The sequence below is a fragment of the Pelobates fuscus genome, chromosome 4, assembly GCF_036172605.1.
Source record: "Pelobates fuscus isolate aPelFus1 chromosome 4, aPelFus1.pri, whole genome shotgun sequence".
Classification (NCBI taxonomy): Eukaryota; Metazoa; Chordata; class Amphibia; order Anura; family Pelobatidae; genus Pelobates; species Pelobates fuscus.
In genome coordinates, this window is record NC_086320.1 from 378,287,404 (window position 1) to 378,398,453 (window position 111,050).

The 111,050-nt window shown below is 44.6% G+C and overlaps 1 protein-coding gene across 1 annotated transcript; it reads right to left on the reverse strand.

Moving 5' to 3' along the window:
• Window positions 1–933: 933 nt before the first annotated feature.
• Window positions 934–82,031, reverse strand: ALS2CL (ALS2 C-terminal like). The gene is made up of 27 exons (XM_063452825.1): window positions 81,981–82,031; window positions 64,507–64,630; window positions 60,280–60,385; window positions 58,885–59,074; window positions 57,290–57,355; window positions 56,000–56,162; window positions 54,066–54,194; window positions 51,519–51,638; window positions 51,356–51,432; window positions 50,614–50,680; window positions 48,477–48,673; window positions 47,524–47,589; window positions 34,486–34,584; window positions 33,586–33,747; window positions 17,761–17,872; window positions 16,901–16,978; window positions 15,823–15,953; window positions 15,227–15,400; window positions 7,726–7,819; window positions 7,115–7,272; window positions 6,754–6,825; window positions 5,497–5,673; window positions 4,033–4,075; window positions 3,205–3,266; window positions 2,058–2,207; window positions 1,524–1,620; window positions 934–1,265 (listed from the first exon to the last, which is right to left on the reverse strand). The coding sequence occupies exons 2-27, from the start codon at window positions 64,591–64,593 to the stop codon at window positions 1,215–1,217; spliced, it is 2,928 nt and encodes a 975-aa protein (XP_063308895.1). The 5' UTR covers window positions 64,594–64,630; window positions 81,981–82,031; the 3' UTR covers window positions 934–1,214.
• Window positions 82,032–111,050: the final 29,019 nt, after the last annotated feature.

The window sequence follows — 111,050 nt, forward strand, 5'->3', positions numbered from 1 at the left end:
ACCATAAATCCCCTCTCTCTTTTAGATTGACATTACAGACAGGACTTGAAAAGAAACATACCTTTTTCAAGCCAGTTTTATGAATGAGGAGTCACTGATTGGCTGAGAGCTTCAAGTGACCACTCACAGACTTTGGGGATAAACCGCTCGAGAATGGTTTAATAACTTAAGGTGAATAATTGAATAGTGTGTGACTTATGCACCTCCTGAGAGGTGGGTAACCCCTTATTGGGCAGACTGGATGGGCAGAATGGTTTTTATCTGCCGTCAAATTCTATGTTTCTACGCTTAGTGAATGAATTCACCAAAATAAGTATATTGGGCTGAGAATATCAGTAGAGAAGGGAAAAAGGGTATAAATGATTCCCCAAGGAGTGGAAGTCTCACTATAGTTGGAAAGAATAAAACGTAACTTTTAATAAAATAATTGTAAAATACAGTCCAAACGTCCTGTACGCCACAAAAATAAGCAAACTATGTATATCTAAAATCAAAACCAAGAAGTAGCCAATTAGTTCCAGCCTGGGAATAGAGGATTAAACACGGAACGGTACCTGTGTGTGGGAACACCGATCGCTCTATAAGGTAGGTGTATAGGATACGGATTGTCCTCCTAGAATCCAACTAATTCACAATAACTGGTAAATGTAATCAGTAACCACACAAAGTAACCACTTAAGGTGAGCCAACGCTAGGAGCCTCCTGGCACCATAACAACTTAATTTCAATGAAATTCTTATGGTGTCCAAACTGACACTCTACGTCCCATAGATATTATAATGATATTATAATAACGATATTTAGGAATCTTGTAAACCTGTTGTAACTTTGTTTTAAATATTTAAATAAATATTCTGATTGAGTCTTTTCCCTGTATTCCAGATGTGCTTTCTGTCCCTCTGTCTGGTATTCGTTGATTATTACCAGTTCCATTCCTTCTTTTGCTCTATGTTCCACTAGCATCCGTGATTACAATCCAAAGCCTCGATTCCGATATAAGATTTCCCAGATAATCTCCATCCTGAGTGATGTTTTGTCAGTAACTTGCAGTCAGTTGCCGTGATGTTGAAATTAAGTCTTTTGAAGACGTGCCCGAAGTCTCCCAATAATTATAGATCCTGAAATAGGATGATATTTACAAGAAATGTTCTTGGGCTCCTGATTCAGGGCCAGATTATTTCTCACTCCATACAGTCCATGTCCAGACACCGGTGCTAGCATTTGTACAGCCGGACCTCTTCCTTCTGAATGTGCTCATAACAGGACTGCGGAGATACAATTCACACAGGATGATCAGTCACCTCTCATTCGGTAACATGACGGCACAATACACATTACAGATTATTCTCCATCATTGTTCCTTGGGTTGCAGATTGTTCTCTGTATAATGAGTTTTCCTACTCCCAATGCAGAGCTTATAAAAGATAGCATTTTCCTCTCCCACCATTAACTTCAAAGTTTCACCTCTGTTAACCCTTTAAACTACAGGATGTGGAAGGTGGGATTAATTCCTTGGTACTTACCTCAAGAGCTGTTAACAAGAAGTCATATATTCCTCCCCTGTTACTGGGGTCCATCAAATCATAGATAAAGTGGATTTCTGCCCCCAGATGTTGGATCCTATTAAAGCAGAAAATAGTAAAGCACACAACAAGTTATAGATTAGAAAAGATTCTAGTGAGCTGCACAGCACATTAAATCACTACGTGGGGATCTTAGTTTGTGAATTCTATACTATCGAGGCCCGCATGTATACAAAGCAATCAGCGATAACATTATATTGGTTGCCATGGCAATTGATCCAATTTGTGAATTTTACATACGGTTCAATGTGCATTAAAATAGTATGAAAACCAGCCCAGTCTGCTCGTTCCTGTGAATGTCTACATAGATGTAGAAGGCGGCTCTTTCACAAGGTCTGTGTCATGAGTGTGTGAATCTTTCATGTCTACATTCAAATCACAAACACCTGTAAACGTGTCCCAGAACAAAATGCTTCAACAAAGATGCCGGTCTAGAAACGGAACGGGATCTTCAGCAAAGTTACAGATATTTACCCAGCTCGAGAAGCCACGTAGATCAATAATGGCAGCAAATCGTCCATGGGCAATTTGTAATCATCATCCACCACTCGCGAAACCGTTTTTTCAATCTCCGTATACGTCTTCAGAATGATTTCCAGCTTCTGGCTTGGATCCATAACCGTTCTGGAAACGTTAGCATTAATCATTAATAATTTATTTATTATATTATATTATTTATCTTGGATCTTAGACTACGTTCTACACTATATTGGTAATGTCTAATCTCCCCGTACCACTGATGGCTAGACAAAAAGGGAACAATTCACAATTATCTGACGAGTCCGGTTAGCCATTGCGGCCATTTACTGTAGTCTATATTACACACCTACATTAACTCTAAATAAATTAAATTGAGTTTAGAATACCTGAAAATATGAGAATAACTTATATTGAAAGAGGCAACCCTAATTACGTCATCATGTGGAATGTTCTACAAATGTTTAACTTTGCATTATTATAGTTCCCAACGATTTACTAAGAACTTTAAGGTATTTCAAGTGAATAACCGTGGGCCAGCTAATTTGCAATAAATTAAGTAATTAGGATCAGAGTATATTTTAATTTTTTACATGCAATTTTAATGGAAATATGGAGCAAGAGTTCTTAAAAGACACACTATGTGCAAACATACAGTGTCAGCAATAATATGATAAGGTTAGAAGACGCCTCGACGGCGCACTTTGTAAATCGGGTCTGTTACCCCGGAGGAATATGGCCTATAGTTTATCTTGCCTGAACTATGGCTAGCGTCAACCATGGTTATATTAAAAAATGATATATTATTATAGACTACCTTTTATATAGAGGAACAAGAAGCCTGCACAGCATGGGACTGGCAGATCCGGGCGGGTAATCATGAATGGTCAATCCCGGCACGAAGATTTTCTACACAATAGCATGGAATATTTTTTTATATAGGTTTCTTTATTTCAAAAAGATAATTGACTTGTTACAGGTATACAATATTGTATATTGTAAACTGGGATTATTATTGTTATGATTACATAGCACCAACATAGTACTAAGTGCAGATAGCGGAGAATGAATGACTTGTTCATTACCAATTATAATATTATGACACGTTAAATGAATCCTGTAAATTAAAGAATGAATGACTTACATGATCTTCTGCAGGCATTCAATAGCAGATTGGAAACACTTGTGTCTCACTATCGAGTATCTCTACAGGAAAACAGAAATATGTAAGACTATAGTTACATTTCACCTAGAATTTCGCTGAACAGGTGATGTTGAGGAAGGAAAGGTCGTCAAGGGACAGGTGCACGGATTTCACAGATCTGAACGATGGGATGATGGGAATCCAAGATGGAGGGATTATCTAAAGTTTGACAGGCCTGGACACTTATTGTAAGTGTACACTATTCACCGTTGTGTAACAATAGAGGGAGAGAGGTGTGTGTTACCCTGGGCTGGGCTGTCTATCTTGTTATTGTAACTACGTATCAATCACAACCGATACAACCCTTTCTATGATGTGCTTTTTTTAAGGTTAAGCTACCCTATGATGTGTGTGTTTAGGCAGGAGTGGGAAACAGCCAATATGAGGTATAAATCACCGAAAATTAATGAACACAAACTGCAGAAATTCTGCTATAACAACCACGCTGGGTCTGCAATGTTCTTGGATAATTTTTCCCCAAATCAGCTATTTATGGCCTAAATGTTCAATTCACTACAATGAGTCCTCAATGAGTAAATCCTGTGAGTCTTTCATCGTTCCAGTTTACATAAATAAGCGTTAATCTGGGTAATGGTAAAACGGAGACACCAAAAGCTAAATGTACCCATCCCGATTAAATACATTATTACTAATTTGCTCTCACTCTTTAATACATAAGGGATGTATATGAGAGATTGGGAGAGATTCGGAGAAGGTTCATTATTGCATCGCACTGCGTTTAACCATTTGTAGCAATGAAACTCTTACCTGATTGGCTGTCAGCTTAATGTCTTTCAGGGGCCATAAGGATCTAATGAAATACAAAGAGGGAAATGTATAAATTGTGGCTGTCTGCTGCATATCACATATAAAAGAGAATTACATTTTCTGTATATGAGTTGGGAGATCAGGTTGAGGGAGTCCCTACACCCAGTGGGCTGGAGTCAGATCTTTGAAGAATGGTGTGTACTTTGATCAGGGAGAATCCTATAAGATGTTAACATGCTGGTAACTGTCACCATATAGACTGACACATTTGTCCCAGCCACTCTTCCTTGTGTTTCAGAGGTTGTGAAGCTTAAGGAACTTATCTACACATGTGATGGGCATGTCCACGTGTACAGTCGTTATGGTAACCATAATTTAAAGAGACAGTGTAGTCACCAGAACCACCACAATGTAAAGTAGTGGTTTTGGTGTCTATAGCCTGTCGCTGTAGGCTAAGCACTTTAAATGCTGCCTTTTAATGCCTCGTTTCCACTGAGCGGATCGGTTCGGTTCAGTTCGGTACGGTTCGCTATTTTGGGTGTTTCCATTATGAAAGTGGTCCATACAAGCGAACCGTACCGATCCATTCAGGGCCCTGCTTCAGATGTAGGGCCATAGAAAATGGAACGGTTCGGTTAGGGCGGATCTACTATACAATCCATTGATTGGTGGACAGGAAGAGCATTTTTTCTAAACCCTGCATGGCCCTGAAGGTCTGACTTGCAGTGGAAACGCTCACCAGAATGGGCTGGTCCATTCTAAACCTTCCAAACTGTACCAACCCGAACCGATCCGCTCAGTGGAAACGAGGCATTAGAGAAGAGGCAGTGTTTGCAATACTGCATAGTAACACTTGGAGTGACAGTTGCTCAGATGGCCACTAGAGGTGCTTCCTAGTTCAGTGCAGCTCTGTGTACAGCACCTACGTTCAGGGTTTCCGCTCTCTGCATGGAGGCGCTGGACGTTCCCCATATAGATACAACTGATTGAATGCATCTCTATGAGGGAGTGCAGATTGGCACAGCATGGCTAAAAGGGAACTTTCTTCACCCTTGCTGAAATTTTTATATCTGTGGAAAAAACTTCAGAATCCCTTTTGGGATCTTATCAGATTTAAGCGAATTTCTTATATTTATGTCTCCTTTAATGAATATTTCTCTCAATAAGCATTTAGAGCAGTGATGGCTACCTACAGCACCCCCAAATTAAGGCACCATGAGTAACGTAGCTTAGATAAATCTAGGGTGCCAAGGTCATGGACCCTGGATACTAATGGCTAATCTTGGCACTGCAGATATTTCAGGAATATATTTCCCACTTTTGAGAATGTTTCACAAATTGAATCAGTATGAAGATTAGATAACGTTACAGTAGCGGGGACTGATACATTGTGGCTATTGGCTAATGTTTCTACAGATGATCTGAAGTTCGATGTAAACCTGGGTCCCGTGGAGACGGACTCACTTCTGCACATCCAGGAATTCCAGCAGCTTGGTGTCGGTCAGTATCCCTAGGCGGACAATGCCCTGCCAGTAATAGGCGTCTTCCTGTTGGTGATACAGCATGTATAACATGAAGAGATCGGCATAGAAATACGGCAGGAGGATGGGAAGGACCACGGTGTATGAATTCAGGGCCTCGCTGCAATGCAAGATCAAAGTCAGCAACAAACCCAATACAGTCCTAGAAAACACATTATTACTCAGATAGATCTAAAACACAGCTTTATGTCCATGTCATAGCAATAATTCACTGAGGGCACTTGGTTCGCATTATAGAGACAACAGGAAGCAATGACATGATCTAAGATATATTTATAATAAATCATCTGTTACTAAATTCTGAAACAATAATAGACTTGGGCTTTCAGTCTCAAAACAAATTGCAATCCATCTGATTTTTGGGTATTTGGCAATTGGTCCAGAACAAATGAAATGGACAAAAAGTTTTGTGATTTTGGATTGTACCTGTGGCACCGAAAAATGAGGATTAATATCGGGGGGAAATAATGATTGACTATGGGAACAGCAACTAAATGGCAGGAAAATGCATCCGTGTACGGCGAAATATATATACATAATAATGTATATATTCTATTTTGGTTCATCTGAATATTTTCACAATTGCACTGATGAAATGTGGCCAAACTGAAAACGCCACATGGATGAGACAAGTTTCCCCGAACACAAAATCGATTTGAAGTCTAAGAAATATTGATAATGCATTTCTATTTTAGCTCAGTTATTGCACTGATGCTTTACCCCCATGTTTAATACACTTTATGGAAATACTAGGTGTAGAGGCTCATGGTGTTGCCAATTTACACAAATCTCTGCTCATCCCGACGAAGCACCATGTCACCATATATTAACATTTTCATTAAACCAACTGGGGAACTTTTAACCATTTTTTTTTTACTTTTTACCAATATATCTGTAATTTTTATTTATCTGGAAGTGAAGTTTTAATAATTTTCACATGTGACCAGGGCCAAAAATGTAATAATTTCAACTAAGTATTAATTTTTTTATTAGTAGGAATGCCAAAATAAGGGGCACGGTAAGTGCTCTCTGACTGATGTCCCTAAACCGTTCCATACTCTGCTTATTGAAAAATATGGTTCTGAGTTTCTCTATTCAAAATATGTGCCTTTATCCTATTGAGCACATATTATTACAATAATCAGAAACCCCATTCATATACAATACAGTCTTTACTTACTTTCTCTCTTCTTCATCCTCACCGGCTGGGACCGCCATGTCGTTTTCCCCACCGGCCAAAACCTTCAGCGCTCTATAAACCAAGAGAGAGAAACATCAGAAAATGGACACTGCTTACAGAGTAATTATTGCAGTATTAGGGGGACGTGGAAAGGACAGGACCAGCCTGCAGGAAGCAGAAAGGCTGTAGAAGTAAAAGTAAGAGATGAGATGGTGTAAAGGCTAAGCACAGGGGGATTTTACAGTTGCAACGAATCTCTGGGAGATTTTTAATGTAAACTCTTTAGTTGAAGAAAAGAGACCCTATATTAGTAAATTTGTAACTCAATAAACATAATTATTTCTACCAAGATACATTTTACCTGTATAACTCCCAGATTTTTGTAGCATAGTGTTTTATCTCCTCCTGTGCCATGGACAAAAGGTGAAAGTTTGCCCCAATTCCCGAGTAGGTGGCCTGGAAAACCACACACAGTTCCTTCATCAGCTTCATCAATGGGTGGTGAGATGACTTGAAAGCCTGAAATGGAGATAGACATAGAGTGATCGGTATGAGGGTTACCTTCCGACCTCTTAAACTTGGTCCCTGAAGTGTATTTACTTGTTATAAGGAAAGGGGATTATCCTTAACCTAACAGAAATAAGCCAGATTTAAAATAAAGCTAAAAATGGCAGTCTGGGTGCAGTGTGCCCTGATCACGGTCATAGCGAGCCCATAAATAATCCTTGCTTGGAAACATAGTGTAGAGCAGGGCTGTCCAACCTGCAGCCCCCCAGATGTTGCTGAACTACAACTCCCATGATTCCCTGGCTATCTGTTTCATTGAAAGAATCATGGGAGTTGTAGTTTGGCAACATCTGGGGGCCCGCAGGTTGGACAGGCCTGGTGTAGAGTAAAGATCTGTAAATTCTCATAGCTCAAACTAGAATCAACAGAGAAATTAGATTAAATTAAAAATAAAACACTATGTACCTTTTCCAGATAGCACTGCATGGACTCTTGTTCTAGCTGAAGACTCATGTCCTTCAAAATATCTTCTATCTCACCAGAAACATCAGCGCTGTCCCTTAAAATAAAATAAACACACAATAAATACCAGTTTTTATGTTAGAAGACTATTACAGAAACTGGAAAACTAGAGCCACTCTCGTTGTTGTTTTGCTGATTATAGTGATAGACCTGTGTGCAGGCAGTTTGTAGAAACTCAGCTACATTAAAAATAGCTGAGATATAATGGGTGGCTCCTTCGATACAAATTAACTGCTTCTATTGTGAAATATTAGTTTGTATGTCACGTTTTGCAGCAGAATAATAAAATGACAGAGCTGTTTTCCTCCCCACATTTTTAATTTGTTAATTTTTATTTTTCATTTATATGAATAAGATTTTTCATCTTATTTAAATAAGAAGATTTATTAAACTGTGCCACGAAACAAAAAGTGTTTTTATGCCAAAATCCTGTTTATGATCTAACATGTTGTAGGAATTTAGCTAAACTACAAGGGTACCTACACCACTGATAAATCCAAAGGACTTGTCCATTTCCCATTATTCTGTGGACTTGTTGTGGGCTATGCTGGATTTGGCCCCACCCAGGAGCTTCTTGCAAAATAATATTCATTGGTGTCAGCTGTGGGAAGTCATTCAACGAACCTCGTGGGACGTCCAGCAAGGTTTACAGAGATCTGTGCACTGATTGGTTGGAAGGAAATCCAGCCAGTTACATTGCTGAGAGGGCTAAGTTCTGGCCTCTAGGTTACATTAATTTGACTCCTGCTCCAAGTCAAATGTGTTGTTTTTTTTTTTTTTTTATGTGTGCTCAGTTTATCATTAGTAAATGTAAGGTAGTAAATAGATAAACCAGATAGATAAGACATATGCCGTCTTTCCCTGAAAATAAGACATCCCCCGAAAATATGCCCTAGCTTATTTTCGGGGGAAGCTCGGAATATAAGCCCTACCCCGAAAATAAGCCCTAGTCGGAATTTTCCCTGAACATAGATTTGCGGAATTCCATTCACGAGTAAGCTAATCTATGTCTGGGAAAGTTTCCCTGAACATAGATTTGCGGGATTCCATGCACTATTGAACTGGTCTATTTTCGGGGGAATTTTCCCGAACGTAGACCTGATCTCTGGCACATTCTTGCTACAGTAGTGCATCCTCACTTACCGACAGTGTTGTAAAATCAGAAGTCTGTAATATTTTGACACCCAGACAAAATGAGGGCAAAAAGAAAGAACTGGAGAACTCCAAGGGCAAGAATCTTACAGCTTTCTGCAAAACAATGAAGTTGGATGTTCGAATGATCCGAAAATGGTGAGCAAAATACGATAATCTCAAGCAACAGGTGGATGAGGGAAATGCCAAGAAGCGCAAGTGTGGATCAGGTCAGCAACCATTATTTCCGGAGCTGGAAGGCTGTGAATGGATTGCTGACAGGAGAGCAAAGGCTTTGGTTGTGCACAGGGCTGATATTCAAGCATTTGCCCTTGCACCAGCACCAGAGTTAGAATTGTCCTCAGAAGTTTTTAAAGCATCACAACACTGGCTGGATGACTTCCTTAAGCGACATGAACTGTCACTAAGAAGATTGACAACACTGTTGAAGCTGGAAGATACTGATATTATTAAACATGTGATATTGTTGATCACATTGATTTTTCTAAGTACAAACTCTCCGACATGATTGCTATGGAAGAAACTGCAGTGTTTATGGGCCAAGGATCTCAAACGACAATTGTTCAGAGGGGTGCCTCGTCAAATACATTCCCTCCACTGGTTATGAAAGCGCACATGTTACCTGCAATTTGTAAATTCGTCTGGATGTAGAGAAAGCCCCACCTCTACTCATCACCAAGGGCAAGAAAGAGAAGATTGAACGTGTTTCAGGCATTTAGATTCTCGAAACCGAAAAAGCCTGATGCACACAAGCAGCTATAAGGAAGTGGGTCGATTTAATGCGGACACTTGTTTTGTGAGGTGGCCACAGAGCATGGAAATCAATGAATACAAAAAGAATGGAGAGAAATCAACGTGGAAACTTTGTAAAGCCTGGCCTGCAAGAGGTTGTGACTTGGGTGAAGAATTCATGGGATAAAATCACTGACAGTAGTGTTGCCAATGCACTTAGCAGGCTACCTGGACAAGAAGTACTCATTTAAGGAGAGCTATATCGCTGGACATGAGAGATTGGGGTCGACGCTTTTACAGGAAATTGAGTCGCAAGAAACCCAGGTCGGAATTCAGGGTTTGGAGAACTATGACGATGTTCCAGAAGAAGATGACAAGATTGTCTTTGAATAAATGTTAGCCCTAGTGCAGGGGTAGGCAACCTTTTAGCAGCACTGTGATGTCCTATAGCGTGCGGGTTCTATTTTATCATTGTATAAAAATAAGGGTTACCCTGTCAGGGAAGAAATAGCACAACATAGTGCAAAACTGTGTTTAAATTATGTAAAATATGTGTCAAATGGCCACTCACAATTTGTAAGAGATAAAAAGGCCTTCAGTATATTGGATGTGGATGTTTGCAGTCTTCAGCTTTGAATATCTAACTCCCTATATTTGGTGGTGGTGCCGGCAGACCGGTAGCTATTGGAGGAAGGTCTATGAAGTTTTGTGATACTGCAGGTAACACCGAATGAGGGTCCCTGGCCGCTCACAGCCTGGTTCCCACCGCTCGCAGCCTGGTTCCCACCGCTCGCAGCCTGGTTCCCACCGCTCGCAGCCTGGTTCCCACCGCTCGCAGCCTGGTTCCCACCGCTCGCAGCCTGGTTCCCACCGCTCACAGCCTGGTTCCCACCGCTCACAGCCTGGTTCCCACCGCTCACAGCCTGGTTCCCACCGCTCACAGCCTGGTTCCCACCGCTCACAGCCTGGTTCCCACTGCAGTTATGGATAGTGGCCATTTGACACATACTTTATAGAATTTAAATATACAGTTTCGCACTGTGTATTTATTACCTGACTTGTCAGTGTTACTCTGTTTGTTGCACTTTGTATCATTTATTGGATAAAATAGTTTCTACTTAATTTCTTGTACTTCGTCTGATCTCACTGGAATTTCAGTAAATTTCCAACCCAGGTTCTATAACTTTCTATAAAAATGCCAACTTTATGAAAAACGTAAAAAGTGACAGTGTTACTTTAATTGTGACCCATCGTGAAATATTAGATTTTACTAAGTTATAATATATGTGAATATAAGTTACTGTAATGACCACATCCCTTACTGCTGGTTAGACTGCCGTCACTCCAATGTTAAAAGCAGTTTGATCATCAGTCAGGTAGCGGATACTGACCTCTTACATGACAGCACGTCAACATATCGAAACATTAAAGGACCACTCTAGGCACCCAGACCACTTCAGCTTAATGAAGTGGTCTGGGTGCCAGGTCCATCTAGGGTTAACCCATTTTTTTATAAACATAGCAGTTTCAGAGAAAATGCTATGTTTATAAATGGGTTAAGCCTTCCCCCAAATCCTCTAGTGGCTGTCTCATTGACAGCCGCTAGAGGCGCTTGCGTGATTCTCACTGTGAAAATCACAGTGAGAGCATGCAAGCGTCCATAGGAAAGCATTCATAATGCTTTCCTATGTGACCGGCTGAATGCGCGCGCAGCTCTTGCCGCGCGTGCGCATTCAGCCGACGGGCGGAACGGAGGAGGATCGGAGGCAGAGAGGGTGGGGGCACCCTCAGGGCACTATAGTGCCAGGAAAACGAGTATGTTTTCCTGGCACTATAGTGGTCCTTTAAGAAATTACTAAATAAACCTGCGTGAAATGGTATAGTAAGATGTTTTCTCAACAAAGTCTTGCTACACTTGTCTCACCTCTGACACTACAGGTACTAGAGTTAAATAAATACTCCCGTCCGTCTCTCACCTCTGACAGTACAGGTACTAGAATAAAATACTCCCGTCCGTCTCTCACCTCTAACAGTACAGGTACTAGAATTAAATAAATACTCCCGTCCGTCTCTCACCTCTGACAGTACAGGTACTAGAGTTAAATAAATACTCCCGCCCGTCTCTCACCTCTGACTGTACAGGTACTAGAATTAAATACTCCCATCCGTCTCTCACCTCTGGCAGTACAGGTACTAGAGTTAAATAAATACTCCCGTCCGTCTCTCACCTCTGGCAGTACAGGTACTAGAATAAAATACTCCCGTACGTCTCTCACCTCTGACAGTACAGGTACTAGAATTAAATAAATACTCCCGTCCGTCTCTCACCTCTGACAGTACAGGTACTAGAATAAAATACTCCCGTCCGTCTCTCACCTCTGACAGTACAGGTACTAGAATTAAATAAATACTCCCGTCAGTCTCTCACCTCTGACAGTACAGGTACTAGAATTAAATAAATACTCCCGTCCGTCTCTCACCTTTGACAGTACAGGTACTAGAATTAAATAAATACTCCCGTCCGTCTCTCACCTCTGACAGTACAGGTACTAGAGTTAAATAAATACTCCCGCCCGTCTCTCACCTCTGACTGTACAGGTACTAGAATTAAATACTCCCGTCCGTCTCTCACCTCTGGCAGTACAGGTACTAGAGTTAAATAAATACTCCCGTCCATCTCACCTCTGACAGTACAGGTACTAGAGTTAAATACTCCCATCAGTCTCTCACCTCTGACAGTACAGGTACTAGAATTAAATAAATACTCCCGTCCGCCTCTCACCTCTGACAGTACAGGTACTAGAGTTAAAATACTCCCGTCCATCTCTCACCTCTGACAGTACAGGTACTAGAGTTAAAATACTCCCGTCCATCTCTCACCTCTGACAGTACAGGTACTAGAATTAAATAAATACTCCCGTCCCTCACCTCTGACAGTACAGGTACTAGAATTAAATACTCCCGTCCGTCTCTCACCTCTGACAGTACAGGTACTAGAATAAAATACTCCCGTCCGTCTCTCACCTCTGACAGTACAGGTACTAGAATTAAATACTCCCGTCCGTCTCTCACCTCTGGCAGTACAGGTACTAGAATTAAATACTCCCGTCCATCTCTCACCTCTGACAGTACAGGTACTAGAATTAAATACTCCCGTCCGTCTCTCACCTCTGGCAGTACAGGTAGTAGAATTAAATACTCCCGTCCATCTCTCACCTCTGACAGTACAGGTACTAGAATTAAATACTCCCGTCCGTCTCACCTCTGACAGTACAGGTACTAGAATTAAATACTCCCGTCCGTCTCTCACCTCTGACAGTACAGGTACTAGAATCAAATACTCCCGTCCGTCTCACCTCTGACAGTACAGGTACTAGAATCAAATACTCCCGTCCATCGCTCACCTCTGACAGTACAGGTACTAGAATTAAATACTCCCGTCCGTCTCTCACCTCTGGCAGTACAGGTACTAGAATTAAATACTCCCGTCCGTCTCTCACCTCTGACAGTACAGGTACTAGAATCAAATACTCCCGTCCGTCTCACCTCTGACAGTACAGGTACTAGAATCAAATACTCCCGTCCATCTCTCACCTCTGACAGTACAGGTACTAGAATTAAATACTCCCGTCCGTCTCTCACCTCTGGCAGTACAGGTACTAGAATTAAATACTCCCGTCCATCTCTCACCTCTGACAGTACAGGTACTAGAATTAAATACTCCCATCCATCTCTCACCTCTGACAGTACAGGTACTAGAATTAAATACTCCCATCCATCTCTCACCTCTGACAGTACAGGTACTAGAATTAAATACTCCCGTCCGTCTCACCTCTGGCAGTACAGGTACTAGAATTAAATACTCCCATCCATCTCTCACCTCTGACAGTACAGGTACTAGAATTAAATACTCCCATCCATCTCTCACCTCTGACAGTACAGGTACTAGAATTAAATACTCCCGTCCGTCTCTCACCTCTGGCAGTACAGGTACTAGAATCAAATACTCCCGTCCGTCTCTCACCTCTGACAGTACAGGTACTAGAATTAAATACTCCCGTCCGTCTCTCACCTCTGGCAGTACAGGTACTAGAATCAAATACTCCCGTCCGTCTCTCACCTCTGACAGTACAGGTACTAGAATTAAATACTCCCGTCCGTCTCTCACCTCTGACAGTACAGGTACTAGAATTAAATACTCCCGTCCATCTCTCACCTCTGACAGTACAGGTACTAGAGTTAAATACTCCCGTCCGTCTCTCACCTCTGGCAGTACAGGTACTAGAGTTAAATACTCCCGTCCGTCTCTCACCTCTGGCAGTACAGGTAGTAGAATTAAATACTCCCGTCCATCTCTCACCTCTGACAGTACAGGTACTAGAATTAAATACTCCCATCCATCTCTCACCTCTGACAGTACAGGTACTAGAATTAAATACTCCCATCCATCTCTCACCTCTGACAGTACAGGTACTAGAATTAAATACTCCCGTCCGTCTCTCACCTCTGGCAGTACAGGTACTAGAATTAAATACTCCCATCCATCTCTCACCTCTGACAGTACAGGTACTAGAATTAAATACTCCCGTCCGTCTCTCACCTCTGGCAGTACAGGTACTAGAATCAAATACTCCCGTCCGTCTCTCACCTCTGACAGTACAGGTACTAGAATTAAATACTCCCGTCCGTCTCTCACCTCTGGCAGTACAGGTACTAGAATTAAATACTCCCGTCCGTCTCTCACCTCTGGCAGTACAGGTACTAGAATCAAATACTCCCGTCCGTCTCTCACCTCTGACAGTACAGGTACTAGAATTAAATACTCCCGTCCGTCTCTCACCTCTGACAGTACAGGTACTAGAATTAAATACTCCCATCCATCTCTCACCTCTGACAGTACAGGTACTAGAATTAAATACTCCCGTCCGTCTCTCACCTCTGGCAGTACAGGTACTAGAATCAAATACTCCCGTCCGTCTCTCACCTCTGACAGTACGGGTACTAGAATTAAATACACCCGTCCGTCTCTCACCTCTGACAGTACAGGTACTAGAATTAAATACTCCCGTCCGTCTCTCACCTCTGGCAGTACAGGTACTAGAATCAAATACTCCCGTCCGTCTCTCACCTCTGGCAGTACAGGTACTAGAATTAAATACTCCCGTCTGTCTCTCACCTCTGACAGTACAGGTACTAGAATTAAATACTCCCGTCCGTCTCTCACCTCTGGCAGTACAGGTACTAGAGTTAAATACTCCCGTCCGTCTCTCACCTCTGGCAGTACAGGTACTAGAATTAAATACTCCCGTCTGTCTCTCACCTCTGACAGTACAGGTACTAGAATTAAATACTCCCGTCCGCCTCTCACCTCTGGCAGTACAGGTACTAGAATTAAATACTCCCGTCCGCCTCTCACCTCTGACAGTACAGGTACTAGAATTAAATACTCCCGTCCGCCTCTCACCTCTGACAGTACAGGTACTAGAATTAAATACTCCCATCCATCTCTCACCTCTGACAGTACAGGTACTAGAATTAAATACTCCCGTCCATCTCTCACCTCTGACAGTACATGTACTCTTGAGATTTCTGCAGTTTCTTGTTTGATTTCACATGGAAACCTAGGAATGATTCTTCTGTTTCTTTTTTGCAGCCCGATTCAAGGAATTTCTGAAACTTCTCAAAAATGCCATGCCACCGCTCCTCTACAGGTAATAACCCAACACCAAGCTGGCTTTGGAATAAAAATACAAAACATATACAAGTATATTAGAATCTCTAACGGGTAATAAACATGCAGCTGTGTCACTAGGAACGTGCAGGAAGAGGATCACAATATATTATTTTGACACTTTGATTTTTTGTTCGACAAATGCAGTAATGAAACCGTAAAACCACACCGATCCTCTCCAAAATCATCTCACGGAAATATCACTCAATGGAGCAAATGTTATCAACTACAATATGTAGCCAACAACCAAATTAAGATACTCCACTTAGTGGTGCAATATGTAGAAAAACATTTTTGAAAATTAAATATACTCAAAAGATACCACAGTCTGGGACGTCTTACATTAATGACATTGCCTAGAATTCAGGCCTAAAAATGAATGAATAAATAAATTCTGGTAATGAGATGGTTCTAAAATTACTTACAATTTCCTCTTCATGGTTCCATTCTGGTCCTCACATGAAGTATGAAGGACTCCTTGGGTTTGCAGACCTGCGGTCTGGCTTTTGTTAAAGCTTCCAACCAGAGTAAACCCATTGTTAAACGTGAGCTTCCCCTTAAAATAAATTTTAAAAAAATACAATGGACTTAGTAACTTCCTACTGGGGCCTGTTAGATTATACACAAATATGCTAATTAGTGAAAAATACGTACAATTATGAGATCTTTAGCTTTTGTGATTGTTTATAGCACTTAAACAGTTGAGAAAAATATTTTTTATGCAGGATTTTGGACTAAGGATATGACGATGAGTAAATCTGATCTAGATGAAATCGTTTATCCATATGGTTTTCATGACATTGCGGATGACAAGCGAATCCTATCATTGTGAACCTTTAGTAGGGCCTCGTTAAAGGAACACTAACATGTATTCCTAATACTAGTGTTAAACTAACTATTCAGGTCTCCGGTCCTCCTTAGGGCATAGTAAAAAGGTGTTTAAACTCACTTTTATTATTTACACCATGCCGGTTTAATCGTGGCTGGCCCCACTGAGATCAAACTTGATTTCAGACAATCCAATTCTTACCCAGTGGAAACCATTGGGAGGCTACTGTGATCAGCCAATCAGCATTTCCTCATAGAGATGCATGGAATCATGAGCAACGTTCAGCACCTCCATGCAGTGGGGTGCACATTGTGCAGCACTGGACTAGGAAGCACCTCTAGTGGCCGTCTGAGTGACTGTACCTAGAGGCGTCCTTAAGAAGCAATGTAAACAATGTTTTTTTCCTCTGAAAAGATAGTGTTTACAATAAAAACTCTGCAGAGAATGATTCACCAGAATAACTACATTAAGCTGTAGTTGTTATGGTAACTTTTGTGTCTCTTTAATGCTGTCATAAAAAACCCTGACTGATAATGTTAGAAGTAAGCGGGTGCTGTATATGTTCGTTCCATCCAAATAATTACTTTGTGACAGGACGTGTTTAACTACGACCTAAATAGATTAAAAGGATATGCACAGTGAAAGAGAATCGGGGTGCAGGATTTAATACTAACTTTCCCAGCCAATAGACATTCCTCTGTGAACTCTCCCTCATACACGGAGGAGTCTTCTGAAAGGAGAATACCGGAACCCTAAAAAAATAAACACAAACAACCTTTATTTACTCATCTGTTAAAAACCTCAAGGAAAAATGTAGAAATCTTCCACTCAATGTCCGTCTACAAAGATAAACTGCAATTATAGTCAGTTCATCGCAAATACAATAAAAATAAATAAATAATCGACTGTGTTAAGTATTAAATACTATCAAAATAAATTTATAGAATATGCAATAAAATAGCTATAGTAAATTACGCAACAAATACAATAAAATATAAAAAGAAAAACAAAACATGTTTGCTCCATGATTACGTAAAAGAAAAGAGTCTCGAATAATAATGATTGAATGATTTTAAAGGCATTGGATGGACACAAAGCATCGCAGATACAAAGTGAAGGACATGGAGCAAAAAAAGGATCTAAGCTTTATAACTTGCGATATGTGTCATGGGAAGGAGTACTGGTGGAAGTTTAATGTAAAATGGGTGATGTCAACAGGAACTAATGCCTTGTAATATATTTTGTCATTACGGGGTTGTTAAAAAAAAATATATATAAATTAGACCCTACGTGTCCCGCTGAGTAAGATATGCTACCTTCTTATTTGTGTCTATGAATCCTCTTTTTATGGTTGGAGGATAATGAGGTTTCACCTTTAATATCCCCAATGCTTTGCTTAGTTTGTGTACCCTATATCCTGTTACATTAAAGTGTAAATAAAATGGGACAATGTGTTATTATACTTTGTTTCTATATATCGATGTCTAAGCACTGCGTTAGGGTCCATGTACACTTATGGAGAGAAGTGACTTACCACAAACTTGTTGAGCGCAAAGGCACCTTGATAACACGTGCCCGAATCCGTAAGTACGATTCCATGACCATGCTTTTGGTTGTCCTGCCACATTCCTATGTAACGCTCACTTCTGTAGAAAGAAGGAATTACCATTTAGTCATCTTGAATTCAGTTAGTTTATGTATAATGGGCAATAGCTGCAGATCTACCTACAGCTACTGCAAGCCCTCCCCTTCTAACCCCGCCCAGACTTTCTGTGGCTGTCCAATCATAGACTTCCCAATGTGATGACACACACACACACACACACACACACACCACCCCAATGGGCACCATTGGAAGATCACCATGAATTATTTGGAATCCTGGAGACCATTACTCCGATTTGCTACTTAATCCTAGAATGAGTTTTGAAATTTCTTTAAAAAGAGAGAAATATATATATTATTTTTCTAATAAAACGTTTTAAAATCTGTATTTTAACTTCTTGGCTTGGCCTAATTGCAAAGTGCCCCTATTGTTTTGCACCAGGACTTACAGTATGAGTCTTTGGCAAGCTATCCCAACCAATATCCCAATTTAACCTGGTCCATGTTCACAGTGTGGAATAAGAAATGGGGCGAACCAGGGCTTCTTTCTTGCCCCAAAATGGCCAACGTCCACATCATATCAATAATGCAACCATATAAAATATAAATCCCATCAGCTTGAACTCCGTTATAAAACCACTACGAATAATGAGCTCCTAGAAAAGAGAGACGGAGGGATTTGGGCCTAAAGAAGGGACTATCCCTATAAAATAGGGACAGTAATGTGTCTTCAAACTATAACAAATGTGTTTAGAAAACTGTCTGTGGAAATAAGATACATTGCTCTACATTACATTTTAGTTTTATAAATAGTTATGAGTAAGTCACCTGAATGTCTCAGAACAGCCCCACTCTTAGTCACACCCCTAAAATTGAAGTGTCCCTCTCTGTCCATTTGAAATGTTGAGAGCTATACCAAATGTCAGCTTATCCATTCTTTGTTCTTAATGTCGTCTCAATTCCAGTCTCCTATTCCAGGCTGGTCCCTAATGTTCCAGTCTCCTATTCCAGGCTGGTCCCTCCGTTCCAGTCTCCTATTCCAGGCTGGTCCCTAATGTTCCAGTCTCCTATTCCAGGCTGGTCCCTAATGTTCCAGTCTCCTATTCCAGGCTGGTCCCTAATGTTCCAGTCTCCTATTCCAGGCTGGTCCCTAATGTTCCAGACTCCTATTCCAGGCTGGTCCCTAATGTTCCAGACTCCTATTCCAGGCTGGTCCCTAATGTTCCAGACTCCTATTCCAGGCTGGTCCCTAATGTTCCAGACTCCTATTCCAGGCTGGTCCCTAATGTTCCAGTCTCCTATTCCAGGCTGGTCCCTCCGTTCCAGACTCCGATTCCAGGCTGGTCCCTAATGTTCCAGACTCCTATTCCAGGCTGGTCCCTAATGTTCCAGACTCCTATTCCAGGCTGGTCCCTAATGTTCCAGTCTCCTATTCCCGTTCCAGACTCCTATTCCAGGCTGGTCCCTAATGTTCCAGTCTCCTATTCCAGGCTGGTTCCTAATGTTCCAGTCTCCTATTCCAGGCTGGTCCCTAATGTTCCAGTCTCCTATTCCAGGCTGGTTCCTAATGTTCCAGTCTCCTATTCCAGGCTGGTTCCTAATGTTCCAGTCTCCTATTCCAGGCTTTTCCCTCCGTTCCAGACTCCTATTCCAGGCTGGTCCCTCCGTTCCAGACTCCTATTCCAGGCTGGTCCCTCCGTTCCAGACTCCTATTCCAGGCTGGTCCCTAATGTTCCAGTCTCCTATTCCAGTCTCCTATTCCAGGCTGGTTCCTAATGTTCCAGTCTCCTATTCCAGGCTGGTTCCTCCGTTCCAGACTCCTATTCCAGGCTGGTTCCTCCGTTCCAGACTCCTATTCCAGGCTGGTCCCTCCGTTCCAGACTCCTATTCCAGGCTGGTCCCTCCGTTCCAGACTCCTATTCCAGGCTGGTCCCTCCGTTCCAGACTCCTATTCCAGGCTGGTCCCTCCGTTCCAGACTCCTATTCCAGGCTGGTCCCTCCGTTCCAGACTCCTATTCCAGGCTGGTCCCTCCGTTCCAGACTCCTATTCCAGGCTGGTCCCTCTGTTCCAGACTCCTATTCCAGGCTGGTCCCTCCGTTCCAGACTCCTATTCCAGGCTGGTCCCTCCGTTCCAGACTCCTATTCCAGGCTGGTCCCTCCGTTCCAGACTCCTATTCCAGGCTGGTCCCTCCGTTCCAGACTCCTATTCCAGGCTGGTCCCTCCGTTCCAGACTCCTATTCCAGGCTGGTCCCTCCGTTCCAGACTCCTATTCCAGGCTGGTCCCTCCGTTCCAGACTCCTATTCCAGGCTGGTCCCTCCGTTCCAGACTCCTATTCCAGGCTGGTCCTTCAGTTCCAGACTCCTATTCCAGGCTGGTCCCTCCGTTCCAGACTCCTATTCCAGGCTGGTCCCTCCGTTCCAGACTCCTATTCCAGGCTGGTCCCTCCGTTCCAGACTCCTATTCCAGGCTGGTCCCTCCGTTCCAGACTCCTATTCCAGGCTGAGCCCTCCGTTCCAGACTCCTATTCCAGGCTGGTCCCTCCGTTCCAGACTCCTATTCCAGGCTGGTCCCTCCGTTCCAGACTCCTATTCCAGGCTGGTCCCTCCGTTCCAGACTCCTATTCCAGGCTGGTCCCTCCGTTCCAGACTCCTATTCCAGGCTGGTCCCTCCGTTCCAGACTCCTATTCCAGGCTGGTCCCTCCGTTCCAGACTCCTATTCCAGGCTGGTCCCTCCGTTCCAGACTCCTATTCCAGGCTGGTCCCTCCGTTCCAGACTCCTATTCCAGGCTGGTCCCTCCGTTCCAGACTCCTATTCCAGGCTGGTCCCTCCGTTCCAGACTCCTATTCCAGGCTGGTCCCTCCGTTCCAGACTCCTATTCCAGGCTGGTCCCTCCGTTCCAGACTCCTATTCCAGGCTGGTCCCTCCGTTCCAGACTCCTATTCCAGGCTGGTCCCTCCGTTCCAGACTCCTATTCCAGGCTGGTCCCTCCGTTCCAGACTCCTATTCCAGGCTGGTCCCTCCGTTCCAGACTCCTATTCCAGGCTGGTCCCTCCGTTCCAGACTCCTATTCCAGGCTGGTCCCTCCGTTCCAGACTCCTATTCCAGGCTGGTCCCTCCGTTCCAGACTCCTATTCCAGGCTGGTCCCTCCGTTCCAGACTCCTATTCCAGGCTGGTCCCTCCGTTCCAGACTCCTATTCCAGGCTGGTCCCTCCGTTCCAGACTCCTATTCCAGGCTGGTCCCTCCGTTCCAGACTCCTATTCCAGGCTGGTCCCTCCGTTCCAGACTCCTATTCCAGGCTGGTCCCTCCGTTCCAGACTCCTATTCCAGGCTGGTCCCTCCGTTCCAGACTCCTATTCCAGGCTGGTCCCTCCGTTCCAGTCTCCTATTCCAGGCTGGTCCCTAATGTTCCAGTCTCCTATTCCAGGCTGGTCCCTAATGTTCCAGTCTCCTATTCCAGGCTGGTCCCTAATGTTCCAGACTCCTATTCCAGGCTGGTCCCTAATGTTCCAGACTCCTATTCCAGGCTGGTCCCTAATGTTCCAGTCTCCTATTCCAGTCTCCTATTCCAGGCTGGTTCCTAATGTTCCAGTCTCCTATTCCAGGCTGGTCCCTCCGTTCCAGACTCCTATTCCAGGCTGGTCCATTCGTTCCAGACTCCTATTCCAGGCTGGTCCCTCCGTTCCAGACTCCTATTCCAGGCTGGTCCCTCCGTTCCAGACTCCTATTCCAGGCTGGTCCCTCCGTTCCAGACTCCTATTCCAGGCTGGTCCCTCCGTTCCAGACTCCTATTCCAGGCTGGTCCCTCCGTTCCAGACTCCTATTCCAGGCTGGTCCCTCCGTTCCAGACTCCTATTCCAGGCTGATCCTGTGATAGAATTTGTCTTGATTCCAAGGCTCAAGCTTATAGGTGTCATGTAATGCTGAGAGCTATACCAAATGTCAGCTTTTCCATTCTTTGTTCTTAATGTTGTCTCAATTCCAGTCTCCTATTCCAGACTGGTCCCTAATGTTCCAGTCTCCTATTCCAGGCTGGTCCCTAATGTTCCAGTCTCCTATTCCAGGCTGGTCCCTAATGTTCCAGTCTCCTATTCCAGGCTGGTCCCTAATGTTCCAGTCTCCTATTCCAGGCTGGTCCCTAATGTTCCAGTCTCCTATTCCAGGCTGGTCCCTAATGTTCCAGTCTCCTATTCCAGGCTGGTCCCTAATGTTCCAGTCTCCTATTCCAGGCTGGTCCCTAATGTTCCAGTCTCCTATTCCAGGCTGGTCCCTAATGTTCCAGTCTCCTATTCCAGGCTGGTCCCTAATGTTCCAGACTCCTATTCCAGGCTGGTCCCTAATGTTCCAGTCTCCTATTCCAGGCTGGTCCCTAATGTTCCAGACTCCTATTCCAGGCTGGTCCCTAATGTTCCAGACTCCTATTCCAGGCTGGTCCCTAATGTTCCAGTCTCCTATTCCAGTCTCCTATTCCAGGCTGGTTCCTAATGTTCCAGTCTCCTATTCCAGGCTGGTCCCTCCGTTCCAGGCTCCTATTCCAGGCTGGTCCCTTCGTTCCAGACTCCTATTCCAGGCTGGTCCCTCCGTTCCAGACTCCTATTCCAGGCTGGTCCCTCCGTTCCAGACTCCTATTCCAGGCTGGTCCCTCCGTTCCAGACTCCTATTCCAGGCTGGTCCCTCCGTTCCAGACTCCTATTCCAGGCTGGTCCCTCCGTTCCAGACTCCTATTCCAGGCTGGTCCCTCCGTTCCAGACTCCTATTCCAGGCTGGTCCCTCCGTTCCAGACTCCTATTCCAGGCTGGTCCCTCCGTTCCAGACTCCTATTCCAGGCTGGTCCCTCCGTTCCAGACTCCTATTCCAGGCTGGTCCCTCCGTTCCAGACTCCTATTCCAGGCTGGTCCCTCCGTTCCAGACTCCTATTCCAGGCTGGTCCCTCCGTTCCAGACTCCTATTCCAGGCTGGTCCCTCCGTTCCAGACTCCTATTCCAGGCTGATCCTGTGATAGAATTTGTCTTGATTCCAAGGCTCAAGCTTATAGGTGTCATGTAATGCTGAGAGCTATACCAAATGTCAGCTTTTCCATTCCTTGTTCTTAATGTTGTCTCAATTCCAGTCTCCTATTCCAGACTGGTCCCTAATGTTCCAGTCTCCTATTCCAGGCTGGTCCCTCCGTTCCAGACTCCTATTCCAGGCTGGTCCATTCGTTCCAGACTCCTATTCCAGGCTGGTCCCTCCGTTCCAGACTCCTATTCCAGGCTGGTCCCTCCGTTCCAGACTCCTATTCCAGGCTGGTCCCTCCGTTCCAGACTCCTATTCCAGGCTGGTCCCTCCGTTCCAGACTCCTATTCCAGGCTGGTCCCTCCGTTCCAGACTCCTATTCCAGGCTGGTCCCTCCGTTCCAGACTCCTATTCCAGGCTGGTCCCTCCGTTCCAGACTCCTATTCCAGGCTGGTCCCTCCGTTCCAGACTCCTATTCCAGGCTGATCCTGTGATAGAATTTGTCTTGATTCCAAGGCTCAAGCTTATAGGTGTCATGTAATGCTGAGAGCTATACCAAATGTCAGCTTTTCCATTCTTTGTTCTTAATGTTGTCTCAATTCCAGTCTCCTATTCCAGACTGGTCCCTAATGTTCCAGTCTCCTATTCCAGGCTGGTCCCTAATGTTCCAGTCTCCTATTCCAGGCTGGTCCCTAATGTTCCAGTCTCCTATTCCAGGCTGGTCCCTAATGTTCCAGTCTCCTATTCCAGGCTGGTCCCTAATGTTCCAGTCTCCTATTCCAGGCTGGTCCCTAATGTTCCAGTCTCCTATTCCAGGCTGGTCCCTAATGTTCCAGTCTCCTATTCCAGGCTGGTCCCTAATGTTCCAGTCTCCTATTCCAGGCTGGTCCCTAATGTTCCAGACTCCTATTCCAGGCTGGTCCCTAATGTTCCAGTCTCCTATTCCAGGCTGGTCCCTAATGTTCCAGACTCCTATTCCAGGCTGGTCCCTAATGTTCCAGACTCCTATTCCAGGCTGGTCCCTAATGTTCCAGTCTCCTATTCCAGTCTCCTATTCCAGGCTGGTTCCTAATGTTCCAGTCTCCTATTCCAGGCTGGTCCCTCCGTTCCAGGCTCCTATTCCAGGCTGGTCCCTTCGTTCCAGACTCCTATTCCAGGCTGGTCCCTCCGTTCCAGACTCCTATTCCAGGCTGGTCCCTCCGTTCCAGACTCCTATTCCAGGCTGGTCCCTCCGTTCCAGACTCCTATTCCAGGCTGGTCCCTCCGTTCCAGACTCCTATTCCAGGCTGGTCCCTCCGTTCCAGACTCCTATTCCAGGCTGGTCCCTCCGTTCCAGACTCCTATTCCAGGCTGGTCCCTCCGTTCCAGACTCCTATTCCAGGCTGGTCCCTCCGTTCCAGACTCCTATTCCAGGCTGATCCTGTGATAGAATTTGTCTTGATTCCAAGGCTCAAGCTTATAGGTGTCATGTAATGCTGAGAGCTATACCAAATGTCAGCTTTTCCATTCCTTGTTCTTAATGTTGTCTCAATTCCAGTCTCCTATTCCAGACTGGTCCCTAATGTTCCAGTCTCCTATTCCAGGCTGGTCCCTAATGTTCCAGTCTCCTATTCCAGGCTGGTCCCTAATGTTCCAGTCTCCTATTCCAGGCTGGTCCCTAATGTTCCAGTCTCCTATTCCAGGCTGGTCCCTAATGTTCCAGTCTCCTATTCCAGGCTGGTCCCTAATGTTCCAGTCTCCTATTCCAGGCTGGTCCCTAATGTTCCAGTCTCCTATTCCAGGCTGGTCCCTAATGTTCCAGTCTCCTATTCCAGGCTGGTCCCTAATGTTCCAGTCTCCTATTCCAGGCTGGTCCCTAATGTTCCAGTCTCCTATTCCAGGCTGGTCCCTAATGTTCCAGACTCCTATTCCAGGCTGGTCCCTAATGTTCCAGTCTCCTATTCCAGGCTGGTCCCTAATGTTCCAGACTCCTATTCCAGGCTGATTCCTCCGTTCCAGACTCCTATTCCAGGCTGATCCCTCCGTTCCAGACTCCTATTCCAGGCTGATCCCTCCGTTCCAGACTCCTATTCGAGGCTGGTCCCTCCGTTCCAGACTCCTATTCCAGGCTGATCCTGTGATAGAATTTATCTTGATTCCAAGGCTCAAGCTTATAGGTGTCATCTAATGATATCCTGTATTAAAATTGGCTAACTTGGACTCAGGAAATGCTTGATGCTTAAACAACACTTAAGACCGTATATGTCTAAGTCCCGGGAGTAGAGAGCCCCCACCTAACATGTCTCTACTCTAATCTTTTTGTTCTCTCTTACCTTGAAACTTATTTGTTATGTATACATGACGCTCATCCCTATGTCTTATCTGTATTCCCTTGCTATTTTTGTTCTCAGAGTATTTGCACGTAAGCACTTACTTTTTAATGTATAAAACCCAGCTGATGAATCAAATGTCAGAGGCTTATTTTGAATACCAACAGGTGTCTGGTGTCTAATTCTCGCTTCTCCAAGTGCACTTGTAACAACAATTTGGGCTTCCTCTGAATATAACAAAGATCAACATTGTGATCCACAACAATTTGGTGCTGTGACCCCGGGATCTGACGGTCGAGAGACCCGGACACTAGCGTACAGGTGGACGTCCCTCTGACAGTGAAATCAGCTGTACAGCAAGGTAAGAAAAACATTTTTTCTACCTTTATCAATTTCGCTCTCAGATCCACGTCCTACTGGTCTGTCTGGGTAAAGAACGACTTAAAAACGTCTGATCTAAAGAACTTGTTTTCTGTGGTATTATGGTTATATTCAGGTGGAGGTTGTGTTATGTCTTGTGAAAGGAATCCTGAGATAGTGGAATATAACTGTGGGTTGTAAGTTATTTTTATGGTTTGCCTTGTCATTTGTTTTATAATTTGAGTTAGAATCCTCCAAGGGCAGATCTCCTGATCTGTGTTTAGAAGAAAAAACTGTGAAATTTCCACTGCATTGGTCATAAGTGTTTTATACACCGTTTTTGTACAGTTTGTCTTGTGTAAGGAAGTAATTAACTCTTACAAGTTTTAAGATGGGTAGCTCTGAAAGCACCCAAGGGGGATTTACGGCTTTGACTATTGTCAAGCATCACAAAGGACAAGGAGCAATTAAGAATGTTAAGAGGTTACTTAAGAAAGCTGGCATGCCCTCAGAGGGCACTCTAGATCCACATATATGGAGTGAATTTATGGCAAATTACAGAGGTTGGTTAGAAGATAATGACTTCGTAGAAGTCGCACAAAAATGGCATGATACTGCTGTTGAATTAACTAAATGTGGTTGTAGAGAAACCACCAGGAAAGGTGTACCATATTATCAATGTTTTGGACCTCTAGGGTCCCAGAGTAGGCAAGATCCTGGGAATAATCTTGTAAACCCACCCCTTTACCAGGATACTGCAGGGACTCCTTTGGTCCCTAAAGGCCAGGCGATTTCCCTTTTACGGAGATCAAAACCTCTCATATACCTAATATTACGCAGTGGGACTTCATATGGTGTCCCAGTAAGACCTATGGGTTCATTAGAGCAGGAAGGTAGTCCAGACTTAAAGGAACTCCTGGTTGCCCCCATAGACACCCCAGTGGGGCCATTAGCTCCACAATTTTCTACTCCCATGATACCCAAAGTTGAGAGTGTATACCATGAGAACAGACAGCCGAGCTCAGGTATCCAATACTGGGAAGAATATAAGCCCTGGACACCCAGTGAACAACTGGCAATAATACAGCAGCTGGCAGATGTTGAAAAGGCCCCCTTAGCTCTAGTCCAGTCTCTATCCACAATTCAAGCTACTTACCAGTGTACTTGGATGGATTTAAAACAGATTGTGGCACTAAAAGCTGGCCCCATTTGGGCTAGAATAATTGCTAAATATACAGATGCCCATGAAGATAACCTCAGAAAAATCAACTTGCAAACAGATGAATGGTTTAGAACCAAGTCTGCATCTGGATCATGCTATGTCACTGCAATGAGAGAATGGGCTAAGTTAAAGACAGAGGAATTAGCCCATAAATTAGGAGATATACTACAAGGGAAAGATGAATCTGTAGAAACATTCTTCATCAGACTACAGATGGCTTGGGAGGCATTGGGTTACACAGATATTGAAACCACTTCGACCAGACTGCTCATTAACTGCTTCATGGATGGTATCCACATACCCATAAGGACTGGTCTCCAAAATGCTAGACCTGAGTGGAGAAGTTTAACCTATGGTGATCTGGTGAAGGTGGCTAGGGGAGTGGAAGCTAATCTAAATACTAGAAAGAGGAGCACACCTCTAATGGCTGTAACTGTCCCTAGAGCTGGTGGAGACAGAAGGCAGGTAGACTGCTGGAATTGTGGCAGGAAAGGACACATTAAACGTAACTGCAAGTGTCCTCCTAAAAATAGAAAACCCCAGGATTCTAATGATAACTCCCATGACAGCCCTCATACCCCTGTTAATCTACTAGGCAGTGACATACTGTCTGCTCTTAGTGCAAATATCCAGTATAGCTCCACTGGAAAAGTAACATTGTCTGTGCCTTTGGAGGGCAAACAAATGATATCTCTTTCAAATGTTCTGGCAACTCTCACTATGCCCAGCCATGTGCCAGAACCTACCATTGACTTGTCCTCAGTCCCTGATTCCTTATGGGCTACAGGGAAGACAGATTCAGGCAGACTCTCTGTGCCCCCAGTCAAGGTGAATCTCCTGCCCGGAGCCAAAGCACCCTATCAAAAACAATACCCCCTAAGCCCAGCACAGGAAGATGCCATTTTGCAATCTGTGCAAGAGTTTCTGCAGGCAGGGGTAGTTGTCCAGACCACCTCCCCTTGTAACACATAATTGTACCCAATTTAAGAAAAAGCAAGAGAAAGGCAAACCTGTGGTATACCGTATGGTACATGATCTGAGGGCAATTAATGCTGTAACTGAACTGATTGCCCCTAATGTTCCCAACCCACACACCTTGTTGGCACACATACCACCTTCCTCTAAGGTATTTATGGTTATTGACTTGGCAAATGCATTTTTCAGTGTCCCCCTGGATCCCGACAGTCAGTTTTTATTTGCATTTACACAAATAAGGCCAAATAATGTAATTTTATTGCAGTATATCAATGACCTACTCCTATGTTGCAATAATATGGAATCTTGTATTGTAAACACTCTTTCCTTGCTAAAATTCTTAGCAGAAGCAGGCTGTAAAGCGACAAAAACAAAACTGCAAGCTTGTGTAGAGAAAGTTATTTTCCTAGGACATTGCATTTCCCAGGGCATAAAACATCTCACGGAAAGTAGAAAGACTGCAGTTCAAAATATTAACCCCCCCCCCTGCAGCTTAGCCCAGCTTCATACATTTCTCGGTTTGATATATTTTTTTTTTTTTTTCATTGTTAATTTTTTATTTCTTACATACACAGAAAAAACAACATAAGTTATAAACAATAATAAAACACAATAACATAAAATTTAAATAAAATAAAAATACATAAATAAAATAAATTCAATTTTGCTTTTCTTTGCTATTGCCTTAATTTCACTTATGATCCTTATATTCAACTTATACAAGTGTGCAAAGTAAAAATAATTGACATTGACAACTAGTTCTTACTCACAAGCGGAATGCCCAGCATATTCGTCCTGTTTTTACAGTTTTAACAATTTTTTACTTAAATCTTTCAGCTTTGCAGTCATACCCTATCAATTATTCTTTAATATGCAATAATGTACACGCTTTAACCTCATATCTGTTTTAGGCTATTCCTCCTATAATCTCTATTTATACCTTACACCTATATGCTAACCAATCTTGCCATGCTTTTTCATGGCCACCTTCTCTTCCTTCTATTTTATTTACTATTCTCTCATATTGATACGTCTTGTCTACTCTTTCCTGCACTTCCAAGATATTTGGTGGGATTGTTTTTTTCCAATTTTGAGCAATGCTTATTTTTGCAGCGATTAATATATGAATAATAACTACATTATTTTTTATTCGACTCCACTCTTGGTATATATGTAAAAGATAGAACTCAGGGAAATTTGGTATCACTGTATCCATTAAAATTTGAATTACTAATTTAACATCGTTCCAAAACTGTACAAGACGAGAGCATTTCCAAAAAATATGTAATAAAGTTCCCTTCTCCCTTTGACACCTCCAGCACCTGTCAGAGGCAGCTTCATACATTCGAGACACTTTTGCGGGAACCAAGTACCAACGCATTAATATTTTGCTATAAGCTTCCCAATATGTAAGGCTGTGAGATATTTGTTTAGTAATTTTTATAGTTTGATACCAATGGGATAGATCAATCCCATCGGTTTGATATCTTACTGCTGTCCTTGGCTGCGTTCTGTAGATATCTACATGCAACCACTGTATGATTGTCTTGCCAACGAAAACAAACCATTTAAATTAACCCATGCGGCAGAAAATGCCTTCTATACCCTTAAGATACTGGTAACGTCAGCTCCAGCACTGGGTCTCCCAGATTACAGAAATAATTTTAACCTGTTCTGTACTGAGCAATCAGGTTATGCTACATCTGTCCTTACACAGGACCATGGTGGTAAACAAAGACCAATAGCTTACTACTCCACCAGATTGGACCCTGTTGCCAGGGGTGCCCCCTCATGTGTTAGGGCAGTGGCAGCTGTTACTGCCCTCCTGGACAAAGCCACTGATATTGTTTTAGATAATCCAGTGACCATATACACACCGCATGATATCAACAGCATACTGTCACAAGTTCAACCAAAACACATACATACTGCAAGGCATCTCAGAATGCAATGTGCCTTGCTTATGCCACCTAATGTTAAATTGAAAAGGTGCATGGTGTTAAATCCATCTGCATGAGTTAGCTGATGCCCAGGTACCCCATGATTGTGCAGCACTAATGCATATAATTGATTCTCCGTTATCTAATGCAGATTTTGAGTTTATTGTAGATGGTTCCAGATATGCTGATGAGAAGGGTAATTTTCACACTGGATATGCTGTAGTCTCTGCACATGAGGTAATAAAAGCTGAACCACTCGCTCCTCACTGCTCTGCACAGGAGGCTGAGCTGAAGGCACTCGCTGAAGCGTGTAAAATGGCTTCTGGTAAGACTGCTAATATTTATACAGACTCTCGCTATGCTTTCGGTATAGCCCATGATTTTGGCCCTATAGGGCGGGCTCGTGATTTTCTCACCTCAGCAGGAACTCCAATCAAGAATTCTGAAGCCGTGAGTGCACTTATGGACGCTATCCTGTTACCCACTCAAGTAGGCATCAAGGTGGCAGCTCACGTGAAGATCACAGATGAAATCTCAAGAGGAAACCACAAAGCAGACGAAGCTGCCAAGCAAGCAGCAATTCAAGTTCATCCCTCTACAGGTAATACCTTCCTACAAGTTGTTCTTACAGATGACGCCGTTGACTACAATGTACTGTTGAGCTTACAAAGACAGGCAAGCATGGAAGAACATGACCTCTGGTGGAAACAAGATGCAGAACCTGATGATGACAGACTGTGGAGGAAAGGTAAAAGACTGTGTTTGCCACGAGTGTTGTACCCCATGATGGCCCAGATGGCCCAGATGGCCCATGGACCTACACATCTATCCAAGATGCACAGTAAACACCCATTGGGTAGCACCCGGATTTACTGTTGTAGCAGCTAAACACACCCAAGCTTGCATGATTTGTGCTAGAAACAATCTGGGACAGGCTGTCAAAACACAGAGTAAGCACACACCAAGGCCACTTTACCCGTTTCAAAGACTGCAGATAGACTATAGTCAACTACCTAAGGTAGGAGTGTATGAATATGTGTTGGTGTGCATGGATCTCTTTTCAGGTTGGCCTGAGGCCTACCCAGTGTCGAAAGCCACAATGAAGGTCACAGAAAGTAAGCTTCTGAAGGAACTGGTATGTAGATATGGAGTACCTGAAGTGATTGAAAGTGACAGAGGTAACCATTTCACTGGGGAAATAATGCAAGAAATTATGAAAGCCTTAGGGATCAGTCAGGCCTTCCACACCCCCTATCACCCCCAGAGTAGTGGGAAAGTAGAAAGGGCAAATGGCACCTTAAAGAACAAGATTGCAAAAGCCATGCAAGACACAGGGAAGCCCTGGACTGAATGCCTTCCCCTAGCACTCTTTTCTATGAGATTCACCCCCAATTCCAGACATGGCCTATCTATCCCCTTTTGAGATCCTGTTTGGAAGTGCCCCAAAGACAGGCCTCTATTTTCCCCAAACCCTCCAGATGCAGCATGGTAGTATGACTGCCTATGTTCAGGCCCTACACCAAAGATTAGGCAGGGTGCATAAACAAGTCTTTGATTCTATTCCAGATCCAGACTCTGACTCTGCAACTCACAAACTGCAGCCTGGTGATTGGGTGGTGATAAAGAGGCATGTGAGGAAAGGACTTGAACCACGCTTTGACGGTCCATTCCAAGTGCTCCTGACTACGGCTACCTCGGTAAAACTAGAAGGAAAAGCCACGTGGATACACGCCAGTCACTGTAAACAAGTCGCTCCGACTGATCCACCAACATGAAGCTGTTCTTATCCTTTACCATTTTATGCTCTGTTCAGATATGCTACTCTGACTTGAGACCAGAAAATAATAATAATAATAATAATAATAACAACTTTCTCCTGTGGAAATATTACTTATGCTTATGTCCCAGGTAACATTACAGGAGGTCCCTGTGCAATTTCTCGACTAACCATGACCATGTTTTCCAAATCTGACCTGATCACTAAAACCACCCAGCTACACAAACTGCTGAGAGACAGGAGAGATGTTAAAAACACCCTTACTTCTGATTGTAACTCTGAAATCACTCTCTTATCCAAAGCTGAATACTCTGCCCTAGCGTACACCTTGGTAGGAGTCCCAGGCTTAGCACTGTATAATACCCGAGTAGTGAATGCTATAGCCTGTTCCCTTGCAAAAGGTTTAAATGCCACTTCACAGGCCCTAGAAGAGCTACTTATGGACAACCAGGCAAATAAGAAGGCAATCTTAGAATAGAGCAGCCATTGACTACTTACTAATGAAACATGACTTAGGATGTGAAGCTATTGAAGGTATGTGCTGTTTTAACCTATCCGACCACGGCACTATGATCCATAAACATATAAAAGATTTACATGACTTAGTACAGGATATCAAACAAGATAACGGCTTCTTTGGGGATTGGGATTGGACATTTGGGCTAGGAACATGGTTGACTTTACTAATTAAGAACATTTTGTACTTTTTGCTATTAGCTGTATTTGTCATTATGGCTATTTTTCTAACCTTTAGATTTTTTTCATGTCTACTAACCTCTCTATGTAAAAGCAAACCTACTGTTGGTCGTACCTTAACTTACATTCCAGCTCCGACCTCGGAAAGGTTTTATGATGTTACCTCGCCTAACAAATGAAAGAACTCTCCTCCGCTGATTCTGGTGGTCTCTCAGTCCAAGGGAACCGTGGTGAAGCAATAAATGAAAGTCCCACAGGCTTTGGCTAGCAGGCCTGGAAATACCTTGGACATTTGGGTGACCCTTGGATCAAAAGAGGGGATTGTGATAGAATTTATCTCGATTCCAAGGCTCAAGCTTATAGGTGTCATATAATGATATCCTGTATTAAAATTGGCTAACTTGGAATCAGGATTGATTGCTTGATGCTTGAACAACACTTAAGACCATATATGTCTAAGTCCCGGGAGCAGAGAGCCCCCACCCAAGATGTCTCTACTCTAATCTTGTTGTTCTCTCTTACCCAGAAACTTATTTGTTATGTATACATGGCGCTCATTCCTATGTCTTATCCTATGTCCTATTCCTATGTCTTATCTGTATTCCCTTGCTATTTTTGTTCTCAGAGTATTTGCACGTAAGCACTTACTTTTTAATGTATAAAACCCAGCTGATGAATAAAACGTCAGAGGCTTATTTTGAATACCAACAGGTGTCTGGTGTCTAATTCTTGCTTCTCCAAGTGCACTTGTAACAACAATTTGGGCTTCCTCTGAATATAACAAAGATCAACATTCTGATCCACAACAGTCCCTCAGTTCCAGACTCCTATTCCAGGCTGGTCCCTAATGTTCCAGTCTCCTATTCCAGGCTGGTCCCTCCGTTCCAGACTCCTATTCCAGGCTGGTCCCTCCGTTCCAGACTCCTATTCCAGGCTGGTCCCTCCGTTCCAGACTCCTATTCCAGGCTGGTCCCTCCATTCCAGACTCATATTCCAGGCTGGTCCCTCCGTTCCAGACTCCTATTCCAGGCTGGTCCCTCCGTTCCAGACTCCTATTCCAGGCTGGTCCCTCCGTTCCAGACTCCTATTGTAGGCTGGTCCCTCCGTTCCAGACTCCTATTGCAGGCTGGTCCCTCCGTTCCAGACTCCTATTGCAGGCTGGTCCCTCCGTTTCAGACTCCTATTGCAGGCTGGTCCCTCCGTTCCAGTCTCTTATCTATACCTCGACCTGTTTCTGACCTTCCTTTCTTTCTCTGTGGTCCATTCCAGCTAATTTCTGTTTCTACCCAATGTTTCTCAGATGTTCTCTTCATCCTTTCGCATTTAATTGGATTTTGCTATTGACTCGAGCCCTGTGGCTGCAGCCATTGGTAGGAAAGCAATGCACATAGCTCTGACATCAATCAGTTTCAATAGTTACTTTCCCTTCAATACGAAAATCCCATTGTTTTAATTATTTTTTATTTTTTTTACTTACTTCTGCGTGCTCTCACAGACTCCGTATCCTGACATCTTGTCTTTATGCCAATTGCCGGTGTATTTAAATGGGTTTGTGGTTGATGCCAGATTTTCCAGAATCCCATAGCCATGGCGCATGTTGTCTTTGAAATACCCTTTGTACACGGACTCATCAGCATACCTGGAAAGAATGATTCAACGTTAACCGAAATATTCAACACTATTTGTTTGTATATGATTATAGAACATTAAAAAAAAAAAAAAAAGCTCCATTAAAAAACAAAAACAAACAAGAAGCAATCCACATTCACAATATGGTAAATTCCAAGAAGGACAGCTTTTAATTTAATATCTTAATATCACCAGTAAATGGCTGACAAATGTAAAAGAGAAACACAGTCAGTCAAACAAAAAGACACAGAGAGCCCGAAAGAGAGACGACAGAGACAGACCAACAGAGACAGACAGAAACCGACAGACAGAAACCGACAGACAGAAACCGACAGACAGAAACCGACAGACAGAAACCGACAGACAGAAACCGACAGACAGAAACCGACAGACAGAAACCGACAGACAGAAACCGACAGACAGAAACCGACAGACAGAAACCGACAGACAGAAACCGACAGACAGAAACCGACAGACAGAAACCGACAGACAGAAACCGACAGACAGAAACCGACAAAAAGAGTTAGAAGCAGCAAGGTGGAAATAGATAGAAATCAACAAAGGGAGAGTTATGTATACAGTGTATATTTTCACTTTGAATGTCTGTCATTTCACACTTTAGGTCATTATTTACTAAATATTGCAAATTCGGCAAAATACAAGATTTTAAATCCAAATTCAAGACACAGCCCTTGAATAAAAGGAGGTCTCTTTAACTTGGTTATGTGGCGGAATAGAAGCTACTTACTCACAGATTCCATAGCCTTGCATGACTCCGTTCTGCCAGTGGCATTTGTAGCAGTCATATCTGTCCGGCAAAGAGCTGGGAATCAAGCAAACTCCAAACCTATGGCCAAAGAGCAGTGTCAGTCACAGAGTGCACCCTTATGGACACATTAAATCAACACTCCAAAAAAATGGTAATCATTTAATACATATAACAGAGGATTTGCAGGTAATTTATGCTGGATGTTTTATTTGGGGATATATAAAATCTTGGCTTGCACTAGCTGCAGATCTACCTACAGCTACTGCAAGCCCTCCCCTTCTAACCCCGCCCAGACTTTCTGTGGCTGTCCAATCACAGACTTCCCAGTGTAACCTAATGAGAAGTCTTTGCAAGGCAGGTGCTCTGGGCAGTTGCTGCCTCTTGAGTTTGGTTTCACTCAGCTAAACGAACCAGGAATTAACAGGACCGGTTGTCTGATTGAAAATTTCGGGGGGAAGGGGGGGAGTTAACAAAGTTAATTTATAAAAGTACTATATTGTATTGAAACTGGCATTTTATAAACTGAAAAACAAAGGCACACTTTCACTCAGTAAGTTGAAGTTTTTTATGTGTTTGGAGTGTTTCTTTAACAGAGCTGATACAGAATGAACTATGCCTTGTCTCTAGAACAGAAACTAAAGTGTCCTTCAAACATACATTCTATTGGCAGATATCAAACATTTAGTCGTAACATGTATTTCATTTTATTTTTATTTTTTTGCAATAAATATTTATTAAGAATTTTGTTCTTTTGTTTTTTACATATAACATGTACAAAAAAATCATCATAAGTACCTCAACAATACGTATATTATACACATTACATTAACAATAAATCTGATATTATAGTTTATCCAATAGGAGTAATATTATTTAAATTTTAAAAAGTAAGCAGAGATACAGAAATAAAAAAAATAAAAAAAAATAATCAAAAATTATAAAAACAGAACAAAGTACACCCAACACCCCGTCAGAGCAGGAGAGAGTAAATAGCTATATTATGTCAAAATACTATCTAAAAATGAAAGAATAACGTCCAGCGCAATACCTTAACTTAAATGTCAGAAAAATACCCTTGCCCTAATACCTATATACCGTTAAATATATCTGTATATATAACCAAGGGATGATGTATTTATATAATCAGCTCTGATAAACACCTCATTCCTGAGAACAGATTATCTTAACTTTAAGAGAGCTTTATTAATAGTTAGGAAAACAATTCTTCCTTTTTCTTGGAGGAATGACCTGTATTGTTTATTAGGCCTTTTTCCATTGATACCTGAAACCTAATTTGTTTAATTAGAAGAGTTTTTAGAAAAGGGATAGATGATCTCCAGTTCCTCGCAATTAAAATTTTAACGGCCATAAAACAGTGAGTAGCAATTGTAACATCCTTTGATTTAAGGTTCCAATTCAAATGCAAAAGGGCCGCAGCCGGATTTTGGTCTATGGATGTATAAGCAGGGGCGGGCTGGGCCGGGGGGCCGGGAGGCAATTGCCCCCCAGGCTGCCCGAAATTATTTTAGGACCGGCCGCGGCGGGCCGGCCCTTTAAATGCTGCAGCCGCCGAGCGCTCTGTAAAGAGCGCTCAGACGGCTGCAGCTGCTTCTCCCTTCCCTCCCCTCCCCTGTAGGTGGCCGAGCTGGTCTCCGGTCCGCGGTCCCGGCCGGAGTGATGGGAAGGTGCACACTGAGTGTGCACTTCCTGTCAGTCCGGCCGGGTACAGGAAACAGAAACTCCTGTTCCGCGAGGAACAGGAGTTTCTGTTTCCTGTACCCGGCCGGACTGACAGGAAGGTGCACACTGAGCACCTTCCTATCACTCCGGCCGGGACCGCGGACTGGAGTGCAGCTCGGCCACCTACAGGGGAGTGGGTAAGAAGAAGGGGGGGGGGAGAGTAAGAAGAGGGGAAGGGGGGGGGGAGAGTAAGAAGAGGGGAAGGGGGGGAGAGTAAAAAGAGGGGAGGGGGGGAGAGTAAAAAGAGGGGAAGGGGGGGAGAGTAAAAAGAGGGGAAGGGGGGGAGAGAGTAAAAAGAGGGGAAGGGGGAGAGTAAAAAGAGGGGAAGGGGGGAGAGTAAAAAGAGGGGAGGGGGGAGTAAGAAGAGGGGAGGGGGGGAGAGTAAGAAGAGGGGAGGGGGAGTAAGAAGAGGGGAGGGGGAGTAAGAAGAGGGGAGGGGGAGTAAGAAGAGGGGAGGGGGGGAGAGTAAGAAGAGGGGAGGGGGAGAGTAAGAAGAGGGGAGGGGGGAGAGTAAGAAGAGGGGAGGGGGGGAGAGTAAGAAGAGGGGAGGGGGGGAGAGTAAGAAGAGGGGAGGGGGAGAGTAAGAAGAGGGGAGGGGGGAGAGTAAGAAGAGGGGAGGGGGGGAGAGTAAGAAGAGGGGAGGGGGGAGAGTAAGAAGAGGGGAGGGGGGAGAGTAAGAAGAGGGGAGGGGGGAGAGTAAGAAGAGGGGAGGGGGGAGAGTAAGAAGAGGGGAGGGGGGAGAGTAAGAAGAGGGGAGGGGGGAGAGTAAGAAGAGGGGAGGGGGAGAGTAAGAAGAGGGGAGGGGGAGAGTAAGAAGAGGGGAGGGGGGAGAGTAAGAAGAGGGGGGGAGTAAGAAGAGGGGAGGGGGGAGTAAGAAGAAGGGGGAGTAATAAGAAGAAGGGGGTAAGAAGAACAAGGGGGGGAGTAAGAAGAACACAGGGAGGAGGGGGGGTAAGAAGAACACAGGGGGGGTGAGAACACACAGAGGGAGGAGTGAGAAGAACACAGGGAGGGTGGAGGGGGGATGAGAAGAGCACAGGGAGGGTGGGTGAGTGTGAGAAGAGACCGCTAGGGGAGGGTTGGGGAGAGGAGAGACCACTAAGGGGCAGGGGAGAGCTCTAAGGGACAGAAGGGACAGCTCTATAGGACAGGGGGCAAGACAGGGAGCTCTTTAACACTACGCGCACACACACACACACACACACACACAATGCATCCCTATACATACACAGAAACACACAATGCACCCCTATACATACACAGAAACACACAATGCATCCCTATACATACACAGAGAAACACACAATGCATCCATTACACACATACACAATGCAACCCTTACAAACAAAGACAATGCATCATTTGCACACATACACAGAAACATACAATGCAAACCCTTACACACACATGCAAACACACACACTGTTTTTCTTACATACACACAGAAACACAATGCATCTCTTACACTCAATGCACACACATACAGACACACACCTTGCATCCCTTATGCATACAAACACAGATTCACACAATGCATCCCTCACACACAACCAGAAACACATAATACATCCCTTATACACAAATACACACTGCTTCCACTACACACAAACACACTGCATCACCTGCACAAACTGGTATCCCTATACACTACATACCATAAGCACACATATTAGATAACACATAACACATCCCCTACACACTCCACTCCCTGTGAGCGAGCTCATGGGTGGGTGGAACATATAAGTGGACTTATGAGTGGGCCTTATGGGCATACTCACCGTCAGGCACTGGGGCCCAGACCTTGAGCTGTGTAAGAGGCCCCCAAAAAATGGAGCTGCTTCCAATTCTCCCAGAACGTTGAATTTTGTGACCACAGTTGCAAACAGCCTCCTGAGGTCCTGTTCTACACCAGACCAGTGGAGCCAAACTGCAGCCAATCATCATCCTCATCTAATTGTAAGTAGGCAATCTAGTATATTATTTGTGACACTAATCTATAATTTACCTCACATTAAAGGGACACTATAGCTTAATAAAGTGGTTCTGGTGTCTATAGCTGGTCCCTGCAGGCTTTTTAATGTAAACACACACTGTGTGCAGCACTGGCGTTAGTTCATATGGCAGATCATATAGGTGGGGCATTGTGATGTCACATGGGGGGGGGGGGCGGCAAATTTATATTTTGTCTAGGGCAGCAAAAATCCTTGCACCGGCTCTGATGACCCACAGGAGGGGAGTGCACTGATTGCACTGCACTCTCCTCCTGCCCAGACCTGTCTTGACCGCAGTGCAAGTGTAGCGGTACTTACCTTATCCGGGGGCCGGACGCGGTCCTCTCTTCAAGCCGCGCGCGGTCCTGCGGCTGCACGAGCCGCGCGCGGCTCGTCCGACTGTTCAGACAGGAAGGCGGGCAGTGACCGCGAGAAGCGGTCACGTGTCCCGCCTGCAGCTAAGAGCGCGCCGCGAATCTCGGGCGCGCTCTTAAAGAGACAGTGGGAGCCTAAATTGCAAAAAGGCTCCCATTGGCTCCTGTCATGCCAATCACCCCATACACTTACCTGTTGGGGGAGTGGAAGTGACAGGAGCCAATCACATTAGTTTGAAGGCTACTTATACTTACCCTTTTCCCTTAGTTCCTTGCCCTATCGTGGTTTCTGCTACAGTTCCCTTTAGTGCTTGTTGTGTTCAGTTGTGTTTCTCCGTATTTGACCTTGGCTTTGTATTCTGACTTCGTTTTCGCTTTATCCTATTCTGTACTGTTTGCCGGCTTGCTGATTCCTGTGTACCAGTCCCCGGCTAGTTTTCGTTTACGCTGTCTCTTTGTGCCCTTGACCTCGGATCGTTCCTGACTCTGTCTTATCCTATTACGTCGAGTCCGGCCACTCTGAGGTCCGGTAGACGCATCTCTCCTCTGTACTGTCTTCTGTTAGGCTGGATCCTGCGTGTAGGGGTATATACTCGTTACAGCAAGTGCCCTCTGCCCCTAATTTACAGTGGCTCACACTCACAACAAGCAGTGCCTGGAGCCCTTTGCAGAGATGGAAACAAAGAGGTTCTGCGGCAGCTGGCCGTCCTGCAAGCATTACATTAAACAGCTGTTCCCCATGCAGCCACAGGTGGCGTTGTGCTGGGAGACTGTGATTACTCTTCACTTCCTCCCAGCCTACAGAGCAGCGCATGGGGGAGAGAGGAGGAGGCATGATTTAATCTTTAATAAATCCTCTAAGCAAACCTTTATAAATTTGGGGGGATCAGCTCTGTTTCCACAGTTTATTGGTGTTTACTCTCATCTCATGGGGTGGGCAAGCTGTGCGGTCACGCAGGGTGCCATGACAACAGAGGCGCCCGGCGGCCAACACAGCTCACAAGTTGGGTACACCAGCATATTTAATTTAAACGATTCGCTGGTGGTCCACTGGTGCGCACCAGCAGTAGGTGCAGTCAGATCATATCCTCTCCCTCGTGGTTCCGGCGCTCAGTTAGTGAGTCAGAGCACAGGCTCAGAGATTCTCAGCCTGTGCTCTGACAACATGGAAAATCAGAGCAGTGAAGGAGCGGGTATGGCAAAGAGCTACTGATTAGCATAACATCAATATCCGTTATAAAACCAGAAAAAGGTGGGCATGGATGGTGAACTGATTTGGTGGCGCAATGGGCCACTTGACTGGTTTTGCCCCCCAGGCCTAAGGCTGCCAGCCCTCCCCTGTGTATAAGACAAAGTACTAAAAATGGAAAATGCCCAAGACCATAACGGACAGACCATCGGGCAAGACCACCACATGTGTATATAGGACCCTATATGGGTTCCACATCTCCAACATGTGGGGTCATAGTTCTCATACATCTTAGCAATTCTTGCTGGGGTGAAATACCATTTAAAGAGAAGTTTGAAATGGCATTCCACCAAATTCAAACAGTGGACATGTTTCGCCACATGAGTCAATGAAATACACCAGTCCGTTTCGGAAATAACCATTTGAAGCTCCTGTTCCCATGTTTTAATAATCTTATAAGGAGTGACATTCAAAGAATCCATCACCTGGTTGGTGATGGACCTTATGGAACCTTATTTAAAGATTTATAATCGAAAATGTGTTCTAATTGAATTGACAGTGGAGAGGAACTCTTTAGGACATTTTTATCGATGTAATTTTTTATTCGAAGGTAAGTAAAAATTTCCCACCGAGAGATATGTAAATTGTCCACAATCTGTTGGAATGGTAATATATTATCAGCTATCATAAGATCAGAGATTCTGATCTTGTCCGTGTCTGCCCAATGGCTTAATGAAAGATCTTCAATATTTAACTCTAATAACCTAAGTCTAGACGATCTGGGAATACGATGACAAAAACCCAGAATTTTTACATGTATTTCAAATGTTGAAGTGGTCTGGGTGCAGTGTCCCTGTCCCACTTAGTCCTGCAATGTAAATCACTGCAGTTTTTGAGAAATAATTACATTGTAGGACTAGGACTGGCTTAATCAGACAGCCACTAGAGGCAACTGGCTTTTCGTCACCTGACTCTGGACATTCTCACGCTCTGCATGAGGACATCCGGCGTCACTAAAATTGAAGCAATGCTTTCCTATGTGGAGGGCCTAATGCACTCAGATGAGGTCGGGGAGGCCGAGCACCAACTCAGCTCCAAGGAAAAATTGGCGCTGGCATTGGGCAATGTTACGGTACCACCTTCCGAGCTCCAGACACAGTCGTTAGTCACTTGTATTCCCGGTTCCCCCAATAACGAGACCAAGCTCCATTATGAGGGTAAAACATGAACTGAGGACTGGAACAGCCAGCCTGCCTTTTATTTGCATTTCACACACACAGGCCACACCCAAGGGGAGGCATAAAACAACCACTGGCATCGATGGTACATCCCACACATTCCCTCCCCTTGGTGTGACACATAATCTTATTATACAGGCAGTTTAGAATATATTTTTATACAACTTTCATAACTCCAAATCCATCCATCATATTCACATAAAAGGCACATATTCAGATTCAGCATACTTAAATCATAAACAGTCTCAAAAATCACACCAATCCCTCCAGTGAATCCAAAGTTACTCGAATGTCTATTTATGACCGACCGCAGCTACCGTTTCGTGCCCAAAAGAGTTCCCTGGATTCGGGCTATACGGTCAGTCACTTGTTGGCCTAAAAATGTCTACGTCCTGTTCGAAGTGGATCGGTACTTCGACTACGTTGTACTGTCGAAGTATCGTCGATAGTACGGGTCGGCGGATTCGAAGGTAAAATGGCCGCCGCCACGTGGCCCTTTGTCCGATGTCGGCCACCACGAGGCTTTGATAGCTTTAGCGCTTCGTTGGTTTTGGCTGTATTCGAACTGTTAGTTGTGCAAAGTCACAACTCTCCGCAGGATCTCTCAGGGACCATGAGTACTGGGCAAATCAGACGAACCCAATAGGTTTAGTCCAGCGGGATGGGTCTGTCACATGGCTCCCTCCTTGTGGAACACTCCGGCAGACCCGGCTTGACCCTGTGGCGGGTCAACTTGGGGATGACCGGACTTAGAGAGAATAGGGACGTCTATTTGCCGGGATAACCCATCCGCATTCCCATTCTGCTTACCGGGTCGGTAGCTGATAGTGAAATTATAAGGCTGCAAGGCCAAACTCCACCTCAGCAGTCTGCCATTGTCCCCAGAGACCCGGTTAAGCCAGACGAGGGGGTTGTGGTCTGTTACGAGGGAAAATTCTTGTCCGTATAGGTAGGGGCTCAGTTTCTTCAGTGCCCAGACCAGGGCTAAACACTCTTTCTCTACTGCCGCATAACTCACTTCTCGAGGTAGTAACTTTCTGCTGAGATATGCGACAGGGTGTTCTCCGCCATCCTCCCCGACCTGGCTCAGCACAGCCCCCAGTCCATACATGGAAGCGTCTGTGTGGACAAGAAAACGTTTGTTAGGGACTGGGGCAGCCAGGACAGGGGCATTCACAAGAGCCTGCTTCAGGGCTTGAAACGCGGCTTCACAAGCTGGAGACCACAGGACCTGTCTAGGTAAATTCTTTTTAGTCAAATCAGTTAGGGGCTTGGCAATCGTACTGTAGTCGGGGACAAAACGTCGATAGTAACCCGCTGTCCCTAGGAAGGCAAGTACTTGGGTCTTGGTGATAGGTGTGGGCCAGTTAGCTACTGCTTCCACCTTGGCCGGTTCGGGTCTCTGGCTCCCACAACCCACCCGGTGACCCAAGTACTGCACTTCTGCCATGCCTAAATGGCACTTGTCTGGTTTCAGAGTCAGGCCGGCGGCCCGAATCTTGTCCAGCACTACCCCTACGTGTACTAGGTGGTCTTCCCAAGACTCACTGTAAACCGCGATGTCGTCCAGGTATGCACATGCAAATCCCTGGAAGCCATCTAGGAGCCTATCCACCATACGCTGGAAGGTAGCCGGAGCGTTCTTCATCCCGAATGGCATAACCCTAAACTGGTATAGGCCAAACGGGGTGACGAAGGCCGACTTGGGGATAGCATCCTCGGCCAGGGGGATCTGCCAGTACCCTTTACATAGGTCAATGGTGGTCAGGTAGCGCCCCCTGGCAATGCGGTCTAATAACTCGTCTATCCGGGGCATCGGGTAGGCGTCCGTGGTAGTCCGCTCGTTGAGCCGCCTGTAATCCACACAGAACCGGGTGGTCCCATCTTTCTTGGGTACTAGGACTACGGGCGACGCCCACGGACTATCGGAGTGCTCAATAACCCCCAGCCGGGTCATCTCCTGTATCTCCTTCCGCATTCCTTCTCGGACTGCTTCCGGGATGCGGTATGGAGGTTGTCGTAGGGGGTTCTGTCCGGGTGTCTCGACCTTGTGTATAGCTAGTGGGGTGTACCCTGGTTCTTGGGAGAAGGTCGCCTGCTTCTCCCACAGAAGCTGTCTTGCCTGGGTTTTCTCGGCCGGGCTTAGTCGGTCACCTAACTGTACGAGGCTAGTAAGGTCGGTCTGGGGATCCCTTTCTAACAGGTCCGGTAAAGGTAAGTTCTCGGTGTCGTCGGTAGCTGGGGCACAAACTGCTGCAACATCTTCGGGTCGTTCCTGATACTCCTTGAGCATGTTCACATGAAAGGATCGTTGTACCCTTTCATCCGAACAGCTGGCTATGAGATAGGTAGTATCGCATACCTGAGCTAACACCTTGTACGGGCCCTGCCAAGATGCTTGCATCTTGTTTGCCTTCACAGGTTTGAGCACTAGGACCTTCTGCCCAACCTGGAAGACCCGCTGTCGAGCACCCCGATCGTACCATCGTTTCTGTTTCCCCTGGGCCGCCCGGAGATTTTCCCTTACCATCAGGGATAGTTTCTCCATACGGTCCCGGAGTTCCAGCACATACGGTACTATGGGGGTCCCTTCTTGCTCTGTCTCCCCCTCCCAGTGTCCTCTAATGAGATCTAGGGGTCCACGAACCCTTCTCCCATAGAGTAACTCAAAGGGGGAGAACCCAGTTGATTCCTGGGGCACCTCTCTGTATGCAAATAGCAGATGAGGCAGGAATCGCTCCCAGTCTCTGCAAGTGTCAGTAAAGGTCCTCAGCATCTGTTTGAGGGTACCATTAAATCGCTCGCAGAGACCGTTAGTCTGTGGGTGATAGGGTGAACTAAGTAGCGGGTTGATGCCGCACACCTTCCACAGCTGCTGGGTGAGCACAGCGGTAAATTGGGTTCCCTGATCCGAGAGGATCTCCTGCGGGAACCCGACCCTAGTAAAGACTTTAACCAGGGCATCAGCAACCGTCTCTGCCTCTATATTGGACAGCGCTACTGCCTCTGGGTAACGGGTGGCGTAGTCTACCACAGTAAGAATATATTTCTTACCGGATGGACTAGCCCTGGCCAGTGGACCCACAATGTCAACGGCTATGCGGGAAAAAGGCTCTCCAATGATAGGCATCGGCTGTAGCCTAGCTTTTGGATGATCTCCCCGCTTACCTACCCGTTGACAAGTGTCGCACGTGCTACAATACATCCGCACATCTCGGTTAAAATTGGGCCAGAAAAAGTTTTGGGTGATTCTATGAGCTGTGCGGTGGGAACCTAGATGACCTGCTAAGGGCACGTCATGCCCAATCCGCAGAATCTCCTGCCGATACTTTGCAGGTACTACTAGTTGTCGCTTCTGCGAAGGGGCATTCGGTTTCGGGGAAGGTTTCGGGATCCTGTACAGCCTATCCCCCACCCACTCGTAGTGTTCCCCACCTACTCCTTCTTCCCCAGCGTCGGCCCTGGCTCTGTACTTGGCTAACGTCGGGTCCTCCCTAGTTTCTTTCCCGTACATCTCTGGGGTATCCCAGCCGAACGGGGCCTGGTCTAAGGTACAAGTCGGGGTAGAGAGTCTTACCTGGGTCTCAACAGCAGGTGGGCCGGCCTCAGTGGCACGGGTCTGGGCACGGGTCGTAACAGCGTCCACTGCAGCGGGGCCCATGGGAGCAAAGGCCGAAACCAGGGGGGCCAAGTCGTTGCCAAGAAGAACATCAGCGGGTAAATCCTTAATGACCCCCACATTCACGTGTCTAGCGCCCACTCCCCAATCCAAATGTACCCGGGCCACGGGTAGACGAAATACTGCACCCCCGGCTACTCGTACTGCCACGGTATCCCCGGTATGTTGCGCTTCGGACACTAGGTGCTTTTGGAGCAAAGTCAGGGTTGCACCAGTGTCTCGTAGCCCACTGGCTTCCTTTCCGTTGACCTTTACACTCTGTCTGTGGTGTTGTCGATTGTCCTGGTGGGCAGCCTGAACAGGGTCTGCCTCATGTAATATGCCCCAGCATTCCTCTTCCTCTACACAGTGGACGGCTGGAAGAGGTGCTGGGGAAGGGGCCCCCGTGGGTTTCCTCCAGGACTGGTTCCTGTTGGCACGGTTCATCGGGCACTCCTGTCGCCTGTGCCCTAGCTGATTGCACAGGAAGCACCGAAGGGGTTCAGAGTACTCTCGGGCGTTAAACCGGGGTGGACGTTGGTACTGGGCAGCCGGAGGGGGTGCGGATGGTCTGTTTATGGGAGGCTGATACGTGGCAGCGGCTGGTTGGTATTCCGCTCTGGCTGTGGCCTTGGTGATGGAATTGTCCAGTCTGCGAGCGTCAGTGTACTCGTCGGCCAAGCGAGCCGCCTCGTGTAGAGTGGAAGGCTTACGGTCTCGTACCCACTCTCTGACCCCTGTCGGCAATTTGTCGAAACAATGTTCCAATAAAAACATCTGCAGCACCTCTTCTCCCGACACCGCCTGGCACCCTGCCATCCAGTGGGCGGCTGTGCGATGTACCTTGCAGGCCCATTCCACGTATGAGTCCCCAGTTGTTTTTGCAGTGTCCCGGAACCTCCTCCGGTATGCCTCGGGTGTAACGGCATACCGGGCAAGTAAAGCTTCCCGGACGGTAACATAATCCCCGATCTCCTCATCCGGAATAGCCCGAAAAGCGTCGTTGGCCCGGCCGGATAACTTGCCGGACAGTATAGCAACCCAGTCTGCCGGGGGTACCTTGTGCAGAGCACATTGCCGCTCAAAATCCGCAAGGTACCCGTCAATCTCTCCTTCGGTCTCACTGAAGGCTTTGAAGGCCGCAAACGGCACTTTCTGTTTGTCCCCCGGGTTTGCTGTGACTGGGGCCGCTGCAGTACCGTTTTGGCGTAGCAGGCTGGCCTCCACAGCGGCTTGAACCTGGGTGACGATCTCCGCGGAGGGGTTGGGGCCATAATGGGCCAGCCGAATTTTTACCGCCCGGTCAAACCTTGCCTCCTCGGGGGTTCTGTCGTCTGGGCTGGGTCCATTGGTTCCCTCTGCCGCTGGTACTCCATCCATTTCCAGCAATAAAGCAATAATGTCCCTCTTCTTGAGGTTACTGGCCTGTCCGCCCCTTTGTTCCAATAAGTCTTTTAAGGTAGCTCTTCTCAGGTTTTGGTATTGTAGTTCCATTTTATTCTTGGTCGTAGCGGTTTCTTTGGGCGTTGAAGATCATCCCGTCGCTTGCCACCAGTTGTTACGGTACCACCTTCCGAGCTCCAGACACAGTCGTTAGTCACTTGTATTCCCGGTTCCCCCAATAACGAGACCAAGCTCCATTATGAGGGTAAAACATGAACTGAGGACTGGAACAGCCAGCCTGCCTTTTATTTGCATTTCACACACACAGGCCACACCCAAGGGGAGGCATAAAACAACCACTGGCATCGATGGTACATCCCACACATTCCCTCCCCTTGGTGTGACACATAATCTTATTATACAGGCAGTTTAGAATATATTTTTATACAACTTTCATAACTCCAAATCCATCCATCATATTCACATAAAAGGCACATATTCAGATTCAGCATACTTAAATCATAAACAGTCTCAAAAATCACACCAATCCCTCCAGTGAATCCAAAGTTACTCGAATGTCTATTTATGACCGACCGCAGCTACCGTTTCGTGCCCAAAAGAGTTCCCTGGATTCGGGCTATACGGTCGGTCACTTGTTGGCCTAAAAATGTCTACGTCCTGTTCGAAGTGGATCGGTACTTCGACTACGTTGTACTGTCGAAGTATCGTCGATAGTACGGGTCGGCGGATTCGAAGGTAAAATGGCCGCCGCCACGTGGCCCTTTGTCCGATGTCGGCCACCACGAGGCTTTGATAGCTTTAGCGCTTCGTTGGTTTTGGCTGTATTCGAACTGTTAGTTGTGCAAAGTCACAACTCTCCGCAGGATCTCTCAGGGACCATGAGTACTGGGCAAATCAGACGAACCCAATAGGTTTAGTCCAGCGGGATGGGTCTGTCACAGGCAAGTACACAAAGTTGTTTTTATCCTTTTATAAGATGGGGTGGGAGGTACGAGGGAGGGGGCAACCAGAGGGTTCTATAGCGTAAGGAATAAAACGTTGTATTTCTTACCGTATAGGTTACCTTTAAGCAGAGGTGGATTAATAGTCCAAGTGACAAACCAACACAAGGCCACTGCTTTTACGAAGTGATATTAATGGGATTATATACTAAAGTGCTATTTGTAGATAATCTGAATGGAGACATTTAGACTAAAATAGCCAACACTAGGACTAGAGCTAAATTTATTCATTGGTTCAGATGAGCTATTTTTGGCTGAATAAGTCGCTTTGTTTCAGTTAATTTTGTTGCAAGGTCTTTCAGTGACAATATTTTTGATAGTGTGTTACTTCTTTATTTCTTTATTTTTGAAACAAACAAAAAAAAAAGGTATAAAAATAAATAGCTAACATTTGGATTTATTGTTAAAATTCATGATCTTACCCATTTTCTTGACCCAATTGGAAATCTCCAACGTGATTCCGTCCATCCGGCCATTTCAGCGTGCCCCTGGATGGATGGAACGAGAAATGCAAATTAACAACTGGAGCTCAATATTGCACAAATTCTGTTCAGCTGGTACAAACACATGTAATTCCAATAAACCTACGTCTGAATGAATTCATCTGTCCAGGATTTACCTGTGGAGTCTCATTGAATAAGAGTGATAATAGGTATATATGACAAAGGTCATCTCTTGTGTTCTTGCATAAAGGGACGCTATAGTCACCAAAACAAATTTAGCTTAATGAAGCAGTTTTGGTGTATAGATCATTCCCCTGAGGTCTCACTGCTCAACACTTTGCCTGGAGTTAAATCACTTTTGTTTCTGTTAATGCAGCCCTAGACACACTTCCCTTGGCTGTGACTGACACAGCCTGCTTTAAAAAAAATGGTTTCAATTTTAATCAGGAGTGAGAACACAGTGGGTTTACTTGACATTTTTTATCTTCTGCTCTGTAAATTTAACTTCAATCTCCCTTCCCTTCCTCCTTCCCCCCCCCCCCCCCCCCCCACACGTCTTCTGCAGGGTCTAGCAGGCTATTAACAGAACTAGCGATAATAAATTCTAAATTAAACAGAACTTGCAATAAAAGAGGGTTAAACATCTTTTGTTACAGGAAGTGTTTAGGAAGGATGTGTAAGTCACATGCAGGGAGGTGTGGCAATGGCTGCATAAACAAAGTGATTTAACTCCTAAATGGCAGATAATTAGTCAGTGAGGCTTCAGGGGCAGTGATCTAAAACACCAAAACCACTTGATTAGGCAAAAATAGTTTCTGTGTTTATAGTGCCCCTTTAATCTAATTTCTACAGTCCGTGAGAGCATTTAGGAACCCATGTTAGCACAGAACTCACATCTTATGGGTTACTTTTAATAAAAACACGTTACTCACTTTCCGTCAGGCTTTCCCCAGGACATGTCTCCATGATAGGTCGCATTTTTAAATCTGCCTTCATTCTTGTAGGTATACGTAGACATGCGACTTGTCGGAGGGTTGCTTGTTTCTCCAGCCTTCCCCCAGAGAGGAAAATTCCTGTGTCCGATCAGCCTCTGCTGAATCAGTTGGTTGAGTTTCCATTGCCATACAGCCTACATGCAAACAAACAAACAAATAAAAATACCAACATGGTGCATTGAGCTCGAGAATTTTGCACATTTGTCCATTTTATTTCACTCGTCCAGATCGGAGAAGATATGCCTTCTAACATAAGGGGATTATTTACTAAACAGCACATTTTGGTGACTTGAGAATCAAGTTCCAAATTCAGGCTGAAAATTTCCAAGTTAAGAAAACAAAACTTGAATTCAGATAAATTCCAGTCCCGATATTTGGCCTTAGTTTTGAAACTCAGGAGTTCCCCTACTGCTTGCATTGTAATAAAATCTAAGAGGAGGGAGACCAGAGGTTTATTACGATAAATAGACGGTTAGTTCCTGTTGTTTTTCCCTTTGACGGTCAGTGATGCAGATACAAGGTGGAATGCTCTATAAAATTAAGTTGTTAGACAATGGAAAACCTGTGAGCCAAACAATATGTGAAGTTATGACCGAGCAATCTTTGTTTGATCAAGGATCCAGTCTTCTTTTAGAAAAATATATTTATATCTCCCATGTAATCCACGTAATCAGGTCCGCTAACTATGTGTCATTTAGAAACTCATTATTTTGTTATCAAAAATCTCTTGTTTCTGTAAATTCCTTGACTATATTTATATTATTTTTCAGATTAGGTTTAATCCTAATGAATGTACTTTTTCTCCATAATTACACTTATCACAAAATCTAAATTATTTCGTGAAAGCGGCTTTATTTTTAATACAGCTACTAATATAATCTCTTCTTCGAATTCCTCCTTAATGAAGGTTTAAATTTGGAAGCTGACTTCCCAGTGCAGTAATAAATGTCAAAAGAGAACTCATATGACAGAAGTTATTTTTCTTTATTGTTTTTTTTAAGCTTTTACAGGGACCAACTTGTAAAGGCTCCTGTTTAATCCTACTAGCTCCAGATAGCATTACGCACTTATCTGGCAATCATAGGGTCAATTTAACATTAGTCATAACTAGAATGTCAAAAATAACAATTTAAACTAAATCTGGAAAAACCAGTTTATCCACCTTAAGAATATACAGGAGACATGGGGAATTCACCCACGAATACAAACAAAACTGTATTGTTTAAGTGGAGATGCTTGTTTTGTATTTACTATCACTTTGAGGATACAATCAGTGAAATACATTGACAAAACAGCAGACTTGACAACGGCCTCATTGTGAGCCCAAGACGTCTTTCATTTGTGCCATGATCTTATACCACGATTTTTGGAGATTGTGCCATGTCCTGTTTGTGCGAGCACCGACCAGAGTTGAATATCGATCTGGTGCGGTCACTATCTTTCATATTGTAAAATAAAGAAATCACAACTGCTAAAAATAATAGAATCATGGATAATGTATAAAAAATGTCAAAGAAGTAAAATCAGTTTGATTAGAATGAGGACTGTGTAAGGAGATGATGTATAAGAAAGTATGTATTTGACAACTGTCATTAAACTCAATAAAGATGACAATCTAACATTCTGAACTTTGTCCCTGATCAACGCCCTCCTAGCGTGAACGCCCTCCCTTGCACAAAGCGAACACTAACAAAACATTCTAATCCACAAATACCAGCTTAATCTTTTTATTTCTGATTCTGCAACTTGTGTTTATTTCTGACAGCTGAGCAGTTATTTTCGCTATGAGATTCCTGCGAAGCAAAAAGTGACAACACTCACTTCGAGGAAATTTCTTCTGCTAGTGATTAATGACCTGATAGCATACTTTGTGGATAGAATCATCTAGATACATTTTGGATGAGTTTTTGCTTTTATGCAGATTAAAAAAAATGAATATAATGAAACAAGAGACTTTATTTATAATATTGTGTATACTGTAACAATCCGTGTCAAACTTGTCTGATGGTAAATCTCTGATCTGTGGTCAAAGTGTCCTGTAATTGTCACTATCATATTTATTAATTTAACAAACCTGATTTTGAGGTTCTCTGGAAGTAAGCACGAATTCCTCCTCTGGAGTGATGATCTGCAACGGGTGGCTGTAGAAAAGTTAATAGATGGGTTAATCCTACAGCCAAGTTATGGCAATACACGTACACTCATATACACACACACACACACACACACACACACACAGGCAACGTACGGAATATGTAGCACACTCACTCAGTCACTACACACCGGCTTCAAAGCTCACAAAATGCAATAGGTTTTTTTTGTTTGTTTTTTTAATCACCTGACTTTGTTGACGCCTATGTGCCCCATTCAAACACCCTAATGCCTGCTCTTAGAAGATTAACCCACTAACTTTGGAAATCCTTCTTCCAGAGGCTCTCTGCAGTGTAAGAGTAAAGAGGACAGTGGAATGAGGCACCTGTGTGATAGGGAGGGTTATAAAAGCAATGTAGTTTTCCCTGGAGTTGCCTAGTCTCTCAATATCCACTTAACTAAGTACACTTCCTCATGAATGCAGTAGTCAGACCGTAAAGTTCTAAATGGAATACAAAATATAGAAAGTTGCGTCAATATCCTGGTGGTATTATCTGGGGACTAAACGGATGCGCCAAACATCAGACAAGACTCATGCCCTCCACTGTCTGATAATGGTCCTGTAAAAAGACCGAATTGAACTCAGAAACATTTCGTCTATGGAAAACTGGAATTACTTGAAATGTACGTGTAAGTATTGCGGATTAGAATGTGTCGATACTCACTTGTTTTGATAATAGGTCTGCTTTGTCGAGGAACATAACCAAACGGTCTTTAAATCACAGATGTGAGTTTCAATCCCCTAACGGCCCAAATCAAGAAGAAAACAACGTATTATATGGCGTCACAACACTTAATGTCAGCGATAAAATTAGCAATGATACATACCTGAAGAAATACCAAAGAGTCATCAAAGAGAAGGATTCGGTCGTATCTGCCCAAAGTGACAGCTATCTGGACATTTTTGCTATCTTCTTGTAGTCTGCGATCTGGAGTACACAGAGCTGCCTGTAAGATAAATAGATCAGTTGTACATAGGTAGCAACTGCAACATAATGATATCAGGTTTTACCAGAGTTTCAGAATCTCACATTATTCCAAAACTTAAATAGGACTTACAATCAGGTATAAACTTATCAAAGCAGTTATAGCTGGGGAGATAGAATTTTGTCTCATTAGTTGCTGCCCACTTAATTTCTGCAATACTCTGTAGCAACCTTTGTAGGTTAGATTTTGCGGCTGCATTTAGGGAAGGCCTGGAGCCAGGGCCGGCGCTACCATAAGGCGGCCCAGGCGGCCGCCTTAGGGCGCACCGGCCCTGGGGGCGCAAAACCAGGCGGACCGGAAGGAGGGAAGCGCACTGCGCTCCCCTTTATCCGGCTACTACTTGTAGCGTGGCCGAGCGCAGCCCTTACCGTTCCGCCTGCAGATCCCAGCCTCCGCCCGCCCACCTCCTACCCTGCTGTCTGCCGCAGGCTGTGTGGAAGGGGCGGGGATATGACATCATATCCCTGCTCCCTGTGGATCACACAGCGTGGCTGGCGCACAGTGATGAGGCTGCGCTGCAGGACAGGACTCCAAGGAGCCGGACAGCATGCACCCCAGGGACACGCTTTAACAGATGTAAGTATGTAATTTTGTATGTATGCATGCATGTATGTTTGTTTGTATGTAACTAATACAGAGTAATGGGGAAGAAAACTAGGGCTTAAATGGCTAAATGTATTTTTACATTGCTTTGTAATAAAAAAAGGAAATGAAGACTGTGTAAACATGGTGTTGAAATAAAAGAGGTTTACATTTTCGGAATGAGAAATTATGGATACATTTTAAACATCTGTTGAATATTGCTGAAGGAAAAAAAAAAAGTACATTACTGTACAATATACATTTGTGAATAAAGCTAAACTATTACCTTTATAATAAACACAATATATACCATTGAAACACATAGGAAAGTGCTTCAAGTTAGGTTTAGAAGTATAGTATAATGTGGAAAAAAATGATTAAGATTTTTTGTTGCTTAAAAAATCATAATATTCCAGTCCTAAACCACATCTATTTTGATTGTATGTTTGTCTCTGAATGTCTATATATATGTCTCTGTATTCATGTATGTAACTGTATGCCTTTATGTTTCTGTATGTATGTATGTATGTATGTGTCTGTATGTATGTGCCTGAATGTCTTTGTATGTATGTTTCTGTATGTCTGTCTGTATGTATGTATCTGTATGACGGTATGCCTCTGTATGTATGTATGTGTCTGCATGCCTGTATGTCTTGTACGTATGTTTCTGTATGTCTCTGTATGCATGTATGTAACTGGATGTATGTTTGTCTCTGAATGTCTGTATATATGTCTCTGTATGCATGCATGTAACTGTATGCCTTTATGTCTCTGTATGTGTGTGTGTGTGTGTCTCTGTATGCCTGTATGTCTTTGTATGCATTTTTCTGTATGTATGTATGTGTCTGTATGACGGTATGCCTCTGTATGCATGTATGTCTCAGCTTGTATGTCTCTGACTGTATGTCTCTGTATGATTATTTCTGTCTTTGTATGCCAGTGTACCTGTATGACTTTGACTGTGTGACTGAAAAATGATGCCTGTGTGCCTGTGGCTTGGGAGGAAAGACACACAGGTGAAGATGCATTTTTTTATTTTTTAATGAGGGTTGGGGGCGCCAAAATGCATCTTCGCCTGTGTAACTAAAAATCCTAGCACCGGCCCTGCCTGGAGCACATTACAGGGATTCACTCCATGCTGCAATAGCGGCTCACATTGTTCTGCAGATTCTTAGTGTAATTGTACTTTTTCTGTATGACATTACACCCACATATTGACGTATTTTTACATTAAAGCTGCATTTCAGAGAGGCTTCAGGTTCCTCAGAAACTCTCCCCAGCAGAATATTTCACTGTTTTAATTTACATATTTTTGTCACACATACTGTATGTGAGGAAATGATATTTCTGATTGTACGTCAATGTCACAGAACCAGTCTGATTTTGTAGAATCTCAAAGCTAAATGTATACCTGAAGCTGAAGTGTTTTAGGTTTTTTTTGAACGTTCCTTTATAACCCATACTTTCTAGATCCTCATAATGACCGTAAATGGTGAAGCACCACAGAAGCCAATGATAAAATGAGATTAACAGGCCTCTACACTAAACTGAGAATTCAAAGTGAATTAAAGGAAATTTCACATTTCAGGTCAATATCGCTGATCTGGAAAGATTCACTAGGCCAGCAATGCTTTCAATTCAGCTACTATGACCTTAAAATGTAAAATTCACTTTGAATTCTCACTTTTGTGAGTAACCCTATAATTTTTTTTTTAAGAACATTATTATTGTACCTTCTCCTTTAAATAAATATAATATTTTTTTTAGCAGTAAATATAAACGTGCAGTTCTTTTCATACCACTTACTGTTAATTTGCTTGATAAAGACACCCATAGCATTTTTGTCTGAAAGGCTTCATCTAAAATCTGACTGATATATTTTTGCAGATTTACAAACGTATTCAGCGAGTCTAACGATGAGGTTTCTCCACTCTCCTAAAACATAAAAAAAAAAGTATTACTGAATATCATACATTCCTTGAGAAAACATCCTTATCAGAATCCTGTGTGAATGAAAAATATCCCTAAAACATACGCAGTCACTTTAACCCTCCAAGACAGGGGTTTCTTCACCTCTGGGCTAATTGTTTTATTTAAATGACTATTCTGTGAGGTACCAAATTATGAAACTTTATATTTATCTAAAGGATTAGCAACTACATAAAAAAAAATTAAATAGTGTAAAATGACAATAATTTAGGAATCCCTGAGCAGCAATATCTACATCAAATCTTCTTGCCAGTTTTCAAATGGTAGAACATTTATTTTTAACTAATATGGTAGCGCATGGGTCAAACATCACTTTCAAAGATGATTGTTCCCCTCGGGTACCTGAATATTTGTATCTCGCTTGTTCCTGGATGTGTAAAATAAAGACATGAAAAACAAAGAAATCCCAGTAAAAAGTGGTTTTGTTTTATCAGATGTGTGATATTAAACAGAGTGCCACAATCTGTTAAATATCACAAACTATGATGCTTTGGGTCTGATATTCTCACTGTGTGCCAATACACACAGCATTATGATCATACGCACATTTCCCAATTTGAGTCAGCATTTCAAAATAGAAGAAAAATGACATTTTCATATCCACTTTTTAGCTCCTGTATTTAGCAAGCTATTTCAGTGTGTTGCTTTTTTCCTAACAGATTTTCTCATAGCAAAACCTGCAAGAAAGCCACAAACTCAAAACGTAAATAAATAAAAAAAAAAAAAAACTACAAAATTTACTATACTTTAGTGTTTAATGAAAATGCTTTTTTTAAAATTGTTAGATGTCACAAGTAAAGTCATCCTGGTTCTCTGTTTAGAATATTTCACCTTTATAAAACACGGACAATCCAAAGCAATGGTGAATAACCACACAACACGAACCAAAACACATTATACACTCCAATCGAGGTACAAGATAGGTACACGGAAAGGTACACTAGAGTCAATCCCTACATTAAGGGACAAGGCAACCCTATTATGTTACGTTACATAAGGTTATATTTAATATTGTTTTTTCCAATGGTTACACCAGCACGATGTAATGAGGATTTCTAAAAAGAAAAATCCCCTGAAGGACCGAGACAATGATGACATCAAGCCTCATGAGAACTTGTTAAAGCATTTTTGTACAGTTAGCATGGATGTTAGTCCTTTGACTATGTTTCGTGGCTTCTGCGTAAGCCCGTGCAATGTTATCATATCACTTTGTCCGGCAGGATGCAAAAATAAAGTACTTAAAAAAATAAAATAAAACACGGAAACATTAGTATTATGCACCACGTGTCCCACGTAACCCAGAGTATACGCTCTATGTCAAGAAACGCATTGGGTGAGACCAGTGGTTCAGTTGTAAGAATGTCAGGTGGTCCTCTTTTCACATTGATTAGTTAGGAGGCTGCCGGCATTAGTTTAGAGATTACCTGCATGCAGATACTATGAACAAAACCCCCCAAAGCCTGGCGTAGATTGATAAATGTCAGGGAGGTACACCACAATACTCTCCCAGGACTCCACAGCCGTGCAGTTACAGAGTGGGGTACATCACTGTGAAATCGTAAACACGCTAATTATAATGAGACTTATATGGTGCTAGACTTTTAGGATTAGATTACCGTTATAGCATCTAGATTATGTTAGATTACAATTTAATCTTTCTGTTTGAATGGCAACATTTATACCGTGAGTCTTCTAATACCGTCCAACAAGGAAAGAAAGTGACACAGGAAATGCGGGGGGCTGCGCTTTACCTCTGCCAGCTTCCCATTGATCTGGGACAGGAACAATGAGTACGTCTGGACGTGATCTCTGAACGGCTCGGTGAAGATTCTCTGTAAAAAGACAGTCAGGGAGATATCAGCCGTCTCTCCGATCAGTGTCTTCAAACCCCTTTTATTGGTTTTCCAATAAATGCTGCAACAGAAGAAAAAAAGAAGCCTTTTAAAACTTGTTCATATTATCATTATTTAATGCATCCTTTAATGCAAAACCGAAGTAAAGAAAATGTTGGACCTTGAGGTAATCGAAGAGTCACAAAGTGATTGGTGCAGCCCAATTGTGCTTGTACCAAAACCAGATGGTGGTCTTACCATTACCTTTTGTGTCACTTTACCCCTCTCCCTCTAGCATGTAAGCTCATTGAGCAGGGCCCTCAATCCCTCTGTTCCTGTGCATCAAACTTGTCTGGTTACAATTACAGGTTTATTAGTCCACCCACTGTGAAGCGCTATAGCTTAATGCAATATCCAAATTTGACGCATATCCTATGCCAAGGGTTGATGAACTTTTGGAAAGACTTGGGAAAGCCCAGTACCTTACCACACGGGATCTAACAAATGGTTATTGGCAAGTACCAATCACAGCCCAGACAAAGGAAATAACTGTCTTCTCTACTTCAGATGGACCTTTTCAATACAAAGTATTACTATTTGGCTTATATGGGGCTCCAGCAACGTTTCAAAGAATGATGGACAGAATCCTAAAGCCACATACCTCTTATGCAGCGACATACTTGGATGATGTGGTTATACAGGGAGTCTCACTTACCAAAAATGCAAGCAGTCATTTATTTCATACTAAATGCTGATCTGACGGCAAACCCTAGTAAGTGTACTATTGGCCTAGAGGAGGCCAAATATCTAGGTTATTTCGTTGGGAGGGGGTTAGTCGAGACACAACTTGCGGAAATTGAAGTCATAGGAAATTGACCTCGACCCTTGATTTAGAAACAGGTTATGGCTTTCCTTGGTCTTTTTGGCTATTACAGGAGATTTATCTCTAATTTTGCCACCCTTAACTCAAGGTTCCCCAATCCTCAGGGACCACCAACAGTCAAGGTTTTGTCATTATCTCCATTAGAATAAAACAGGGAAATACATAAATCCTGGACTATTATGTGACATTTATTCATACCGAGGGGGTTTATTCACTAAACACCACATTATAAGGAATCGGAACCCATATTGCAATATTTAAGCTAGAATAGCTGATTTTGAAGATTTCCAATAAACCTTCCACAAGTCTCATGTTGCTCACCGTACCTTGTTGGTTTTGCGACTTTGTCAAATCCTTTGATCACAATATGATTCGTAACGGCCAGAAAATACCTGCAACAAAAATTGAAATAATCAGAATATAAAATAGATCATTTTCCCCTGCCCTTGTCTTTTCTGGGAGTTAATCACTCTCACAGGGCTGCATTGAGAATTCACAGTTAATATCACAAGTATGACCAGAGTAACCAAACTGAACGTATGTTATGTAGGATAGTTTCTGCGGCCACAGAGTGCTCTGACTTTGTCTTTCCATCACATTGAACAGCGTTCTGGATAATTTAGAAGGCAATATTTGCTGACTTCAGTTAAAAAGAAAGTGCAAAGGCTGTGGTATGTGTTAAGCCCGAATGGAAAATATTAAGCTTAAATAGAGTGAAAAAAAATACACACAACGTGTCACATCTACAAAGATTCTGCTTTTACAGGAATATCAATGCTGGTAATGTGGGACACCGCTGGAGACACGAGACTCCCACACAGTCAAGACTACTGCTTAGTGGCATTGACAAAATGTGAGTTCCTCTAACAAACCCTATCCAACCATTACAGCCCTCTTCTCCTTAACCGAGTTATGGGTAGTCTGGCCTACAAAAAGTACAAGGCACTATGCAACCATTACAGCCCTCTTCTCCTTAACCGAGTTATGGGTAGTCTGGCCTACAACTAACCGTAATGGGCCCTGTCAAACCATTACAGGCCTCTTCTCCTTAACCGAGTGATGGGTAGTCTGGCTTACAAAAAGTATAAGGCACTATATAACCATTACAGCCTCTTCTCCTGGACTGAGTGATGGGAAGTTAGTCTACAACAAACTGTGATGGGCCCTATCTAACCATTGCAGCCCTCCATTCCTGGAAATCTGCACTCTCTCTGTATTTGTCACTGGTATGCTGTCTGTCTTTCACTGCCAGCAGTCTTTCTCGCTTCCTTTCTCCCTGCCTCTCTGATTTTTATGTGTTTGGATCTCTGACCCCTGACTGTATCTCTGTTATGTGTTTGGATCTCTGTCCCTCTGTACCCCTGACTGTATCTCTGTTTAGAAAGTAGCGAGACATGGTCGGTGCAGAGACCCTGTTGGTGCTGTTTGGCCAATATATACAATATAAGGAATACCCAGCAATTCTTTTTAAATCCAATGTAATCCACTTTATTGGTATCACAGAGAGGTGAAGTCATGGCAAAGAGTTTACAAAGACCACATCTGGAATAAATAATGAACATTTCTTTACTCAGTATCTCTGGATTTTAACATCTCGCTCTCTTTCTGCACGGTGATTTGTCTAGGTCTCTCTCTCTCTCTCTCTCTGCCTCTGCATCCTCAGCTGTCTCTCAGTAGATTTTGGTTTCTTTGTGTGGCTGTCTTTTTGTGTTTCTCTGTCTCCTCACATGTTCCGCTTAGCTGGGGATGTCAGTGGTTAACATGCCTCCTTTTAAAGGAAGTATGTGAGCAAATCAGAGCTAGTTTGTGATGTACAAAGCTGCATTTTGGTGTAAAAACCACAGATTTCAGCAATGCATGTTTGGCTTCTGCTCATATCTAACCATTGCAATCTGTATTAGTGACATGTCAATATACTTACTCGGTATACACCTGTAAAAGGTTGCTTTGATTTTTCACGATGTAAATGTCGTTCACGTCCACGGACGAGTCCCCAAGACCCAGTTTAAGAGTTTTGCAACATCCAGATGTCAAATCCCAAATGGCATGAAATCTTTCATTGACCAGAAGAATAGATTTTAAGTGGTCTTTGCCCAATAAGTCACTTTCATCTATAGAACAAAAACAGCAGAATTCGATCAGTGTTCATTTTGTTGACTAACAATTCTAGTCAGATTTCAGTCAACTAACATTTTTGAGATTTAGTCGACTATAACTTAAACAATTCAGATGACTAAAATACGACTAATATTTAAATGGCTTTTCAGTCAAAAAAATGTGACTAAAACTAAATTGAAATTTTCTGCCAATGTTAACACTGATTTCTAAACAAAGAAAGTCTTGTAGGTGTGCCCAGCACTGAAATAGTTAAGTAATGCTTCTCTGTGTAACTCAGCTACTTAACTATATTGTTCAAAGCTTATAGTAAGGATACAGAATATACAGTACAGCAACGTACAGAATTCCTTTTCTATAATACATTATTTTATTACGCAATTTAAAAGACACAGAGTACTATTTATTATTATATGCTCATTACAAAATGATGGTACTCAATTCATTAAAAGAGAATGGTCACTTTTTCAATACCCTGCTTACTTATATAAAATTAAAAAAAAGAAAACTAAAATTAAATGTAGAAACCCACTTTCTTTACCTGGCAACTGGGCGCCTCCATCTTAGCTGCCTGTCAATCATTGATAAAGCAACTCACAAAACAGTCAACACAATTCTAGGAGATTTGCAAGGTTTTATTCCGCATTGTAATTTCAAGATAAGTGACCGTTCTCCACACACAGGGATAACCTGTAACTACCTCAGTCAACTCCTGTGAAATCCCTGTAATGTGATATGATCCTAAACCTGTCCGTATCCAAACTCTCTTACTCTGCCAATATATCTCAGAAAGCAAATGGTACATTGTTGCTATGTTCTCATTCAGGCATATTGAAAAGGCAAGACTCCCAAACTCAATTCAGACTGTCCCTTTAGACGAACACTATAGTCACCAGCTTATTGTATTTGTTACGGTGAGTATAGTCAATCCCTGCAGGCTTTTAAATGTAAACACTGCCTTTTTATAGAAAAGGCAGGGTTTACATTAAAGCTTAGGGACACCTCCATGGAGACACTGAACTCTCCCCATAGAGATGCATTGATACAATACATCTTTATGCTGATTGGCCAGGCTGGCATTTGGAAAATGTCAATATTATTGTCGCAAGATAAATGTGTAACCTTGCATTTGCATACGCTGTCTGGGACAGCTGGGAAATTCCGGCAAAATTTAGACTTGTTAGTGGTACGTAGTACTTACCGGGCCGCAGCAGAATATTCAATACTAATGCATTAATCCGAGATAAGATTATCAAAAAATCTTCTTCTGTTTTTAGAAATTTTGTCGCTGCAGCTTGACTGACAGTCTGTGTAGATAAAAAATAAAAATTATAAGATTTACAAACAATCACTGATGCATGTTGCCTATCATTTCTGATGTATGACTGCCCTTCAGAGAAGGTTTAACATTCTCCATTCTTTCATCTTTTATTAGACTACAATTCCCACAATTCCTATCATTCTTTGTCAGACATTTAGTTTTGCAACAAGCCCAGAGGCAAAAGTTTGCCAATTTATTTCCCAAGAGGCTAAAATATGCCATGGATGTGTTTTGTTTTTTTACTCCAGAAATTAAATTATTTCTGAATTAATATTGTGTGCATTAGTGGGTTGGCAAACAGGACTATTTCCCCATAGGCACTTTAAAAAAAATAAAAAATAGTTACTCAAATAAAACCCATTCATAATCACTACTCGGCATCTTTTGGTTTCACTCATTGACAGGTGAAAGGACACTGGCCCTAGCCACACCTCCCTGCATGTGACTTATACAGCCTTCCTAAACACTTCCTGTAAAATATAATGCTTAAACTGCCTTTATTGCACACAGGGCCGGTGCTAGGATTTTTGCCGTCCTAGGCAAAATAAAAATTTGCCGCCCCCCCCATGTGACATCACAATGCTCCACCCATATGATCTGCCATATGAATTAATGCCAGTGCTGCTCACCGTGTGTGTTTACATTAAAAAGCCTGCAGGGACCGGCTATAGATACCAGAACCACTTCATTAAGCTGCAGTGGTTCTGGGGACTATAGTGTCCCTTTAATGTGAGGTAGATTAGAGATTAGTGTCACTAATAATATACTAGATTGCCTACTTACAACCAGATGAGGATGGTGTTGGGTTCTGGCTGCAGTTTGGCTCCACTGGTCTAGTGTAGAATAGGCTCTCTGGAGGCTGTTTGTAACTGTGGTCACCAAATTCAATGTTCTGGGGGAAAGGGAAGCAGCTCCATTTTTGGGGGCCCCTTACACAGCTCAAGGTCTGGGCCCCAGGGCCTGATGGTGAGTATGCCCATAAGGCCCACCCATAAGTCCACCTATATGTTCCACCCATGAGTTCGCTCACATGGAGTGGAGTATGTAGGGGATGTGTTATTGTAGAGGATCTAATGCGTGTGCTTCTGGAATGTAGTGTATAGGGATACCAGTTTGTGTAGGTGATGCAGTGTGTTTGTGTGAAGTGGAAGCAGTGTGTGTTTGTGTATAAGGGATGTATTGTGTTTCTGGTTGTGTGTAAGGGATGTATTGTGTGAATCTGTGTTTGTATGCACAAGGGATGCAAGGTGTGTGTTTGTAAGTGTGTGCATTGAGTGTGTGAAATGCATTGTGTTTCTGTGTGTATGTAAGAGAAGCAGTGTATGTGTTTGCATTGTGTGTTTCTGTGTATGTGTGCAAAGGATGCATTGTCTTTGTGTGTAAGGGTTGCATTGTGAGTGTGCTTGCAATGGATGCATTGTGTGTTTCTCTGTGTGTAAGGGAAGCATGTTGTTTTTCTGTGTGTGTAGGGATGCATTGTATGTTTCTCTGTATGTAAAGGGATGCATTGTGTGTGTGCACGCGTAGTGTAAAAAAAAAAAAAAAAGCTCCCTGTCCTGCCCTGTCCTATAGAGCTCTCCCCTGCCCCTTAATGGTCTCTCCTCACCCCCCACCCTCCCCCAGCGGTATTTAATGGTTCCTTAGTTTACAACCATATAATTTCTCAATAGAGCACATGGTTGGTCTATACAAGGAAACGCTGATGGTCATTCACGTAAACATATCCTTGTGACAATGGTCGCTCACCCCACAAGGTTTGAGCTGGGGTGGAGGATATGTGAGAGTGCAAGGCATTGTTTTGGATGGGGTGTACATTTCTCCAAAAGTACTGCTAAATGTGGTCTGAAAAAGCCACAGGAACAATGTCTGTCTGTTTTAGTCAGAGCTATTCTGTTTTTTTAATATGGGTTCCTGGGGTGGAGCATTTGGAGTGAAGGGAGGGCCAGTGGGGTCTACTACCCTGATCGCTTCTCGCATTCCTACATTCCCTGGGTGGCCGCCATTTTGGCAGCCGAACACGTGGCAACGGCCATCTTAAACCCACGAACAGCGGTGTTTGGTCGTTGAGTGTCTGGAACTCAAAACGGATACTCGACTAGCCGAACACCGCTAAGACCTCCAGGGCTGCAGAAAACACCGAAAGAAACACATGAACGGCCCGTCGTTCGGTAGGATGAATCCCACGAACTAGGGGATTCATCCGGTTACCGACTACATTATGTCTGGTATAGCCTTTCGGGACTTTTGGGGCACGAATTGAGACCGACCGCAAGGCCAGATCGCATGGAACTATTTTCGGCTACTTTAACCCTGCAGTCGGTCAAAACTTTAACTTCCTATAACTCCCGAACCCCTGGTCTGATCTGGGTGATTTTTTGGATATGTTCCTCACCCAGATCAGGGCTACCAGGGGGTACCATATTTAAAGGTATATCACACATATTTGGGGTACATCTAAAAAGTGAGGGAAAGTATGTGCAGTATAATTGTATTATCTGTTAAGCTAAGGGGAGGAGATGTGTGGGAGGTAACATCGATATAATTGGTGTAATGTATAATTGATGCGAATCCCTCCCTTGCATAGGAGAATCTCATAAAAGCAGGAATGTTGCCATTAAACTTCAGTTCTACTCCTGATACTGTGTGTCATCCAGTGATTGGGAAAGGTGATGGGATACTATGGGACTTTATTGCTGATTGTGCTGGATATTCTCTTGGACTTATCACTTGTTCCTGCATCCTTTTAAAATATTGATGGAGTTAAGCTGTGGGAAACCAGCTCTCAGCTACAGTTTTGTTTTTACTCCCCTTCCTCCCCTCTTCTTCTTACTCCAACCTCTCCCCCCCCTCTTACTCGAACCCCTCCCCCCTCCCTGTGTTCTCCTCACCTCCTCTTCCCTGTAGCGTGGCCGAGCTCCTTTCTGGTCTGCCGTACAGGAGTTTCTGTTTCCTGTACCCGGCCGGACTGACAGGAAGTGCACACTGAGTGTTCACTTCCTATCAGTCTGGCAGGGTCGCGGACAGGAGAGGAGCTGGGGAAGGGGAGGTGAGGAGAGAGGCAGTGCGGCAGCATTTAAAGGGCCGGCGATGGCAGCTGCCTAGTTCGCCTTATAGGAAGCGCCGGCCCTGATTGCACAGTATGTTTAGGCTAGAATGTATTATCACTTGCTCTGTTAACAGCCTTCTAGACCCCTTGGGAACCTCCTTTTTGTGTTTTAATGCAGTGCAGGCTGTGTGAGTCCCAACCAGGGTCACACCGACTAGGGCTGCATAAACAGAAACAAATGCAATTTTTTTTTCTTTTTAATTCTTTATTTTTGCATTTCAATGTTTTATACAGATATTCGGTATAAACGTACCGAGAGATGTCATGACTGAAGTGTACCTTCAGTGAGTGTCGGTGAGACAAGGTAATTTAAATTCTCGTTAATGTGAATAAATGAACTGGGGTGGGTAGTCTAGGTATGTGCAGGGTTGCAGGAACGCTATGTTTTGTCCACTTGGAACCTGTAACGTTTATTCTCGTGTTAAGTTAATGTGAGGGTGCTAGCCACCGGTTAATGTACCAGATGTTGGGGTATGCTATTATGTGCTGGTGGTTAGGGGTTAAAGGTGTGACCTCGGGAATGAGTTTGTGTGTTTATGGTCGTTTTACTGGGTGGTCATTTTCCCTAGGTAGCTGGCGTGGCCTGGTGAGGTGCGGTTTGACTGTCGTGCAGATTCGGTGCTGAATTGATATATGGTATATGTGTGTGCGATTGATCCTGTTTGTGGGTATAGTGATTGATTTCGTGGGTGAACTTGTGGGTTCTTGTGTTGGTGGGGTAGTATAGTAGTATATTGTGTAAGTGGGGGGGGGTAGATATAGGAAACAAAGGGGATTTAACTTCTAAATGTCAGAGAATAGAGCAGTGACACTTCAGTGACATGATCTATTCACCAAAACTACTTAATTAAGATAGTTGGTGACTAAAGTGTCCCTTTAAGCTAGCCTCGCGTTTTACTGAGTCACAGGTCCTTGCTCATATCCGATAAGCTCAATGTTTTGACAAGTATCCATCCCACAATCTTTGAATAACTTCAAATATATAAAATAGGTCACAATACCTTAGTATGGGAGCCCTCCTGAGACTCCCTCGGGGAACTCATATGTCTTTTGTGCAGTTTCCTTGGCAGTGGTTTACCTCCCGACATCACGGGACTGCTGCCACATTTACGTTGTATTCCTTGGCTGTGTTAAAAACACGGAGTGGTTATTTCATAAAACACCCTTAATGAAACAAACTCTGCAGAGTTGTACATTAAGAAACAAGTTAATAATTAAAGTGCACTCCAGGCTTAATTTAAGCATTTCCTTATTAGGCTAACCTGTCTTTACCTTTGCGGTTTTTGTATTTGGGCTGATTTATACTGCAGTCGTTGCTGCTGCCCGAAGGAGTAGGAGTTTGAGTGCGGGGCTTAAATTTTGCGTGTTTTGTACATTCTTCTGTACATAAAAAAAATTAACATACAATCATTTAATTTACTTAATAAAGTATTAACAACAAGGCAACAATAACATGCCTGGGAAGTAGACAATGGCACAGCCACAGCACCCATCTAATTTACTGCGGTTTGGACTAGCTCTCAGCCAGGCACATATTTTACGTTTCAGTGGCTATCAGGTCCACGAGGTTGGCCCAGTAGGCCTCAAAATTCCTTCTCACTGACCACCCAAACCCAGCACTTTGTCCCAGACCAACCAACCACGGCCATAACTATTCTAGACCACCCAACCACCCACACCCAGCACTATTATAAACCACTCAAACCTGGGAACTCTTCTACACCACCCAAAGACCCACACCCAGCACTATTCTACACCACCCAACCACCGAAACCCAGTACTATTCTACACCACCCAATGACCCACACCCAGTACTATTCTAGAGCACCCAACTGCCCATACCCAGCATTCTTCTACACCACCCAACGACATACACCCAGCACTATTCTACACCACCCAACGACATACACCCAGCACTATTCTACACCACCCAACGACATACACCCAGCACTATTCTACACCACCCAACACGACATACACCCAGCACTATTCTACACCACCCAACACGACATACACCCAGCACTATTCTACACCACCCAACACGACATACACCCAGCACTATTCTACACCACCCAGCGACATACACCCAGCACTATTCTACACCACCTAACGACATACACCCAGCACTATTCTACACCACCCAACGACATACACCCAGCACTATTCTACACCACCCAACGACATACACCCAGTACTATTCTACACCACCCAACGACATACACCCAGCACTATTCTACACCACCCAACGACATACACCCAGCACTATTCTACACCACCCAACGACATACACCCAGTACTATTCTACACCACCCAACGACATACACCCAGCACTATTCTAGACCACTTAACCTCCGAAACCCAGCACTATTCTAGAGCCCATACACAGCACTCTTCTTTACCACCCAACCACCAGCACTTTCAAGCAGTCAGTCAACTGGGATATTTTAAATAGACCTATGGAGAGCTCTTAAAGAATTAAGTGACCTCAAACAAACAAAACTAAACAATGAATAAAAACCAAATAAGCCCCTCCCATTAGTATAAACCCAGTAGCGCTTTACATGCTGTGATTTATTTATTAGTAGTATGTAAAGTTTCCAGTTTGTTGCTATCTTGTTACAATTTACTTTGCGGTTTGTTTTATGTCTTTATGAGCAGGGCATTCACTTTCTATATTTACACAACACATTGCTCCCTAGTGCTGCAGCATTGCACAAGATTTAATGGGTTTCCAACAAATTTAATGCAAATAAAACCCATTCATAATCACTACTCGGCATCTTTTGGTTTCACTCATTGACAGGTGAAAGGACACTGGATTTACAGCCTGGAGACAAATTATCTGTGACAAATAATCCGACACATTGCAGATTGTAAACCAGGAAATGATCCCACAAATACTCGGCTGCTTAGCTCAATGACAGGGACTGCAGACAAACCCACAGCCCTGGAAACAGGTTAACCTTTTCCATGTTCTACTATGGCACTCCACAGTTTATGGACTACATCTCCCATGATGCTTTGCCAGTATTATGGCTGTAAGAGGAGGCTGTAGGAGATGTAGTCCACAACGTCTGGAGTGCTGGAGGCTGCCTACCCCTGCTCTACATCCTAGTAATGCGGAATGGGGATTATTCTATATCTGTAAATGGACCTTACGTTATAGGTGCTGCATAGAGCAGAGCTTGGAGGCGGGTTCTGAACCAGGCAAGGTAAGTTGGGAAGAGGTCTGGATGCAAGGTTGGTCACTTTAGTTCTTTTAGCAAATACCACTAATGAGTAGTGTAATCATACCCAGGGCCTGTGAACACAGTGAGTTATATGGAGAGTAGATGCATTATATAAAGTAAGATGAATTTGCAGACGCCTATATCCCTATAGTCAGTGGCTGGCAGTGGCATCGGTTTCACTCTGTTTAATAATTACAGGATTTAGGCAAGGTTTCTAGAAATAGCTGCAGTTTGTTACAGTTTATACATTGTAAACGGTATAAAATATCCACCAGAGGAGTGAGGCTCACAGAATCAGGTTATTGACAGTAGGTGTTCACCCCTAGATTAAAGATAACAGGCATTCTGCCGCTAGCTACATTTCTATTTAAACACATAAAATACCTTAGTTTGCTGAAATGTTTTATATGTGAAAAGTGTGTCCTCTTTTTTTTCTATTTTACAAAAAGTGCGGATAGAAATTGGAACATTTATAAATAAAGTCAATTATTATTATTACTATTATTGTTGGTATTTATATAGCGCCAGCTTATTCCGCAGCGCTTTACAATTAGAGGGGAATTTACCAAATGAGACAATAACAAAATGTATTAGGAACAATAGGTAGTTGAGGACCCTGCTCAAAGGAGCTTACAGTCTAGAGGAGGTGGGGTATAAAAACACAATAGGAAGGCTACTGAGAGAGACAGCAAATAGACATGGTGGGAAAGTAGCAGAGGTGGAGGTGAGAGAGGAGTGTGGCCCTTTAGGAGAGAGCAAGAGGGAGGTTTGAGAGATAGAAGTTGCTCTTGGAGGCCATAATAAGCATTCCTGAAAAGATGGGTTTTGAGGGACTTAAAGGATTGAAGACTAGGGGAGAGTCTGACAGGGGTAGACAGGCTGTTCCAAAGGAAAGAAGCCACCAGTGAGAAGTCTTGCAGGCGTGAATTTGCAGTAAGGGTGCGAGCAGCAGAAAGGAGAAGGTCACCAGTAGAGCAGAGAGACCAAGAAGGGGAATACCTTTGAATCAGTGAAGAAATGTAAGAGGGGCTAGAGCTGGTTAGAGCATTATAGGTGTTAGTATTTTAAAATTGACACCTGTAGGATACAGAAAGCCAGTGTGTCAGGGTACCTGAAGTCTCTACCTCCGAGAGAGGTAGAGACTTAGACGTTCATCCGTCCGGACGCCATGTTTCCTCTGTTCCTCGCGGTCGACCCGGTCACACAAACGCCGGCCGCGAGGGAGTCTCTTCCTTTTGTAGCATGGTGCCCGGAGGCCGACGTCATCACGCCAATCCGGAACGACCTGTCACTCAGTCCGAGACAGACTAATCAGGTTTCGTCGGAGGCGTGTCTATCCTCTCTAGCCAGGGTATTTAAACATACTTCGCCCTGTTGCTCATTGCCCTGTCGTGGTTCTAGCCTGTCTAGTCACACAGTGCTCTGGTGTTTCTCAGTTATCCTTTTGGTTTCGACCCGGCTTGTTTCCTTACTCTGTTTACCTCCGTTATCCTTGACCCGGCTTGTTCCTCGCTTACCTGTCTTCTCGTTCCCTCGACCTCGGCTTGTCTCTGACCATTCTCTATACTCTCTGTACGTTAGCCCGGCCATTCTAAGGACCGGTATACGTACCCTGTACCTGTTTGTACTTTGCGTGTTGGATCCCTGTCCCGATCCTGACATTACGACAGGGCCAATGGATCCTGCAGGTACAAACAGTCAGGTTGGTTCCTCTGATTCCAGGTTTGACGCCATGGAACACAGAATGGACCAAATGGCCTTAGCACTACAGGCATTGTTGTCTCGTGCTAATAATCCTCCAGAGGAGACGCGTCCTACTCCTATTTCCTCTGTAGGTTCAGGCCTAGAGGTAGCTACTGTAGGTGCCTCTTCCCGTGTTACTCCACCTGTACGTTATGGTGGGTCACCTGAGAAGTGTCGTGGTTTTTTAAACCAGATCAGCATTCACTTTGAATTGCAACCTCGCTCCTATCCTACCGATAGGGCAAAGGTTGGGTTTATTATCACCTTACTCATTGAGAAAGCTCTGAGATGGGCTAACCCATTATGGGAGAACGATAACCCGTTGGTATACAATTATACTGCCTTTGTAGCTGCTTTTAGAAGAACTTTTGACCCCCCTGGTAGAAAGGTCAATGCAGCCAGATTACTGTTGCGCCTGAGACAGGAGAACCGAACATTAGTGGATTATGCACTAGAGTTCAGGTCTCTGGCGTCAGAAGTTAAGTGGAATGAACAGGCTTATATGGATGTATTCTTGAACGGGTTATCAGATGTTATCCTTGACGAAATTGCTACTAGGGAGCTACCAGAGAATTTAGAGGACTTAATTTCGTTCATTTCTCGTATTGATGAACGTATAAGAGAAAGACAGAACACTCGAGAGAGGAACCTAAGACCTGCCTTTAAATTAGCACCTGCATTTCTAAGTCCTGAGTCCAATACCTCACTAATTCCTGAACCTATGCAGATAGGCAATACTCATCTCTCAGAAGAGGAGAGACTGTACAGGAGAAGGGAGGGATTGTGTATGTATTGTGGAGTCAGAGGTCATTTACGCCTGAATTGTCCTGTTCGCTCGGGAAACGCCCGCACCTAAGTTTCTCTAGAGGACAGGCCTTGGGTGTTTCTATTTTGTCCTCTACGCATAATTACAAAAATCACAGGCTTTTACTACCAGTTTCTTTAACATGGAAGAGGGAAGTACTTAAGACCGTGGCATTGATAGATTCCGGCGCTGCTGAGAATTTTATCGACCAAGCCTTTGCCACTAAGCACACTATTCCTTCCCAGTTAAGAGAGACCCCCTTGGCCGTTGAGGCCATTGATGGTAGACCACTACTCGAGCCTGTTATTACTCGTGAGACTATATCCATGAGCCTGTCTGTTGGTATCTTACACGAGGAGAGTATATCTCTTATGCTTATTTCGTCCCCTTCCGTTCCCATAGTCCTGGGGTATCCATGGTTAAAGAGACATAACCCTACTATCGATTGGGAGTTAGGGGAGATACTTTCGTGGGGTCAGGGTTGTCAGGAGAGGTGTTTACAGAAGGTATCCCCTTTGGCTGTAATTTACACACCTGACACTACTACCCAGCCTAAAGAGAGACAGATACCTCCTTTGTACATGGACTTAAAGGCAGTATTCGATAAAAAGAACGCTGATACTCTACCTCCACACAGGTCCTTTGATTGTAAAATTAACCTATTACCTGGTACCATGCCTCCTAGGGGCAATGTATACCCTCTATCCACTAAAGAGAATGCTGTTTTAGAGGAGTATATTCAGGAGAATTTAGACAAGGGATTTATCAGGAGATCCTCATCTCCTGCCGGGGCTGGGTTCTTTTTTGTTAAGAAGAAGGATGGGTCGCTCAGACCTTGTATCGATTATCGAGGGTTGAATAAAATAACCATCAGGAATGCCTATCCTATCCCCTTGATTACAGAACTCTTTGATCGGTTAAAGGGCTCTAAGATTTTCACCAAGTTGGACCTCAGAGGGGCGTACAACTTGGTGAGAATTCAGCAAGGCCATGAGTGGAAGACAGCGTTTAATACCCGCTATGGTCATTATGAGTATACGGTCATGCCTTTTGGTCTCTGTAACGCACCTGCAGTTTTCCAAGATTTGATTAACGAAGTTCTTAGGGAATTTCAACATGATTGTGTTATTGTCTACCTGGATGACATACTCATACACTCTAAAGAGATTGAGATCCACCATCGACAAGTCAGACAGGTATTACACAAACTTTTACAACATGGTTTGTACTGTAAACTTGAGAAATGCAGTTTTGACCAGACCCAGATAGACTTTCTTGGATACGTGATTTCTGGGGAGGGCTTTAAGATGGATCCTGACAAACTCCAGTCTATTTTAGATTGGCCATTGCCTCAGGGACTCAAAGCTATTCAAAGATTTATTGGCTTCTCTAATTATTATAGACGCTTCATTAAGGGCTACTCGTCTATTATTGCGCCCATCACCAATATGACCAAACAAGGGGCGGATACTAAGACATGGTCTACTGATGCTCTAGCTGCTTTCAAGAGTCTCAAAGAACTTTTTGCTTCTGCTCCAATACTAGTCCATCCGGATACGACCTTACCGTTCCTGCTCGAGGTCGATGCCTCTGAGACAGGAGTAGGGGCGGTTCTGTCACAAAGATTGGGGGTAGATAAACCATTGCACCCATGTGGTTTTTTTTCTAAGAAACTTTCGGGCCCTGAGAGCAGATATGACATCGGCGACAGAGAACTCTTAGCAGTCATTAAAGCCTTAAAGGAATGGAGACATTTATTAGAGGGAACCTTACACCCTATTACTATCCTGACGGACCACAAGAACTTGTCCTACATTGGGGAGGCTAAGCGCCTGTCCTCTAGGCAGGCTCGTTGGTCCTTATTCCTGACTCACTTCAACTATGTGCTGACTTATAGACCTGGTTCTAAAAATTCTAAAGCCGATGCCTTATCTCGCCAGTATGAACCTTCTACTGTACCTGAGCCGGTCCTTTCCTCTATAGTTCCGAAATGCAATATTGTTGCTAATACGAATCTCAGGATTCATTCTCCGTTACTGGCCGAGATCGTTAAGCTACAACATTTAGCACCTAGACAGACTCCTGTGGGTCGACATTTCGTTCCTCCTGCTCTTCAACTGGAACTGTTGCAGTGTTTCCATAACAGCAAGATGGCGGGACATCCTGGTATTCGCAAGACTTTTGCGTTGATCTCTAAGGATTTCTGGTGGCCTGCTTTACGTAGGGATACTAAAGATTTCATCGCTGCATGTGAGGTTTGTACTAAGACCAAACAACCTCATACGCTTCCTTGTGGATTCCTGCACCCCTTAGAAGTTCCAGAGAAGCCGTGGTCCTGCTTGGCCATGGACTTTATTGTCGATCTACCTATCTCTAAAAGACAGACTGTTATCCTCACCGTGGTTGACAGATTCACTAAGATGGCACACTTCATTCCTCTGCCTAAACTTCCATCTTCTCCCGAATTGGCCGAGATATTCGCTAGGGAGATTTTTCGCCTACATGGGATACCCTCTCAAATTGTGTCTGACAGAGGTTCCCAATTTATTTCCCGTTTTTGGAGGTCCTTCTGTTCGCAACTTGGTATCAAATTGAACTTTTCTTCTGCCTATCACCCTCAGTCTAATGGAGCTGCTGAACGTACCAACCAGAAAATTGAACAATATTTGCGATGTTTTGTTTCCGAACACCAGGATGATTGGGTCGGTTTGATTCCTTGGGCAGAGTTTGCACACAACAATCTCGTTTGCGATTCTACTCATTCAAGCCCCTTCTTCATGAATTATGGCTTTCACCCGTCTATTCTTCCTTCGGCTTCTCCTTCCCAGGGGGTGCCGTCGGTTGATGTTCATGTTGCTAATTTGAGGAAGTTGTGGGATCAAACTCGGCAAATCCTTACGCACAATTCTATGCTGGTTAAGAAACATGCTGATAAACGTAGAAGGGCGGCTCCGCTCTTTGTTCCGGGTGATAGGGTATGGTTGAGCACGAGGAACATCCGTTTAAAGGTGCCCTCCATGAAGTTCGCTCCCCGGTATATTGGACCTTACAGGGTGTTGTCTCGTATCAATCCAGTTGCGTATCGTCTAGCTCTTCCTGATACCTTACGCATCCCTAACTCGTTTCATGTGTCGTTGCTGAAACCTCTTATTTGTAACAGGTTCTCCTCCACAATAGCCCCTCCTTGTCCTGTTCAGGTGGAGGGTCAGGAGGAGTATGAGGTTAACTCTATTATTGATTCTCGTATCTCCCGGGGGAAAGTACAATATCTGGTCGATTGGAAGGGATACGGTCCTGAGGAGAGGAGTTGGGTACCTCAGGAGGATGTTCATGCTCCTCGTCTCCGCAGGGCGTATCACTCTCGCTTTCCATCTCGTCCCGGTTCTTTCCGCCCGGTGGGCGTATCTGAGGGGGGGGGTACTGTCAGGGTACCTGAAGTCTCTACCTCCGAGAGAGGTAGAGACTTAGACGTTCATCCGTCCGGACGCCATGTTTCCTCTGTTCCTCGCGGTCGACCCGGTCACACAAACGCCGGCCGCGAGGGAGTCTCTTCCTTTTGTAGCATGGTGCCCGGAGGCCGACGTCATCACGCCAATCCGGAACGACCTGTCACTCAGTCCGAGACAGACTAATCAGGTTTCGTCGGAGGCGTGTCTATCCTCTCTAGCCAGGGTATTTAAACATACTTCGCCCTGTTGCTCATTGCCCTGTCGTGGTTCTAGCCTGTCTAGTCACACAGTGCTCTGGTGTTTCTCAGTTATCCTTTTGGTTTCGACCCGGCTTGTTTCCTTACTCTGTTTACCTCCGTTATCCTTGACCCGGCTTGTTCCTCGCTTACCTGTCTTCTCGTTCCCTCGACCTCGGCTTGTCTCTGACCATTCTCTATACTCTCTGTACGTTAGCCCGGCCATTCTAAGGACCGGTATACGTACCCTGTACCTGTTTGTACTTTGCGTGTTGGATCCCTGTCCCGATCCTGACACAGTGTAAGGATCGACAGAGGTGTGAGGTGTGAGAGGAGCGACAGGAGAGATAGATCCTGGCAGCAGCATTCACCACAGATTGTAGGGGGGCAATACGGCTTCTGGGGAGACCAATTAGGAGAGAATTACAGAAATCCATGCAAGAAATGACTAGAGCATGAACAAGCTCCTTGGCAGGATCTTGCGGGCAATGTTTTTAAGCTGGAATAAACAGGTTTTAGCAACAGACTGGACATGAGGCGCAAAGGTGAGGCCAGGATCAAAAATGACACCAAGCTTGAAAGGATGGGGTGAGGCAGGTACTGTCAACCTGCAGGGAGGGTGAAGGAGGAGAATCAGCAATATGAGGAGGGAAAAAAAAGAAACTCAGTTTTAGAGAGATTGAGTTTCAGAGAGCGGGAGGACATCCAACCAGAGATAGAAGAGAGGCAATTGGTGACACGTTGTAGGACAGCAGGAGAGAGGTCAGGGGAGGAGAGGAATATCTGGATGTCATCGGCGTACAAGTGGTAGTGGAATCCAAATTAATTAATGAGTTTACCAAGAGAGGCAGTATAGAGCGAGAACTAAAGGGGACCAAGAACTAAACCTTGAGGAGAGAAGGTGTCGCTGGAAAAAGAGACACGGGTGGAGCGTTTGGAGAGATAGGAGGAGAACCATGAGAGGGCTGTGTCATAGAGACCAAGAGATTGAAGAGTTAGGAGAAGGAGGCCATGATCAACAGTGTCAAAGGCAGCAGAGAGGCCATGAAGAATTAGTATGGAGTAGTGGCCTTTGGATTTAGCTGCAATTTGATCATTTGTAACTCTAGTCAGAGCAGTCTCTGTGGAGTGGAGTGGGCAGAATCCAGACTGAAGAGGGTCAAGGAGAGAGTTGGAATTGAGAAAGCAAGTCAGATGGGTAAAGACAATTCTTTCCAAGACCTCTAAGGAGAAAGGGAACAGGGATACTGGGCAATAGTTGGAAGCGGAAGTAGGGTCAAGAGATGTCTTTTTGAAGACAGGTACAACAGTAGCATGTTTAAGGGGAGCTGGGACAACACCAGAAGAAAGAGAGCATTTGAAGATGTGTGTTAATGACTGCACCAGATAAGGGGCGAGAGATCTGATGAGGTGGGACAGGATGGGATCAAGCGGACACCTGGTGGGACGAGAGGAAAGGAGAAGCGCAGCCACCTCCTGTTCAGTAGCTGGAGAGAAGTCTTGGAGGGTAGGGATGGCATGGTCCAAGTGAGGTTGAGATAGAGAGGGGAGAGAATTAGCGGTTTAATCTTGTCAGTAAAGTAACATGCAAAGCTATCAGCTGAAAGATAAGTTTGTAGGGTGGCAAAAGCAGGGCGAAGAAGAGAATTAAAATTATTAAAGAGATGACTAGGATTGCAGGAGCATGAACTAATGAGAGAAGAAAAGTAGGACTGTTTTGCAAGGGTGAGGGCTGTGCTGTATGAATGCAAGACAAGGTGCGAGACTTCCTCCAGCAGCGTTCAGCTGAAAGGGAGCATCTCTGCAGGTAGCGTGTTGACTTAGTGTGCCACGGTTGGAGGCGCTCCCTCCTTGAGGTGCGTGCTTGGAGCAGGGCTGCAGCGTCTAGGGCATAGGTGAGGGTAGCATTTTATGAGGAGATAGCCAGAGAGGGACAGGAGAGGGTAAGGATGGATGAGAGTTCAGAATGGATATCAGTCGAGAGCTGGAGATCAAGATAATTCAAATTCCTCCTGAGTTGAGGGGGATTAGTCAATCAGACAACGGGTCCTGTTACTTACTGGTTTGGTTAGCTCAGTGGAGATAAACTCAAGAAGCAGCAACTGCCCAGAACACCTGTCTTGAAAAGACTTCTCATTGAGCTGCATTGGGAAGTCTGTGATTGGACAGCCACAGAAAGTCTGGGCGGGCTTAGCAGGGGAGGGCTTGCAAAGGCTGCAGACAAGATATCTGCAGCGTTTGCAAGCGGTTTTTATATATGTCATAATTGCAAATACAAACAATGTATGATTAAACATGTGCATGTTTTCATTGAGGTATACATACTAAATAGTGATTAAAATGAACACTATAGGGTCAGGAACACAAACCTGTATTCCTGACCCTATAGTGTTAAAACCACCATCTAGCCCCCCTCTAAAAAGACTCACCAGAACAAATGCATTAAGCTGTAGTTGTTCTGGTGACTATAGTGTCCCCTTAATAGAGTGTATATATTGCAAAACAGATGCCATTAAGGCTTAAAAAAAAAAAAAAAAGTCAAAATGTTGCCATGTCTATCTGACAGCTATAAAAATAAAGTTACACTAAACCCACTTTTAGAAAATCAAAATCTTATTTCAAATTTGCAAATTTGCCAATTGGATTTGTAGATTCCTAATGACACGGATGGACATTTCTTTTCTGCACGCTCTCTTGAACAACCAGGACATTTCCAGAGAGCTGCTCGGGAAGGATTCAGCATTGGGTGTGCAGGTTTTAATGACAGTTTCCTGGGCTGGTTCCTCTCGATATATTTATCATAGGGAGGCATTATTGCTCTTCTATAATTAGCGCTCATCAGTTTCCTACTCTAAGGTTTACAGGGTTCCCAAATATGCCATAACATAGCATTAAATTATATGCATGTAACATAGTAGGATATTACTTGGACAAAAAAAAAAAAAAAAAGGATTACGAATTATATTGCCACGTTCATCTCACTGCTTTATAAATATATCATATATTCCTATATTTTGTTCTTTAGTTTTAAAAGTTCAAGAAAAGCTTGAGGCTGAATAATTTATAAATAGTTGCGACGTTAAGCCATATTGACTCTACTGCCAGTCAACAATGAACAAACGTCCTCGTGGCTCTCCTCCAGAGACAATGCAGGTTCAGCTCCAATTACCCCAGGGCATCGTTTCTTGGTGGTATGTTTCACTCAGGTGAGTCAAAACTGCACCAGGTAGGTACCCAACATGTGCCAAGCAATTCCTAGCTCAAAGTTAAATTCAGTGGGACCATTGATGATATATGTCATTATAACAATCTGTTATTTAAAGGGTCATCTTCCAGAATGGAGTGACCTTCAGGGCTGCACACAATGTCCATAGCTACACAAGGAGGTCATACCATGCTGCCATGAGCTTTTTAGGTACCAGCATTTGAGTGTCAATATTTTTTTTTTCTTGTGAAAAGTTTTAAAATATATATTTTACAGTCTAAATACCATACCTTAAAGAAGGAAGAGCTGACTTGATTTACTGAACTCGCTGTGGCTAAGGCCACGTGACGTTGAAAGTCTTTGTGGTTTTGCGCTAATAAGCTATACGTCAGGGGTTTCTAAATCATCTTCTGCTTTACACAGCAATTTAAACATTTTGCAATTACAGACACAACAGGATTTTTGCATTTCCTCTGCACCCTTACCAGCTCTTGGGCAATTCCTCTCCATTAGAATATAACTTTAGGATACGGTACATTGTTTTATGATAAAGGGACAAAAATTATACAAATGTACAACATCTCCTGCTATTTTTAATCTAGGACATTGATAATAACAAAAGAAAAAATACCCAGAAAATTGAAAAATAAAAATACTTAAATGTAAAATTCCCAAATATTTTGCACTTGCGCAAAAAGAATCCGTAGCACTTTGACTACTTCCTGACCAGGCTGTATCCATCAATCTATGGGATCTCATCATATCCCCTAAACTCCTGTAGATCATCCATACCTTGCCGTCCATCACCCATACCTTGCCGTCCATCACCCATACCTTGCCGTCCATCACCCATACCTTGCCGTCCATCACCCATACCTTGCCGTCCATCACCCATACCTTGCCGTCCATCACCCATACCTTGCCGTCCATCATCCATACCTTGCCGTCCATCATCCATACCTTGCCGTCCATCATCCATACCTTGCCGTCCATCATCCATACCTTGCCGTCCATCATCCATACCTTGCCGTCCATTATCCATACCTTGCCGGCCATCATCCATACCTTGCCGTCCATCACCCATACCTTGCCGTCCATCACCCATACCTTGCCGTCCATCACCCATACCTTGCCGTCCATCACCCATACCTTGACGTCCATCATCCATACCTTACTGTCCATCATCCATACCTTGCCGTCCATCATGCATACCTTGCTGTCCATCATCCATACCTTGCTGTCCATCATCCATACCTATTTGCACTGTGTTCTGCTACATTTCTCATATCTGTCCTGAACACTTACTGCTGACAAAATGTTCCTGGAAACATATAAACACGTATTAACTGTTCCGGAATATGTATTAACTGTTATGATTGCTGCTGGTTTTATCACTTTTATAATTTTTTGCTGCACATTGTTTAGCGCTGTCCACGTTTTTGGGTAATGTATTAACTGTTAACTTGCAGATTTCTTTATAAATAAAGTGAGATCATTGCAACGCTCATACATTTGTTAAAGGAACACTAATGCTACAGTATTCCTGTCCCTAGTTAGTTTCAGTATCCCCGCAGTCTGCATTAAACTAAGAAAAAATAAAATATAAAATAGTGGATCTACTTATATTCTTTCCAGCGTTGAGTCTTCCTCAGCACTGCAGCACACCACCCAGAGCGTGATGTCATCCTGGAGGCGTGCCTCCTGGATGAGGTACAATCCAATTCTCCACATTGCATGTAATGATTCTCCATGGAAGACTGTGACAGCACTGCGCATGCATGTGTGACATCACAGTACGTTCGGCTACGAGAGCCAGGATGCACGTTCCCGGTACGCATACCCAAAGTGCTTGGAGGCGTGGCTTGAAGCCATGCTTCCAAGCCTTCTAACTAGTAAAATATTTAGATATGGGGGAACAACTGTAGGTACTATACAGATCTAGATGAAGTTATTATAGTGAGTACAGTGTTCCTTGAAGTAATTAAAGACACGTCTGCCCCTCTGCTGAACTGGAGACTTATCCTAAATATTGTATTATTGGTTAATGGGGAAATGTAATAGCCCGCCATAATTAAAAAAAAAATTATAAAAAAAGTCGGAGGGGAAAAAAACCTCACAAAATCTAATCATTTGCTTTGCTGTGGCAAATCATAGTCTTGTGCACAGTGTGTTTCACCTGGTACAAACAAATGAAAAAAGTATTTTAATCTGCGCTGGTTTAATAAGAATCCTCAGGTAAGTCCTGGATGGATCGATTTGTTCGGGTGTGGATTTAAAAGGAGTTTGATTTGTACCAGCTGAAATGCACTTCATGCCAAGTAAACAGCAACTTAAACTGTGCGCAGAAATCTCACCATGGCACTACATAGCGGGTTAAAGGAACACGGTGCCGTGTCTTATTCGAGATCATTCCATTTACTGAAATAGTTTTCATCTGTGGGTATTCGTGTTCGGAAAATTACACAAACACTCGCTGCTTGATTCACAACCAAACTAAAAATCTAATATATATTATCTCATTTCATTTTATCGTCTAATATTTTTTACACTTTAGTTTTCTTGACTAAAACATTGCTGGTTTGTGATCGAGTCATATTCTAAACTCCGTATTATGGCAAATTAATCTCCAAATGGCAGAAATAGCCAGACTGCTGCGCAGGATTTTACCCTAAATCTTGTCATTCCAACGGCAATTCAGAGTTTAGTGAATAATCCCCTGATTGTATTACGATTCCCAATTGTATCCACTCCTTCTCTGTCAGCTGTCCTGCACCTGGTACTTGACCTTGAAATGATCAAATGGAAACATAACTTACAATAACGCTGGGAATGGGAGATTCTCATAGAACTTGGTGGAGTCTCAGCAGATTCTCAGCTTTCGTTTCTGTATTTTTCCAGTAGATAAAACCAGCCGATTCTGTGCTGGAGCTAAACAGCTTCACCTATCGCCTGCGAGGCTAGTCTGTGAGCTAGCAGTAATTAACCTCTCCTCCCTGGTTTGAAGACAAGTTCTAACAATTTCCTGCCAGTTAACACATTGTGTAATTACTTTCCCTCCTGAAGGGGTGGCCTTGCCAGAACAGTCACTTCTCTGTAAATTATACCATTGACTATAAACACTGAAAATCAGCTATACAACATGCACATTTTTTGTTCCCGTTTCCTTTTACATTTAAATAAAAAATCAGAAAAATTGCATCACAATTCTGGTCAGTCCGGACACAGAATGGGTACACACCAGACATGAGTAGGAGAAATATTGCAGGTTTGGCATGAATGTTTTCGTGCCAAAATTTTGACGCATTTTCTGCTTGCCCCAATTTTTTCCCCCTGTTCGCTCCCTTCTTGACAGTTTTTTTTGTCGGTATAATGTTGGTGCACTCGATGTGTATAAAAGAGGTGCTAGAGTACACGTAGGTTTTCTTTTCCCAACACTGTCAGCAGGTAAGTAGCAATTGTGATCTTTCTTTTTATTTAAGGACTAAAAAAAAAAATGCTTTAGGTTGCAAATGCGTCTATTGTTTTCCTAGCGATCTGAATCATTTGTCTGATTCTGTGAATGTAATCACTGGTAAAGTCATTAGGAATAAAAATGGAGCCAAAAAATCTGAATGAGTAATAAAAAGTGTCAGGAAAACAGATTATATTAGTGCATTACAGAAAAGACAAAAAAAGTGTGTAAAGGTGGACTAATCATGTTATACATAAGAAAAATCATGCATTTTCACAATACTGGCAACCACGTGCACGCAAAGGTAACAACTTCCATTAATCCTCCTCTCTGTCTGCTCTCCGTATACTGACTGCCAGGTGAGAAGGACAGCGCTTATAGCAACGACTATAAACGTGATTTAAAGGGAGCTAAGATGGAGGCACCCAGCTGCAACCTTTAACGTTATTCTTCTCTCTATACAAATACAGGTTTGTAAATATAGGGGATAAATAAACATAGCATAAACGTTCTCCTTTAATTCCGAGGGCACTGAAGCTGCATTCCTACACATTAAGCCAATAAGCATGAAACCTAATATTACTCTGTAATGTACTGGGTGAGAGGTAAACCGCTGGATACATTTATTTGATTGTAAAATAATAATAATGTCCTTGAAAGCCTACAGCCATTTTACAGTGTCAGAATAACATGGTGTAAGAGCAAGTCTCAGGGTTGCAAACAGAAAGGTCCAGAAATATATCAAGGCCATGCAGCCATTTTATTCTAAAAGTGACACTAAACACCAAAATCGCCACATTTCAAAATAACAATCAATGCACCATAAGCACAGCAGGAAGAGTGCGGGGGCACAATCACACGCTGCATCCGGTCTGCTCCAACAGGTGAAGCCAAGTGTGGCTCTATTCTGCCAAGTGTGGCTGTCCCAGGCCTTTGTGCGGTGGCCGAGAAGGCGTGGTTGGTAATAACTGCATGCTGATGTAGAATCCAGGAAGCAGTGGATTTTTTTATTTTAACCTTTTTTTTTTTTTTTTTTTACGGTTTGCAGTCACTGATGTTTACACTAGTCCTTTGTTCAAGTCAAGACACTAGGAGTGTCCAACCTGACTCAGCTAGAGAATCAGTCACGGATATCGGTTGTTGATAAACGTATTTTCTAGAAGTACCTAAATGAGTGCAACAGTCTTATTCCAAGGATTATAAATCAAACCATGGATTGGCCACTATTCCCTACACAGGCTGGAGGGTCATACAGGGTTATCGAGCAGGTATTGAACTAGTCCTGAGTCAGTAAACGCTTACTTTTTCTGCCATTTTAAACAAAACCCAAATAGAATTCCTACTATAGATTAACTCATATGAAATGTTTTAGGACGTACACAAGTATGTGTCCTATAGATTATCCAGTAACGGTTGCATTTGCAGTATCTGGGAAAAGACACCAAGCATGAGTTCATAACCCCTGAATATTGTATCCATACTCCTGATTTTAGACATCTGAATATTTGGGGATCATTTGGATACAAGAGAATGTGTTCTGGGGTAAGAGATTCAAGTGATATGAGCAAAATGACCTATGACTCTATAGGCAGAGACAGAGGTAACGTGAGCCTCCGAGAATAGTGAATTGAGTTCTAAAGTTTATTGACGATACTAACATCAAGTAGCTGCCTGTCAACAAACAAGGACATTCTTTGCACAAAACTTTCTCAATCGTTTTAAAAACTTCAGACATTAACAACAAGGCCCCAGGGCTTGCAATCTTTACATGACCAGTTGGAGTTAAAAAGCAATCAAACCAGTGGAACTGGCCCACTTCTACAAAGCAAAAGCCTTTTCATAAAAACTTTCACTATCCTGCTCTGAATCCCATTCCTTGATATTAAGGATGTGATACCGTTTTCTCCAATAAACTATTATTTGAATAATTTTTTGTGTTAATAGAATTTTTACATGATAATTTATAAACCAAAGAATAACTTTGTATGGCGGAAAGGAACGTAGACCCCCAGTGCCCCCAGGTAGCTATATCACCACGAAGTAAAGGGTATGACGGGTCATGAATTTAAATGACAGCGATTGTAAGGATGGGTGGCAATGTGCTGGGGGTATAATAGAGGAAGGGAAGCCACAGAGGATAGACTGAGGGCATTATTCACTAAAAGAGGAATAGCAGAGAGTTATCAAGAGAATGCAATATTTTAGAAGATAAAAAGAAAACTCAAAAATAGAGAAAACGTATACCCTCCACAACTTTTTTTTTTTTCAGATTTTGGCCAAAAACTTCCCTCCTCAGTTCCCCACGATAAATCTGCAGTGAGTGACCCAGCGTTCTGTATGTGGGTCACCGTCTTACCTTGGGCAGCAGAACGTAGGCAGTGCACACCTTCCATCCAATGTAATGACACACAGACTATTTTCAGAGCTGCAGGCACTACATGTTTGGGAGGGGAGCACCCTCTCACCCCTCGCCCCTCCTATTGGCATGTGGTTTAGCTGATGTGACAACTATCCCAGCCAGCTATTAACCCCATGTGTAATACTTGTCTGTACAGGCAGCTATTAGTAAGTGGGTCATGCAGACATACACATGGCTTTGTTAACCCCATGAATGCCGCACCTTGCTCTGACACAGCATGTGTTAAATAGATTAACTCACTGTCAGTCATCAGATGTTGGGTAGCTGGAGGATTAAGGACAGATAAAAATAGATGGTAAAGATACTTTGACACCTCTCCTGCCATTATACACTGTAACACGGGGGCTGGCGTAACAAGGGGGAGCATCTACATGTAGCACCTTTCTAGTAGTGAAAGCAAATGTCATTCCACCTGGTGCTGTGATGTCAGAGTGGGAGCAGGGTTTATATTAGAGTCGTTTTACTGACTGGACCTGGCTCCACCCCTGGTGCTGTGATGTCAGAGTGGGAGCAGCGTTTATATTAGAGTCGTTTTACTGACTGGACATGGCTCCACCCCTGGTGCTGTGATGTCAGAGTGGGAGCAGCGTTTATATTAGAGTCGTTTTACTGACTGGACATGGTTGCACCCCTGGTGCTGTGATGTCAGAGTGGGAGCAGCGTTTATATTAGAGTCGTTTTACTGACTGGACATGGTTGCACCCCTGGTGCTGTGATGTCAGAGTGGGAGCAGCGTTTATATTAGAGTCGTTTTACTGACTGGACATGGTTGCACCCCTGGTGCTGTGATGTCAGAGTGGGAGCAGCGTTTATATTAGTCGTTTTACTGACTGGACATGGTTGCACCCCTGGTGCTGTGATGTCAGAGTGGGAGCAGGGTTTATATTAGAGTCGTTTTACTGACTGGACATGGTTGCACCCCTGGTGCTGTGATGTCAGAGTGGGAGCAGGGTTTATATTAGAGTCGTTTTACTGACTGGACATGGTTGCACCCCTGGTGCTGTGATGTCAGAGTGGGAGCAGCGTTTATATTAGAGTCGTTTTACTGACTGGACATGGCTCCACCCCTGGTGCTGTGATGTCAGAGTGGGAGCAACGTTTATATTAGAGTCGTTTTACTGATTGGACATGGCTCCACCCCTGGTGCTGTGATGTCAGAGTGGGAGCAGCGTTTATATTAGAGTTGTTTTACTGACTGGACATGGCTCCACCCCTGGTGCTGTGATGTCAGAGTGGGAGCAGCGTTTATATTAGAGTCGTTTTACTGACTGGACATGGCTCCACCCCTGGTGCTGTGATGTCAGAGTGGGAGCAGCGTTTATATTAGAGTCGTTTTACTGACTGGACATGGTTGCACCCCTGGTGCTGTGATGTCAGAGTGAGAGCAGCGTTTCTATTAGAGTCGTTTTACTGACTGGACATGGCTCCACCCCTGGTGCTGTGATGTCAGAGTGGGAGCAGCGTTTATATTAGAGTCGTTTTACTGACTGGACATGGTTGCACCCCTGGTGCTGTGATGTCAGAGTGGGAGCAGCGTTTATATTAGAGTCGTTTTACTGACTGGACATGGTTGCACCCCTGGTGCTGTGATGTCAGAGTGGGAGCAGCGTTTATATTAGAGTCGTTTTACTGACTGGACATGGTTGCACCCCTGGTGCTGTGATGTCAGAGTGGGAGCAGCGTTTATATTAGAGTCGTTTTACTGACTGGACATGGTTGCACCCCTGGTGCTGTGATGTCAGAGTGGGAGCAGCGTTTATATTAGTCGTTTTACTGACTGGACATGGTTGCACCCCTGGTGCTGTGATGTCAGAGTGGGAGCAGGGTTTATATTAGAGTCGTTTTACTGACTGGACATGGTTGCACCCCTGGTGCTGTGATGTCAGAGTGGGAGCAGGGTTTATATTAGAGTCGTTTTACTGACTGGACATGGTTGCACCCCTGGTGCTGTGATGTCAGAGTGGGAGCAGCGTTTATATTAGAGTCGTTTTACTGACTGGACATGGCTCCACCCCTGGTGCTGTGATGTCAGAGTGGGAGCAACGTTTATATTAGAGTCGTTTTACTGACTGGACATGGCTCCACCCCTGGTGCTGTGATGTCAGAGTGGGAGCAGCGTTTATATTAGAGTTGTTTTACTGACTGGACATGGCTCCACCCCTGGTGCTGTGATGTCAGAGTGGGAGCAGCGTTTATATTAGAGTCGTTTTACTGACTGGACATGGCTCCACCCCTGGTGCTGTGATGTCAGAGTGGGAGCAGCGTTTATATTAGAGTCGTTTTACTGACTGGACATGGTTGCACCCCTGGTGCTGTGATGTCAGAGTGAGAGCAGCGTTTCTATTAGAGTCGTTTTACTGACTGGACATGGCTCCACCCCTGGTGCTGTGATGTCAGAGTGGGAGCAGCGTTTATATTAGAGTCGTTTTACTGACTGGACATGGTTGCACCCCTGGTGCTGTGATGTCAGAGTGGGAGCAGCGTTTATATTAGTCGTTTTACTGACTGGACATGGTTGCACCCCTGGTGCTGTGATGTCAGAGTGGGAGCAGGGTTTATATTAGAGTCGTTTTACTGACTGGACATGGTTGCACCCCTGGTGCTGTGATGTCAGAGTGGGAGCAGGGTTTATATTAGAGTCGTTTTACTGACTGGACATGGTTGCACCCCTGGTGCTGTGATGTCAGAGTGGGAGCAGCGTTTATATTAGAGTCGTTTTACTGACTGGACATGGCTCCACCCCTGGTGCTGTGATGTCAGAGTGGGAGCAGCGTTTATATTAGAGTCGTTTTACTGACTGGACATGGCTCCACCCCTGGTGCTGTGATGTCAGAGTGGGAGCAGCGTTTATATTAGAGTTGTTTTACTGACTGGACATGGTTGCACCCCTGGTGCTGTGATGTCAGAGTGGGAGCAGCGTTTATATTAGAGTCGTTTTACTGACTGGACATGGCTGCACCCCTGGTGCTGTGATGTCAGAGTGGGAGCAGCGTTTATATTAGAGTCGTTTTACTGACTGGACATGGCTGCACCCCTGGTGCTGTGATGTCAGAGTGGGAGCAGGGTTTATATTAGAGTCGTTTTACTGACTGGACATGGTTGCACCCCTGGTGCTGTGATGTCAGAGTGGGAGCAGCGTTTATATTAGAGTCGTTTTACTGACTGGACATGGCTCCACCCCTGGTGCTGTGATGTCAGAGTGGGAGCAGCGTTTATATTAGAGTCGTTTTACTGACTGGACATGGCTCCACCCCTGGTGCTGTGATGTCAGAGTGGGAGCAGCGTTTATATTAGAGTTGTTTTACTGACTGGACATGGTTGCACCCCTGGTGCTGTGATGTCAGAGTGGGAGCAGCGTTTATATTAGAGTCGTTTTACTGACTGGACATGGTTGCACCCCTGGTGCTGTGATGTCAGAGTGGGAGCAGCGTTTATATTAGAGTCGTTTTACTGACTGGACATGGCTGCACCCCTGGTGCTGTGATGTCAGAGTGGGAGCAGCGTTTATATTAGAGTCGTTTTACTGACTGGACATGGCTCCACCCCTGGTGCTGTGATGTCAGAGTGGGAGCAGCGTTTATATTAGAGTCGTTTTACTGACTGGACATGGCTGCACCCCTGGTGCTGTGATGTCAGAGTGGGAGCAGCGTTTATATTAGAGTTGTTTTACTGACTGGACATGGTTGCACCCCTGGTGCTGTGATGTCAGAGTGAGAGCAGCGTTTATATTAGAGTCGTTTTACTGACTGGACATGGCTGCACCCCTGGTGCTGTGATGTCAGAGTGGGAGCAACGTTTATATTAGAGTCGTTTTACTGACTGGACATGGCTGCACCCCTGGTGCTGTGATGTCAGAGTGGGAGCAGCGTTTATATTAGAGTTGTTTTACTGACTGGACATGGCTCCACCCCTGGTGCTGTGATGTCAGAGTGGGAGCAGCGTTTATATTAGAGTCGTTTTACTGACTGGACATGGCTCCACCCCTGGTGCTGTGATGTCAGAGTGGGAGCAGCGTTTATATTAGAGTCGTTTTACTGACTGGACATGGCTGCACCCCTGGTGCTGTGATGTCAGAGTGGGAGCAGCGTTTATATTAGAGTCGTTTTACTGACTGGACATGGTTGCACCCCTGGTGCTGTGATGTCAGAGTGGGAGCAGCGTTTATATTAGAGTCGTTTTACTGACTGGACATGGCTGCACCCCTGGTGCTGTGATGTCAGAGTGGGAGCAGCGTTTATATTAGAGTCGTTTTACTGACTGGACATGGCTGCACCCCTGGTGCTGTGATGTCAGAGTGGGAGCAGCGTTTATATTAGAGTCGTTTTACTGACTGGACATGGTTGCACCCCTGGTGCTGTGATGTCAGAGTGGGAGCAGCGTTTATATTAGAGTCGTTTTACTGACTGGACATGGCTGCACCCCTGGTGCTGTGATGTCAGAGTGGGAGCAGCGTTTATATTAGAGTCGTTTTACTGACTGGACATGGCTGCACCCCTGGTGCTGTGATGTCAGAGTGGGAGCAGCGTTTATATTAGAGTCGTTTTACTGACTGGACATGGTTGCACCCCTGGTGCTGTGATGTCAGAGTGGGAGCAGCGTTTATATTAGAGTCGTTTTACTGACTGGACATGGCTCCACCCCTGGTGCTGTGATGTCAGAGTGGGAGCAGCGTTTATATTAGAGTCGTTTTACTGACTGGACATGGCTCCACCCCTGGTGCTGTGATGTCAGAGTGGGAGCAGCGTTTATATTAGAGTCGTTTTACTGACTGGACATGGCTGCACCCCTCTCCGTTTAGAGATGTAAAATATCACTCCTGGAATCAGTATAGAAAATATACATTGACACTGTATGAAGGGATACATTAACACTGTATGAAGGGATACATTAACACTGTATGAAGGTATACATTGACACCGTATGAAGGTATACATTGACACTGTATGAAGGGATACATTGACACTGTATGAAGGGATACATTAACACTGTATGAAGGGATACATTGACACTGTATGAAGGGATACATTAACACTGTATGAAGGGATACATTAACACTGTATAAAGGGATACATAGACGCTGTATGAAGGGATACATTGACACTGTATGAAGGGATACATTAACACTGTATGAAGGGATACATTAACACTGTATAAAGGGATACATAGACGCTGTATGAAGGGATACATTAACACTGTATGAAGGGATACATTAACACTGTATAAAGGGATACATAGACGCTGTATGAAGGGATACATTAACACTGTATGAAGGGATACATTAACACTGTATGAAGGGATACATTAACACTGTATGAAGGGATACATTAACACTGTATAAAGGGATACATAGACGCTGTATGAAGGGATACATTAACACTGTATGAAGGGATACATTAACACTGTATAAAGGGATACATAGACGCTGTATGAAGGGATACATTAACACTGTATGAAGGGATACATTAACACTGTATGAAGGGATACATTAACACTGTATGAAGGGATACATTAACACTGTATAAAGGGATACATAGACGCTGTATGAAGGGATACATTAACACTGTATGAAGGGATACATTAACACTGTATAAAGGGATACATAGACGCTGTATGAAGGGATACATTAACACTGTATGAAGGGATACATTAACACTGTATAAAGGGATACATAGACGCTGTATGAAGGGATACATTAACACTGTATGAAGGGATACATTAACACTGTATGAAGGGATACATTAACATTGTATGAAGGGATACATTAACACTGTATGAAGGTATACATTGACTCTATAACTAAAAAAAAATTTCTACAACATGGTCTGCTAATTTTCTAACTGGGAAAAAGGGGATAATAAAAGGGTCAGTGCCAACTCTCCCCCCTCAGTCTATCATTTGTTTGTCTCTCTGTGCAATATGGTCTGTCTCTGCTTCTCTCACTGTCTGTCAGTATATCTTTTTGTCCTTGCCGCTATCTTTCTCTGTCTTGGTCTGTTTCTCTATCTCTCTCTGTAATGATCCAGTGGACATTGACCTCCTTTTTGTCTTTTTCCTTTACAGTTTTCCCAAATCTTTCTCTTCCTACACAATCCCTCCTTCACACTCTTTTCACTACTGTAATACCACCCCATCTGCCATCCCTCTAAACTATTACGATGAATTCCAAATGTATTCACCAAAAATGACACAGCCATGTCAATTCTGGTCATTTTGAAAATGAGGCACCTAATCTGCACAGAACGCATGCGCAAAATCTGACGTAAGGGCCTGGGCCTATATAAACATCTGTCAGCTACAGCTCAGCATCCTTTTATGGTCTCACAGACATTAATCTCATTATTCAGTATCAGATTTGCTGTTCCGATCTACCAGACCCTGTCACGTCCCTGACCTGGCCATTATCCTGTCCGGCGATCCTGTGTACCAGACCCTGTCACGTCCCTGACCTGGCCATTATCCTGTCCGATGATCCTGTGTACCAGACCCTGTCACGTCCCTGACCTGGTCATTATCCTGTCAGATGATCCTGTGTACCAGACCCTGTCACGTCCCTGACCTGGCCATTATCCTGTCAGATGATCCTGTGTACCAGACCCTGTCACGTCCCTGACCTGGTCATTATCCTATACGGTGATCCTGTGTACCATACCGGGTCACGTCCCTGACCTGGCCATTATCCTGTCCGATGATCCTGTGTACCAGACCCTGTCACGTCCCTGACCTGGTCATTATCCTGTCCGATGATTCTGTGTACCATACCGGGTCACGTCCCTGACCTGGCCATTATCCTGTCCGATGATCCTGTGTACCAGACCCTGTCACGTCCCTGACCTGGTCATTATCCTGTCAGATGATCCTGTGTACCAGACCGGGTCACGTCCCTGACCTGGTCATTATCCTATACGGTGATCCTGTGTACCATACCGGGTCACGTCCCTGACCTGGCCATTATCCTGTCCGATGATCCTGTGTACCAGACCCTGTCACGTCCCTGACCTGGTCATTATCCTGTCAGATGATCCTGTGTACCAGACCGGGTCACGTCCCTGACCTGGTCATTATCCTATACGGTGATCCTGTGTACCAGACTGGGTCACGTCCCTGACCTGGTAATTATCCTGTCCCATGTTCCTTTGTACCAGACCCTGTCATGTCCCTGACCTGGTCATTACTCTGTCCGATGATCCTGTGTACCAGACCGGGTCATGTCACTGACCTGGTCATTATCCTATCCAGTGGTGTATTTTGGATTTGTGCTGCCCTAGGCACAACTAAATTCGGGCACCCCCAAAATCTAAATGTAACCCCCCCAATTTGTGTCAATGCCACGTTTTTGACTGACAGACACATGCCCTCATTGATACATGCACTAATATACACTCACTGACAGATACACAGTCATTGGCACACACACACAGTCATAAGCACACACTGTTTAACCAACACACACATAAAATGTCATACACACACTGACACACACTCACAGGCACACCTATTCTCACTGAAAGACACACACACGTTCACTCACTCACAGACACACACTGACAGCTACACTCACTCACTCACTCACAGTAAGGTGGACAGCCCCAGAACACAAGGCAAGCAAGGCATTTGTCTGGGAGCTTGGGTGGCATTTTTTGGCGCCCCCCCCTGAAAATGCCGCCCTAGGCAAATGCCTTGTTTGCCTTGTGGTAAATACAGCCCTGATCCTATCCAGTGATCCTGTGTACCAGACCGGGTAACGTCCTTGACCCGTTCATTATCCTGTCTGGTGATCCTGTGTAACAGACCATGTTCCTGTGTACCACACCCTGTCATGTCCCTGACCTGGTCATTATCCTGTCCGAAGATCCTGTGTACCAGACTGGGTCTCGTCCCTGACCTGTTCATTATCCTATCCGGTGATCCTGTGTACCATACCGGGTCACGTTCCTGACCTGGTCATTATCCTGTCCGGTGATCCTGTGTACCAGACCGGGTCTCGTCCCTGACCTGGTCATTATCCTATCCGGTGATCCTGTGTACCATACCGGGTCACGTCCCTCACCTGGTCATTATCCTGTCCGGTGATCCTGTGTACCAGACTGGGTCACGTCCCTGACCTGGTCTTTATCCTGTCCCGTGTTCCCGTGTACCAGTCTGGGTCACGTGCCTGACCTGGTCATTATCCTGTCCCGTGTTACTGTGTAACAGACCGGGTCTCGTCCCTGACCTGGTCATTATCCTATCCGGTGATCCTGTGTACCATACTGGGTCACGTCCCTGACCTGGTCATCATCCTGTCCGGTGATCCTGTGTACCAGACTGGGTCACGTCCCTGACCTGGTCATTATCCTGTCCCGTGTTCCTGTGTACCAAACCGGGCCACGTCCCTGACCCGGTCATTATCCTGTCCGATGATCCTGTGTAACAGACCGGGTCACGACCCTGACCTGGTCATTATCCTGTCCCGTGTTCCTGTGTACCAGACCAGGTCACGTCCCTGACCTGGTCATTATCCTGTCCGATGATCCTGTGTAACAGACCGGGTCACGTCCCTGACCTGGTCATTATCCTGTCCCGTGTTACTGTGTAACAGACCGGGTCACGTCCCTGACCTGGTCAGTATCCTGTCCCGTGTTACTGTGTAACAGACCGGTCACGTCCCTGACCTGGTCATTATCCTGTCCCGTGTTCCTGTGTACCAGACCGGGTCACGTGCCTGACCTGGTTAGTATCCTGTCCCGTGTTACTGTGTAACAGACCGGGTCACGTCCCTGACCTGGTCATTATCCTGTCCTGTGTTCCTGTGTAACAGACCTGGCTTTGACCTAGTCCTGTGTTTGTTTTTTAGAGCCTATTTATAATTTGCTTTTCTTGTCCTGGCCTGTATTTTGGGCAGCTCAGCTGATCTTTCCTGTGTCTGTCTGTGAGCCCAGTCACTGTAAGGTCTGGTAATACACTGGTCTCTCCTTTCATACTGGGCCTTTTTGTTGGCACTGACATAACTTACTGAAAATTCTTCCATTTCCATACTACTACACTCTCTTTATTACACATATATTATCTATTATTCACAGCTACACACTCTATAAACCTTCTCTTTCTATTCAGACACTCTTTATCCCTCACTATACTCACAAACTCCATCTCTTTACACAACAACTCTCATTACACACACACACACACTCTATTATTACACACTTATTATACAAACTCTCTCTCTCTCTTTACACAACAACTCTCATTACACACACACTCACACAAACACACACTCACACTCTTATTACACACTTATTATACAAACTCTTTCTCTGCACTCTATCATTCCTCTCTCTCTCGTGCCCACGCCATCCATTCATAGGGATGCTGTTCTCTCACAATGACCTGTTGTGCTCTCACTCAGACAAACTGCAATCCTCCACAAAACTCATTGAGAAAGAGTCTACAACTGTCACCCACCATTAAATGCGCTGAAACCCAATGACAACACGAACAATGGACGTCTGTCTTTCCTCTGGCACAGAATCTCGGTTGTGTTATCACGGGCCCTTTAATGACAAATAAACTCAATTATTTACAAAATAATTTCATTCGCTGTGTGAATGTTAGCATACTCTCCCTGTTAGAGAACATAGGGTCAATCTGTTGGAGGGCAGGACACATAGAAACTGGGACAGACAAACAGACAAATCCAACTGGTTTGGAGGATTTTTCCCAATTTGACTATTTTGGCCCAAATTTTGTTCACTTTGAATTCTCACTTTTGTAAATAATTCTGTTAGGAATAGTTAATATTCATTGTCTTTATTTTCAATAAATATACTTGACATTACAATGTTCTAAAAAAAATGGTGTGGGATCATTCCAATAAATCACCTGATAAGAATAAATTTTTTTAAGAAAATAAATAAATTGCCATACATAATGCGGGAGATTTAAAAATTGGGAACCAGCAGGCACATTCCACTGGTGATCATTAATGGCATTTATAGAGCGCCAACATATACAGCAGCACTTTACAATTATAGAATGGGGACATTTGACGACAGTTAACATTTTGATGTCTGATAAAAATCGTAGGACCCCCAGCCTAACCAGCACAAGGGGTGGGAGTCGGCCAGCATATAAATAAATCTGTATTGGTATATTTAATATATAGATTTTTTTTTCGCTTTGCCTTCCTTCTCTTAACCTATGAACCAAAATGTGGGTGTCCCTGAAAATGTTTCTATTTTCAGAAAAAAACGAAATGTTTTGTCTGAGCTGAATTTCCCCGATGGATTAAAACAACAGCCAGATCACATGCTGCAAGTTATTGGTGTTTACTCTCTGTATGTTATTTAGAGCACTATATGATATTTTCAATTAACTAGAACCCCTGACCCCTCTATTTCCAGCACCGATATTTCGGTCTGTTGACAGATCTGGCATTGTGTAAGTCAACTGCAACACCAACGTATCTCCCAGTTTACATCATCATCTCCCATTACTAACGGTTCTTCTCTAACAGTCTCTTATTTGGAAGGGAGGATAAAATAAATAAAGACACACTTTATTCACTTTAAAACTGGGTACTTGGAAAACTACCTGTTTTTTTGTTTGTTTGTTTGTTTTACACTGAATATTAAACTACAACTGGTATACATTGTAACAATGTGTAAATTCAGTGTGCTGTATATAAATCTGTATATTCATTTGATTATGGGGCTCTGATTTACACCAAGCTACTATTTATGTACCTATTGGTACAACCCGAATTATTACAGGAAATATAACGCCTCAAATGCTTTCACATTTTATGTTGGTACCCTTAAATATGGCGCTCCCACATAAGGATACCCAATCAGGGACTTATTTACTTTCAAAACCACTGAAAGATCACAGCTGATCTGAATGGAAATTTCAAAATGAAAATATCGGACAAATTTCATCCAAAATTAATTGACGAATAGCTAAAATTTGTTAAATGCAAAATAAAATACATTTTCTTTGAATTTATTCAAATCTCCACCCTGCACAAGTCTACTGCATAAGGTTTGCCATCTTTATCTGTCGTTGGTCAGAAACAATACTGCCAAGACTATACGCAATATAAAAGCCAGAATACATCCCAGAGCACATTTTTGAGATGCGTTAGATTTGCGTAACATGTCAGATTTCATGAAAACCCACAAGCTGTTCATTTCCTGCAAAGTCCAATTGTTTGTATACACTGAGTGTCTGACCATTGGAGGACTGAAAGCTATTTACTACAGGAAGAATTCAGAGAAAATTCAAGCTGAATTTAAGGCCAACGTAGCCAAACTGGAGAAATAGCTGACCGAGAATTTTTCCATTTCTACATTAAATTTGAAACAAACATTTTTCCTCATTTCCGAGTTGAATAATGAGCATGTTGCGCTTTGTATTTGCCAATGAGGTCAGCTAAACTGACAATTTCAAGTGGTGAAATGAGCAACATGCTTCCCAAAATGAACTGCGCAATAATGATTCGTCAAACGTAAAAATTCTGTCATTTTATCATCATGTTGGGCAACATTGAGTTTGTTGCCCAACATGATGGTAAAATGACAGAGTTTTAGCTGTCAGCATTGCAGTGTGTAACATGGTCAAGATTTACATATAATTTTTTAAGTAAAAACTATTGCAAAACATGTAACGGGAGTTGTTGGTAAAATGCTGCGCTGATATTATCAGGGAAACAGCAGAGAAAAGGATCAATCTGCAGCCAAAACATCCTAATAGTGTTTAACCCCTTAAGGACCAAACTTCTGGAATAAAAGGGAATCATGACATGTCACACATGTCATGTGTCCTTAAAGGGTTAAAGGCCAGTAACCCCTTCATTCCCAACAATGTGTATATACAGTCAGGACCGCCATCAGAAATTGTAGGGCCCATTACACAGCTCAAGGTCTGGGCCCCCGGGTGCCTGCCTCCAAACCCCGCCTCCAAATCCCGCCCACAGGAATACTCACACACAGACACAAAAGGACACAGACACACACACAGAGAAATACAGACACACTAACAGACACAAATACTGAAACAGACATACACAAATATAGACATATACACATGCATAAGGAGATACAGGTACACACACACACATACTGACATACAGACACACACACTGACGTACATACATACTCACATACAGACACACACACATACATACAGACATACATACATACATACTGACAAACAGACATACATACAAACTGACATACAGACATACACATAAATACATAATGACATACATACACATACATACTGATATACAGACATACACACACACAGATAGATAAATACATACAGACATACTGACATACACACACACAGACATACATACTGATAGATAGATATATACATACACACATACATACATACAGAAACACTGACATACTGACATACACACACAGACATACATGCATACTGACATACATACATACACACATACATACTGATAGATAGATATATACATACATACATACACACATACATACTGACACACACACAGACATATATACATACTGACATACACACACAGACATATATACATACTGACATACACACATTCATACTGACATATACACACACATACTGACATACATACATACAGACATACATGCATACTGACATACATACATACACTCATACATACTGATAGATATACACATACACACAAACATACAAACATACTGACATATATACATACTGACAAACACACACAGACATACACACATACATACAGACATACATACATACATACTGATAGATATATACATACACACACAGACATACATATATACTGACAAACAGACATACATACATACATACATGCAGACCCATACATATACACACACGCACACACCTCATTTATCAGCCACCCTCCTCTAACTTTTAAGTTGCACCGACTGTCACTTCCTCCCAGCAGCACTTGCGGTGTAGACGCAATTTTTTTTAAAGGGGCCCGGTCGCGCAATTACCCGGCCGCAGCGCTGACCGGGCCCCTGAAGATATAGGGCTCATCGGTGGCCCTAAATGCTTGGGCCACCTGATGGGCCCCGGTGCAGATGCACCTGCAGCAGTTTCGCCGCTCCACATGGGGCTCGGGTCCCCCCGGGCCGCCGGGCCAGTGACAACCATCATGGTTGTCACCCCATGATGGCGGCCTTGTATACAGTGAGGAAAAAAAGTATTTGACCCCTGGTTATTTTGTACATTTGTCCACTCACAAAGAAATGATCAGTCTATAATTTTAATGGTGGGTATATTTTAACAGTGAGAGACAGAATAACAAAAAGAAATACAGAAAAACGCGTGTCAAAAAAGTTGATAAATTGATTTGCATGTCAATGAGTGAAATAAGTATTTGATCCCCTATCAATCAGCAAGATTTCTGGCTCCCAGGTTTCTATTATACAGTTAACAAGCTGAGATTAGAAGCACTCTCCTAAAAGGAGTTCTCCTAATCTCAGCTCGTTACCTGTATTAAAGACACCTGTCCACAGAAGCAATCAATCAGATTCCAAACTCTCCACCATGGCCAAGACCAAAGAGCTGTCCACGGATGTCAGGGACAAGATTGTAGAACTACATAAGGCTGGAATGGGCTACAAGACCATCGCCAAGCAGCTTGGTGAGAAAGTGATAACAGTTGGTGCGATTATTCGCAAATGGAAGAAACACAAAATAACTGTCAGTCTCCCTCGGTCTGGTGCTCCATGCAAGATCTCACCTCGTGGAGTTTCAATGATCATGAGAACAGTGAGGAATCAGCCCAGAACTACATGGGAGGATCTTGTTAATGATCTCAAGGCAGCTGGCACCATAGTCACCAAGAAAACAATTGGTAACACACTACGCCGAGAGGGACCGAAATCCTGCAGAGCCCGCAAGGTCCCCCTGCTCAAGAAAGCACATGCACAGGCCTGTCTGAAGTTTGCCAGTGAACATCTGAATGATTCAGAGGAGAACTGGGTGAAAGTTTTGTGTTGAGATGAGACCAAAATAGAGCTCTTTGGCATCAACTCAACTCAACTGTTTGGAGGAGGAGGAATGCTGCCTATGACCCTAACAACACCATCCCCACTGTCAAACATGGAGGTGGAAACATTATATTGAGGGTGTTTTTCTGCTAAGGGGACAACTGCACCACATCAAAGGGACGATAGACAGGGCCATGTACCATCAAATCTTGGGTGAGAACCTCTCTCCCTCAGCCAGGGAATTGAAAATGGGTCGTGGATAGGTAGTCCAGCATGACAATGACCCAAAACACACAGCCAAGGCAACAAAGGAGTGGCTCAAGAAGAAGCAAATTAAGGTCAAACACCTTGAAACCTTAATGACTTTGAGAGAATCTGCAAAGAGAAGCGGGACAAAATCCCAGCTACAGACAAAAAAAAAACAACTGTCTCAAAAACCAGAAGGTTTCCACCATATTCCTTACAGCAGCTGTATTAGAGTGTGGAAACATTGTCCAGCCCATTTAGTATCACTCTTTTTAGGATAGAAGGCAAGGTTCAGTAGGCGCGAATATACCTCTTAGTTTAAAATAATGATTAAAAATAAATAAATAATAAATTAAGCTTAAATAGTTACAGTGCACGAAACAAATGATTAAATACTACATCCGAATATCTGAAACGGAAAAACGCTGCACGTGGCTTCAAACTTCTATGACTATCCTCATTCTTGTCTTGAATTTCCCACGACGGGGTGTTGTGTTTAACCCCTTAAGGACACATGACATGTCTGACATGTCATTATTCCCTTTTATTCCAGTAGTTTGGTCCTTAAGGGGTTAAATAGGTAAGAGGGTAATGATTTATTTATTTAGGAATAGGGATAATAGGTTTAGCCAACACCACAAAAAATAAATAAATAAGGCACCATAACTACTACAGTATATTATAATATTCCAGCATATTGTATCATTACAAGCGTAGTGCATTATAGAGTATTTTATTTATTACAGCACAATATCTTATTACAGCTTATCTTATCACTACAGCCAACTATATTATTAGTGCTCATTTTATTTATACAGCTTATTGTATCACTGCAGCTTATTATTTTATTACATAATGTACTGTCTATTGCATTATTACAGCTTAGCACCTCATTACAATTGATTGTATGATTAAAGCTTATTATATTATTCCAGTTTATTGTCTTGTTATATTGGATTGATTATATAATTACCAGCTTTTGAACAGCCCGACAAAAAATAAAAATAATAATAATGACATTTTCCTACCACCGAAAGCCCTGCTCTCACCTGCCCCCCAAATAATGCAGAAAGTTAATTTCCTCAATACCTGTTTAAAGCGGTCTGGAGTGATGGTCAGGTAAGCTGGGGCCGGTAAACATTGCTGTATATTGAAGGAACATGAGAAGTGTGCAGTTCTAGGAACAGCTAAGATGCTACGCAGAACCCTCAGACTCCCAGGCCTCTGGTAGAGGACCTTGAGAATGAGGAATGCTCAAAAATATACCACATCACGGAGGGTTGAGAAAATCATACATACACACCATTGTACTAGTGGACATACTGAAGATGCTGGAGCGACTATCACTCTCAACCAGGTTTTGTCTGGCTGGAGTGATGAGAGTTACAGTGATCCTAAATGCATAACTCATAAGCTAACATTTACAATTCCTTCAACCAAAACTCAACAAACAGCATTCATTTTCAGTGCACTTTTTGAAGGAACATGTCAGATTACTTGTTAAACTTCTCGTGACATGCTTATACTGTACAGTAAATCTTTACATTTAATATATATCAATTTATAAAGTGTCCCCTATATAAGATAAACAGTATATAAACCTGACTCTCTGCTGCAAATTACTATATACTACATGGCACAAAAATATTCAACCCTACAGCTGCTGTAGGCTGCAGTCCCTTTAATACTCAGCAAACCTTCGGCCATGAACAGTATTGCTTAAATAATTCACTTAATTTCATTATTACTGGCTTAGCATGATGGGAATTACAATCCAGATTACCAAGATCATTAATAGCCGATCCCTTAAAGCTATTGAATTATTCCGTGTGTCTATGATCATAGAACAATGTTGGCTGAACAGAATGGAAGTTGCAATTGGCAGCACCTACTAGCTCGCCATTACCTGACAATATGTGCGTTGGACTAATCTTTCACCTGATGACAATATCTGTTCCAGTAAACGCAGCATGTCCTGTGTTAATAAATAGCCAGCTCAGTGAATGTGACAATGTATACAGCGTTCCACTTACCCCGTCTCACTAATTCCCACACTCGTTCACCTTGCAGTCTGCATGATATGGAAACGGCAAACGTCAAGTGCTTTGGGTTTCAACAACTCAAAAATAAGGAAGTTCTAAATGACAGCTTTTCCCAGGGTGCAATGCACACATTCCTCTTGGACTTGTAATAAGCTTTGGCTACGGGCCAAGGGCTGCCAGGCTTCTCAAAGCGTCTTCTATTTAACTTGATAACTTACTAACTGAACCCGCTTACAGGTCAGAGAAATAAAAACACAGGGCGGGCGGACGTGTCTCAGCAAATTAAAAATAAATTGTAAATAAAACAACTGAGATTGAATTGGATTTTAGGATTTGGTTTAACTCCAAGTGGGATTTCACAGTGTGGAAAACAGCAGATTTTACAGATTTAAAAGAGAATTTAAAACTAAATGTTTCTCCTAAATAAGTCTCTTTTTTTTGTTTTTTTAAACAATAAATGGTGGCCTTGACGAGCATGTTTGTCTCTAGCTGGTCCTTACAAGCTTGAATTTTAAGTTGGTTCAGGTCTCAGATGATGACAGATTGTGCTGTGCATGGTCTTTAATTTCTATTTATTTATTTTAATCGTCTTTAACCCCTTAAGGACACATGACATGTGTGACATGTCATGATTCCCTTTTATTCCAGAAGCTTGGTCCTTAAGGGGTTAATCCTCTAATAAAGATTATGAGTTCATTGTATTGCACATACTGTCCAGAAACTCACTCAAGATCAAAAGGGGCTCTCTAAGCCACCAAAACAGCTTTAGCTTAATTAAGCAGTTTTGGAGTATAGACCATACCCCTGCAGTCTCATTGCTCAATTCTCTGCCATTTAGTTAAACCACTTTGTTTATACAGCCCTAGTCACACCTCTTTGGTGTTGACACACGCAGCCTACATGGATAAAAAACATGGTTTCATTTTTTTAAAGTTTATTCACTCTGTAAATTGAGCTGTAATTACACACAGGACGCTCCTGCAGGGTCTAGGAGGCTATTTACAGAGCAGGAGATAAATAATTCTAAAATAAACACACAACGCAATAATAAATAATAAGAAAGTTTTAACTTGAGATCTCTCCTTACAGGAAATGTCTGGTTCTGAAGTGACCCAGTAAGATATTGGGGAGATGGGTCCACTAGTTATATCAATAACTGCTCTGTATTTAGGATTCAATCCCGGCCCGTTTGTTTTATTTACCAACAGCTACTGGTTACCACCACCGTAATATCAAACTTACTGATAAAAACATTTATCTTTTATTTTATTAATGATTGTCTTACACCTTTATTTATTGCATTCTTGGAAATCTCCTTCCACTTATTGTTACTATTTGTGTTACACCTGTCCTGTTCTTTCAACAACACAACGGTATTGCTGTGATCACCACATGGACGCAGTTATCTAAGGAGCAACCAGTGGTCGTCACGTTCGGGCTAGCTATCCTTGCCAGGTGTGACCAAAGCGCCATCTAGTGGATATACATAGCAGCATATTGTGTACCACCAATGCAGTACAGCTAATACATAAACAGCTAAACATGAACATTTAAAGAAAAATACATGTAAATAAATAAGAACTTAAGTTAAGGTTAGTTATATTGCACAATAATACAACACACTATAGTCACGTGTGAAATGGTTTGACCTATAAAGCACTGAACAATTCTAGCCCCTCTTATATCTCCTCACAGATCCATAGGTATGACCCTTCTCCATCTCTCCGCTCTCCCGATGACCACCTCCTGACCGCTGCTCGCACCCGTACGGCCAACCCACGCTTGCAGGACTTCTCGCAGGCAGCTCCCTTCCAATAGAATAGCCTGCCAACCGCCATCAGACTCTCCCCTAGTCTTCAAGAAGTGTCTAAAAAATCCTCTCTTTAGGAAAGCTTGTGGCCTCCCAGAGTAACCTCTACCTCTCATACCTGTCTCTTGCTCTCTCCTAGAGGGCAGCACTCTACTCTCTTCTCCAGCTCTGCTTCACTCCCACCCAGGGGCGGACTGAGAACCCTCAGGGCCCCCGGGCAAAATACTCCACAGCAAGCGCCACCCATGTCCCGCCTCCATGCACCGCCTCCAGCCACACCCTACACAATCTTTAGACACAAGAAACAAAAGTGCAATAATCGCCTCCAGGCCCTATTAGAGTCTGCAATGGAGTCTAATAGGCTTGGAAGGGGGTCTTTCTAACAGAGGCCATCTCAGTGTCCCTGCTGGAAACAGTCGCCTCCAGGCCCCAGTAGAGACTACAATTGAGGGCTAATGGGCCATGGAGGGGGGGGAGCATTCTAGCAGAGGCTATCTCAGTGTCCTTTAGAGAGTGTGTTAGAAAGAATTTCCTCCAGGTCCCATTAGAGACTACAATGGAGTCTAATGGGGCCTGGAGGGGGGTCTCTTCAACACTCTGGTTCCTATTCACAATATAGCAACACAACATAGCTCGCTGATACCTAGGTCAAGTTGGCACCTCTTACCTTAATTACTGTTGCTGGCTGGCAGTCTGTGGGCTTGCTGCAAGGCTGTGGGCTTACTGGCTGCGGCTGGCAGGCTGTGGGCTTGCTGGCTACTGCCGGCAGGCTGTGGGCTTGCTGGCTGCGGCTGGCAGGCTGTTGGCTTGCTGGCTGCGGCTGGCAGGCTGTGGCTTGCTGGCTGGCAGGCTGTGGCTTGCTGGCTGAGGTTGGCAGGCTGTGGGCTTGCTGGCTGTAAGCCTAACTGGTGGCCTATGGGCTGGCTGGCTGGCTACTGGCCAGCCTGTGGGCTGGCTGGCTGGCTGGCCGGCCTGTGGGCTGGCTGGCTGGCTACTGGGGCACTTGTAGATTATTTAAAGAAATAATCCATGCACAATAACCACTACTGCTCTGTGTAGTCGTTATGGTGCCAGGAGGGCCGGGCCCCCCTCACAAAGTAAGTAGTCAAACCGTTTAAGAACAGTTTGACAACTTACCTGGGGTCTGCTGGGTTATGAGGCTGTAGTAGGGTATAGGAGCAGTGGTGCAATGTGTAAGGGGTGCAGTGTGTGTGAAAGGTTCAATGTGTGTGAGGGGGTGTAGTGTGTGAATGTGTAGGGTGTGTGGGGCAATGTGTGTATGAGGGGGCTGTGTATGTGTGTGGCAATGTTAGTATGGGGGGCTGTGTGTGTATGGGTGGGCAGTGTATGTGTGTGTGAGGCAATGTGTGTAAATGTGTATGGTGTGTGTGGGGACAGTGTGTGTGTATGAGGGGCAGTGTGTGAATGTGTATGGTGTGTGGGGGCAGTGTGTTTATGGGGCTATAGTTCACTCTCACCACTGCGATCACAGTGTTGAGAGTGAACTCTAGCCCGTAGCTCCAGGGCTAGAGTTTACTCTCGCAAGAGCCGTAACGTTGCCGTAGTAACCGCGGCAACGATCTGTGCTCGCGCAAGAAGGACCCAGAGGAGCTGCAGGCTGAGCTCCCGGGTCCTCTCTTCCTCCCTCCCCTGCCGGCTGCCCGCACGGTGCCTGCAGACAGGGGAGGGGGCAATTGCCCTCCTCTTACTCCCCCCTCCCCCTCTTCTTACCCCCCCTCCACTCTTCTTACCCCCCTTCTTACTCCCCCCTCTTCTTACTCCCCCCTCACTCTCTTCTTACCCCCTCTTACTCTCCCCCCTCTTCTTACTCCCCCCTCCCCCTCTTCTTACTCCCCCTACTTACTCTCCCCCTCTTCTTACTCCTCCATCTTCTTACTCCTCCCTCTTCTTACTCCCCCCTCTTCTTACCCCCTCCCCCCTCTTTTTACCCCCTCCCTCCTCTTCTTACTCCCCTTCCCCCTCTTCTTACTCCCCCCTTCCTCTTTTTACTCCCCCTCCCCCTCTTCTTACCCCCTTCTTACTCCCCCCCTCCCTTCTTACTACCCCCTCCCGTCTTACTCCCCCCCTCTTCTTACCCCTTCTTACTCCCCCCTCTCTTCTTACTCGCCCCCTCCTCTCTTCTTACCCCCTCTCTCTCTTCTTACCCCCCTTCCTCTCTCTTCTTACCCCCCTCCCTCTCTCTTCTTACCCCCCTCCCTCTCTCTTCTTACCCCTCCCTCTCTCTTCTTACCCCCTCCCTCTCTCTTCTTACCCCTTCCTTTCTCTTCTTACCCCCCCTTCCTTTCTCTTCTTACCCCCCTCCCTTTCTCTTCTTACCCCCCTATCTCTTCTTACCCCCCCTCTTCTTACCCCCCACTCCCTCTCTCTTCTTACCCCCTCTCTTCTTACCCCTCCGTCTCTCTTCTTACTCCCCCTCCCTCTCTCTTCTTACCCCCTCTCTCTTCTTACCCTCCCCTCCCTCCCTCTCTCTTCTTACCCCCTCCCTCTTCTTACCCCCCTCCCTCTCTCTTCTTACCCCCTCTCTTCCTCTTCTTACCCCCATCCCTCTCTCTTCTTAACCCCCCTCTCTTCTTACCCCCCCTCCCCTCCCTCTCTCTTCTTAACCCCCCTCTCTTCTTACCCCCCTCCCCTCCCTCTCTCTTCTTACCCCCCCCCTCCCTCTCTCTTCTTACCCCCCTCCCCTCCCTCTCTCTTCTTACCCCCTCCCCTCCCTCTCTCTTCTTACCCCCTCCCCTGTAGCGTGGCCGAGCTGCTCTCCGGTCCGCGATGCCCGGCCGGAGTGATGGGAAGGTGCACGCTCAGTGTGCACTTCCTGTCAGTCCGGCCGTTACAGGAAACAGAAACTCCGCGCGGAACAGGAGTTTCTGTTTCCTGTACCTGGCCGGACTGACAGGAAGGTGCACACTCAGTGTGCACCTTCCTATCACTCCGGCCGGGCACCGCGGACCGGAGAGCAGCTTGGCCACGCTACAGGGGAGGGGAGGGGAGAAGCCGCAGCCGCCTGAGGCTCTTAAGAGAGCGCTCAGACGGCTGCAGCATTTAAAGGGGCAGCCGGCCCCATAGAGTGTGCCGCCAGGCCCCCTGATGGCGGGGCCCCCTCCCGGCCGGGCCCTCGGACCATGTCCGAAGTGCCCGACCGGTCAGTCCGCCCCTGCTCCCACCTTATTTGAGTGCTATTTCCTGCCCTAATGTGTTTTACACCCCACCTCCTATAGAATGTAAGCTCGTTTGAGCAGGGTCCTCTTCAACCTATTGTTCCCGTAAGTTTTCTTGTAATTGTCCTATTTGTAGTTAAATCCCTCTCTCATAATATTGTAAAGCGCTTCAGAATCTGTTGGCGCTATATAAATGCCAATATTAATAATAATAATAATCTCCATATCATCACTGCTGCAGGCCAAGATTAAAAACGTTTTTTTAATCCCTCTTCCTCCCATGAAATTGGGCCAAGTGACTTATTGGAGATGGGTAAACTGACTTGGGTTTCCAGTATCACTAAAAGTATAAATAAAATATCATTTAAATGACCATTCCATACCAATAAACTATTTTTATAAAAGTGCTGATCTCTATGAGAAATTATTAAATAATGTCGAACAGGCGAGGAGATTTGATTCCGTCACAAAACAGAGTATTGTCTGGAATGTAAAGTGAAGTTTTAAATTCAAGGCCAAAGTAGTCAAGTGAAAATTCCCAAATTCAGCTATGCTTCCAGCTCAGCTATTTTGAAATCCACTTTGAATTCCTGCTAAATCTTACTTTAGTTAACAACCCTGAGAGTGAATTAAACACCTCAAATGGCTTGAAATAGTGTCAGCACATAAACAGAACATACATGACAAACAATTCCACTGACGTGGTGACATATACAATCAATGTTAACTAATGGCTCTTCATTAATTGCACCAATTAAAGATCAAATAAGCATTGTCACTAAACTACAAGGTAGCAAAAGTGATAACGTAATAAATTTACATTCAAATAATAGAAGAATTGTAGCCTTGTGTCTAACGAGGAGGATGATATTCCTATGATAGCAGCGACAACATTCCCCATGCCCAGGAAATCCTGACCATGGGAGAAGTGATATGATGTCACATGCTCCTGGCACATTAAATCCCCCCAGTTCCTCAGCGTCATTACTTCACGCTCCCACGTCGCATCTCCCTCTCTCATCATGGAGGCGCCGCATCGGAGCAGGTGCTCCTGCACAACGCGGCTGGCCTGGTCACAGCCGCCACCTGGCCACAATCCTCCAGAGGCAAGCAGTGATGCATCCCAGACATGTCACCACGTATTAGAGTCAGCCTTCTCCACTCACTCATGACAGTTGGTCGAAGCAACAGGAGGGACCTATAGTGTTGGTGCTGAAACAACGCCTTCTTAATAGACAGTGTGCGGAACTATCAAAGGGGTGTATTTAGGAAGTGGAGTTAAGTAAGTGAGCGTACCTCTTTTCCCTATTTAAACTCCACTGCTCCTAGAATCATCACTCAGTTATATTGTGCTCCTATTGTGTTCATACCTTCAGTGCCTGCTCTATTGTATTCCTGGTACTTGACCCTTGCATGATTCCCGACTACGATCCTGTGCCAGATAATGCAAAATATAGATACAGGTTGCACCAAAATAAAAAGTCCAATAACATCAAATGTTTGGAATATTCTTTACTTGTAATCGTCCAGACTTCAGATGGATAAACGTATATGTTATAAAACCAAATGATAACCAGTGATGGTGCAGAGTATCTAGTGCTAAGTGCTGGACACAACAAGAAAATATATGATATAGCACTCACATTGAGTAAAATAGCATCCAGCGGCACAATCCCCACTGATGTATATGTAGCTCTATGAGACAATCAGCCGGTATATATGTGGATATATAAAAGATACAAAAGGCAGACAATAGTGCTCTCTGTAAAATATACAGTAATTAGTAAAATAAATTAAAGTAGTCTACTCACATTTAGTGGAGCAGTAAGCACTGCTCAGATATTATTGCTTGGGTGGTATAATCCCCACCAGGTATGTAATATTGGTTGAGAATGGAGAAAGACTGATTCTTTTCAGCGTATAGGTAGCAGGTAGGTACTGGTTAATTTAAAATATCTGGAATTCAACTCTTACTTAAAAAATAATATTCTAAAAAACTCCAAGTGAGCAGGCTTGCGAAGGACCTATTCAACATTACATCCCTCCCTGGTCGTGAATCCTAAGTGATAAAACTTGAGTAGACTACTTTTACTTTTTGATTTGAACATCCATGAATGCCAGGCCTTGATACACTCAGGAGCAAGTGGCTTTTTCCTTGATACATCTTTGGCTGCTAAATTAAAGATTCCTGCCAACATTAAAACCATTCAACTGGAAATACAAGTTGTGGATGGGTCTTTTTGAAATCAGGTCCATTGCTTAAACAGACCCAACCTATCCAGGTCTCTATAGGGAGACATATGCCAATGTAAACAAAGGTCATTCATTTATATTACCTCTACAAATAGAATATGATTGTCCTATAGATTTTTTACCTGGGGCTCCTATAACTTTTGACAGAATCTACCCTTTAACATTGAAAGAGCTATGAATCCTGAAAGAGCACATTCATGAAAACGTAGCTAAGGAATTCAACCGGCCTTCTACTTCTCCTGCTGGAGCTGGGATCTTCTTTGTGGGGAAAAAGGATGGTAGAGTACGACCCTATGTGGACTACTGAAGCCCATGGAACAGTGAAACAGGGGAGTGGGCCTTGACAAGGCCAGGAAGTGGGGCAGGTGGAAAATTATGGGATGGGTTTAGGGCAGGGCTAAGAAGGGGAGGAGATAGGTAGTTTAAATAGGCGGCCATCTTAAGAGAGGGGCCAGTTAATCTGAATTTCACTGACCTGTTACTTGTGGCTGGTCAGCGGAGTTATTTTCCTTTTTCTCCCTCTGCAGGTAATGGCGTCGCTGGAGGAGATGCTGGACGGAGTTCGGGCGGCGGTTCGTGACAGGGGATTGGCGTGGCTCCATGAACAGCTCGGTGCAGCTGCCACCCATGCGGAGGGCCCGGAGAGGAGGTCGGCGCGGAGGACCAGACCACCGCAGAGGTTGAGCCCGGGGGAGGCCCCTGCGGCCCGGCGGCGGAGGAGCCCTTCCGCGGTCGGTGGGTCGGCTGCCGGACCGGGTACTGCGGCGGAGGAAGGAGTGCGGCAGGTGCCGTCGGGTGGACCTGCCGGGCAGGTGACAGCGGGCGCAAAGCGGAGGCCACGAGGTCTGAAGGCGCCCCGCGTAATGGCGGCTGGCGGGACAGCAGGAGGGGGAAGTGCTGCAACACCAGCGGACCATGCGGCCGCGGATGGCATCACCCACGCGGCCGGTGGGCAACAGAAGGAGCGTCCCGGTGAGTCAACCTCCAGGGGTACCACTGAGGGGATAGGGGGGAACGCTAGCGGGGCCCCCACAGCACAGGCGGTCCCCCAGGCAGTAAGGGGGGACCAGGTCAGCATGGGACCCGAGGGGGCGGCCGTAGGGAAGGCCAGAGCGGAGCACAGTGGAAGGGTAGGAGAGGGCAGCGGAGCGGGTCAGACAGCTCAGAGGGTATCTGGAGCTAGGAAGGCGACAGGCAGCCTAGCCCCTGGGGTTGTGGCGGAGTCAGACAGGGCGGCCGGAGGGAGGCCAGGCGCTGCGGCTGTAAGAGAGCCAGTGGGATCGGCGCGGTCCAGGGAAGCAAGGGGTGGCAGTATAGAGCGGGGGGGGCCCATCCGGCTGCCTCCAGATCCGGCCAATCGACAAGGAAGCGGCAGTGAGGGACCAGGGCGGCGAGCGGCGAGCGGCGCAATAGCGGCGCCAGGTACAGCAGTGACAGGAGCTGGTCAGGAAGACATGAGAGCAGGGACAGGAGCCATTCACGGCTGGGCCGCAGCGAGTCAAGGTTCAGTGGCAGGGAGAGGAGGAGGAGGTCCGGTTCAGAGGAGGGGAGGAGGAGCAGGAGGCGTAGTGCATCAGGATCTTCCGAGAGGAGCTTCAGGGAGCAGCGGCGGGGAGGACACAGCAAGGGATGTCGGATGGCTCAGAGGAGAGGAACCCGGGCAGCCGGAGAAGAGCATAGGGAGGAAGGGCGGGTAGGGAGCAACTCGAGCAGACTACCCAGGTTGTCTTCTCCTTACAGGTCACGGAGTAACTCACCGGCGGTTCCGAGGCGGGACCAGGCGGGCAGGAGTCGGCGGCTATTGGAATCTCCAGTGTCTGAAAAGGCGGATGGAGGGACAGCAACCCCGCGGCCTGCAGCGGCCAGGGGCATCAGTGGTGAGTCTTCATCTACACCACACCCTGGGACATTCATACATTGTTTGAAGTCATTCATAGATTCATGGGCAAGGGAAGGGGACCCACTTAGGTTCGATAGGGTCTGGTCAGCTGGGGACGACAACGGGCCTGGGTTAGAGAGGGCGACCTCAGGAGTGACAGGTGGTAGTGGGGAGGAGACGAGGAGCATGGCTAAGCCCGATGGGTCGTCAACAGGGGACGGGGTACTTGACGTGGCGGGCGGGGACATTACGGAAGCTGCGCGCCAAAACGTACATGTGTCGTTCGCGGGGCCGTTGGGTTGCCATTTGAAAGGGGAGGTTAAGGAAAAGATTGCGAAGGGGGAATTCGTGGAAATATTTTCCCTTCTTCCCCTGGAGGAATTTTTGGATTTAAAGGAGGAAGACAAGAAGGAGGAGGAGGAGAAAAGGCGGAGGTATCGGAAGATACCGAAGACCTTTGGCAATTGGCTGCGGGCCTTTTGTATATTAGCTAGTGTTATTGGTGAGAAGCGCCCGGAGTGCTGCTCACAGTTGTTCTGTTACCTTGACGGCATTGGGGATGCGTAACGCACCTATGGGGGGTTGGCGTGGTGGAGGTATGATGAGCAGTTCCGCCAGCGACTGGCGGCCAACCCCTCCATGCGCTGGGACCAAATGGACCTGCCGTTGTGGATGCGGCTAATGATGGCGCAGAAGAATGCGCCCTTTCCAGGGACTGCCGGCACCGCCACCGGCGGGGCAGTGGCGGCAGGACAAAAGAAAGGAATCTGCTGGGCTTACAACGAGGGACAGTGTAAGTGGGGAACCGCATGTAGATTCCGGCATGAATGTTCGGGGTGCGGCGGGAACCACGGGGTCAACAGGTGTTTCAAGAAGAGTAAGCTGGCCGCGGGCGGGGGAGCAACAGGGGCAATTGCCCCCTCAGCTCCCGCTGGGGGTGTCGCCGGTGAAGGTAGGCGCAATGTTGCCTTGGCTAAGGCAATACGCTGATCAAGCAGTAGCAGAATTCCTTCGGGCTGGCTTTGCGGGGGGTTTTAAAATCCCCTTCAAAGCTACAGGGCCGGGTGCGCCTTGTGATAACCTTAGATCGGTCAGGGAACACCCGGGGATTGTGTGGGAAAAATTGGCTAAAGAAGTCCAATTAGGGAGGATGGCGAACTTGAGGTTGTCACCATTGGGGGTGGTCCCTAAGAAGGAGGCGGGCAAGTTCCGCTTGATTCATCATTTATCGCACCCGAAAGGGTCTTCGGTGAATGATGACATCGATGCCGGCCTGTGCTCGGTCTCCTACACATCATTCGACAAAGCCGTCGAGCTGGTTAGGAGATCTGGGCGCGGGGCGCTAATGGCCAAGGTGGATGTGGAGGCGGCTTTTCGGCTGCTGCCCATACACCCGGATTGTCACCACCTGCTGGGGTGTCACTTTGAGGGTGACATTTTCGTGGACTTGTGTCTGCCTATGGGTTGTTCCATCTCTTGTGCCTACTTCGAGAGGTTCAGTACCTTCTTGGAGTGGGTGGTGCACAAGGAATCGTCGGGGGGTGCCATAGTGCACTACTTGGACGATTTTCTGTGTGTAGGCCCGCGAGACTCTGAGCGGTGCGCTCAGGTACTGAGGGTGTTCCAACGGGTGGCACGTGCTTTCGGGGTGCCGTTGGCTGGGGATAAGACGGTGGGCCCCACCACGTGCCTTAGCTTCTTGGGACTTGAGATTGATTCCGAGCACGGGGAGAGCAGGTTGCCTAGTGACAAGCTGCGGCATCTGCGTCAGTTGGTGGAAATGGTCAAGGGGGCGAGGAAAGTGACCTTGCGGGGGCTCCAGTCCCTCGTAGGGAGCCTTAATTTTGCGTGCAGGGTGATCGCTATGGGGAGGGTTTTTTGTCGGAGGTTGGCCCAAGCGACCAGTGGTGTGCGGCGGGCGTCTCACTACATTCGGGTGTCTGCCGAGATGAAGGACGATTTGGGGGTTTGGGAACAGTTTTTGGTCAACTTTAACGGGAAAGTGTTCTTTCGGGAACCAATGGTGTCGTCGGCCGCGATGGAGTTGTTTACAGACGCCTCCGGCAGCATTGGTTTTGGAGCTTACTTGGCAGGTAAGTGGTGTGCGGAGGCGTGGCCGGAGCCATGGAAGGCGAGCCCTCTGATGAGGAACTTGGCATTCTTGGAGTTGTTTCCCATCGTCGTCGCGGTGGTGTTATGGGGTACGGAGCTAGCAAACAAAAAGGTGGTATTTCACTCCGATAACATGGCGGTGGTACAAGCGATCAATAGTTTGACCGCATCGTCACCTCCGGTAGTACGCTTGCTGCGACAGTTAGTGCTTGGTTGTATGTCATTCAATATAGTGTTCAAGGCTAGGCACATCCCGGGGCTCCAGAATGTGGTGGCTGACGCGCTGTCTCGTTTTCAGTGGGAACGCTTCCGGGAGGCAGCGCCGGACGCACAGGCCCAGGGGCGGGAGTGCACGGGTGTGATGTGGCAACTCGGGACGGCCTGCTTGGAGACTGCATAAGGAGGTCACTGGCGCCGAGCACATGGTCGTCTTACGTGAAGGTTTGGAAGCTGTGGGACGAGACGGTGGATCAGGTTGGTAGCAGTCCTACAGAGGGGCAACGCTTGGATGCGCTTTTGTGGTTGCTTTGTCGATTGTTTGCAGCTCAGGCATCGCCTGCCATGGTTGACAGACACCTGTCCGCCTTGGCTTTCCTGTTTAAGTTCAATGGCTGGGTTGATAACACCAAACACTTCCTGGTCCGTCAAGCGGTGAAAGGATTCAAGAGGGGGAAGAAATCTGTGGACACGCGGAGGCCGGTCTCCTTTGATTTGTTGCGTGAGTTGGTGGGTGCTCTTCCGGGAATTTGCAGCTCCACATTCGAGGTAACGTTGTTCACAGTGGCGTTTGTGTGGGCCTTTTTCTGAGCATTTCGGATTGGAGAGTTGGTCAGCGCGAACAAGATGGGTGTCGGGGGGCTACAGCTTGCGGACGTGGAGGTCCATGGGGACAGGGTGCAACTTCAGTTGCGCCGCTCAAAGACGGACATTTTTGGTAAAGGTTGTTCAGTTGTGCTGTTTGGGTTGCCAGGTTCAGGGGTGTGCCCGGTGGAGAGAGGGGCGGAGTACCGGGCGTTGCGCCCGGCGGGTGACAGTTGCTTCTTTCTGCACAGGGACGGCTCGGCCCTGTCATGTTTCCAGTTCGCGAGGGTGTTCCGAATGGGAATAAAGAAGCTTGGCCTGGAGCCTGGGCAATTCGGGACACACTCCTTTAGGATTGGGGCGGCGACTGAGGCCGCGCGGTTGGGACTGGGGGACGAGAGGATTAAACGCATTGGGAGGTGGGAATCCTTGCGTTTCCGATGATACGCTAGACCGGATAGGTTGGTGTGAGAGGGTCAGTGTTATGCTGGAAAAGTCGGGATACCCGTCTAATTTGGTATTAACGTATCTTTTCTTTGCAGGATGGAAGGTATGGATCTGGGGGCACTCGTATGTCTATTGGGCTCAGAAGAGGGCTGCTGTTCGGAGAAGTGGAACGCAGCTGGGCTTTCTTCGGGGAGAAGTGTCGATTTCATGGTTCGGCTTTCGGGGGTTTGTCTGGCAAAGCCTTAGTAGCACTTTGTTTCACAGGTTG

Bases quoted from the DNA above. Each gene is read 5' to 3' on its own strand.
- ALS2CL (XM_063452825.1), bottom strand. From the start codon at position 64,593: ATGTCGGGAGGTAAACCACTGCCAAGGAAACTGCACAAAAGACATATG. The intron at 54,195-55,999 runs GTAAAGCGCAGC...TTTATGTTTTAG, and splicing joins TCAATGGGAAGCTGGCAGAG to GAGAGTGGAGAAACCTCATC. The intron at 48,674-50,613 runs GTTTGTTAAATT...GTTTGCATGTAG, and splicing joins CCAGAGAACCTCAAAATCAG to GCTGTATGGCAATGGAAACT.